Source organism: Hemitrygon akajei, chromosome 31 (genome assembly GCF_048418815.1).
Source record: "Hemitrygon akajei chromosome 31, sHemAka1.3, whole genome shotgun sequence".
In the NCBI taxonomy this organism is placed as follows: Eukaryota; Metazoa; Chordata; class Chondrichthyes; order Myliobatiformes; family Dasyatidae; genus Hemitrygon; species Hemitrygon akajei.
In genome coordinates this window covers 24,824,642-24,942,721 of record NC_133154.1, presented here as the reverse complement: position 1 = coordinate 24,942,721, position 118,080 = coordinate 24,824,642, and the positions used below count along the sequence as shown (strand labels likewise).

The 118,080-nt window shown below is 48.1% G+C and overlaps 1 protein-coding gene across 4 annotated transcripts; it reads right to left on the bottom strand.

Moving 5' to 3' along the window:
* Nucleotides 1-18,800: 18,800 nt before the first annotated feature.
* On the bottom strand, nt 18,801-106,774 carry LOC140719217 (epidermal growth factor receptor kinase substrate 8-like protein 1). 4 transcript variants are annotated; one of them, XM_073033657.1, is made up of 21 exons: nt 106,552-106,774; nt 79,247-79,320; nt 73,549-73,586; nt 62,555-62,619; nt 61,242-61,403; nt 60,307-60,456; nt 54,615-54,694; nt 50,842-50,996; nt 49,393-49,454; nt 47,725-47,860; nt 46,076-46,164; nt 41,928-42,002; nt 38,724-38,869; nt 35,762-35,906; nt 33,081-33,121; nt 31,821-31,917; nt 30,240-30,380; nt 28,954-29,074; nt 26,417-26,597; nt 24,303-24,435; nt 18,801-22,597 (listed from the first exon to the last, which is right to left on the bottom strand). In XM_073033657.1, the coding sequence occupies exons 2-21, from the start codon at nt 79,288-79,290 to the stop codon at nt 22,511-22,513; spliced, it is 2,148 nt and encodes a 715-aa protein (XP_072889758.1). In that variant the 5' UTR covers nt 79,291-79,320; nt 106,552-106,774; the 3' UTR covers nt 18,801-22,510. The 4 variants fall into 4 exon arrangements, with proteins under 4 accessions (XP_072889758.1, XP_072889757.1, XP_072889759.1 ...); XM_073033656.1 differs by having other exon boundaries at nt 49,393-49,460; nt 106,552-106,773; XM_073033658.1 differs by lacking the exons at nt 73,549-73,586; nt 79,247-79,320; nt 106,552-106,774 and adding an exon at nt 66,741-66,856 and having other exon boundaries at nt 49,393-49,460.
* Nucleotides 106,775-118,080: the final 11,306 nt, after the last annotated feature.

The window sequence follows — 118,080 nt, the reverse complement described above, 5'->3', positions numbered from 1 at the left end:
TGAGCAGGAGCACAACAAGAAGCGGCGATTTCATCCAGGTCCATTGGTGAAGTTGAAAACAGGCTGCACTTTGCGGCAGTTTTCAGAGTTTAACTGCACAGGATTCACAAGAAAAGGCAAATAAAAATGAGGCAGGTGCAAGCAGAGCGGCCATTGTGTGAGTGGCCCAGTGTTGGAGTGGCTGCGGTAAGGTCAGGCTGGGCTAGGAAAGTATCTGGTATCTGTCTTCTTCCTCTCTATTTTTTCGTTCCTTGTCTGTTAGGGTACAGCTGGTGCAATGAGAATGGCTCCAGGGGCAGGTTTTTGTTCTCTGTGTGGGATATGGGATTGCTGAAGAGATCCGGCCTCTCGGATAACCACATCTGCACCAGGTGCACGGAGCCCAAGCTCCTCAGAGAACGTGATGAAGCTCTGGAGCTGCAGCTCGGTGACCTTCGGCTCCTACTGAAATCTGAAGAAGTGATAGGAGCTTTGGGGAGGTAGCCACATCGAGATTGCAGGAGGCAGGTAACTGGGTGACAGTCAGGAGAAGGAAGGGAAATGCCGATCCTGTCACTGTTCCCCTCCATAATAATTATGCCACTTTGGACGCTGTTGAGCGGGATAAGCCTACCAGGCGTGGGGGATGCACAGTGACCGGGTCTCTGGCACTGAGTCTGGAGCTGTGGCTCAGAAGAGAGGTGAAGAGGACTGCAGTGGTGAAAAGGGGTTCCATAGACAGGAGCAGAGACGAGAGGACTAAACGCAAGAGCAAATGAAAGAAAGGTTGGGTCAGGCAGAGCGGCCATTGTTGGAGTGTGCCAGTAATAGAGTGGGAAGGCTTTGGCTTGACAGGCTACAACGAGAACAGGCAGAGGCGCAGATAGGGACAGGTAAGCCTTTTTATTTTGGTACAGAGTAGTCAGAATGGAATGTTCCACCTGTCAGATCCGGGGTTTCAGGACGCTTTCCAAGAAGACCACATCTACTGGAAGTACACCCAACTTCAGCTCTTAACTGACGGGGTCAAGGAGTTGGAGCTGGAATTGAATGTCCTCAGGATCATCTGGGAAGCAGGAGACATTAGAGATGTGGTCAAACCCAGAGTACAGGCTTCGGGCGGCAGATTACCAGGAGAGGCAAGGGGATTAAGAAGTCAGTGCAGGGTTCCTCTGTGGCCATTCCCTCAGCAACAAGTTTACCTCTTTGGATACTGCTGTGAGGGATGACCCGTGGCCAGCTCTGATGTTTGACCGAGAAGGGTAACGTCAGGCAGAATGGTAGAGATAGGGGACGATAATTGGGGGGCAGACAGGAGATTCTGTGGCCGCAAAGGGGGCACCAGGATGGGTGTGTTGCCTCCCGGGTGCTAGGGTCCAGGGTGTATTGGAGAGACTGCAGGATATTCTCAAAGGGGAGGGTGAGGAGCCAGAGGTTGTGGTACATATTGGCACCAATGACATAGGCAGAGAAGGGGAGGAGGCTCGATACAGTGAGTATGTAGAATTAGGAAAGAGGCTGAAGAGGAGGTCCTCCATCTCCTAATTACTCCTGGTGCCACAGGTTGGTGTAGGTAGAATTGGGGCAATAGCATGGCTGAGGAGATGGTGCAGGGGACAGGTTTTCAAGTTCTTGGATCATTGGTACCTTTCCTGGGGAAGGGGTGACCTGTATAAGAGGGACAGGCTGCACCTGAACTGGAGGGGGACTAATATCAAGACGTACCAATATCTTGGCCTGGAGGTTTGCCAACGCTACTCGGGAGGGTTTATACTAATTTTGCAGGGGGTTGGGAACCAGAGCACCAGGTCAGTAAGTGAAGGTAGATGTCAGGGAAAGTGTTGAAAAGCAAAATCAAGATACCAGGTATGATGGGTCAGATAGTTTGAAGAGTGTGCATTAGGAGTATTATGGGTAAGGGTGATAAACTTAGAACATGGATCAGTACACGGAACTGTGATGTTGTGGAAATCACAGAAACTGGTTGACAGAGGGATAGGAATGGACGATTAATGTACCAGGTTTCTGAAGTTTTAGTATAGATAGAGAAGGAGGTAAAAGGTTGGCAGGGGGACGGATGCACTACTAATCAGGGACAATTTCAGGGAAGACATAATGGAGGGGTCAGACACTGGGTCCTTTGGGTAGAACTCAGAAACAGGAAAGGTGCAATCACACTGGTGGGACGGGTGACTGACCTTTCAGTGGGTGAGCAGTTAAGAAACAGTGACCACAATTCCTTAACTTTCAGGATCGCTCTAGATAAAGAAAGGTATGGTACTTACGGGAGAGTCTTAAATTGGAGTAGGGCAAATTATGAGGGCATTAGGTTGGAACTGGGGAAGTTAATTGGGAGCATTTTTTTTCTGGCAAGTCTGCATCAAATAGGTGGAGGGTGTTTAAAGATCAGTTGCACGGAGTACAGGAGGGGCACGTTCCTGTTAGAAGGAAGGACGGGGATGGAAAGATTAGAGAACCTTGGGCGTCCAGAGAGGCGATGAATTTCGTGAAGAAGAAAAGTACGTAAAGCTTTGGAATTTAGGATCAAACAGAGCAAATGAGGAGTATTAATGAGCCAGAAAAGAACTAAAGAAGGGAAATAGGAAAGCTAGGATGGGCCATGAAAAGTCCTTGCCATGTAGGATTAAGGTGAATCCCAAGGCATTCTATACATACATCAAGAGAAAAGGATAATGAGAGAGAGGGCAGATCCTCTTAAGGATAAAGAGGGGAATGTTTGCTTGGATGCAGATAATGTGTATGAGGTACTTAATGAGAACCTTGATTCAGTATTTACCAAGGAAAAGGACACGGAGGACCAGGAGATCAGTGCTGAATGTTAGGCTGTTTCGAGATCAAAGAGGAGGAAGTTGGACCTCCTAATGAGCATCAAGGTGGATAAGTCCCCAGGGCCTGATGGGATTTACTTCAGGTTATTGAAAGAGCCAAGAGACAAGATTGCTGGGCCCTTGACCAATATCTTTGTGTCTTTTCTAGCTACAGTTGAGGTCCTGGAGGACTGACAAATGGCTGATGTTGTACCTTTATTTAACAGACAGAAAGGGAACAAGGGAAAATTCCTGGAAATGAGACTGGCGAGTCTCACATCAGTTCTTGGGAAATTACTGGAGAAAATTCTTGGGGATAGGATATGTGAGCATTTGGAAACCCGTGGCCTAATTAGGGAGAACCGGCATGGTTTTGTTTGGGGAAGGTCATGTCTTGCCAACTTGATTGAGTTTTTTTGAAAAGGTGACGAAAGATTGATGAAGGTAGAGCAGTGGATGTTGTCTGCGTGAATTTTAGTAAGGTGTTTTACAAAGTTCCTCATGGGAGGCTAATCCAGAAGATTTAATGCATGGGATCTGCTGCAAATTGGCTGTTTGGATTCAGAACAGGTTTGCACATAGAAGACAAAGGGTAGTGGATGAAGGGGCTTATTTGAGCTGGAGGACTGTAATTAGTGGAGTTCCACAGTGATCTGTGCTGGGACCTCTGCTGTTTGTGACGTATGTAAATGACCTGGATGAAAATGTGAATATGTAGGTTAGTAAATTTGCAGATGATACCAAGATTGGTGGAGTTGTGGATAGTGTAAGAGACTGGCAAAGAATACAGCACGATATAGACCAGTTGCAGGTATGGGCTGAGAAATGGCAAGTGGAGCTTAACCCAGATAAATATGAGGTGTTGTACCTCGGTGGGGCAAAAGCAAGGAGACCGTACATTGTTAAGGACATGTTGTTGAGCAGAGGGTTCTTGGAATCCAAGTTCATAGCTCCTTAAAAAGTGGCTACACAGGTCGATAAGGTGGTTAGGAAGGCTTATGGAATGTTTGCTTTTATTAGTCGAGGCATTGAGTCCAAAAGTCAGGAGGTTATGTTGCAACTTTATAAATCTCTGATTAGGTCACATCTGGAGTATTGTGTACAGTTCTGGTTGCCCCACTATGGGAAGGATTGTTGAGGCTTTGGGGAGGGTGCAGAAGAGGTTTACCAGGATGCTGCCTGGTTTAGAGGGCACGCGCTAAAATGAAAGGCTGGACAAACTTGAGATGTTTTCTCTGGAGTGGTGGAGGCTGAGGGGAGATCTGGTAGAGGCACGTGAATGTGAAGATGGAGGGGTATGGACATTGGGCAAGCAGGAGGGATTAATTTTTGGGTGCCTTTGATTTCCGTTTCTCTATGGTTTGGCACACCATTGTGGGTTAACGGGCCTGTTCCTGTGCTGCACTGCTCTATGCTGATCTTCTGTGAGCACAATACAGCCTCCTAGATCACTCCCAGGGCTGTGATGTATCAGGTTCACAGAACTCGAAAGGGGGAGGACGAGCAGCCAGAGGTCCTGGTACATATTGGCACCAATGACACTGGTAGGAAAGGTGAGGAGGTCCTGAAGAGCGATTTTTGGGAGCTTGGTAGAAAGCCGAAAAGCAGGATGTCCATGGAATTGCTGACCGTGCCATGTGTCTTTGAGAGTACGAACAGGATGATTTAGCAGATGAACGACTGGTGCAGGGAGAAGGGCTTCAGACTTCTGGATCATTGGATCTCTTCTGGGGAAGGTACAATCTGTACAAAAGGGATTGGTTACACCCGACCCCAAAGGGTCCAATATTCTTGCAGGATTTAAATTCATTCGGCAGGGGAATGGGAACAAGAGTGACAGGGCTGAGGATGTGGTTTGCAATGTAGTGAGACAGCCAGCAAGGAGAGGCTGACGATAGGGCATAAGACCAGAAGATATAGGAGCAGAATTAGGCCATTTGGCCCATCAAGTCTGCTGTACCATTCCATCATCCTCTAAGCCCCAATCTCCTACCTTCTCCCTGTATCCCTTCCTGCCCTGACCAATCAAGAGTCTATAAACCTCTACCTTAAATATTCATAAAGGCTTGGCCTCCATAGTTGTCAATGGCAAAGAATCCCACAGATTCACCACTCACTGGCTGAAGAAATTCCTCCTCATCTCTGTCCTAAAAGGCCGGCCCCCTGTTCTGAGGCTACGTCCTCTGATCTTAGACTCTCACCACCTCCACTCTATCACCATTCGACAGGTTTCAATGAGGTCCCTGTGGTGACTTCTACTTTGAAAAAGGGCCACTCGACAACTTCATGTCCAAAAGGACAACTTTATCTGGGACGACAAAACCGATAGCTACATATGGAGGCTCTCACTGAACCGTGGTACAGCAGCAAGCAATTCACATTCACACCGGAGCAGAAAACAGAAGTGGAACCAGCCCCCTGAACCCTGGAACAGGCCTCTCTTTACAAACAGTTTCCCTAGCAGGAGTATTGCTATTTTACCATTGTCCTAATTAGTATTAACTTATTTTCATAATGCTCACATTACAACAGTCCCCTCATTCTTCTGAATTCCAGGGAGTAGAGGCTCGGAGCCATCAAACGCTGTTCATATGACAAGCTGTTCAATCCCGGAATCATTTTCGTGAACTTCCTCTCCAGTTTCAGCACGTCCTTTCTAAGATAAGGGGCCCAAACCTGCTCAAAGAACTCGGAGAGGCCTCACCAGTGCTTCATAAAGACTCAACATTACATCCTTGCTTTTATATTCTAGTCTTCTTGAACTGAATGCTAACATTGCATTTGCCTTCCTCACCGCAGATTCAACCTGCAAACTAACTTCTAGGGAATCCTACACAAGGATTTTCTTTCCATTTAGAAAATAGTCAGTCCTTTATTTCTCCCACCAAAGTGCATGACCATATACTTCCCGGCTCTGTATTCCATCGCCCGTTTCTTTGCCCGTTCTCTTAATCTGCCTCTCTACTTCCTCCAGCCTACCTGCCCGTCCAGCTGTCTTCATATTGTCTGCAAACTTTACCACAAAGCCATCAGTTCAATCATCCAAATTATTGACATATAATGTAAAAAGTATTGGTGCCAACACAGACTCCTGTGGAACACCACTAGTCACTGGCTACCAGCCAGAAATACTCCCTTTACTCCCACTCTTTGCCTCCTGCCAATCAGCCATTGCTTCACCCATACTAGAATTTTTCCATGGGCTCGTAGCTTGTTAAGCATCCTCATGTGTGGCACCTTGTCAAAGGCCTTCTGAAAATCCAAGCACACAACATCTACCTACAGTATTCTTATTTGCCTACCCTGCTTGTTATTGCTTCAAAGAATTCCAATTGCTGTCAATGGGGGTGAATTGCATTGTAAAAGGTGGCCAAAAAAGAAAAGGGTGACAGATACAGGACTGAAGGTGTTATATTTGAATGCACGCAGTATATGGAATAAGGTCTTAGAGTATTGTGTTCAGTTCTGGTCACCTTATTATAGGAAGGGTGTGGAAGCTATGGAGAGGGTGCAGAGGAGATTTACCAGGATGTTGCCTGGATTGGAGAACAAGTCATATGAAGCAAGGTTAGCAGAGCTGGGACTTTTCTCTTTGAAGCGTAGAAGAATGAGAGAGGACTTGATAGAGGTCTGCAAGGTTATGAGGGGCATAGATAGGGTGGATAGTCAGTACCTGTTTCCCAGGGCACCAATAGCAAATGCCAGAGGGCATATGTACAAAATTAAGGGAGAGAAGTTTAGGGGAGACATCAGGGGTAAGTTTTTTACACAGAGGGCTGTGAGTGCCTGGAATGACTTGCCAGGGATGGTGGTGGAGGCTAAAACATTAGGGGCATTTAAGAGCCTCTTGGACAGGCACATGGATGAAAGAAAAATAGAGGATTATGGGGTAGTGTGGGTTTAGTACTTTTTGTTAAGGATTATATGGGTCAGCACGACATGGAGGGTTGAAGGGCCTGTACTGTCCTGTAGTGTTCTGTGGTTCTATGGTTCTAAGGTCGATGAACTTGTAGCACAGGTACCGATTGGCATGTCTGACATTGTGTGTATCAGGGAATTGTGGCTGAAAGGTTATAACTGGGAGCTTAATGTCCAAGGGTGCACATTGTATCGAAAGGACAGGCTGGTAGGCTGAGGTGGGGGGGGGGGGGGGGTGGTTCTGTTGGTAAAAAGTGAAATCAAATCCTTAGAAAGAAATTACATAAAATTATAAGGTGTAGAATCGTTGTGGGTAGATCTGAGAAACTACAAGGGTAAAAAGACCCTGATGGGAGTTGTATACAGACCCCCAAACAGTAGTTAGGATGTAGTCTACAAATTACAATGTGAGATAGAAAATGCATGTCAGAGGTGTAATGCGGGGTATTTCAATATGCAGATAGATTGGGAAAATCAGAGGTGCTGGATCCCAAGAGGGCAATTTCTAGAATGTCTATGAGTTGGCTTTTTAGAGCAGTTCATGGTTGAGCCTACTAGGGGATCAGCAATTATTGACTGGATGTGTGGCTATGAACTGGAATTGATTAGCAAGTGTAAGGTAAAGGAACCCTTAGGGGCCAGTGATCATAATATGACAGAATTCACACTGCAGTTTAAGAAGGAGAAGCTAAGGTCAGATGTATCAATATTACAGTGAAGAAAAAGTAATTACAAAGGTATGAGAGAGAAGTATGCCAAAATTGGTTGGAAGGGAACACTAGCAGGGATGATGGCAGAGCAGCAATGACTAGAATTTCAAGCAGTAAATCGGAAGGCGCACGATAGTCCCAAAGAAGAACTATTCTAGTGGAAGGATGACGCAACCATGGCTGACAAGAGAAGTAATAGCCAACAGGAAAACCAAATCGGGGACATATGATAGACCAAAAATTAGTCAGAAGTGAGAGGATTGGGAAGCTTTTAGAAACCAACAGAAGGCGACTAAAAAAATATAGGCCGGTTAGTCTGATCTCAGTGGTTGGGAAAATGTTGAAGTCAATCGTTAAGGATGTGGTTTTGTAGTATTTGGAGGGAGACAAATGATAAAATAGGTATAGAGGATTGGGAAGCTTTTCAAAAACAACAGAAAGCAAATAAAAATATCATAAAGAAGGAGAAGATGGAATATGAAGGTAAGCTAACCAATAATAATAAAGGGGATATCAAAAGTTTCTTCAGATATATAAAATGTAAAAGAGAAGTAAGATTAGATATTAGACCGCTGGAAAATGATGCTGGAGAGGTAGTAATGGGGGACAAGGAAATGGCAGAGGAATTGAATAAGACTTTTGCATCAGTCTTCACTGCGGAAGACACTAGCAGTATGCCAGAAGTTCGAGAGTGTCAGGGGAAGAAGTGTGTGAAGTTGACATTACTAGGGAAAAGGTTCTTGAGAAACTGAAAAGTGTGAAGGTAAATAAGTCACCTGGACCAGATGGACACCCCAGGGTTCTGGAAGAGGTGGCTGAAGAGATTGTGGCGACGTTAGTAATGATCTTTCAAAATTCAGTGGGTTCAGGCATGGTTCTTGAGCCCTGGAAATTGCAAGTGTCATTTCACTCTTGAAGAAGGAAGGCAGAAGAAAGGATATTATTGGCTAGTTAATCTGACCTCAGTGGTTGGGAAGATGTTGGAGTCGATTGTTCAGAATGGGGTTTTCGGGTATTTGGAGACACACGATAAAACAGGCTATTGTCAGCATGGTTTCCTTAAGGGAAAATCTTGCCTAACAAATCTGTTGAAATTCTTAAATGAAGTAACAAGCAGGATGGACAATGGAAAATACTGTAGGTAGATGTTGTGTACTCGGATTTTCAGAAAGCCTTTGACAAGGTGCCACACATGAGGCTGCCTAACAAGTTACGAGCCCATAGTAGAACAGGAGTGATTCTAGCATGGATAAAGCAGAGGCCGACTGGCAGGAGGCAAAGAGTGGAACAGAGGGGCATTTTCTAGTTGGCTGCTGGTGATGAGTGGTGTTCAACAGGGGTCTGTGTCGGGACTGCTTTTTTTTTACGTTATATGTCCATGACTTTGATAATTGAATTGATAGCTTTGTGCTCAAATTTGCCGACAATACACAGATAGGGTGGAGGGGCAGGTAGTTTTGAGAAAGTAGAAGGACTGAGACGAATTGGGAGAATGCACAAAGAAGTGGCTTGTGAGACTGTCAGGAAGTGTATGATCATGCACTTTGGCAGAAGAAATAAAGGTGTAGACAATTTTCTAGATGGAGAGAAAATTCAAAACTCTGAGGTGCAAAGAGATTTGGGAGTACTCGTGCAGGATTCCCTAGAGGTTAATTTGCAGGTTGGGTCAGTGGTGAGGAAGGCAAATGCAATGTTAGCATTCATTTGGAGAGGACTAGAATATAAAAGCAAGGATGTAATGCTGAGGCTTCATTTGAAGCACGGTGAGCAGTTTTGGGCCCCTTATCTAAGAAGGGACGTTTCAAAGGATGTTCACTGAGTTGATTTCAGATCAAAAGACTTGTCATTTGAGGTTTGATGGCTCTGGGCACCCATTCTCACTAGAATTCAGGAGAATGAGGGGGGACCTCATTGAAACCTGTTGAACGTTGAAAGTCCTCAATAGAGTGAATGTAGAGAGGATGTTTCCTTTGGTGGGGGAGTCCAAGACCAGGGGCTACAACCTCAGAATAGAAGACGTCCATCTAGAATGTAGATGAGGAGGAAGTTCTTTAGCCAGACAGTGGTGAATTAGCGGAATTTGTTGCCACAAACAGCTGTGGAGGCCAAGTCATTGAGTGTATTTTAAGGCAGTAGTTCATAGATTCTTGGCTAGTTAAGGCATGAAGGGGTATAGGGAGAAGGCAGGAGATTGGGGCCGAGAGAGAAACGAGTCAGCCACGATGTAATGGCAGGGCAGAGTCACTAGACCGAATGGCCTAATTCTGTTCCCACATCATCGACTTATGGTCTCATTGTGAGGTTGAAGTCCCACCTCATTGTTCAAAGGGACCGTCCAATAATCTGAAACAGTAGGATAGAGTCTGGAGATATGTGCTCTCAGACTTTTGTATGTTCTACCTGATGGGAGGGAGGGGGGAGAAGAGAGAATGTCCAGGGTGGGTGGGGTCATGCAGGATACCCTTAAGGTTAACCTCCAAGTTGAGTCAGTGGTGAGGAAGATGAATGCAATGTTGGCATTCATTTCTAGAGGAATAGAGTATTGGAGCAGGGATGTGACGTTGAGGCTCTATAAGGCACTGGTAAGACCTCACTTGGAATACTGTGTGCAGTTTTGGGCTCCTTATTTAAGAAAGGATGTGCTGACATTGGAGAGGGTTCAGAGAAGATTCACTAGAATGATTCCAGGAGGGTTAACATATGAGGAACGTTTGACCGCTCTTGGACTGTACTCCTTGGAGTTTGGAAGAATGAGGGGGTCCTCATAGAAATATTTTGAATGTTGAAAGGCATGGACTGAGTGGATGTGGCAAAGTTGTTTCCCATGGTGGGGAGTCTAGTACGAGAGGACGTGACTTGAGGATTTCAGGGCGCCCATTCAGAACAGAGATACAAAAAAGTTTTTTTAGCCAGAGGGTGGTGAATCTATGGAATTTGTTGCCACGGGCGGCAGTGGAGGCCAAGTCATTGGGTGTATTTAAAGCAGAGATTGATAGGTATCTGAGTAGTCAGGGCATCAAAGGTGATGGTGAGAAAGCGGGGGATGGGACTAAAGGGGAGATTGGATCAGCTCATGATGAAATGGCGGTGCAGACTCGATTGGCCGAATGGCCAACTTCTGCTCCTTTGTCTTATGGTCTTATTATGCTGGCTATTTCATCGGATGTGCTGAGCTCTGCAGTTTCTTGTAGTCACAGGCAGAGCGATTGCTATACTAAACCCTGATGCATCTGGAAGGGTTTGTATTGTGGCGACCCACTTTCTGCGCAGGCAAACCGGCTCACAAATAGCCAGCGCGTGGGAAGAGACTTTGGTAATGCACCTCTGACATCATTTCCGCCCGGAGAGGGCGGGCACTAGGGATTAAATGCCAGCACTGCGAAGTTTGAATAAGCTAGTCTCGACATGACTTACCGACTGCGTGTCGTTGTCTCTAGCTCTGTATGTAGTACATTGCTACAGTATTATCTATGGTATTACAAAGGTTCTGAATATATCAAGTGGCTAAATTCTGCATTCCACAGTTTCCGAGATGACGTCCAATTGCATAGCATGAGAGAAACTTTAAAAGAAGAGAGCAAGGGCAGTCAGACACGGGTAAGGTGCCAGAGTATTGGAGGATAGCTAATGTTGTTCTGTTGTTTACGAAAGGCTCTAAGAAGAAGTAAGGAAATTATAGGCTGGTGAGTCTGGCATCAGTTATTGGAAGGTATTCTAAGTCAAAGACCAATTAGAATCAGAATCAGAATCAGACTTTAATCGCCAAGTACCTATGCACATACAAGGAATTTACTTCCGGCAGATGTTGTCTCTCTGCTCATAACAATAATAATGATAAATATAAAAGAAAATATAGATTATACATACAGGTAGTGCAATCCAAGTAATAGTTAGCCGACAGTTAACCGGCAGTTAACTGTTCAGCAAAGTGACCGCAGTAGGGAAAAAACTTCTTCAGTGCCTATTAGTCTTAGTCTGGAGGGATCTGAAGCGCCTACCAGACGGAAGCAGATCAAACAGTCCGTGCGCAGGATGAGAGGAGTCCTTTATGATGTTCCCCGCCCTCTTCTTCAACCTGGAAGAGTACAGGTCCACAATAGAGGGCAGGGATAGGCAACATGGCTTTGTGCCTGGTAGGTCATGTTAAACCAAACTTATAAAGTTTCTCGAGGAATTTACCGGTAAATTTGATGAAGGCAAGGCTGTGGATGTTGTCTACATAGACTTCAGCAAGGCCTTTGCAAGGTCCTGTGGGGAAAGTTGTTCAAGAAGGTTCAGTTGCCTGGCATTCAAGACGAGGTCATAAGTTGGATTACGTAGTGGCTTTGCTAAAGAAAGACAGAGAGTGGTAGTTCTACTGCCCTCACACTGGGTATGTACAAAGCTATGCAGTGAGTTAAATACCCTCTCACAGATCACCCGAGACAGGAGCCTCCTTCAGGGCTTTTATAATGAGACTTTACCAAAGATATAAAGAGCAAACACAAGGAAATCTGCAGATGCTGGAAATTCAAACAACACACACAAAATGCTGGTGGAACACAGCAGGCCAGGCAGCATCTATAGGGAGAAGCACTGTCGACGTTTCGGGCCGAGACCCTTCATCAGGACCTGATGAAGGGTCTCGGCACGCAACGTCGACAGTGTTTCTCCTTATAGATGCTGCCTGGCCTGCTGTGTTCCACCAGCATTTTGTGTGTGTTTTTTGAAAAGATATTGCTGTTTCGAGAATAAATAAAGAGGAGATGGAGATGGACGTCTTTCTGCTTCAAAATGAATCCAAATAACTTACTCTGCAAATGGTATAAAACATGGCTTATGAACAGGAGGAGCTATCCATACAAAAGGAACTGCAGACAAAATGAGGCCAGAGCTCCACCTGACATCCATGGGATATTAAATTAACTACTGAAACTAAAAGTCAAATGATCATTTCATTGAGTCTTTGGTCAAACAAGGATAGTCTCAGTGAATGGCCTTTCTCTATGGTCCTTAATCATTCTCACTTTGAAAATATCAGCCTTAATGACATTCCTGATTGGGATCATCAAGAAATGCTGGGCCAGTTAAGCATGAGGAGAAGGTGAACCGATTAGTTTGGAGACCTCTTGTGGCCAGAATAATTGAATTGACATCAGCAAGAACATAGTTCCACTGGTTTTTCCGGGTCGATTGCCTGATACATTAGATACTATTATGCATTTAAACATGGAATCTTCTTGTTTCATTAAATATGTAACTGAGCACAACCCTGCTGTAGGTAAAGAACTTGGTATCATTTAGTTCTGTGTCCACCTCTCTGGTTATCATCTCTGCCATCTCATCTGCTAGAACAGCAGCACCAAGGTCAAGCTTTGTTCTGGTGAGCTCTGGTTTGCGGGCAAGCTTTGCCTGGCCCAGAATGAATCCAACTCCACTATGTCCAGCATTGTCTGTGATCTTCAGGTGTGCAACAGCAGAGCAGCGATAGCTTAAAGCTGACGCATCACAGAAGATGCAGGCTCTTCCTTGTGTGATGTAGATAATGGAATTGCGCTGGTTCTTGGAATCTTCAAACCTTTCAGATCCTGAAGGGAAGAACTCAACTGTTGCCACTGCTAATGGTTCTCTTTAGGGAGCGGGACATCCCATCCACAAGGTCAACTCTCTTAACATGCAGCATCCCTAGATACTGACTGGAGCAGCAAGTAGTCTATTGATAGTTGATAGCACGCCACAACTCTTTCAGTGACCTTGAAAATAAGGATGTCAGTAATGAGGTCCTCTCCTGGCCCCAGACCACGCTGCATAAGAGGGAGGTCCTATCCAAAATCAAGATTCTGTAGATCTTTGGCCAGATCTTCGGATGGGAAATGCTGCATGATCTCAGCACTGTTGGATGCGATCTTGCGCAATCTGAGATTAGACTGCCAACAGGTCTCGCTGACTTCTTCTTCTGCATTGGAAAATTATTTAAGGAAATTATCTATGTAGAAATGCTTTTCTGTGTATCACTGTGCTTCAGTCCTGAATCCCTTCTCTCCCTCGATAGCTGACCTTTTAAGGCCATAGATTGCTACAGCTGGGGAGGGACAGTTAGTAAGAGCATGAACTCTCGTTGTCTAGTTGGTGGTCACAAAACCACAAGGATCTTTCTTTCTTTATCAATCTTTTTATTAATTAAATAAAAGAGTACATATATATAAAAACAAGAGGAGAATTATGTCAAATATCTATATCAATGACAATTCATATAAAAGGTAAAATAAACATTATCAAGATCATACATAGTATTAATCTCAGTATGTAATAAAGATAAAGATAATTGACTCTCCTCTTATCCATGAAAAGAAGAAAAAAGATAAAGAAACTTTTATAATTTTAATATACATTTAAAAAAACCACAAAACAAAAAAGAGAGAGAAAAAAGGAACTGGGCAGCTCAAACTGAGAGTGAAAGCAAGAAAAAAGGAAAACCTTCTGATCAAATCCAACGTTTCGAGGAGGCAACTGGAAGAGCCATAAGTCAAAGCATATGAAAATATTGAATAAAAGGTTGCCAAGTTTCCTCAAATTTAAAGAATGTATCAAATGTCCGACTTCTTATTTTCTCTAAACTTAAGCAGGATATAATAGAAGTAAGCCAATAAAGAACAGCAGGTAGATTAGAATCCTTCCATTTAAGCAAAATGGCTCTTCTAGCCAATAAAGTTGTAAGAGCGATCATCCATTGAGCAGAAACATGAATATATCCTGCTTCCGATGGAATGATCCCAAAACCACAAGAATCTAGGTCACGTCGATGATCCTCTCTTACTAGAAAGCTGTGGAATACTTTTCAAAGTCTGTCATCACTGAGATTTCTTCACTATTGCTTCACTATTCTAGGTTGCTGCAGCTGTAATGAAACCCAATTTCCCTCAGGATCAGTAAAGTATGTCTGTCTGATGGACTCGGTCCTGAAGACTGAACAGACTGTTATTGAGGTGAAGAACCCAGGAGAGCATATTGTTTGGCAATACTCCTTTAAACTGCGCACTTGAATCAAAGACAAGTCATATTTATGCAGGTTTCTCGGGGTGGTAAACACCAAAGCTGGGCAAATACCAGCTACCTTCGTCGGGATCTGGTCGAGGCACTTAATCAGCATGATTGTCCCTGCAGAGTTTCTCCATGAAGACCACGTGGTGATCTTTCATTTCTGCTTTCCTTCTCGATATGTGACTGAGGGACATGAGTCGAATACTGGACTGCTCTCTGCTGCTTGGTGGGAGTTGTCGTGGCAAGCGAAAAGGGGAGCTACCCAACTGTTTGATAAACTAAAGCAACACACACAAAATGCTGGTGGAACGCAGCAGGCCAGGCAGCATCTGTGGTGAACTACATATACCTGTCTGGACACACCCCCCCCCCCCCCCCGCTGACTGCTCCTGTGGCTCCTCCCACTGACCGTGGCTCCTCCCACAGACCCCGGTATAAAGGCGATTGGAGCCTGAGCCCTGCCCTCGGTCTCCAGGATGTAGTGTGGTGGTCAATTGCTGCTTGTTCTTTCTTCCAGTCAATAAAAGCCGATATCTCGCCTCACGTCTTTGCCAGTCCTGACGAAGGGTCTCGGCCCGAAACGTCGACAGTGCTTCTCCCTATAGATGCCGCCTGGCCTGCTGCGTTCCACCAGCATTTTGTGTGTGTTGCTTCAATTTCCAGCACCTGCAGATTTCCTCGTGTTTGTTTGATAAACCCTTTGTTCATGGCTCACGGGAAGACCTTCGATGGAAGGTGCCAACTTACAGTCATCTGGCAAGTGAGAGAGAATCAGCTGACTGAGCAGAGATAAGTATGTCAGAGTGCTTGGTTTGTTTATCTGCAACCATACAGATTCTGCTCTCACGGGGTCTGAAATGTCATTAGTCTTAAATGTGCTGACAGGGGCTGATGACCCTCATTGAGGCAGACTTCACTCGTTATGACTCAAGGTGCACTGTGCTGACCATCGCACCGTTCACGTGCCTTATACACACGGATGGTGCTGGGAAGTGTAAACAAACCCCACTGACTTCTCGACAAATCCGCTGGACTTCTTCCAGCAACTTCTTATGTTCCAGAACATGTTACTAGAGTGTACAGGGAAACAGAACTTTGAATACCAAATGCATCAAAGGATGTTGATTTTGCCAGTGACACATTGCTCTGATCATCTGATATCGCATATGTCTTTATTTTTTGCTCAGGATGTGCTTTTGGGTAGAGGTTGGCTCGACTTATTTCAGAGCTGGATTTGCATTGGAATCCTTTCCCGTATACCCGGTGCATGAGGAAGTAGCTACATCTGATGCGTGCTCGGCTGTGCTCTGTTGTGGGTGTGCCGGGATCAGTAACAGCCCAAGGTGCCGGCCCTGAATGAAATTGCTGATAAATGCTGGTCACTGTTGCAGTACCTGATAGCTTTACGGTCTTCTGCTTAGCGTGCTGTTGAAGCACAGCATTTGAAACATATATAGTGCTCTTTTAGAAATTGTTTCCAATCTATGAGCATCTTTTCTCTGAAATTTCTGCATTTCCTTAAGGGGTGAGGTTTCTGATGGACAGGGCATTGTCTATCAGCGTTCGTGACAGAGCTTTCTACTTCAGTTTCGTTGATCGTGACAGGGGTTTTGGATTTCCATGCGTTTGTTAGAGACATTTCTTGGAATGAGGTGTTGCTGGAAGTTGTGAGCGTAAAACTAGGATCATTTTGCATTTCTGCGTGGATGCAGTTGAATTCCACAGAGAACGAAAATGGCAGATGGGGAAATGATACTTTGTTTTATTCCTGGATCTGTCCGTTATCCACTGTTCTTGCATATTGTTTGTTAGTTTCTCCCCGATAGGGATTGCATCCAAGTGACTCAGTCCTAGTAGGGAATCCTTGGTTTTTGTGGTTTGCAGTTCTGACAAGAGATCTGCAAGGTCCAGCAGCTTCCGAGATTGTTTATGTGAGAGCTTTGGAAAATCATCAGGTCTACAGAAGAGAGATTCATTCCCCTGGAGAGCCATAGCATTTGTCCAGCCTTTGCCACAACATTTGTAAACACTTAGCTGAGTTATTAATCTGAACTGCCTTAACCCTTCTTGCATGTTGCAGTGACACCGCATCAAGCCGCTTCCAGAGAAGGTCCATCTCTTCATTAGGTTTGAGGCTCATTCACACCACGGTATTGCGAAAGCTTGACTTTCAGAACAGATAACCGGCAGACTGGCTGTCAAACACTTTTAGTCTGGCTGTGACTAGGTCTCGATGAGCCAGATACCAAACCAAATCTAATGCACCTGAAGCTCCTGAATGAGAGAACTGTGGAGACTAGTTTGCCAAATGTGTGTCCCGGGATAGAGGGAAGTTCAGTCTGATCATGTTTGTTCGGATGGGATTGGCATTATTGACTGAAGTCTTTCCTGTGATGAAACGACAGAAGGGGGTGTTGCATATCTTTGCTGCTGTAGACCTTGACTGTCAATGCCTGGACTATGTGAAAGGCAAGTTGGCTGTGTGGTGTGGACAGCTTCTCCTCGTAGAGCTGGAGCACTGTCTTCATTTGGACATGTTCTTTAGCAGGCTGCATTAGCTGTTGTGATGGCAAAGCACGACTGATTCTGGTTACAGACTCATCACTGTCTAGGTCAGGTGCTGATTCATACAGCTTTGCCTCTGCTGAACTAACTTCAGCTTCACGCTCTTCCTTGAGTGTACTTGATGTAGCTTCTACACGTGTTTTCTCCATGTCTATGCGAGCTCTCTCCATTTGCGTCTCTGCTTCGTGCTCAGCATAATCCGCTCTCTTTCTTGCTGCTTGAGCTCTGGCGTGGGCTCGTGCTGCATCTCTGCCAATAATGGATTCGCTCGAGCGCCGCGAAGACGCAATAGATACGCCACATTCTGACTGCACTTTCCAAGTTTTGGCGCTCGACATTGCTCGGTTTGGAAGCCGACGTTATGGCCTGCGGCGTCCGGATGCATCAGCAGGCTGTAGGCGATGCGTTTGATAACGAGTTATCTTTTCACTCCACTGCCCTCGCAGTGCGCATGTCCAAAGCTATGCAGTGAGTTAAACACCTTCTCAAAAATCACGAGATGGAAGCTTGCTTTGGGGTTTTTAATGAAATCTTACTTTTGAAAAGATATTTCTGTCTCAAGGGCAAATGAACAATGGATGGGGATGCACGTCTTTCCAAACCCAAATTACCCACTTGGAAATCACATAAAACCCAGTTTATGTACAGGAAGTGATGTCCATACAAAACGTATTGTACCTCCAGAGGGCTAAATGTAGTAGATGGTTGCTCCTCTGACTGGAGGCCTGTGAGTAGCGGAGTGCCATAGAGATCGGTGTTGGGTCCATTGTTGTTTGTCATCTACATCAATGATCTGGACGATAATGTGGTGAACTGGATCAGCAAATTTGTGGATGACACCAAGACTGGGGGTGTAGTGGGCATCAAGGAAGATTTATCAAAGCTTGCAGCAAGATCTGGACCAGCTGGAAAAATGGCAGATAGAATTTAATGCAGGAACGTGAGATGGTGCATTCTGGGATGTCCAACCAGGCTGGGCTTACACAGTGAATGGTAGGGCACCGAGGAGTGTGGTAGAACAAAGGGACCTGGGAATACAGATCCATAGTTCCTTGAAAGTGGCGTCACAGGTAGGTAGGGTCATAAGGAAAGCTTTTGGTACATTGGCCTTCATAAATCACAGTACTGAGTACAGGAGTTGGGATGTTCTGTTGATCTTGTATAAGATGTTGGTGAGGCCTAATTTGGAGTATTGTGTGCAGTTTTGGTCACCTATCTACAGGAAAGACGTCAATAATATTAAAAAAGTGCAGAGAAAAATTACAAAGATGTTTCCAGGAGTTGAAAACCCAAGTTATAGGGAAAGGGACTTTATTCCTTGGAGTGTAGGGAAATGAGAGGAGATTTGATAGAGGTATACAAAATTATGCTGGGCATAGATAGGGTAGATTCAAGCAGGCTTTTTCCACAGAGGATGGGAGAGACTAGAGCTAGAACGTAGAGGTCATGGGTTAAGGGTGAAAGGTGAAATAAAGAGAGCAAATTTGTAAATCAGGTTGCAGCAAATGATGTTGGGAACAGTGAGGGTGGTGCTGTGGGAGGGATGTGGGACAGGTAACAGTGGAGCCCTGGGAGCAGGGTGGGTGGTGACGCGGGCACAGACACACCCAGCCCTGAGACACCAGGCAATATCATTTGATTCTGAACAACTGGGTCATTGGTCATTACAGAACGTCTCTCTGGTGCTTCCCACTCCCTCCCCCTTTTCCCAACCACGACGCCCCTCTCCCAGCCCCCTTCCCACTCTCAGTCCACAACAGAGACCCACATCAGAATCAGGTTTATCGTCACTCACGTATGTCATGAAATTTGTTTTTTATTGTGGCGGCAATACAGTGCCATATTACTACAGTACAGTGCGATACATAAAATTACTACAGCATTGTGCAAAAGTCTTAGGTGCCCTATCTATATGTTTGCACAGTTCTGCATGTATGTACTGTTGATAGAGGTTCTTTTTAAAAATATTGGAGATGGGCCTGGATCCCACTGAAGAATCCACATTCCTTGGGTACAGACCAGGAACCCTGAGGACTAAGTGGGAATGCAGATGGTGGATTGGGGTAGTCCAAAGAGTATATTGGAGATGGGGCCTGGATCCCACTCAAGAATCCACATTCCTTGGGTACAGACCAGGAACCCTGAGGACTGAGAGGGAATGCAGATGGTGGATTGGGGTAGTCCAAAGAGTATATTGGAGATGGGGCCTGGATCCCATTCAAGAATCCACATTCCTTGGGTACAGACCAGGAACCCTGAGGACTGAGTGGGAATGCAGACGGTGGATTGGGGTAGTCCAAAGAGTATATCGGAGATGGGGCCTGGATCCCACTCAAGAATCCACATTCCTTGGGTACAGACCAGGAACCCTGAGGACTAAGTGGGAATGCAGACGGTGGACTGGGGTAGTCCAAAGAGTATATTTTTGCTCTTGTACCTGTAGTGTCAAAACATATAAAGAGGCAGATACAATGTTTTTTCCTTTAGGGCATTTATTCATTCTTTAAGCTGCTGCGTGAACATGTCTGTAAATGCAGTTCTTACAGAAATTCAGCAAAAGGGAGCTTGCCAGAGATCACGATGTTGTCCAAAGATAAGCCCTGTGATTCCTGCTAGCTGGGAGGACAACTATGTACATCTGATTTTATATAATATATATAACTACATGATTTATATACATTACTACAGTTTCATCGCCCAGAGGAGGAAAGTGAATGAACTGCAGGACACCCATTAAAGTGTATATAAAGGCAGCACACTTCTGTGGTTGGGAGCTTAATGTCGTTACACAGAAGAGTGTATATGACCCAGATTGACTTTACTAACTCTACAGTGAAAACATAATTAGCAGCATTTGGAGAAACTTTTGGCGATCTATTGAATGTCACCAGTGGTCACCCTGGTCTTCAGTTGTGAAGGCCTCGGAGTAGCAAGCAAAGAGACCTCATCTTACGGTGAGTGACTGCCCGCCACTGCGTTCTGACAGTAATTGAGAGTTTATAATAAATACAGTAAACAAAGTATCTCAGTCACCTGGGAGCTGGTGAAGAAGGTGGCCCCCTTCTGACTTGCCCCATTCCGTAGGAAATTTCCATCTTTCTCTCTCCGATTTCCATCCCTAAAATCCCAGATCTCCACCTAACTCTGCCCTTGTGGCTGCGTACGCCCACCTCCGTGTTTCAGAACATGTCCCACGCCTAGATGTCCGGTCTTTGCCCCCTCCCTACAGGCAGAGGTGTCCATTGTAGCGTGGGAGGGTCTGCTGGGCAATTCCCCACTCCCTTGGGGGAGGCAACTGGTCCCTGCTGTGAGATGACCCTCTCCCTCACCTTTTATGGTTCAGTTTTGGTGAGTCTAGGATGAACAACCCACAGTACGGCACATCTGCCCACAGCTGGGCACTGAGGAGTGTGGTGGAACAGAGGGATCTGGAAATACAGATCAATAATTCTTTGAGAGTGGTGTCACAGGTAGACAGGATTGTAAAGAGAGCTTTTTGGCCTTCATAAACCGGCGTTTTGAGTACAGGAACTGGGTTGTTGTGTTGAAGTTGTACAAGATGCTGGTGAGTTCAAATTCAGAGCATTGTATCCAGATCTGGTCACTTACAGCTGTCAATAAGACTAAAAGAGCTCAGGGAAAATTAACAAGGATGTTGCCAGGTCTTGAGGACTTCAGCTTATAAGTAAATGTCGCAGAGACTTTATTGCCTGGAGCGCAGGAAAATGAGGGGTGATTTAATAGAGGAATACAAAATTTGAGGTGTAGATAGGTGTAAGCAGACTTTTTCCACTGAAGTTAGGTGAGACTAGAACTAGAGGTCCTGGATTAAGGGTGAAGTCCTAGATTAAGGGTGAAAGGTGAAATGTTTAAGGGGAACACACACAAAATGCTGGAGGAACTCAGCAGGCCAGGCTGCACCTATGGAAAAGAGTAAACAGTCAACGTTTCGGGCCGCGACCCTTCCGTGTTTTGCGTGTGTTGCTCGGATTTCCAGCATCTGCAGATTTTCTCTTGTTTACGTTCAAGGGGAAACTTCTCTCAGAAGGTGGTGAGAATGTGGAATGGGTTGCTAGCAGAAATGGGGGAAGCAGGTTTGATTGCACAACTGGTGAGAATTTTGGTTAAGTACATGGATGGGGAGGTATGGAGGGTTATGGTCTAGGTGTGGGTTGACGGGCTAAGCAGAATAGCAGTTCAGCATGGACTAGATGGGCCAAAGGGCCTGTTTCTGTGCTTTAGTGCTCTATGACTCTATGCCGCATCTCCCACCAAGCAGTAGGGGACATCATTGTTGCTCGGCCAAGAGACCAACGTTTCCAAACACCAAGCAATGCACTCCTCGGTGATGTAGACCACCGTGTCAATGTGGCATGCAATCACAGAGCCCCGTCAAACCCTGGAGAAAATGGGTGAAGGAGGTGCGTGGGGGGAAGGTGGGGGGGGGGGGGGTGGGGGAGCTCACACCGATTTGCTGGAGAAGTGATGGGCTTTGTGGTCAGGAAGGTGAGATTTCGCTCCTGACAGGTCTGCACACCAATTAGGGCTGGTTCCCTGGTCCTGCTCTGGAAGCTCTCAAATGGTCACATTGGTCAGGAGTTATCTCTTGCGTACCCACATGTAATGGTTATGGGGTAACGGCAGCCCGTGCTCCTGAGAACTGCCTGTACTCACAACACTCTTCACCTTGGTTGTTCAGGACAGGAACAGTCAGGAAATCACCACGGCCTTGTGTGAAAGCTTCAGGCAAGAGTCAGACAACAGTTGTTTGTACAAGCAGCATGCAAGCGTCGAAACAATTAACTGAATAAAATATCCAAATTTTATCGAAAAGCTATTACATAAACCATTCTCCTGGTTTTCTCCTTGCTGTGTTTTGAGAAGCCGCCCTCCCATTGTTCTCTCATTGTCTTCCTCCAGTAGTTCTCCAGTTAGAGATTTACAGGCTCTTGTGTCAGCCAAATGAGGACGAAGTGGTCCAATTGCTCAATCCTTCGGCTAAAGGAATGCTTGTGAAAAAAAATATCAGAAAAGCGAGAGATTCTGTAGATGCAGAAAATCCAGCGTAACATGCACCAAACAGCGGAGGAACGGAGCAGGTGAGGCAGCATCTATGGAGGGGAATAAAGGGCCTACACCTTCATGCCGAGACCCTTCATCAGGACTTGCGTGTGCGGAAAAACATCAGTTCCTTTTGTTCAAACCCGCTCGCTGTTCCACCTTCCTCAGAACCCAAATCTTCAACCTTTCCTTTTAAAACAGAGGCAGCCATCTTCTACTTCCACTGAGGTCAATTTTAAATCCATAGAATTTCATCCCCCAAAATGGCTTTTTCTCATCGAAGACAATAAATACGGAATTGGAAGTCATTGTCCTATGTACAGTATCTCTGGGTAATAAGGGGCCTATAGTACTAACATGGCACAGCTGCATGTCTAATCATGCTGTCCGAAGAGGTGCCTGAAAAATCAAGTCTTTGCGGCCCACTGCTCACAAAGTGGACATTTTTATTTCAGAATCCACTTTTTTCTTCTGTTTCGCCATTATGGCTTCCAGCTCTGTTATATTCCGATTTTCCTGTAAGAAATTTGGCAACAGGGTCATTAATCAATGAATTTGTTAATAGACTTGTTAACAGACTAACCCGACTGGTTGTATCACGGCCTAGTATGGAAACACCAGTGCCCAGGAATGGAAACGTCTACAGGAAGTGGAGGATACAGCCCAGTCCACGGCAGGCAAAGCCCTCCCCACCACTGAGCATATTTACAATGAGCACTGCCTCGTGAAAACAACAAGAATCATAAAGGATTCTCACCATGTTCTCTTCTCACTATTACCATCAGACAGGAGGTACAGGGGTCTCAGGTCCCACACCGCCGGGTTCAGGAACAGTCATTATCCCTCAACCTGAACCAGCGTGGATAACTTCACTCACCTCAATGCTGAACTGTCTTCACAACCTATAGACTCACTTTCAAGGACTCTACAACTCCGATTCTCAGGATTACCTATTTATCTTTTATTATTTGCATGATTTGTCTTCTTTTGCACGTTAGTTGTTTATTATTATTTATAGTTATTAATTTTACATGTTAGTTGTCTGCCAGTCTTTGTTATTTATAGTCTTTCATAAATTCCATTGTAATTTTTAAATGTCTGCAAGAAAATGAATCTCAGTATAATAAATCTACTTTGAACTTTGTCAGAGTTTGAAGGGTTTTCTAGGTTGATAAAGAAAGGTTGAGCAGGTTAGGTGTCTACTTATAGGCATTTAGAGAATGAGGGGGCATCTTTTTGGAACAGTGGAGGTCCAGAAGGCCTCTGAGAGGCAGAGTGCAGAGGGGGCATTTCCTCTTGTAGGGCTGCCTCGAACCAGGGAGCACAATCTTTAGAAACTTTTACTCCAGTTGGATCAGTTATGAAGTTATTGAACTGCAGAGCTCAAGGGACTGAATGGCCCAGAGCACAAATGAACCGTTCAGTGCAACGGACGCCACCCCAGCCAGCTCCAAACTGAGTGGCAAACAGAGTACGCTCTCCCTCCATTCTTTCAGGGCTGGCTGACCAGCGGCGTGTCACCTTTGGGTGAAGGGCTGCAGCGCCTTAAGGGGAAGGCCGGTCACAGTTGGACAATAAACCGGCGGAACCGAGAGGTATTTAACTCCAACGGGCGAGGAAGCAATAGCTCCTCTGGGGTCTGGAAGGCTTGCCTGTTCTTCCCCGTAACTCCTCAAGGGGCAGACAGCAGACGAAGCAGAGCAGAGGCGCAGGTCCAAGCGTTACCCTCCAGGTCTGGAGGCTCTTTGAACATCTGCTGCCCGTCCCCAAACAAAGGGAAGGGTCTAAAAAGGGGCTCCCAACTTGTGGTCCATGGACCCCTTGGTCTGTGGCATAAAAAAGGTTGGGAACCCCTGGTCTAGAATGAGGGGTTGAGGCTGATTGCCCAGCTATGGTTTCCATGCCGAGATGGAATGCTACGGGGGAGAACGGGGGTCAAAATTAGTGCAAATCTTTGCTCCCAACAACTGACCAATAGTTTCTCACAGAGAATGGTCAATGACTTCTTTCTACATTATTTGCAAAGACAGGCATGAATTCTTTTACTCTGACCATCCCTATTATTTCTGGGAGCTCTTGATACTTGGCACAACATTGTTGGTCTAAGGCTGGTACTGTTTTATCTTAAAAGGTAGGCGCAGCATCACGGGCTGAATGATGGGCTAGACAGAGCTGTACTGTTCTTATAGCGCTTGGTTAACTAGAGGAGAGGGGTTTTTACCTCAAGCAGTGATTTTTGGACCATGATCTGGCTGTAGACTCTTGCTCCTTCCTCTGGACTCACTGATCTCAATTCTTCCTTCTCAAGAGAGAAAAGCTGAGCTCCGGTCAGGATCCCGAGAGACTTCACCGTCCTATAAGGGAGAAAGTCGGTCATCATCATCCCAGCCTGCCTGCTGAAGGTCTCTGCTCTCCGTTCTCCCCCCTCACAGTGGACGTGCTAACACTTGGACCCAAATAACAGCGCATCGATCGGACAGTTCCCACACCCTCCACACCCCCTCCCTTGCCCTTCCCAGTAAGAACCACCTTCTTGTACAAAAGCAATGATGAACATTCAAGACTGTTTCTCGTCATTCTTCCCCGCACGAGTGTAATAGAGAACAAAATGATTGTTACTCCGGATCCGATGCAGAATAAAATACACAATAAATATAAAAGCAATTCTATAAAAGACAAGGTGCAAGAAACTGAGCCTCACACAAGATTAATTTATATACGTAGACTGATTGCAAGTGACGCTAGATGCAGCAGTCTCTGTACGCAAGGTGACTCGGTCAGGAAATGATGAAGTGACAAAGTGACTCTCGTCTCGAGGAACTCCAAGTAGCTGCAGGGTATATCAGAACACAGCAGGGCAGTGACTGTGTCAGTGTAGGTAGGAGGTGTGGAGTGTAAGCGTAAAGTGCCCGTGCACAGGGGGATGAAGTGTGCAGAGGGGCTGTGGAGGAAAGTGACTGATGTGGCCTTAGTGGTTGCTGGGTGAGTTAATGGGTGGGGGGCATTGATCAGGTTATCCTTAGAAAGCTAAAATACCGTATTTGATGGAAATCTGATATAAATCCAGAGTGGACTCAGAGACAGCCAGAGTGGAGGACAACGTTTCAAGACAAAGTCCCTCCCCCACGTTTTCCCCCGAGGGACACAGGAACCAAGCCTACTGCCTATTCTGATAGCGGTGGGCCTAGAGTTGAGGATTATTGCAACACAACTGTCCGTTCGGCCCATTGGCTCAGAGCAACCCCATTCCTCCCCTCAGGCATCTCACTCCTTTTTTTTTGGCTCTTTTGACTTCTTGCCCCACACCAGGGGTAATTTACAGCAGCCTACCAACTTGATGCAGGGGAAAATGAGAATAGGAAATCCGGGAAGACCCACATAGTCACTGTGGTGAACGTGCAAACTCCACACGGACAGTGCCGGAGGTCAGGATCAAACCCGGGACTCTGGAACTGTGAGGCAGTGGCTTTACCCGCCGTGCCACCGTGCTGGGTGGAGTTAGTGAGGCTGTGACAGAAAGTTTTATTATCCCCCCATTGTCAACCATGAGCTCCCTTCTCGGCAGAATAAGCTTCATCACATGACCAGCTGCTGCCTATCTGCCCCGTCCCTGACTCTCACCATTGGCTGCCTGACATGTCAATTGTTCATGGCTCCTCACTTACCCAATGGAAAGGTCTTGAAGCAAACCTATTTGTTCTCAGTCACTGACTGAAGCTATTCCTGAAACAATCTACTGGGTAACATAAGAGGAGCATTTGATGTCTCTTGGCCTGTACTCACTGGAGTAGAGGAATGAGGAGGCATCTCATTGAATCTTAACAAATAATGGAAGGCCTAGATCAGGGGTTCCCAACTTCTGATGCCATGGACCAATACCATTAAGCAAGTCCCCAGGTTGGGGACTCCTGGTCTAGACAAAGTGGACATGGAGAGGATGTTTCCTGTAGTGGGTGTGTCTAGGACCAGACAGCACAACATCAGGATACAAGGACATCCCCTTAGAGCAGAAATGAGGAGGAATTTCTTCAGCCAGATGTAGTGAATCTGTGGAATTCATTGCCCCAGATGACTGTGGAGGCCAAGTCATTGGGTATATTTAAAGTGGAGGTTGATAGGTTCTTGATTAGTAATGACACCAAAGGTTAAAGGGAGGAGGCAGGAGAATAGGGATGAGAGGGATAATAAATCAGCCATGATGGAAAGGTTGAGGAGACTCGATGGGCTGAATGGCCTAATTCTGCTCCTGTGTCTTATGGTAAGAGTGTTCAGAAAAGGCTTTCACTCCCAGAGATAACCTCTGGACACCAACCCCTCCCCTCTGGTCCTACTCACATCTGGTTAAAGCCTTTCGCCTCCAGCCAAGTCTTGACTTCACTCGGAGAGGAACTGTAATCCAGGGGTACAGAGGTGTCGAGCGTCTTCTGTACGTGGAAGGTCTTGGGTTGCGACGTGCGCCCGTTCGCTATTCTCAGCAGGAGCTCTTCGTTCATTACGTTAATCTGCGAGTGACGCTCTGAGGAAGTAACACACAGTGCGGTTAGGGAGCGTCTCTGAGGGTGGAGGCCGCCTGGCCCACACAGGGAGTTGGGCTTGGTCCCTGAGCAGACAGATCCATGGAAGACCCATCATGCACCCTTTCACACCTGGTGAATCTCCTCTGGACTGCCTCCAATACTCTTCTATCTGTTTTTTTTTTAAAGCTAAGGACTGTGTCCAGCATTCAAAGTGTGGCCTCACCACTATCCTCTGAAACTGGGACAGAAAAATATCTTTCTTTATTCTTAAAACCCAACTGCCCCTGCAATAAAGGCCACTGGTGTTAGATTAGATTCAACTTTACTGTCATCGTGCCGAGTACAGATACAAAGCCAAATGAAATGCAGTTAGCATCTAACCAGAAACGCAAAGAATAGTGTTATTTACAAAATAACTGCGAATGAAAAGTAGGTGCTACAGCACACAAATATAAAAGTACTGAGACAGTACAATGTGGGAGCAATACTGCTTAGCACTGTGATGTGAGGTTCAGCAGGGTCACAGCCTCAGGGAAGAAGCTCTTCCTGTGCCTGCTGGTGCGGGAGCGGAGGCTCCTGTAGCACCTACCGGATGGGAGGAGAGTAAAAAGTCCATGGTTAGGGTGAGATGCATCCTTGATAATGCTTTTCACCCTGCCCAGGCAGCGTTTATGGTAGATGTTTTCAATGGTGGGCAATTGGGTGCCGATAATCCGCTGGGCAATTTTCACCACCCGCTGGAGTGCTTTGCGTTCCGATACGGGACAATTGCCATACCGCACTGAGATGCAGTTGGTGAGTATGCTCTCAATGGTACAGTGGTAAAACCACTTGTTAAGCCATTTTGCCCAATTCTGCGACGACTCGTGCACTAGAACACCTCGATTCCACTTGAACTTCACTCACTCACAGTCTCCTCATTCAGACAATAATCCCCTGTCTGATTGCCCCTGACCAAAGTGCGCGGCCTCACGCCTCTCCCCGTTTCTCAGGTGTTCACCCATTCTGGCATGGGACTGTACATCTGGTAGGGAGGGGCCACCCCCCAGGATCAGAGGGTTGCAAATCCAGCCAGCTCTATCTTGGGCCAGCCAAAAGTAGCATCCATCCATTAAGAACCCTCACCACCCAGGATATGCCCTCTTCTCACCACTACCATCAGGGAGGGGTACAGGAGCCTGACGTCACACACTTAACACTTTAGGAACAGCCTCTTCCCCTCTGCCAGCAGATTTCTGAATGAACAATAAACCCACGAACACTACCTCGCAGTTTTTTACCGTCTTTTTACACTACTTAATATTTTATATACAAAATTCTAACTGTAATTTAATTCTTGCACTGTACTTCTACCACCAAACATAGAAACATAGAAACCTACAGCACAATACAGGCCCTTCAGCCCACAAAGCTGTGCTGAACATGTACTTTCTTTAGAAATTACCTAGGGTTACCCATAGCCCTCTATCTTTCTAAGCTTCATGTACCTATCCAGGAGTCTCTTAAAAGACCCTATTGTATCCGCCTCCATCACCATCGCCGGCAGCCCATTCCATGCACTCACCACTCTCTGCATAAAAGAATTAACCCTGACATCTCCTCTGTACCTACTTCCAAGCACCTTAAAACTATGCCCTCTCATGCTAGCCATTTCAGCTCTGGGAAAAAACCTCTGACCATCCACTCAATCAATGCATCTCATCATCCTGTACACCTCTATCAGGTCACCTCTCATCCTCCGTCGCTCCAAGGAGAAAAGGCTGAGTTCACTCAACCTATTCTCATAAGGCATGCTCCCCAATCCAGGCAACATCCTTGTAAATCTCCTCTGCACCCTTTCTATGGCTTCCACATCCTTCCTGTAGTGAGGCGACCAGAACTGAGCACAGTACCCCAAGTGGGGTCTGACCAGGGTCCTTGAACAACAAACTTTACCACATGCGTCACTGATAATAAACCTGATTCTGATTCACACAGCCTGGACGGGCCAATCACTCACTCCTCTTTCCTCTTAGAGAATTACAAAGTCCCAATCCTGACTGTCCCACCTACTTCTCCCCCGCCCCCTCCCAAACCCTGCCATCGAGCACAACGTACAAAAGATTGAAAGCACCTCTCACCAGGCTCAGCAGCAACTTCTACTCCACCGTTCCAATTCAAATGGCGGGTCCCCTAGTAGCATAACCTCCTGGCCTTTTTCATGCACAACAGTCTCTGGAGATTACAGAGAAAGGTGCAAGAAACAAAAACGGCAGCAGTTCACCCCTAATCAGTGCGGTGCTACACGCTGTGACCAGGGCAGAAAGACCCCTCCCCTCATTCCCCGGACCCTCAGCCCATGGGGGTCAGGCTCACCTTTCTCCTTCTGCGTCACCCCGATGGTCTCGTGGTCTAAGAACGCCGGAGTGCTGTCGGGCAGCGCCACCTTCTTCTGGAGCGTCGGAGGGGGGGTGACCTTATCTTTATGTCGGCTGCCCTGTAAAATGCGCGGTGAACGTTAGGCTCATCTGACGGAGAAAGAGGAGGCCTTTCGGCCCATTGAGTCCATACTAACCGCCACCCACTTGCTGACCAGCCCCACAATCTGCAGCTAATCAGGTGTGATCGTATCAAACGGTGGGACAGGCTTGAAGGGCTGAATGGCCTCCCACTGCTCCCATTTTGAGCACTTGTGCAGGGCAGGCTTGAGTGGAATGTGGTGGAGAATAAAGATTTAAGGACACAAATTGGTCCTCATGGATCTTGGGAACACAGTGGAGTCCAAAACAAAAATCTCCATCGTCTCCATGGACACCCCTCCCCTCTTTAGAGACCCCTTCCCTCCATGGACAAACGCCCCCTCCATGGACTCCTCATCCCTCTATGGACTGTCTCCACGAACACCCCTCCCCCCATGGACAAATGCCCCCTCCACGGACTCCTCATCCCTCTATGGACTGTCTCCACGAACACCCCTCCCCCCATGGACAAATGCCCCCTCCACGGACTCCTCACCCCTCTATGGACTGTCTCCACGAACACCCCTCCCCCCATGGACAAATGCCCCCTCCACGGACTCCTCATCCCTCTATGGACTGTCTCCACGAACACCCCTCCCCCCATGGACAAATGCCCCCTCCACGAACTCCTCATCCCTCTATGGACTGTCTCCACGAACACCCCTTCCCTCCATGGACAAATGCCCCCTCCACGGACTCCTCACCCCTCTATGGACTGTCTCCACGAACACCCCTCCCCTCCATGGACAAATGCCCCCTCCATGGACTCCTCATCCTTCTATGGACTGTCTCCACGAACACCCCCTCCCCTCCATGGACAAATGCCCCCTCCATGGACTCCTCATCCCTCTATGGACTGTCTCCACGGACCCTTCTTGTTCTGATGTATGAACTGGCGTGTCTGCACTGCACACAAACAGAAGCTTTTCACTGCGCCTCGGTCTGTGATGATAGCCAACCAATTTCAAAACCAGAACTCTAGGAACAGACGCCAAGGAATTATTTGCCGCTGGGTGTTTATCCCGAGCAGGATGTAGGTTGGGGTTGGACAGCATGGGGAGAGTTAACTTGGGGTCTACCTGTGTATACAGGAGGAGTTATCGCCAGAGTTACATCTGGAGTGTGCACACAGGCTAGGTTTACCTTGGGGGCTATCTGTGCATATAGGCCGGAGTTATCTACTGTGTCCTGAGCGGGGACAGGCTCCAAAATGTTGAAGGGGATGTATCCGATTTGGCCGCTCTGGTTCATCACCTTCCACCACCGTTTGGAGTCGTCCAACACCTGGAGAGGGCAAAAAAGCCAAGCACAGTGAGATATAACCATCAGTCCCCATGGTCAATGGCCAAACGGCGGGTTGCCCACAGAGTGTGAATTGGCCACCGTCAGTGAACGCCATCCCAGACACGACCTTCTGTCCTCTGTCTGATTGATGACTCCACCACGTCTGGCTGGAGGTCGCAGGTCTGCGGTACGACACAGTCTGCAGTGCGGCTGTTGTGGCGTTCAAGATGGAAGCTCTGTGCACAGCAAGCTGCCACCAACACGACAACCTGATCGCTTGTTCCAGTTTTGTTTCATTCATTCACTGTTCCCCCCCCCTTCTCTTTCTCCACCCCCCATTCTCACTCCTCCGCTTCTCCTCACATGCCCATCACCTCCCTCTGGTGCCCCTCCTCATTCCCTTTCTCCCACTTTCCTCCTTGATCAGATTCCCTCCTCTGCAGCCCTTTACCTCTTCCACCCATCACCTCCCAGCTTCTTACTTCATCCCTCCTCTCCCACTTACGCACTTTTCCCCTCATTTGCCGGCTAGTACTCTCCTTCCCCGCCTCCCACCTTCTTATTCTGGCTTCTGTCCCGCAAGACCGCCAGGCCCAGGGACAGAATTATACCATTTGGCCCGCAGAGACTGCTCCGCTAATTCTTCACGCCCGATCCCCCTCAACCTCATTCCCCTGCTTTCTGCCCATGCCCTTTCACCCCCTGACTAATCGAGAACCTGTCACCATCTGCCTTAAATACACCCAAAGACCTGGTTTCCACAGCCACCAGTGGCGACAAGTTCCACAGATTCACCACCCTCTGTCTAAAGAAATTCCTCCTCATCTCCGTTCTAAATGGACGTCCCTCTATCTCCCTCTAGGGAGCTGTGACTCCCCCTTCCTTTCCTGTCCTGAGGTAGGGTCTCGGCCCAAAACGTTCACTGCTTATTCCCCTCCATCGCCTGACCTGTTGAGTTCCTCCAGCAATTTGTGTATATCATCTGTTAAATGTAATTGTATGTCTCTACACCTCTTCCGACAGCTTGTTCCATACAACCTTTGTGTAAGAAATGTCCCCCTTGGGTCCCTTTAAATGTCTCCCCTTTTATCTTAGAGCTCTACCCTCTAACTCTAAACTACCCTACCCAGGCAGAAAGACTCTGACCATCTCTACTGTCTACGCCTCCCCACATCCTCCCATGCTCGACCTTGTCAGGGGTAAATAAAGGAGGCTCTCAGCCAGGTCACCAGCAGTGAAATTTGGGAGCTGTCCTTCACGTGAAGGGCTCGGGCAAACAGGACCTCTTTCCCAAAGACCTGCAGACTCTGGGTTGGGTTAGGGGATGGAGCTGGCTTGGGTTGCCGACCAGTACGATCTTGCCAAGTGGCTAGTCGGACCCCAAGGGGCAGAATGGCCTCTTTACCTCTCTGCGGAAGGGCATCGTGTGAGGGGACTCACCTCCACCAGTTCTCCACTCAACACCGAGAGTTCACTGCTGTTCCGAGCCACAAAGTCGTAGCTACACCTCATCTTCTTCGCTGGAGCCTCGTGGGTCCTGAGAGAAGGAGAGAGTCCATTCTTAGCAGGTATATGAGGAACTCACCTGACACCAGGGAGGGGTGGTGGCAGTTTGACCATTCATTCGGGGCTGTGCAGTGAGTTGCCTGTACCAGAGGGGTGGGGGGTATACTGCACACTTCAACTTCCCAAACTGGGGTGTGACATCTTGGTGTGAAAACTGCAGAATGTTGAAGTTAAATGGAGACGAGTCTTCCGCTGCTCCAGTAAGGAGATGAATGAGATGAATAAGGAGCTGACCCACAATGAGGTCAATCTTGTCACTGGGGAGGAAGTCACCTGGATCTGGAGGAGATACTAGGAGATGGGAGAGGCAATGGGTTCTAAAGGCTGTGGGTACACGAGACGATAGGAGTTATTCTACATCTGAGGGGATCAATTGGTCATAAAGGTTGTGGAGATGCAAGGAGATAGACATCACTCAACATCTGGGGAGGGTCAATGGGTCCAAAGAGTGTGGAGATACCAGGGGATAGACATTACTCAACATCTGGGGAGGGTCAGTGGGTCCAAAGAGTGTGGAGATACCAGGGGACAGACATTACTCAACATCTGGGGAGGGTCAGTGGGTCTGAAGAGTGTGGAGATACCAGGGGATAGACATCACTCAACATCTGGGGAGGGTCAGTGGGTCCAAAGAGTGTGGAGATACCAGGGGATAGACATCACTCAACATCTGGGGAGGGTCAGTGGGTCCAAAGAGTGTGGAGATACCAGGGGATAGACATCACTCAACATCTGGGGAGGGTCAGTGGGTCTGAAGAGTGTGGAGATACCAGGAGATAGACATTATTCAACATCTGTAAATTCTTCTCACCATTTACAGAAGTGAGGAAGAATTTTGTTAGCCAAAGGGTGGTGAATCTGTGGCCAGTGGGTTATGAAGACTGTAGAGATACCAGGGATAGAAGTTCCTCTACATCTGGGGGGGAAGGTCAGCGGGTTGCAAAGAGTGTGGGGTCACCAGGGGATAGTAGTTACTCAACATCTGGAGAGTGAGGGAGATAGGTTCTGCAGAACATTGAAGTTATATGGAGACGAGTCTTCCGCTGCTCCAGTAAGGAGGTGAATATTGAGCTACTAAAGACATTCGGGGAGAGGGGCAACTCGCTGATATACCTGGTCTGGAATGGCACTTACCCATTGGTCTGTTTAACGGGGATGGTCTGAGGGCCGGATTGCTGGAAAACAAGAGAGACAAGCCTGTCAGACACAGGTTAAGGTGCGATTCAAGGCGAGTATGGCTGACAACCTCAGGGAACCTCCGACGTTTGGCTGCTCCCTGCCAGGACAGGAGCAGAGTCATTGTAGGTGCAAGGGGATGCTAGCAGCGTCTCTGCTCCACCTGGAAATCTTCGGCCAGCATCTACAACCCAAGTGTTATGTTATAGTGTCTAGTGACCTGGGTTCAACTTTCTGCTGTCTGTGAGGAGTTTGTATGGGTTTCCTCTGGGTGCTCCAGTTCCAAAGACATGTAGGCTAATTGGTCACGTGGGTGGTGTGGGCCCATTGAGCTGGAAGGGCCTGTTCATCTGCTGTGTCTCTAAACAAAAAGGGGCCAGACCCCACTCACTCAGACAGGGCTGTCCAACCCGCGGAGAAGAGCGAACAGGGATCTCACTGAAAGCTGTCGAATGTCGAAAGTCCTAGAGGGAGTGGATTTGGAGAGGCTGTTTCTTTTAGTGGGGGAGTCTAGGCCCAGAGGGCATGGCCTCAGAACTGAGGGATGCCCATTTGCAGAGGTGAGGAAGAACTTTGCTAGTCAGAGGGTGGCGAATCTGCTGAATTCGTTGCCACATGCTGCCGTGCAGGCCAGGTCATTGGGAGTATTTAATGCAGAGGTTGTTAGGTTCTTGATTAGTCAGGGCTTGAAAGGTTATGGGGAGAAGGCAGGAGAACAGGGTTCAGAGAGAAAATAGGTCATCTGTGTTGGAATGGAGCAGCAGGCTTGATGGGCCAAATGGCCTAATTCTGCTCCTATCTCTCAGGGTCTCTTATGGTAAAATATCGGCCCAGTGGCCGCTGTTATTGGTGTGATATCATCTCTTGACGGCAACATCCACCATAAAGACCCTCACCTTCCAGGATGTGCATTCTCATGACCAACATCAGGGAGGAGGTACAGGAGCCTGAAGACCTACGCTCAATGTTTTAGGAACAGTTTCTTTCCCCTCCATCATCAGATTTATGAATCGTCGTAAATGAATGAACAGCACATTATCAGTCCTTTTTATACAATATTCACTCATTTTTATACACTATTTATTTTTGTAAGTTAAAGATTTTCATGTCTTTGCAATGTACTGCTGCCACAAAACAGCACATGTTACATCATATATCAGTAATAATAGATCTGATTCTGATGCAATTTCTCAATTGCTGTCTATTTTTAAAAAAAAGTTATTTACAGCATTTTAGAGACTTTTGAAAGCATCTCTGGGCTTTGACTGGAGTGGCCCCCCCACCCCCTTCATTTTTGCCTCAGGTGAAAGGGCTCCGGCCTTCAACCTTCCCCATTTTCTGTGCTGCCGTGTTTCGGGAATCACGCTCTGCACCCTCTCCATCCTCAACCTGATTCTCTCTGCTTCTCTCTCTGCAGATGCTGCCTGACCAGCGAGTATTTCCAGTGCTTCTGGTTTTCATTTCAGATTTCTCCGGCATCTGGCTCTAAATTCCAACGGACTGCACGCCAGCTCCTCAGCTTGTAGTATGTTACCCTGTGCTGGCTATTGTGGAGAAGGAGATGTCTCACCGATGCCCAGGAACAGAAATATCTGCTGAAGCTGGTGGATACAGCCCAGTCCATCACAAGGAAAGCCCCCTCCGTCATCGAACACATCCACAAGAAAGCAGCGTCCATCATCAAGGACCTGTCACAGTCCAGGCCACGCTCACTTTGTCCTACTGCCATCAGTAAGGGTGCACAGAAGCCTTAGGCCACACATCACCAGGAATACCCTATCTCCTGTGCCTTGGTGCCTGTACCAGTGTGGGTAACTTCACTTACTTCAACTCTGAATTGATTCCACAATCTGCACGTTCACTTTCAAGGACTCTTACAACTCATGTTCTCAATTTTGTTTTGCACAGATTGTCTTCTTTTGCACATTGGTTATTGCTTATGCATGGTTTAGCTTAAATTGTACTGTATTTCTTTATTTTCCTGTAAACTCTCACAAGAAAATGAATCTCAAGGTGGTATATGGTAACATATATATACTTTGACAATAAATCGTACTTTGACTCTGACATCTCTATACATTTTCGCTCCAATCTCCCAAATGCAGTGGAGCTGCATTACCATTTACCCCGCCAGGTGGCGGCGCTGAGCTTAATGTCGGGCATTGGGCACTCAATACTGCCACCTAGAGGGCAGCAATAGAATGGCAGCCCGCAATCACCAACGATATAACCAATCAGAATCAGATTTATTATCACTGTCTGCTATGATGTGAAATTTGTGATATGTTTCGATGTACATGTGACAAATAAAAGCTAATCTTTAGAAATTTACTGAATTTATATATATTATATATATAGGTGATTATATAAAAATTATAAGCAAGCATAGTAAAGTTAACTACAAGAAAAACGACTATTCTGAACCCTAAGACAACACACCTAATGGTGTTACGAAGGAGGGTACAGAGAAAGCAAAGCTCAAGAAAACCATAGGAAGCCCAATCCTGGGATGTAAACCAACACCTCTCCCTCCCAACCCATCTCACTTCTCCAGACACCAAGGGCTGAGAGCCAGTACCCACGACAGACGCTGGGAGCCCTGGGGACCAGGCCATTAGGAACTGCCGCCCCTTCCGTACCTGCATCCGGAGAAACTCGTGCTTATGCTGCAGCTCCACGGGATCCTCCCACGGGAACCCGTTTGGGTCGAGGTCATCGGGGGTCCAGCCCGACTGGAACTGGATGTTGTACGGGCTTCCCCAGTGCTCGGGGGGCCACTCCAGCCTGTGGAAGAGGGGGACAGACGGTGTGATCAGAGATGCACGGTGGGCAGGGGGCTGAGCTACACCAGGTCCAGGAGGTGAAGGCAGAACAGTAGTACAACGTCAGCAATTGGGGTTCAATTCCCACTGCCGTCTGAAAGAAGTTCGTATATTCTGCCTGACTAGGCGGGTTTCCACTGGGTCTCCGGTTTCCTCCCACGTTCCAAAGACATACGGGTTAGTGTTGGAAGTTGTTGGCACCAGAAACATGCCAACACTTGCAGGCTGCCCCAGAACATTCTCAGACTGTGCTGGCCATTGGAACAACGTTTCACTGTATGTTTCGATGCTCTGATGTATATTTGACAAATAAAACCAATCTCTAATCTTCCATCTTAATTTTTTAATCTTTGGCAGTGGGTACCTTGGGCTCAGGTTCCCCCTACCAGCCCTGGTACCTCACCAGATAAGGAAAGCCAACCCGAGCCTCTGTCACCCACTCACCCGGAAGAGTGGGTAACTCAGGGCCAAATGAGACCGTCAGTTGCTCTTGGCCAAGAGGCCAGTGCCTCTGCTGGCAGGTGTGGATGGGTGCGCAAGTCCAGCCTCTCTGCCAAGCTTCCCCAGGGTGCCTGCACATCCATGGGGGGGGGGGGGGGGTGCACAGATCAGAAGGGAAGATTGTACCACGTTTGATGGGCTAACGTGGCCACATTCAGTCCGTTGAGACTCTTTGAATCTGTCCTCCCCTTTCCCTCTGGATGCTCCTGTCAACCCTACAATCACTTCTTTCCCCCTCCCCTCTGGTTCTGTTCCCGCTGAGGTCCCAGCCCTTGGTTACCATCTCTAGCTGGGGATGGAGGTGGTGCACTGGTTCATCTGAGATCCAGACTAAGGGACCAGAGATTTGAGTTCAACTCCCACCACAGCAGCTGTGGAATTTAGATTCAGATGAATCATTTCTGTAAAGATGACCTCGGAACTGACAGATCGACGTAAACACCCATCCAGTTTTTGAATACCCCAATCTTACCCCAGTCTAGATTCTGGGCCCAGTACAGTTCATTCTGAAATGTCCTTGGACGCCCCAGAGAGTCAGAGCCATTGGGAGTGCGTAATAAATGAATCAAAATTAACAAAGCACCCCTGGGAAAGACCCCTCATTTTTCAGGAGCCCTGGACCGTGGAGAAATTTAGGAGGATTTCCTGGGCTGCTGGGATCTTTCCTACTTGGGGATGGCATCAGTGGTGGGGAATATGGGAATCTAGTCGCGAGCTTTATACTTTCTTCTGATTTGGGAAATCCTCGAAGAGAGAGAACTCACGCAAAGCCACAAACGAGGGTCTCCCCACCAGATTCATTCAGGGTGTGAGATTAAGAACTTTCTGCCGGTGGTTCCACACTGGATACACCCCCTCACTCTCTGCTGCTGAGTGACCACACTGGGTATTGTGACGTACTGTCAAATTGTACTAACGTGGTCCTGTAATCACTGAATAAGCCACCTTTGGAAAAGGTTAAGAACGATCTTGGATGTTCATCTGACTGCTGCTGGCCTCTTTAATCCTTCAATTTCAGCCTCAGGTTTTAACCTGCTCTTGAGAACTTCTTGTGCCTTGGTACCTTGGTGTACAGGGACCAGCAGTGTGTCCCTGGGACCATCCCCGGTGTACAGGGACCAGCAGTGTGCCCCTGGAACCATCCCCGGTGTACAGGGAACAGCAGTGTGTCCCTGGGACCATCCCCGGTGTACAGGGACCAGCAGTGTGTCCCTGGGACCATCCCCGGTGTACAGGGAACAGCAGTGTGTCCCTGGGACCATCCCTGGTGTACAGGGACCAGCAGTGTGCCCATGGCACCATCCCTAGTGTACAGGGACCAGCAGTGTGTCCCTGGGACCATCCCCGGTGTACAGGGACCAGCAGTGTGTCCCTGGGACCATCCCCGGTGTACAGGGACCAGCAGTGTGTCCCTGGGACCATCCCTAGTGTACAGGGACCAGCAGTGTGTCCCTGGGACCATCCCTAGTGTACAGGGACCAGCAGTGTGTCCCTGGGACCATCCCCGGTGTACAGGGACCAGCAGTGTGTCCCTGGGACCATCCCCGGTGTACAGGGAACAGCAGTGTGTCCCTGGGACCATCCCCGGTGTACAGGGACCAGCAGTGTGTCCCTGGGACCATCCCCGGTGTACAGGGAACAGCAGTGTGCCCCTGGGACCATCCCCGGTGTACAGGGACCAGCAGTGTGCCCATGGCACCATCCCCGGTGTACAGTGACCAGCAGTGTGCCCCTGGGACCATCCCCTGTGTACAGGGACCAGCAGTGTGTCCCTGGGACCATCCCCGGTGTACAGGGAACAGCAGTGTGTCCCTGGGACCATCCCCGGTGTACAGGGAACAGCAGTGTGTCCCTGGGACCATCCCCGGTGTACAGGGAACAGCAGTGTGTCCCTGGGACCATCCCCTGTGTACAGGGACCAGCAGTGTGTCCCTGGGATCATCCCCGGTGTACAGGGAACAGCAGTGTGTCCCTGGGACCATCCCCTGTGTACAGTGACCAGCAGTGTGTCCCTGGGACCATCCCCGGTGTACAGGGACCAGCAGTGTGCCCCTGGGACCATCCCCGGTGTACAGGGAACAGCAGTGTGTCCCTGGGACCATTCCCGGTGTACAGTGACCAGCAGTGTGTCCCTGGGGCCATCCCTAGTGTACAGGGACCAGCAGTGTGTCCCTGGGACCATCCCCGGTGTACAGTGACCAGCAGTGTGCCCCTGGGACCATCCCCGGTGTACAGGGACCAGCAGTGTGCCCCTGGGACCATCCCTGGTGCCTCCTACCTCGGCTTCGTCCAGTACTCGCCCAGCGACTGCCACTGCACCGTCTCTGCCTCGGTCAGCGTCATGCTCAGAAGATGGACAGCATCGTTGGTCAGGAACGGGATAGCCACTGCCTTGGCGATGTCCAGACCCGTGGCCTGTACCATCTGCAACAGAGTAACTTCACTCAGCCACACTCAGCCCAACACAGAACTGTCCCCACAACCTATGGTCTCAATTTCAAGGACTCTTCATCTCGTGTCCTCAATATTCATTGCTTATTTATTATGCTGTTTCTCTCAGCCGTACCTGAGGTACAGCCATAGCCAAGCACACTGATTTCTCAATTGCCAGCAACCTGTGGACTAGTCTAGTGGTGTTTTGCATTATGGTTTAGATAGATATTGTTGTGTAGCCTCATTATTTAACCTATTGTGTAGAGCCTATGGGATGACACCAGCTGTAGATATTACTATTGGGACAAGGTATATGCTCCTCATGTTCCTTAACATCATTATTATTGTTTGGGAGATTAACTGGTCAATGTAAATTGTTCTGTAATTACGCTTGCCAGAAGCTGAAGATCGCTGGGGGTGTGGGGGATGACTCAAAGGGACGGAAAGGCCTGGTCAACACTGTAGCTCAATACATAAATTAATAAATACTTTATTTTTCCTTTCTTGCTTTTTGTATTTGTACAGTTTGTTGTCTTTCGCACACTGGTTGTCTGCCCTGTAGGGTACGGTCTTTCATTGATTCTGTTATGGTTATAGGTTCCATTGAGTATGCGCACAAGAACATGAATCTCAGGGATGGATATAGTGACCTATGCGCACTTTGATAATAAATTTACTCTCCTTTCGGAGGGGATTCCCACTGCTCTGCTCCTGATGCTGATTAGTGTTGGACTGAGTAACAGCGGCTAGCATGGGCTCGATGGGCTGAAGTGCCTGTGTCCATGCCATATACCCATATCAGCTCTCTGGAGTAAATGAACCCAGCAGCAGAGACTGGAAGCTGCCTCCTGCCTTCACCCCTCATACAGACCCCACAGCTTGGACACAACCATCCAATCATCCAGAGGACCCAACTCCATCATCTGGTAGCCGACCCTTCTCCCGAGGGTCCCAAGAGATGATAAGGAGGGACGGGATGGAAGATCGTAAGGATGCTGGCCTGAGAATCAGACTGCCTGGTGCCCATCCCCCCCAGCTATTGGAGGGGTCCGTAGACCAGGGTCGAACCAATTCCCAAACCTTCCTGATCTCCTAGAAGAATCCCTCCCTCTCATCAGCTCACCAGATTCTCAACCTTAGGAAGCTGTCGTTCCCCAGAAATCCACAGAGACTGTTCCACTGGGACAGACGTTCATACAGATGAAAACAGGAATTATCCAGAAGAGAAGGATGCATAGAGTTGGGGGGTGATGTATTAGCGTGGATTGAGGATTGGTTAACCAATAGAAAGCAGAGAGTTGGGATACATGGGTGTTACTCTGGTTGGCAATCAGTGGTGAACGGTGCGTTGCAGGGGTCGGTGCTGGGTCTGCAACTGTTCACGATATACGTTAATGATCTGGAAGAGGGGACCGAGTACAGTGTATCCAAGTTTGCTGATGGCACTAAATTGAGTGGGAAGCAAATTGTACAGAAGGTACGGAGAGTCTACAGAGAGATATAGTTAGGTTAAGTGAGTGGGCAAGGGTCTGTCAGATGGAGTACAATGTTAGTAAATGCGAGGTCATCCACTTTGGAAGGAAAACCAGGAGAGTAGAGTATTATTTAAATAGTAAAAAATTTGCAGCATGCTGTTGTGCAGAGGGACTTGGGAGTGCTTGTGCATGAATCACAAAAGGTTGGTTTGCAGGTGCAGCAGGCTATCAAGAAGGCAAATGGAATGTTGGCCTTCATTACAAGAGGGATTGAATTTAAGAGCAGGGAGGTTATGCTACAACTATACAGGGTACTGGTGAGGTCGCACCTGGAGTATTCCGGGCAGTTCTGGTCTCCTTACTTGAGGAAGGATATACTGGCTTTGGAGGTGGTGCAGAGGAGGTTCACCAGGTTGATTCAAAAGACGAGGGGGTTAAACTATGAGGAGGGATCGAGTTGCCTGGGACTCTACTCACTGGAATTCAGAAGATTGAGAGGAGATCTTATAGAAACATATAAAATTATGCAAGATAGAGCCAGGAAAGTTGTTTCCACTGGTAGGTGGGACTAGAACTAGGGGACATAGCCTCAAGATTCAGGTGAGTAGATTTAGGACAGAGATGAGGGGGAACTGCTTTTCCCAGAGAGTGGTGAATCTGTGGAATTCTCTGCCCAATGTTTGGATAGATTTCTGCATAGTAGGGGAATTAAGGGTTATGGGGAAAAGGCAGGTAGGTGGAGATGAGTCCACGGCCAGATCGGCCATGATCTTATTAAATGGTGGAGTGGGCTCAACGGGTCAGATATCCTCCTCCTGTTCCTGTTTCTTAAGCAGGATGGAACGGTGAGGAGGGGATGTGGGGAACGGTTTGGCTCTGTCGCCCAGGGGATGTGGGGAATGGTTTGGCTCCGTCGCCCAGGGGATGTGGGGAACGGTTTGGCTCCTTCGCGCAGGGGATGTGGGGAACGGTTTGGCTCCGTCGCACAGGGGATGTGGGGAATGGTTTGGCTCTGTCGCCCAGGGGATGTGGGGAACGATTTGGCTCCGTCGCACAGGGGATGTGGGGAATGGTTTGGCTCTGTCGCCCAGGGGATGTGGGGAACGGTTTGGCTCCATCGCGCAGGGGATGTGGGGAACGGTTTGGCTCCATCGCCCAGGGGATGTGGGGAACGGTTTGGCTCCGTCGTACAAGGGATGTGGGGAACGGTTTGGCTCCGTCGCACAGGGGATGTGGGGAACGGTTTGGCTCCATCGCGCAGGGGATGTGGGGAACGGTTTGGCTCCGTCGTACAAGGGATGTGGGGAACGGTTTGGCTCCGTCGCGCAGGGCGTGTGGGGAGCTGTTCCACCATGTGGAGTGCACAGGGATCCGCTCCATTGCTCGGGGCGTGAGGGGAGCATGAGGATCGGCTCCATCGTGTAGGGTGTGAGGGGAGCGCGGGGATCGGCTCCATCGTGTAGGGTGTGAGGGGAGTGCGGGGATCGGCTCCATCATGTAGGGTGTGAGGGGAGCGCGGGGATCGGCTTCGCCCCGCGGAAGCAGCAACGGCTGGAGGATGACCCGCTACTCACCATGTCCAGTGGTCCAAACAGGAAGTGGATGAGCTCAGTGGCACTGGGGTTGACGATGTGGTTCCTCACTCGTGCCTGGAGAAGAGAAATCCTCGGTCAAATGCATCCACCTGATTATCCCCGGCTAGACCTCTCCCTTCATGTCATCACCCAGGCCCCTTCTCTTCTTCGTTCCTGCTATCTTGTGCACCAAAGACTGCAGCAGGTTGATAGAGACCCACTGTGAAAAGCATTCTAACTGGCTGCATCACCATCTGGTACCGAGACAGCAACACACTGGATGGGAAAAGGCTGTAGAGGCTTGTAAACTCAGCCTGTTCCACCACTGGGACAACCCTCCCCAGCTCAGAGACAACTTCAAGAGGAGGTATCTCAAGGCTGCATCCATTATTAAGGACCCCCCACTATCAGGGATATGGCTTCTTCTCATCACTACTATCGGGGAGGAGGTACCGGAGCCTAAAGATTCACGTTCAGTGTTTTAGGAAACATTGAACTTCCCCTCTGCCATTAGATTTCTGAATGGTTCATGAACACCACCTCATTAGCCCTTTCTCTGTTGTTGTTGTTGTTGAGTCACTGACGACTCATGGCGACCCCATGGATAGTGTAGTTATCCGTAGGGTTTTCGTGACAAGATAACGGAAGGAGATTGCCACTGCTCAGATAGGGACTTGGCTGGATTCGAACTCAGGACCATCTGGCTCCAAGTCCACTACACCACTGGCCAGCCCACACCTTTCTTTATGAATTATTTGTTTTGTAATTTACGGTCAATAACAATATAAATGCACATCATACGTCAGAGAAAATAAAGTTGATTCTGATTGTCTCGTGTTCAGTGTGATCACGATCGGTGCTAGTGAGGGATGGACGGCTTCACTAGGGGTGGCCCGCTGTTAAGGTAAGGCATTATAGTTCTTTGCCTGGGTGCTCCAACAACATCTTCCAAACTCACCACCCTGACCGCCAGGCACAGAGCCACTCCACCACCTACAGATTCCACTCTCCAAGTCGCACACTGCCGTGACTTGGTAATACGATACACCGCCACCCTTTCATTATTGCTGGGTCTAGCCCCTGGAACTCTCCCGCCCAACGTGGCGAGCGTACGCCCCAGAGGCTCAAGGGGGCGGCCCACCAGCAGCCCCTCAGCGCACTCAGGGGTAAATGTTGGCTCTGTCCCGATTTGAAAAAGGAATAAATTTTAAAACGACCTCGCTGTCAACTCTCACGTCGTTATCCCATGACCAACACACAGAGTGTTTGCACACGAGACCGGGTATCATTTCCTTCACTCCCGTTAATCATTCAAAGCTCAGCGAGGTGGATTGAATCTGACTTGTAACGAATTATGGACAGTTTCGATCTGATGATTTACCTGCCCTGCCACTTAGATGAGACTGACTTATGCACAAAGAGAGAGAGCGAGAGTGAGGGAGGGGGGTAGACAAAAAGTCAGAAAAAGACAGTGACAAAGGCAGAAAAAGATTAAAATGCAGAGAGTGATTGCAAACAGAGGTGGGAAAGGGGGGAGAGAGAGGTAGAGAGGTAGAGATAGAGAGCGCAAGGTAGAAAGCGCGAGATAGAGAGAGAGAGAGAGAAAGAGAGATGATTTAAACTCAATTTCCAGGTAAGAATTGCACAAGATATCCCGCAGTCCCATTAGTCCAGCCTGGTTGCTCAGGGTAACAGGTTGAGTGATGCAACCGAGATGAAGGAATACGATTGAATAGAAGGAGATTAAACTAATCTGCTGAGGATCTGTGTGAGGGTTTTAGCCCGGATACTGGAGTTTACCCTAGTTTGGGAAGCTATACTTAGCACCACCTATTCGTTGAGATTCCCCTCCCCAACAAAAAAAAAATCACAGAACTCAGGAGAATTTATCCTGAGTTCTATCAGCAAGAAGGTTTTGCCTGGTTGCTGCAGGATTCCCGGCTGCATGGTTCCTGCTGCAGGATTCCCGGCTGCATGGTTCCTGCTGCAGGATTCCCGGCTGCATGGTTCCTGCTGCAGGATTCCCGGCTGCATGGTTCCTGCTGCAGAATTCCCAGCGCGTACATTCCGGGCCGCACAGCCCTGCAGAGGTTGCATGCTAGCTGCAAATCATCACCGGTGTTCCATGTCCTCTCACCGCCCCGAAGACGAGCAGGCAGTTGTAAAATACTCCGACTGTGGTGCGTTGTAGGAGGGCGAGGGCAAGTTGAAGAACGAAAGACTATGACAGTTCGGGGTGAACAACGACAACCACTTTGGGGTGAATTATGAACAGAGATGCCGACGGGCCTCTGGAAATGGTCACAGAGGGACCGGAACCTGCGTACCTGCCTCTCAAACACCACACGGGGCAGTGGTCAAAGAAAAACATGGACAGTGTTGTCCCATTGTAAGAGAAAGCTTTGCATTGCGCTGGAAGCCGCGACCCGATGGCTGAAGTCATGGGCATGTTTGTCTGCAAGTCAAAGTCCCAATGTCTACGAGACCACAAGCCCACTGGCGGCTGGAGCCCTGTCCTGAGGTTGGAGTCTTGTCTCTGTGTGTGTGGGTTGGTGGGAGGGTGCTAAAGGGGGCTTGCTTTGCTGTTGTTTTGTTTTATTGTTGATTTTGTTTGTGTTGTTCTGCTGAACATTATGAGCACGGTCCTCTGTTGGTGCCAGAATGTGTGGCAATGTTCGTGGGCTGCCTCTAGCACATCCTTGGCTGTGTTGGTTGCTAACACGAACGATGTATTTCACTGTATAGACACTAGAGGTACTGCAGGTGCTGGAATCTAGAGCAATATACACAATGTGCTGGAGGAGCTCAGCAGGTCAGGCAGCATCTATGGTTGGGAATAATCTGCTGACATTTTGGGCCAAGACCCTTCAACAGGATTTCATAAAAAGACTGTATGTTTTGACACATATGATAAATAAATGAACCTGGACCTGAATCTGAATCAGGACCAGGACCAGGATTTGGATCTGAATCTGGATCAAGACCAGGACCAGAATCTGGATCTGAATCTGGATCAAGACCAGGACCAGGATCTGGATCTGAATCTGGATCAAGACCAGGACCAGGATCTGGATCTGAATCTGGATCAAGACCAGGACCAGGATCTGGATCTGAATCTGGATCAAGACCAGGACCAGGATCTGGATCTGAATCTGGATCAAGACCAGGACCAGGATCTGGATCTGAATCTGGATCAAGACCAGGACCAGGATCTGGACCTGGATTTCTTCCTCATTCTTCTCAGCTCCAGTCAGTATAAGTCCAACTCGTGCTCAGAAAACAAGCCCAGGGATCAGTCCAGTGAATCTTCCCTCAAGGCCATTAACACCCGCCCTTAAATAAGGAGATTGATGTGCTTGATAAAAATGGAACATGCTGGTGGGAGGAGAAACGCAACAAACATTTCAGGTTGAAGATCCCACATTAGATGGAGGATCATCGACACTGGTTCTCCCTCCACAGGTGCTGCCTGACCAGCTGAGTGCTCTTGGTATTTAGATTTGGCACTTAACCTTTTTAAATCTCTCATCTCTCCCCTTTAAACCTCATTGCTGATCCCCCCAACTCCGGGAAAAAGATTAACTTTATTTGTCACATGACATTGAAGCATCAAAACATGGGTGAAATGTGTCGTTTGCATCAACAGCCAATACAGGGTTAGCCCACAACCTGCTAACCGTAACCTGTATGTCTTTGGAACGTGGGAGACCCCAGAGGAACCTCCCGTGGTCATGGGGAGAGCGTAAAAACTTCTTACAGATGGCGGTGGGAATTGAACCCTGATTGGTAGAACTGTAAAGCATTACGCTAACCACTAACCTACCAAACCACCCGTTAATATTTTCAGTTGATATTTCAGATTTCCAGTCTCTGCTGTTTTACTTGGGAGTTTTATTTACTTAAAGTCCTCACCTAAACGAGGAGATGAACACTAACGGGAGAAGTCTGCAGGCGCTGGAAATCTGGGCAATACACGCTGTTCATTGACTTCAAGCCTCCGAGACCTACGACGGGTATCAGGAGGTCGTACTTTCCGTGCCGGCACCCTGTGGAGTGTTCAGCACTCCCGGCAGTTACGAGGTTCAAAGACACAGACCGCAGCAAAGGTCGCAGACGCCACCCTGAGCCCTCTCGAGAGCTATGCTTACCAGAAGGCTGAAGGAGTACTTGTACTTTTGAAAGATTTCGATAAACTCCTCTTGGCTTGGCGGTCGAGCTCGCAGTGTCAGGAGTCCCTCTGAAATCAAGAAGGAATTCAGGTTGAAGTGTTTTAGTCAAAGGCAGAGACAGCACGGGCGGAGGGGATTGGGCGGTGAGCCGGCATAGACTCAATGGGCCCAATGGCCTCGTTCTGTGGAATAAGGCTTTTGTGACATCAGGTTTCATCCTCTTGCATTCCCAGACATTGCGCGTATAACAGCACAGGATTAGGCTCTTCATCCCACACTGTCTGATCATGATTCCCGTTGTAACTAATCCCATTAGCCATCACATGCTATATAGATCCCCAGTGAAAGCTGGAGATCTTAAGGAGCACCTTATAAAGGAGAAAGGTGAAGAGTCTACCTGGATCTATTTGCCTGGGTGATTTGGTACTGGTTTATTATTGTCAGAACTGCTAAAATAGAGCAAAAAGCATGTCTTGCATACTGTTCATTCAATTTAAACATTTCTTTCCCCAGGCAGTTAGTCTGATCAACCATTCTAGTTAACCCCCAGCCCCCTCTATCTATTACTCCATCACTGCTCTGTAAAAAAATTTAAACCATTTTTATAAGCAACACACACAAGATGCTGGTGGAACGCAGCGGGCCAGGCAGCATCTATAGGGAGAAGTACTGTCGACGTTTCGGGCCAAGACCCTTCGTCTTGAGTCCTGACAGGGCTCAAACCCTACTCCTTATTCTCAAACCATGCCCTCTGGTACTGGACTCTCCCAGCATCTGGAACATATTTCCTGCCTCTATCTTGTCCAATCCCTTAATAATCTTATATGATTCAATCAGATCCCCTCTCAATCTCCTTAATTCCAGCATGTACAAGCCCAGTCTCTCTAACCTCTCTGCGTAAGACAGTCCAGACATCCCAGGAATTAACCTCGTGAATCTACGCTGCACCTCCTCTACAGCCAGGATGTCCTTCCTTAACCCTGGAGACCAAAACTGTACACAATACTCCAGGTGTGGTCTCACCAGGGCTCTGTACAAATGCAAGAGGATTTCCTTGCTCTTGTACTCAATTCCCTTTGTAATAAAGGCCAACAAAATAGATTGTGAAGCCGAGTCCATCTTATCGTACAAGAGGTCTATTCAAGACCACTCCTGATGAAGGGTTTCGGCCTGAAACGTCGTCACTACCTCCTCCCATAGATGCTGTCTGGCCTGCTGAGTTCTGCCAGCATTTTGTGTTTTTATTAGGTCTATTCAAAAGTCTGGTAACAATGGGATAGATTTTGTTTTTGAGACGTTCTTTTATATCTTCGGCCCAATGGGAGAGGGGAGGAGAGAGAACGTCTGGGGTGGGTGGGGTCTTTGACTATGCTGGCTGCTTTACTGAGGCAGCAAGAAGTATAGAGAGAGCCTTTGGAAGGGAGGCTAGTTCCTGTGAGGAACTCAGCTCTCCGCAGTTTCTTATGGTCATGTGTAGAGCAGTTCCCATACAGATCCACGGCACATCCAGACAGAATGTTTTCTATCTGAGACAATGAGCCACTGTAAAGCCTGCAACAATGGAAACTTCACAAGGAATTTGTTGTGTTTCTACCGGACGGTCTCCTCACCAAGGGAGAGTCACCTACCTCCACTTTCCTTTGGGCTCTTCTTCCGGCCCATTCTGCTCTTCTTCCTTTGGTCCAGAATCTTGAACGCTTCGGCTGTTTTCTGGAGCCTCGCCATGAAGCCCTCGATATCGTCGAAGGTGTGGTTCAAGATCATCTGAAGGGAAGGGAGATGCAGAGCTCGGTTACAGTCTGACGAAGAGGCCCCGACATCTCCCATAGCCTTCCTGCCCCTCCCCTCTCCTAACTGCCCAGACTGTAGCCCAACAGTTGCTTTCCCACCATCTGTCCATATCTGCGTCCATCCACATGGGACCCCTCCTCATAACTCCCACCACTCTTACCCTCCCGGTTGTTGCCATTCAGCCCAAGTTCAGGGTTCTTCATCTGAATTCAGGACTACTACAGTACCTATCAGCTGTGAAAGTACGTTTAGAGCATAGGCTCCATTGTAATCAACTTATGCCAATTCATGCACAGCAAGATCCAAAAAACTGGACAGGCTCTCTTCCCTACCCACCTCTCTGCCAATCAGCTTGCTCCCATCACCCACCAACTTGCCCAACTCAGATCCTTTGGATGTCCCATGAGCCACAAGGTAATGTTACAGCTGTGTAAAATTCTTGTTAGATGATACTTAGATTGTTGTGTCCATTTCTGGTCATCTCATTATAGGAAGGATGTGGAAGCTTTAGAGAGGGTGCAGAGGAGATTTACCAGGATGCTGCCTGGATTAGAGAGGGTGCAGAGGAGATTTACCAGGATGCTGCCTGGATTAGAGAGGGTGCAGAGGAGATTTACCAGGATGCTGCCTGGATTAGAGAGGGTGCAGAGGAGATTTACCAGGATGCTGTCTGGATTAGAGAGGGTGCAGAGGAGATTTACCAGGATGCTGCCTGGATTAGAGAGGGTGCAGAGGAGATTTACCAGGATGCTGCCTGGATTAGAGAGGGTGCAGAGGAGATTTACCAGGATGCTGCCTGGATTGATCAACACATTTTATGAGCGAGCTAGGACTTTTCTCTTTGGAGTGAATGATGATGAGAGGTGACTTGATGGGGGGGTTGCTACAAGATGATGAGAAGCCTTGATTGATTGGAGAGCCAGAGACTTCCCCCACCCCCCACCCAAGGTGAAATTGGCTAATACAGGGAGGCAAAATTTGAAGGCTGATTTTACTTTCATTTAGTGATACAGTCCTTCTGGCCCAACAAGTCTGTACTTGCCCACTTACGCTCATGTGACCTACCGATCTGTATGTCTACGGGATTGGGGGTGGGTGGGGGGGGAAGTGGAGCACCACGTGGAGAATGTACAAACTCTTCACAAGACAGTGGCGGGATTGAACCCAGGTCGCTGGCGCCGTGATACTGTTACACTGACTGGTACACCACCACGGACATCTGGAGCCACTGCATACCAGCTTTCCTTCCACACAAAATTCGCAGCAGCTGGGAGGTGACAGACAATCTTTGCACCTCAGGTCGATTGTTGGGCAATGATTGGAAAGTTTAAGGGGCCAAAGTGGGAGACAAATAGACCATGATCAGATCCTACGTAAAGGTAGATCGGGCTCAAAGAGCCACATTGCCTTTTGGTGCGGAGACAACCCAACTGGGATTGGGGGGCCGGTTCAGGACTCTGAGACCTGGCTCGTCAGCGCCCGGAGCAGCTGAAGAAAGAACTCACCACATCGCGCGCCGTTCTCTGCTCTGTCATGTCCGCAGCACCCTTACCAGGTCCGTCCAATTCTGTAACTGAAACAAGACATTGTTAGTGTGGGCGAAGCAGGACAAGGTGTCTGCTGAAGGTCCTCAGCGTTCCACGGAGTTGGGGGGGCGGGGGGAGAGAAGCGTTAGTGGTGAGGGATCCCATCAGGACTCTCTGCCTTGTGCCAAGCTTCCACTCGGCCACACGATGGTGGCTGGTTGTAGAAGTCCTGGCAGGTGATGGGTTGGGCAAGTAATGGAAGGAGACCAGAAGAGGACAGAGCCCAGGGGTGAAGCAGACTTGCTGAAGCATGGGCAATTGCGTTTTGGTGAGTACGAATGATCAGAAACCTGACCAGGGGATCATCAGATGAAATGACCATAACACCATAAGACATAGAAGCATAATTAGGCCATTCAGCCCATCAAGTCTGCTCCGCCATTCCATCAGCGCTGATTTACTACCCTTCTCAATCCCATTCTCCTGCCTTCTCATGATCTTAGATGTCCTTACCAATCAAGAACCTATCAGCCTCTGCTTTAAATATACCCAATGTCTTGGCCTCCACAGCCGTCTGTGGCAATGAATTCCATAGATTCACCACCTCTGGCTAAAGAAATTCCTCCTCATCTCTGTTCAAAATGGACGTCCTTCTATACTGAGGCTGTGCCCTCTGGCCCTAGACTCCCCCCACTATTGGAAACATCCTCTCCACATCCATTCTATCTAGGCCTTTCAATACTCAATATGTTTCAATGAGATTCTGTCCTCATTCTTCTGAACTCTGGGGAGTCCAGGGCTAGAGCCATCAAACACTCCTCATACCTCATCTCCCCCTGTGATCATTCTCACGAACCTCCTCTGGACCCTCTCCAATGCTAGCACATCCTTTCTTAGATATGAAGCCCAAAACTACTCACTATGGCCTGATCAATGCCTTAAAAATCCTCAGGAATACACCCTTGCTTTTGTATTCTAGCTCTCCCAAAATGAATGCTAACATTGCATTTGCCTTCCTTTCTATCAACTCAGCCTGCAAGTTGGCCCTTAGGGAATCCTGTATGAGGACTCCCGATTCCCTGAATTCACTCCTTGTTTAGTAGATAGTCTGCACGTTTATTCCTTCTACCAAAGTGCGTGATCACACACTTCCCTACATTGTGTTCCATCTGCCACTTCTTTGCGCATTCTCTGCGATTTCTATGCTTCAAGCCCTTCCGCAGACTCTCTTATTCCTCAACACTGCCTGCTCTCCCACCAATCACTTTATCATCATGGAAGACCTGGGTAGGGTGAGAAACGAAAGGAGACCGGAAGAGGTACAGAGTTCAGAGATGAGCGGGACTTGCCAAAGGCTTGGGCAATCGAGGGCGAGGGATCTGCTTCCGGGAGGTCACCGGGTGAAACGAAGACACGCGATTTCCTTACCAGCCATCCCGGAAGTGGCAGTCGGCAATGGCGGAGCAAAAAAGGAGCCTTGGAACTTGCTGGTGGGGTTGTAGGTTATTGGAGCTTTGGGAGCTGTCTTCACTGGAGGCGAGGGAGGCAGTTTTTCTTGTTCATTCATCCTCTCTTTGTTCACTCTAGAAAGGAGAGCAACATGATCGTATCATCGTCTGCCATCAGGGATTGGCCCTCTGGCCCTCTGTTCACTTATCAGTTTTTGTTTATGTGCGTTCCTTTCCATAGACTCTACTGTATTTCTTTATATTTCCTGTAAACGTCTGCAAGAAAATGGATGAGTGAACTCGGCCTTTTCTCCTCGGAGTGACGGAGGATGAGAGGTGACCTGATAGAGGTGTATAAGATAATGAGAGGCATTGATCGTGTGGATGGTCAGAGGCTTTTTCCCAGGGCTGAAGTGGCTAACAGGAAGAGGCATAGTTTTAAGGTGCTTGGGAGTAGGTACGGGGGGATGGTGGAAGTAAGTTTTTCCACACAGAGAGTGGTGGGTGCATGAAATGCACTGTCAGCGACGGTGGTGGAGGCAGATACAATAGGATCTTTTAAGAGGTTGTTAGATAGGTACATGGAGCCTTGAAAAATAGAGGGCTATAGGTAGGGAAATTCTAGACAGTTTCTCAAGGAGGTTACTTGGTCGGCACAACATTGTGGGCTGAAGGGCCTATAAGGTGTTGTAGATTTCTATGTTTCTATCTCAAAGCAGTATATGGCAATTTGGATAATAAATTTACTTCAAAGTTTGAATTTTTACATTTTGGCCCATTGTCACTATGCTGGTTTCTACCCCGTTTCAGCAGAGTCTTGTCATTAGTTACCACGTCAGGGGTAATTCCAAACACTAGAGGTGCTGGAAACAGGAGGAGCAACAAACAGAAAATGCTGGAGGAGCTCAGCCTGTCAGGCAGCATCTGCGGAAGGGAATAAGCAGTCCAACCCTTCCAGCGTTTTGCGTGTTGCTCAGGCGTTACCGCAGCCCCTTTCCGGACACGGCGATGGGATGCAGCGCCACCTCCTGTTCGTGGCGCACATCACAGATCACCGCGTACCGGTGACTTCAGCCCCGTCTCCTCATCACTGGGAGCACACAAAATGCACTGAGTACAAAAGTCGGGAAGTTATATTGCATGTTTATGAAACTCTAGTTAGGCTGCATCGGGGGTATTGCATACAAATCTGGTCGCCCCATCGTAGGAAGGATATTGAGGGTTTCAAGAGGGTGCAGATGAGGTTTAGCAGGATCCTGCCTGGATTAGAGGGCACGTGCTATAGTGAGACAGATTTGGGCTGTTTTCTTTGGAGTGGCAGGGGCTGAGGGGAGATCTGATAGAGTATAAGATTATGAGAGGCTTAGATAGAATATTGAGACAATACCTTTTCTCCCCAGGGTTGAAATGTCTCATACCAGAGGGCGTGCATTTAAGGTGAGAGGGGACTAATTTCAAAGGAGATGTCAGGGGCAGTTATTTTACAAAGAGGGTGGGTGGGTGGGCTGGTGGTAGAGGCAGGTACGTTGAGGAATCTTAAGAGATGTTTAAATAGGCACGTGAATGTGAGAGAAATGGAAGGATATTCAACTTGTGCCTATGTAAACATCTACATTGTGTTGGCTGAAGAGATTAGTTTAGTTGACTATTTGATAACTAATTTAATTGGTTTTGTACAACGTTGTGGGCCGAATGGCCTGCTCCTGTTCCGTACTGTTCTATGTTCTATGGAGGGAAATAAATAGCCGACTGTTTATTCCACTCCATGGACCTGTTGAGTTCCTCCAGCATTTTGTGTGTGTTGCTCTGGACCTCCAGCATCTGCAGAATCTCTTGTGTCCTCACCACTGGCATTGTGTTGGTGTTTCTTTGGTTACCATCCCTTCAGCCAATGAAATAACAACTTCTTTATTGTTCAGAAACTTCTTTACTGTTCAGAAACCTCTTAGAACTTTTGGACATCTCCACTAAATCCTGTAGCACCAGGCTCAGGAACAGTTTCTATCCCACTGTTATCAGCATCTTGAATGAACCTCTTGTATGATAAGACAGACTCCTGGCCTCACAATCTACCTCATTGTGATCTTGCACGTTAGCTGCACTCTGCACTTTTGGTAGCTGTTACACTTTGTTGTTGTTTTACCTGTTCTAGCTCAATGTGATCTGTATGATCAGTATGCAAGACAAGCTTGTCTGTGTCTCTCTGTACCGGTGACAATAATAAACTAATACTAATAGGAATAAAGAGTTAATGCTGAGCACACGGGTGGGCCGAAAGGTAACAACATTGACCGTACTTTTTTTTCCCTTAGGTGCTGCCTGGCCTGCCGAGTTCCTCCAGCATTTTGTGTGCGTTGGCCTGAAGGTAGGGAAGTCCCCTGGTTCTGATAGGATGCATCGCTGATTAACTTTCAGAATGCCTCTCGCTGGGCGATTTTAAGAGAGCAACTCCAAATAAGTTGCATTTGAACCCAGCCTCCCCTCTATGGACTCTGTCTACACTCCTTACCGCTGCCTCAGCGTAATCAAAGACCCGGCCTATCCTGGACCTCCTCGTTTCTTCCTTCTCCCATCGGGCAGAAAATGCAAGGGTCTGGAAACATGTCCCACCAGGTTCAAGGACAGCTTCGATCCCACTGTTACCAGACTCTTGAATGGACCTCTTCTAAAAATTAGTCCCTCAATTTAGCTTGTCAAGGCCCGTGTGCTGTACTGTCTACCCACACTGCATTTTGACTTTATTCACCCTGATGTACTTGTATTTAGAAAAGATCTGTCTGGATGGTTTGCAGACAAAAGCTTTTCACTGTATCCCAGTCCATGGGTCAACAATAAACCAATCACCAATTACCCGTTAACTTATTCGGTGCAAGTTAACTGTTCCATGGAGTTTACAGAGATGCCGTAGGCCCTTCAGCCCACTGAGTCTCTACTAGCAATGCCACTATGCCATCCGAAACTCAGATATGGAGCCACTCCAATGACCTGGCTTCAATCCCGCCCTCCAATGCTGTCCCTATGCTCTCCTTATCACCGTGTGGGTTTCCCTTGTTGTTCTGGTTCCCTCCCACAGCCCAAGATAGACTGGCTGGTGTAAATCATCCCCTGATGTAGGTTAATGGCAAAATGGATCGTAAGGGAGTTGGTAGATGTGCGTGAGGCTGACTGAGTAGTGGGAACATTAGGAGAAGGGGGAAAAGTTTTAAAAACTGCAGGCGCTGGAAACCTGGAACAAAATCAAAAAATGCTGGGAACACTCAGCGGGTCAGGCAGCATCTGTCGGGAGAGGAGCAGTGTTAGTGTTTCAGATCTGGAACCTCACGTCAGTACAAAGGGTGCTTCACCTGAAACATTAATCTGTTTCTCACTCCACAGGCACTGCCTGATCTGAGTGCTTACAGCAGCTTTTTTAGTTTGACTTATTTTTAAGGAGACGTGGGTGTGGAGTGAGGAACTACTGGGAGTCAGACAATCAAATAGTAAAGATTAAAGCATACGTACATCGAAACATACAGTGAAGTGTGTCGTGTGTCAAATCAAATTAGCACAAATTGTGCTGGGGGCAGCCCACAAAAGCCGCCATGCTTTTTTGGAATGTGGGAGGAAACCGGAGCACCCGGAGGAAATCCACACAGTCACAGGGAGAACGCACAAACTCCTTACTGATATTGGAGGGAATCGAGGCCCGATCGGTGATTACTGGTGCTGTAAAGCGATCTATACCACTAACCCCGGCCGGCGGCAGTGACTCACCTGAGGGCATTTGGCCTCTCCGTCCTTCCGCTCCTCATGTCCGTGATCGCACTGTTGATGTCGGACTTAATCAGGTCAGCCTGCCGAGATAGTACAGGTGAGGTTAATGCTGCGTCCGAGAATGGGTGGCGCCAGTCATGAACTCTGCTTAACTTTCCCCTTCGTGCCCATTAAATGCAAACCCTGGCTTTTCATCATCACCCGTAGGTTGAAGAGAAAACAACTTGCTCCTCTGGGGAGGAAAAATCACTTTGCCCTTTGGTACCCGCCAATATCAGCCCATGGGATATTCAAAGGTCAGCTGGTTTGAGAATAATTGCTGTTTTGGATCCTGACGTCAGTGCAGGGTGAAAGGACAATGGTCTACTTCCCCATGCAGATGTTGCCTGACCCTTTGAATTCCTGCAGCAAGTTGTTTTGTTTTTGCCTCTTCCTAAGTACAAGATATTCAGTTAATCCTTGGGATGCCTCCAGCCTGGCCATTTCCTTTTCTCTTCTCTACCTTCTAGGAGAAGATACAAGAGCTTGAAAGCCCCAATGAGCAAAAGGTCAAGAACAACATAGAACATAGAATATTACAGCACAGTACAGGCCCTTCGGCCCACAATATTGTGCAGACCCTTAAACCCTGCTTCCCATATAACCCCCCACCTTAAATTCCTCCATATACCTGTCTAGTAGTCTCTTAAACTTCACTAGTGTACCTGCCTCCACCACTGACTCAGGCAGTGCATTCCACGCACCAACCACTCTCTGAGTGAAAAACCTTCCTCTAATATCCCCCTTGAACTTCCCTCCCCTTACCTTAAAGCCACGTCCTCTTGTATTGAGCAGTGGTGCCCTGGGGAAGAGGCACTGGCTGTCCACTCTATCTATTCCTCTTAATATCTTGTATACCTCTATCATGTCTCCTCTCATTCTCCTTCTCTCCAAAGAGTAAAGCCCTAGCTCCCTCAATCTCTGATCATAATGCATACTCTCTAAACCAGGCAGCATCCTGGTAAATCTCCTCTGTACACTTTCCAATGCTTCCACATCCTTCCTACAGTGAAGCGACCAGAACTGGACACAGTACTCCAAGTGTGGCCTAACCAGAGTTTTATAGAGCTGCATCATTCCCTCGCAATTCTTAAACTCTATCCCTCGGCTTATGAAAGCTTTCTAAACTACCCTATCTAGCTCACTGCTATCAGAGTCCTCAAGGGTAGCGACTCCATAAACCAACAAGCCCACCCTTTACACTTACGTGAACCATTAACCTGCTAACCAGTACATCGTTAGAATATGGGAGGAAACCAGAGCACCTGGAGGAAACCAGAGCAGTCGCGGAGAGAATTTACAAACTCCTTACAGACAGCGGTGGGAAATGAACCTGGTGTTGTAACAGTGTTATGTTAACCACTACGCCACACGCCACCCACCCTCTTCCATTATTGTCACTTTAGCATTAACTTTTTGCACTAGTCGGTTTGTACCGCTGTACTTCAAAATTCAAAGTAAGTTTATAATCACGTCACCATATGCAACCCTGAGATTCACTTACTTACAGGCATACCCAATAAATCTATAGAATAACAACCATGACGGAGTAAATGAAGGACTGCACCAACGTGGGTGTTCGAGCAGTACAGAAGACAACAAACTGTGCAAACACAAAAGTGAAAGCCATCATAATAATAAATAAGCAATAACGATCGAGGACATGAGATGAAGAGTTTTTGAAAGTAGCTCCATAGGTTGTGGGGACATTTCAGTGATGGGCAAGGGAAGTGAGTGGAGTTACCCCCTTAGGTTCAAGAGCCTGATGGTTGAGGGGTTTCTGAACCTGGTGGTGTGAGTCTTTGTATCATGCTCCTCTTTTTTCACCCATTACTGTGTTTATTGTTGTACTTATACACGTACACTAGGAGCCTTACACACACAAGGAATTACTCTGCACACTGGTGGATCTGACAATAACCAGACCTGACTCTGACTCTGCACCCACTCCGAGACAGGAGCTCTGTGCGGAGGTGCCCGCATTCGGATGGATGGGAAAGGGGTGAATGAGAGTTGCAGGAAGCTGTGAATTTGTGGAATTCATTGCCACAGATGTCTGTGTGGAGAAACCTGTCAATTATTGAAAAGCCTAGACAGAGTGGAGGTGGAGAGGATGTTCCCTATAGTGGGGGAGTCTGGGACAAGAGGGCACAGCCTCAGAATAGAAGGAAGTTCCTTCAGAACAGAGATGAGGAGGAATTTCTTTAGACAAAGAGGGGTGAATCTGTGGAATTCATTACCACAGACGGCTGTGGAGGCCGAGTCATTGGGTATATTTAAAGCGGAGGATGATCAGTTCTTGGTTAGTCAGGGCATCACAGGTTACAGGGAGAGGCAGGAGAGGGATAATAAATCAGTCTTGATGGAAGGGAGGAGCACACTTGGTGGGCCAAATGGTTTAATTCTGCTCCCATGACTTATGCAGTGACCAGGAAGGGAAGGAGAGGAGGGTTTCTGCCAGGCAACAGGCTCTGGCCCAGAGTCTGTGGCTTCAGGGCAATGGGAGATGACAGAGCAGGAACATTCAACAGGGAACTGTGTAAACACTTGAAAAAGGAACAAGCTTGGTTTAAGAGCTTCTCCTTTCCAGTCACAGGAGAAACACAAGCAGAACTCATTCGATAGCTCATTTGTAATTGGCTTATCGGCTAATCAGCCCAACTGATCCACAACGACTAAGATTTCCATCCAAGTTCGTGCCAATTGCCCGTGTTTGACCCCATATCCATTTAAACTTTTCTTATCCATATACAGTACTGTGCAAATGTCTTAGGCATATATATAGCTAAGGTGCCTAAGATGTTTGCACAGTGCTGTAGTAATTTTACGTTTTTCACTGTATTACTGTTGCAAAAATAACCCAAATTTCATGACATATACAAATGATGATAAACCTGATTCTGATATCGGTCTCTATTGTGGACTGAGAGTGGGAAGGGGGCAGGGAGAGGGGTATCATGGTTGGGAAAAGGGGAAGGGAGAGGGGAGGGTGTGGGAAGCACCAGAGAGACATTCTGTAATCAATAAACCAATTGCTTGGAATCAAGTGACCATTCTTGGTGTCTCAGGGCTGGTTGTGTCTCCACCCGCACAACCTCCCTCACCCCTGGCACCCCTTCTCAGCCACCCGTCCCACACCCCTCCCACGGCACTCCACCCTCACCATTCCCAACATCCTTTGTTCCTGCCAGATTTACAGACGTGCTCCCGGCTCCACATTGACAAAAACAGTACTGTGCAAAAGTCTTAGACACCTTAGCTCTACATACACCCCTAAGACCTTTTCACAGTACTGTACGTGTCCTGATGAAGAGACTCGGTCAGAAATGTCGACTGTTTATTCCTCTCCATGGACGCTGCCTGACTTGTTGAGTTGCTCCAGAACTTTGAGTGGCCATTTTTGCTTTAAGGAGTGGGTAGCTACCCATAAGGAGAAGTAGGGAAGATGCTGTTCATGACCTACTGACTATTGGGCTTTCAAGCTTCTGTGTCTTCTCCCAGAAGGTAGGAGGGAGTGGCCAGGGTCATAATCCAAGGATTAAATGAATGTCCGATATTTAGTCAGAGGTTAAGGGATCAGGCAGTATCCGTAGAGCCTACAGAAAATGATGGACACAGCCCAATCCATCACAGGAAAAGCCTTCCCCACCATTGAGCACATCTACATGGAGCACTGCCAGAAGGAAGTAGCATGCGTCATCAAAGACCCCACCATCCAAGCCATGCTCTCTTCTTGCAGCTGCCATCGGGCGGGAGGTACAGGAGCCTAAGGTTCCACATCACCAGATTCAGGACCAGTTATTTTCAACCATCAGGCTCCTGAATCAGTGCGGATAACTATTCACCTCAGTATTGCACTGATTCCACAACCAACAGACTGATTTTCAAGAACTATGCCACTCGTGTTCTCAGTGTTGTTGGCTCACTTATTTATCATTATCATTATTATTATTGAAGAGGCGTGCTGGAGCAAGGTAGATCAGCTGGTTGAGTGGTGTCACAGCTGCAGCTTTGCTCTCATCATCAACATCAGTAAGACCAAGGAACTGTGGACTTCACGAGGAAATCTGCAGATGCTGGGAATTCAAGCAACACACAAAATGCCGGTGGAACGCAGCAGGCCGGGCAGCATCTATAGGGAGAAGCGCTGTCGATGTTTCGGGCCGAGACCCTTCGTCAGGACCTGTGGACTTCAGGAAGGTGAAGTCGAGGGAACGCACGCCAGTTCCCATCGAGAGATCAGAAGTGGAAAGGGTGAGCAGTTTCAACATCTGACACCTGGGTGTCAACATCGCTGAGGATCTACCTTGGGCCCAACGCATTGATGCAGTTACAAAGAAGGCACACAGTTACTATATTTCGTGAGGATTTGGAGGAGAATTGGTATGTCAACAAAGACACAGTAGAAATTTGCGTTCTAACTAGAACGGGCACTGCACAGGATCGGAAAAAGCTTTAGAAAGTTGTAAGCTCGTCCAGTTCCATCATGGGCACTAGCCTCCCCTGCCTTCATGGGATACAGGAGTCTCTGAAGATACAGACTTATCATTTCAGGAGCAGCTTCTTGCCCTGTGCCACCAAACTTCTGAATGAGCAATGAAACCATGAACACTTCCTCAGTATCTCTTTACCTCTGGTCTTGCACAACTTAATTTAATTTTCTTTTTTTTAATAAACTTATTACTGTAGTTTATTATTTTTTTATTATGTACTGCTGCCACAAACAACAAATTTCACAACATATGCCAGTAATATTAAATCTGATTCTATTATTATTGTTATTATTAATATATTTGCACAGTTAGTCTTCTTTTCACATTGGATTCTTTGTCAATATTTGTTTGCATGCAGCTTTTCATTGATTCCATTGAATTTCTATCTTCTACTGTGATTGACTGCAGGAGAATGAATTTCAGGGTAGTATATGGTGATATATATGTGATATATGTTAATAAATTTACTTTGAACTTTGTGGGAAGAAGATCTTTCACCTAGTAATGTTATGAAGCAAATGTAACATGGCCTCCTCTACTGTCAAAATGAATCCAGACTCAGGTTGGAGGAACAACACCTTATATACCGGCTAGGTAGCCTCCAACCTGATGGCATGAACATTGACTTCTCTAACTTCCATTAATGCCCCTCCTCCCCTTCTTACCCCATCCCTGACATGTTTGCTTTTTTTTCTCTCTCTCTGCCCATCACTCTACCTGGTCTCCATCTCCCTCTGGTGCATTCCCCCCTCCCCCTTTCTTTCTCCCGAGGCCTCCCGTCCCATGATCCTTTCCCTTCTCCAGCTCTGTATCACTTTCGCCAATCACCTTTCCAGCTCTTAGCTTCATCCCACTCCCTCCGGTCTTCTCCTATCATTTCGCATTTCCCCCTCCCCCGACTACTTTCAAATCTCTTACTATCTCTCCTTTCAGTTAGTCCTGACGAAGGGTCTTGGCCCGAAACGTCGACAGTGCTTCTCCCTATAGATGCTGCCTGGCCTGCTGCGTTTCACCAGCATTTTGTGTGTGTTGTTTAAATTTCCAGCGTCTGCAGATTTCCTCGTGTTTACTCATCTAGAATCGCCCATCCCACCCTCCTCCATCTACCCTCTACGAGAGAGATGTGGGCAGTCCTTCCTTATCAAGGCACTCATACTCACCCCGACCTCAGAGCACTGGAAGAAGTGGATATCGGGCTTGGCTTGGTCAGCCTCCTTGCAGATCAGGATGAGAATGGAATTGTATCGCCAGTTGTTCAGCAGAGAGTCACAATGCTGAATAGCCATCAGCGGGTAGGTCTCCAGCTCATCCTAAACCAAACCCAATCAGAAATAAAGACTTGAAGATGAGCTTTCTTTGTCTCACCTACATCGAAACATGAAGGACCACAAGGGCGGGCGGCCCTTGAATGGAATCCCAGTGGGTACAGTTATTGAGTACAGTGTACAATGTGTCTCGAACCCCAATGATTCTGTTGTTTATCTTCATCAAACAGCTTCAGCAGACCTGGTTTTGTCTTTATAACCTTCTTTGTAACAAGTCTCATTGGAATCAGGTTTATACCTGCTTGGATATGAAGGGAGTTAAAGTCTATGGGGCCGGTGCAGCAAAGTGTTCCTTAAGCTAAGGAAGGAACAGGACTGCTCTATCCCTATATCCTGAGATGAAAGAGTATCCTTCCTTGTCACCTGTACGTCAAGACATACAGGAAAATGGGTTATTTACATCAACGCCTTGCTTACACGCTCACGTGCTTCTGGGACCAATGTAGCATGCTCACGATTTACTAATCCGTCGTATGTCTCCGGAATGTGTGAGGAAACCGGAGAACCCCGAGAAATCCCACACGCTCACAGGGAGAACGTACAGGCTCCTTACAAGAGAAGGGCGAGTGATGAATCTCGCACTGACCGCTACGCCGTGGAAAAATGGTTTGGTGATGGCGGCTATAAACCCCACCTCGTCCCGTACCCAATGGCCATTATGTCCTTCCCAACTGGACCAACTCCATAGCTACCTCACTGGAACTGGTCCAACCAGTAAGGCTACACAGATAAGCAAAGTTCAGGTCTCTTCCCCCACCGAGGCAGCCTACCTTGGACTCAATGTCCACCAGGCTGACGGCCGAGGTGTTGACTTGCAGCAACATTTCCTGTGTCCAGATCCTTCCCTTGCTGTCTAAGCTCTTCAGCTTCTTAATGGACTCTTCCACAGTCTGGGTCTCCTCGCCAGGACCCAGGGGAAAGGTGGTCAGGTGCTGTCAGCAGTAAGACAAGTAAGGTCCAAGTGAGAAACATTGGGATGGTGAGGAGAGGAGACTATCGGGAAGATGTTGAGATAAAGGTTGTACTGTTCGGGGCAGAAACATGAACGGCGCAGACAAACTTTAAGTGGGCATATTGAATTAATGGTAAACAAAACATTGGTTAGCCACAGTTAGTGTAGTTCTCGTCGCCCTATTACAGGAAGGAGGTGGAGACTTTGGAGAGGGTACAGAAGCGGTTCAGAATTAGAATCAGTTTTATTATCTCACTGACATATGTTGTGAAATTTGTTGTTTGCTGGCAGGAGGACAGTGCAAGGCATGAAGCTACAATTGAAATAAATAAGAAAATAGTATAAAAGAGGAATAGTGAGGTGATGTTTCACAGGTTCAAGGACTGTTCAGAAATCTGATAGCACAGGGGAAGAAATTCTTCCGGAATCGCTGAGCGTGTGCCTTCAGGCTCCTGTACCGCCTCCCTGATGGTAGCAGTGAGAAGAGGGCACCGCCTTTTGAAGATGTTTTCAGCTGCAGGGAGGCCGTGATGTTGCCTGGATAAGAGGACATGTTCTACGAGGAGAGGTTAGGCAAACGTGGGTTGTTTTATCTACAGTGCCAGAAGCTGAGAGGAGACATAATAGAGGTTTATAAGATTATGAAGGGTTTAGTTAGGATAGGCAGCCAGTATCTTTTACTAATACTAGAAGGCATACAGTGAAGGTGAGAAGGAGATATGGGGGTGAGAAAGAGAAAGTTCGAAGGAGATATGGCGGTGGTTGGGGGTGGGTTGGCAAGTTTTTATTTTACACAGAGAGTGGCGAGTGTCCGTACAGGCTGCTAGGGGTCTCGCTGAAAGCAGATACAGTCGCGGTGTTTAAAAAACCTTCAGGCAGAATCGGCAGGGAATGGATTTTAGATGGATCGCATGCAGGCAGAAGAGATTGGGCATCGTGTTCGGCGCCTGCACCGTGGGCCTGCTCCTGTGCAGTACTGTGCTGCAAATGTAGAGGGAGACATGCAGCAATTGTATTTTCTGCATACGTCACAGGGAAGTATGGTCAACGATACCCAGATTTTAAAAAGAGCAGCTTTCTGTTTGGCTCAGCTTTGGATTGAAGTTGACAGCGGAGAGGCCGGTGACTTACATTCACGTAGTACTGGGAGTGATCGTCCATTATGAAGTTGGTGTTGGAATATTTCTTCCTCTGCTCTGCAAATCAAAATGAAAGCAGTGAGTAAAAGTCCTGGTGAGAGAAATATCAACAGATTCTTGGAAAGGGAGTGGCTGTTGCAGCTACAGGTGAGGCAGATGAAAGCAGAGCCTCATTACGGCTCACCCTGCCGTTCTCCGTTCACGTCCGCAGACCAGACACTGAGAAACCTGTGGTTGCTGCTTCCTTCAATCTGACCTCCCCCCCCCCACCCCCACCTCTCTAAAGTCTTCACCCTGTGACAGTGCAGAGTAAATCACAGCACGAACTACTTCGCATACGTCAAGGGGAGTTGTGCAAATTCCAGCGTCAAAAGTTGCAAAACTGGACCATCTGAGTCCTCCCTCTCTGGCAAGGGCAGGGCCAGTTATCACAGGGACGTCTCTGAGCCCGACCTCCGCTTTCCCTTTGTCTTTTGTGACACTGCCGAACCTCTCGGGCTAGCAGCTACCGGCGTTTGGAGAATTCACCGTCCGCGGTGCCAGGCCGCAGAACAGCCAGGCAGAAGATCACAAACACAAGAGATTCTGTGGGCGCTGGAAACCCAGAGTACCACACACAAAAAGCTGGCGGAGCTCAGCAGGTCAGGCGGCGTCTAGGGAGAGGAATGAACAATCGCCATTTCAGGCCGAGACCCTTCCGCAGTGGCTAGCACAACCAGGAGTAACCAGGGTCGATTCCTGCCACTGCCTCCGCGGAAGGAGCTTGTGCGTTCTCCCGGTGACCATGAGGGCTTCCTCCAGGTGCTCCGGTTTCCTCCCACAGTCCGAAGACGTACCGGTCGGTTGGTTAATTGGTCAGTGTAAACTGTCCCGTGATTGGGCTAGGGTTAAATTGGGGGATTGCTGGACGTCGTGGCTCGAAGGACCTATTCTGCTCTGTACCTTAATAAATAAATAAATCTATAAATACACAAATCAGAACTGCTGCTCTCATTTCCTGATAACAGATTCAGATTTTTTTTTAAATCACGTGTATATTGAAACATACAGTGAAACGCAGTCATTTGCGTTAACTACCAACACAACCCAAGGGTGTGCAAGTGTCGTCATGTGTTTCAGTGCCAACGTAACATCTACAATCCTCGACAACAGCACAAAATGTAACAAAACAACCAAACCCCTTCCTCCCTCCCAGCCACGCACGCGCGCGGTCCTCTAAGCGCAGGACAGGACCACCCTTCAGAGTGGCACTCGCAGAGGTTTCGGGCTTTGACTTCCCCCACTGGACTCACAGTGGCCTCGGGGCTCAGCTCACCAGGCCTCGAATCCCAGACCTCCAAATGATTTCTAGAGCCGGCTGGTCGACTGGGAGCCTGGAAGCCGGAGGAGAGGTGCAAATGCTCCCTCTCTGTGTCTCGTCTCGCTCCTGATCTGCATGGGCCCCCTCACTCTGTATCTTTCCACCCCCTCCATTCGCCCATCACCCCACAAACTCCTCCCACTGTGTCCCCTCACCTCCTGTTCCCACCTGCCCTCCCCGATTCTATTCTCCACCCTCCTGTCCTACCAGATCCCTGCATCGGCTGCCCTTTGAAAAACCTCCCAGCCACTACGGCAATTGCCCCCGTCCCCTCCTCCATCTGCCTATCACCCCCTTCTGCAAGAGACACATTTAATTGGCCACAAATAGCTTTAGGATGAAAGATTAGCTTCAGATATCAACATATCAAAACATAGAGTGAACTGGGTCAAACCAAATCATTGATAATGTGCTGGAGGCAGCCCCCAAGTTCTGCCTTGCCTCCAGCTCCAGCGTAATGTGCCCATAGTTCACTAACCCTAACCCGTACTGTACGCCTTTAGAATGAGGGAGGAAACCAGAGCACCAGGGAGAAACCCATGCGATCATGGGAAGAATGGGTAGACTCCTTACAGTGATTGCACTGTGAAGTGATCGTGCTAACTACTGCACTACCGTGCAAGTTTTCCTTTCTGCTGGGTTCCTGGCCTCAGCTGGGGCCGTGGAGGTTCCCTAACCAGACCGCAAGAGCCAGCTTTGTGAAGAAACACGATCGCTGCTTCTCCGTCACCTCCCCCTGCCCAAAGCTGGTACAGAGAGCGGGGCTTTGGAGCACAAATCAGATCGAGAGCCAAGATACCGAGGAAGGGGCGGCTCCTAGAAACAACTGCAGACACGGGAATAGCTTTCTGCTCTTCTGAGAGAGAGGATGACACAGCCTGGCCCATCACCATAAGACAAAGGAGCAGAATTAAGCCATTCAGCCCATCGAGTTTGCTCTGCTATTCCATCATGGCTGATACCGTATCCCATTTGACCCCATACACCTGCCTTCTTGCCATATCCTTTGATGCCCTAACCGATCAGGAAACGTTCAACTTCTGCCTTAAATATACACATGGACTTGGCCTCCACCACAGTCCCACCATTGGCAGCGTCTACAGGAGGCATCTATGATCAAGATTCCCCTCTGTCCGGGTCATGCCCTCTTCTCACTACAACCATAACGCAGGAGGCACAGAAGCCAGAAGTCCCACACCACCAGTTCAGGAACAGCTACTTCCCTTCAATCCATCAGATTTGTAAACCATAAACACAGGAGATTCTGCAAAAGCTGGAAAAAGGTACTCGTTAGGTCAAGCAGCATCTATGGAGAGGAATAAACCATCAACAAGACCCATAATCAGCTTCCGATAAAGCAGTCGTGTGCCTTAGTTCCGAATTCAGGAGCCTCCAAAAAAATTATTGTGACATTTTTCTGCTTCCTATGTTAATAACAATTATACGCACAAGAAAATGGGAGCAGGAGTAGGCCATTCAGCCCCTCAAGGCTGAACTATCTTTGAGCATGATTGTGATGGGGAATGTCATAGGTAAGATCTATTTTAACGCAGACAGTAGTCGGTGCATGGGACTCGCTACCAGGGGTGGTGCTGGAGGCAGATACAGTCGGGGACATTTAAGGAACTCTCACATAGGTACAATCCCAGAGTCCTGATGAAGGGTCTTGGCCTGAAGAATTCCTTTCCATAGATGCTGCCTGAACTGATGAGTTTCTCCGAGTTTTGCGTGTGTTACTCTTCTGTGGGCAGGTGGATGATAGAAATGTAGAGGACTATACAGAAGGCAAGGGTTAGATTGATCTTGGAGAAGGTCAAGAGGTCAGAATAACATTGTGGGCTGAAGGGCCTGTACTGTGCTGTCATGTTCTATGCTCCATGCTCCCTGTGCTTTTCCCCAGGTATTTACTGATTTTAAAGTCTGCAGTGTTTACAATGAGTGGCAACAGCTCACGGACATACAGGCCAAAAGCTTCATGAAAGGGTGGGGGGGATCACACTCCCTTATGGGAGATCAGTCGACCAGTTGGATCTTCGCGACAATTTCACAGTCACCATCACCGAAACTAGCGCTGCTTAAACTCCAGTTATATTCAATTACTTGGATCCGAATTTGCCAGCTGCCCTGGTGAGATGTGGGCTTAGATCTCAGGATCAGCAGTCGAGAACCTGTCGGAATGGTGTCTTAACCATTCAGTGTCGCGCAGGCTTCTCCCAGGCACCGGTGTGTCACGTGCATCCAGCACGGATGCATGGGCACGGGCACACTTGTGTATAGTTTTAGAATGGTCTGTGGAGTGGGCCCCACTGCATATCTGTCTAGTCCGGGGGTTCCCAACCTTTATTCTGCTGTGGACCCCGACCATTCACCGAGAGGTCCATGGACCCCAGATTGGGAAACCCTGCGTTGTGTGCGCGTGCGTGCTTGCTTTCTGGCGCACCCTTTCCAATCAGGCAACCTGGACAGCAACAGGATCGAGGCTGATTCGACCTCACCCACCTCTCCCCAAATGACGCACTGTTCACTGAAGGAAAGTGAGAGCACCGGCCTGCCCAGGTCTCACCGCGACCCTCCCTCTCTGCCTGCCACGGGAATCAGCCCAGGGTAAAGGCCTGGAAGTTCCTGACTCATGGCGAGCAGGAATGAAAAGTCATACGACTACCAAGCCGAACCCAACCCCGCCCTACTATACCGAACAGTCCAAAGTTTTGAGCGAGGTGTGACTGTTTTCAGCAGTTTCATAAAACTCTCGTCTCCCCAAACACTGAGCAAACCTAGACTTTAATCGCTTCCTCAGGAGGAATGGAGTGTTACTGACCTGGGTAGCCTCCTCTCACAGCAGCCCTTTAATGTCAGGTGCCTTTTCTTGCGAGCTGGCAGGTTGAGCTCTGCCACGAATAGGAAGCGCCACTGCAGATAACAGGTGAATGATTTCGCCACCTGTTACTTTATAACTTTTTTTAATCATTGGGCAGGGCTTATGTCAGGGATTAACCCTGTGTGTGCCTTCCCTGTCAGGTGTGTAGTCCTCATCCTAGACACTCCCCTCTTAAACACAGGCAACACACAGAAAATGCTGGAGAAAATGCAGGCAGCATAGAACCATAGAACATTACAGTACAGACACAGGCCTTTTGGCCCTTCTTGGCTGTGCCGAACCATTTTTCTGCCTAGTCCCACTGACCTGCACCTGGACCATATCCCTCCAAACCCCTCTCATCCATGTACCTGTCCAAGTTTTTCTTAAAATGTTAAAAGTGAGCCCGCATTTACCACTTCACCTGGCAGTTCATTCCACACTCCCACCACTCTCTGTGTGAAGAAGCCCCCCCAATGTTCCCTTTAAACTTTTCCCCCTTCACCCTTAACCCATGTCCTCTGGAACTTTTCCCCCTTCACCCTTAACCCATGTCCTCTGGTTTTTTTTCTCCCCTAACCTCAGTGGAAAAAACCTGCTTGCATCCACTCTATCTAAACCCATCATAATTTTATATATCTCTATCAATCTCCCCTCAGGGAATAAAGTCCTAACCTATTCAACCTTTCTCTGTAACTCAGTTTCTCAAGTCCTGGCAACATCCTTGTAAACCTTCTCTGCACTCTTTCAACCTTATTAATATCCTTCCTGTAATTAGGTGACCAAAACTACTCACAATACTCCAAATTCAGCCTCACCAATGTCTTGTACAACCTCACCATAACATTCCAACTCTCATACTCAATACTTTGATTTATAAAGGCCAATGTACCAAAAGCTCTCTTTACGACCCTATCTACCTGTGACGCCACTTTTAGGGAATTATGTTTCTGTATTCCCAGATCCCTCTGTTCTACTGCTCTCCTCAGTGTCCTACCATTTACCTTGTATGTTCTACCTTGGTTTGACCTTCCGAAGTGCAATACCTCACACTTGTCTGCATTAAACTCCATCTGCCATTTGTCAGCCCATTTTTCCAGCTGGTCCAAATCCCTCTGCAAGCTTTGAAAACCTTCCTCACTGTCCACTACACCGCCAATCTTTGTATCATCAGCAAATTTGCCGATCCAATTTGCCACATTATCATCCAGATCATTGATATAGATGACAAATAACAGCGGACCCAGCACTGATCCCTGTGGCACAAAAGTGGGAAAAAAAGTACAGTCGACATTTCGGGCCGAGACCCTTCGGCAGGACTGGGGAAAGAAAGGTGAGGAGTAGATTTGAAAGATGTGGGGGGGGGAGAGGGGAGAGAGAAACGCTAGGTGACAGGTGAAACCAGGAAGGGTGGGGGGAATGAAGTAAAGAGCTGGGAAGTTGATTGGTGAAGGAGATACAGGGCTGGAGAAGGGGAGAGTCTGATAGGAGAGGACAGAAGGCCATGGAAGAGAGAAAAGGGGGGATGGAGTATCAGAGGGAGGTGATGGGTAGGCAAGGAGATAAGGTAAGAGAGGGAAAGGGGGATGGGGAATGGTGAAGGGGAAAGGGGCATTACCAGAAATTCGAGAAATCGATGTTCATGCCATCAGATGGGAGGCTACCCAGACGGAATACAAGGTTTTGTTCCTCCAGCCTCATTGCTACAGTAGAGGAGGCCATGGGTAGACATACCAGGATGGGAATGGGAAGTGGAATTAAAATGTGTGGCCACCGGGAGATCCCGCTCCCTCCGGTGGTTGGAGCATCGCCTCCCTCTGGTGCTCCACCCCCGTTTTTCTTTCTTCCACGGCCTTCTGTCCTCTCCTATCAAACTCCCCCTTTTCCAGCCCTGTATCCCTCCCACCAATCAACTTTCCAGCTCTTTATATCATCTCCCCTCCTCCCAGTTTCACCTATCACCTTGAGTGCCTCTCTCTTCCCCCCCACCCTTTAAATCTACTCCTCATCTTTTTTTTCTCCAGTCCTGTCAAAGGGTTTTGGCCTTAAACGTCAGCTGTACTTCTTTCCTATAGATGCTGCTCGGCTTGTCGAGTTCCTCCAGGATTTGTGTGTATGTTGCTGGGATTTCCAGCATCTGCACATTTTCTCTCGTGAAACTTTACACAGAACTATTTCTGACTGCCATCCTTCAAGATCTCTACTTGCCCGTCCTGATGAAGGATCTCAGCTTGAAACATCGACCTTCCTTTCCATAGGTGCTGCCTGACCTACCAAGTTCCTACAGCATTCTGAGCTTGACACAATGCCTCGTCCTCAGAAGGCTAAGGAAACTTTATAAAGCACTGGTGAGGCCTCACTTGGAGCAGTTTTGGGCCCCTTATCTTCGAAAGGATGTGCTGAAACTGGAGAGGGTTCAAAGGCGGTTCACAGAAATGATTCCAGGATTGAATGGCTCTGGGCCTGTGTTCACTAGAATTCAAAAGAATGAGAGGTGACCTCATGGAAATCTATCAAATGGTGAAAGGCCTTGATAGAATTGATATGGAGAGGAAATTTCCTATTGTGGGAGAGTCTAAGACCAGAGGACACGGCCTCAGAATAGAGGGAAATCCTTTTAGAATGGAGATGAGGAGGAATTCCTTCAGCCAGAGAGTGGTGAATCCATGGAATTCTTTACCACAGGCAGCTGTGGAGGCCAAGTCTTTAAGGCAGAGGTTAATGGATTATTGATTGGTCAGGGCATGAAGGGAAATGGGGAGAGGGCAGGAAATTGGGTTTGAGAGGAAGATTGGATCAGCCATGATGAAATGGCTGAGCAGACTCAACGGGCCAAATGGCCTAATTCTGATCCTATATCTTTTGGTCTGATGTTCTTATGACCTTAAATTCGGCATGTCCCTGCTGCCGCTCGCGGATTTTTTACGAATACGCCACCGAAAGCATCCAGTCCAGACACATCACGGCCTGGTGCGGCCACTGCTCTGCACGTGCCTGCAGGAAGCTGCAGAGAGTCGTGGGCACAGTCCAGTCCACCACACAGACCAGCCTCCCCTCCACTCGCTCCCTCTGGACTTCCTCCTGCCTTGGGAAAGCATGCCAAAGGAATCAAGAACCCCCTCCTCCCCACGGACATTTTCCCTTCTCCCCACTTCCGTCAGGCGGAAAGTCAACAGGCTCAAGCACAGCGTCTATCCCACGGTCGTAAAACTCAGGAACGGACTTCTCACGTAGCAAAGAGGAAGTCTTGATATCCCAGTCTACCTCGACGTGACCCTTGTCCTTTACTTGTCTGCCTGCTTTGCATTTTCTCTGTAACTGTGCCACTGCGTTCTGTATTCTGCTTTTTTTAACTCCTTCTGCGCGACCTCAGCGTTCTTACATAACGTATCTCGGTGCGTGCGACGGTAAAGGGCTTTCTTTGTCACACGTACACCGGAACGTACAGTGGAGTGTGTTGTTTGTGTCAGATCAGCGAGGACTGTGCTGGGGGCAGTCTGCGACTGTTGCCACGATTCCAGCCCGCCCACACCTCACTGATCCTAACCCACACGCCTCTGGAATGTGGGAGGAAGCCAACTCGGTCACGGGGAGAATGTACACTACCCCTACCCCTGGTAATCGTGTTTACCTCTATCAAACCCCACTTCATTCTCGTACAGTCCACAGAATAAAGTCCGAACCTTTTCAACCGTTCCCTGTAACCCAGGTCCTCAAATCCTGGCATCATCCTCGTAAACTTTCTCTGCATCCTTTCACTCGTATTGATTCCTTTCCTGTAGGTAGGTACAAAGCAGGCCTCACCAAATTCTCAGGCAACTTCAACATAACTTTCTGTGGTAAACCATGTATACCTGTCTGGACACGCCCCTCTGCTGACTGCTCCTGTGGCTCCTCCCACAGTCATTCAACATGGTCGTGCTCCGTTTAGCTGTTAATAAAAGCCTATCGTTATTTACTCTACTTCCAGTCTCCTAGAGTTATTGATAGTGCATCACTTTCCAGCTCCTGTACTCAATACTTTGATTTATTAAGGCCAACGTGCTGATACGACCCTATCTATGTGCGAGCTTTCTATACGACCCTGTCTGCCCGTGAACTTTCTATACGACCCTGTCTGCCCGTGAGCTTTCTATACGACCCTATCTGCCCGTGAGCTTTCTATACGACCCTACCTGCCCGTGAGCTTTCTATACGACCCTACCTACCCGTGAGCTTTCTATACGACCCTGTCTGCCCGTGAGTTCTCTATACGACCCTGTCTGCCCGTGAGCTTTCTATACGACCCTGTCTGCCCGTGAACTTTCTATACGAACCTATCTACCAGTAAGTTTTGTATATGACCCTCTCTGCCTGTGAACTTTTTTACAACCCTATCTACCTGATACTTGATATTTCTAGCCTGGAGTAAAATATTGTCTATCTGTGACTCTCATAGTTTTACAAGCCACGACCGGATATCCCCTCGTCCTCTGCTGTTGCAGAGAACACAACCCAGGTGGATTAAACAACTTAGTTTAATCCAGGCAGGATTCTGGTGAATGTCTTTGGCAGCCTCTGTAAGTCCTCCACACCCTTCCTGTAATGGGGGTGACCGAAACTGCACAGAATACCCCAAAGTTTCATCGAGCTGCATCACTCCTTCCTGACCCATATCGTCACTGCCCCGAGTGATAAACCCTGGCATGCAGTACACACCTTTGCCACCATATCTACTTGTGTTGCTGATTTCTGGGAGTAATGGACCTGGATCCCCAGCTCTCTCTGCATATCAACGTGGAGAGCATTCACCATTGCTTCATAGCCACCAGCAATGATGTCACGGCAACACTAAGTGACATCACTGCCACCACGGTGACATCATCATCACCACCACAGTGACATAATAGCTGCAATGACATCATCACCACCTCTAATTATGTCTGCTGCTCCAAATGACATCACCACCCCATCAATTACATCACCACCACCTACCATAACACCTTTGACACCGATGACAAGGTGAACATAACTTACACTTTTTCTTTTTACCAAGTGAAAAACAGTCTCCGCCAATAGCTTTGCACGAAATGCACGTGGTTCTTATTTATGTTTCTGCCTTGGAATTATTTGAATATGCTTTTCACTCCTTGCAAAACTTGTGGTTCCCTCAGTTTGAAGTTCAGTATTTTACCCTTACACCCTGATGGTACACAGTTGTGTGTGTGTGTGTACGGACCATCCTAACCTCAGCCCTGCATCAGGGTCCAGCCGAAGCAGAAAATTTACCCCTGCAGCCATGGTTAAGGCTGGCTTTCGCCTGATGCAGTTGAGCAGGAAAGCAACTTACTTTGAAGGCACGTCATCAGTGGTTGTTGAACACAAGAAGTTATTCTGCTGATATACTTGGCCAATACACTTGTCGACCATGCAAATCACATAGGCAAATGTGCAGCTGGGAGAAACGCAAACATAAAACTAGGCACCGTGCAGGATCACAACTGCACAGAACCCAACAGTCACCGTGCAAACGCACGATGTGCACGGTCCGATCAGCCGACGGGCAAACATACGATGTGCACGGTCCGATCAGCCGACGGGCAAACGCACGATGTGCACGGTCCAATCAGCCGACGGGCAAACGCAAGATGTGCACGGTCCAATCAGCCGACGGGCAAACGCACGATGTGCACGGTCCGATCAGCCGACGGGCAAACGTACGATGTGCACGGTCCGATCAGCCGACGGGCAAACGTACGATGTGCACGGTCCGATCAGCCGACGGGCAAACGCACGATGTGCACGGTCCGATCAGCCGACGGGCAAACGTACGATGTGCACGGTCCGATCAGCCGACGGGCAAACGCACGATGTGCACGGTCCGATCAGCGGACGGGCAAACGTACGATGTGCACGGTCCGATCAGCCGACGGGCAAACGTACGATGTGCACGGTCCAATCAGCCGATGGGCAAACGCACAAAGATTAAAGAATGGCGTGGTAGCATAAGAGTTAGTGATTACTGATCAGAGTTCAATTCCCACTGCTGCCTGTATGGAGTTCGGAAGTTCTCTCTGTGACACCGTGCGTTTCCTCCAGGTGCTCCGGTCTCCTCCCACAGTCCAAAGCGGTACGGGTCAGGGTTAGCGAGTTGTGGGCAGGCTATGCTGGTGCTGGAAGTGTGGCGACAACTGCAGTCTGCCCAGTGCAATCCTCATCGATTCGATCTGACGCAAATGGCACATTTGACTGTGTGCTTCAATGCTTCGATGTATGTGACGAATGAAGCTAGCCCTTTACAAACCTTGTCACGTGTATATCGAAGCATACAGTGAAGAAAGCGTGGCTTGCGCCAATGACAGAACGCAGTCCGAGGGTGCGTTGCGTGTAGCTCGCAAGTGCCGCCACGCTCCCGGTGCCACATCGCCTGCCCACAACTCGCTAACCCTACCCCGTACCTCTTTGGAATGTAGGGGGAGACCCGCGCAGTCACAGTGAAAGAGTACTAACTCCTAACAGACAGAGCGGGAACTGAACCTCGAGTGCTGGTGTGAGAAAGCACGACGCCACCACGAAGCAAAGAAAAATGGCTTGCCCCGAGGAGACCAAAAAACAACTGTGCCAAGCCCAGCCAGCTACCCTGCAAAGACACAGCCCACTGCCGCCATCCCCCCCATTCCCATTCACCCCAGCCCACCCCCTGCTCGGGTCCCGAGCCTCCCCTCGAGATTCTCTGCTACAAGCATCCACACTTGACACCCTGGCGATGGAGGAACGAGACAAAACTCACCGTAAATGGACCTGCCGCTGGGTTTAGAAGTCTTCTCGCTGCAGAGTGAAACACAAGACAAGATGATTTAAGGATCTGGCCGGTACCAATCCCAAACTTTCCATTATATCACATGCTTCTGGCTTCGCTTGGCACCTGTTCAATTGTAACCTTCTCTCCAGAACAGTTCCTGTTCACAAAAACTCACCTCCTGCAATCACCCTATTGACCCAATGAGACCACGGTTGCTCGTTGCAAGGTACTGTGCCTTCAGTCCCTGTTATGTGTGGGATGTTGAAGGCATAGGTGATGCCTGTGTTATTTTCCCATTCATCACCATAAAGGACGAGGCAGAGTAATAGCTCAGCCTGGACTAGATGGGCAAGTTTCGAGGCAGTGGTGCTCCGTGAGTCAATGTGTGCTCACGTGCATGCACACCATCACATGCGTGTATAGTTGCAGACACAAAATTCCTCCGATGCTCACAGAAGAACTGCAAAGACAAGCAGCTCTGCTGGAATTCCAAGCCCCACACACGCAAAACGCTGGCGGAACTCAGAAGGCCAACGCAAAACGCTGGCGGAACTCAGCAGGCCAACGCAAAACGCTGGCGGAGCTCAGCAGGCCAACGCAAAACGCTGGCGGAGCTCATAGACGCTGGCTGCCCTACTGAGTTCTTCCAGCATTTTGTGCGTGCCGCACAAAAATTAACTCACTATTCTTCTCTCCTTCCAGTCCCTCCCTCACCCAGCGCTCCGTTGTTGAACGTGACTGTGGGGTTTACGGTGGTCGGTGATTGGTCAAAAACAGAACCATTATCAAATGAGCAACAGCTTCTTACACAACACGGTCTTCAAACAGAACAATTATGGCTGTGACTAAATTGTGTTCATCTGTTTGACAAAGAGGAAGTGAAACCCTCGACCAATGGAGTACCTCTGTTTTAGTTTTACATTTTATTAGTTACACGCGTACACCCGTTCATTCATGCAAATACCTAATCGGCCAATTATTTCTGTAACGCAGGTCCTCGGGCCCCAGTAAAAAGTTTGTAAAGGCAACACACAGGAACCCAGCAGGCCAGGCAGCATCTATGCAAAGGAATGAATGCTTGACATTTTGGCCGAGATCCTTCATCAGGACTTTCTTCTTACCAAGCATCCAGTAGTATTTTCCTGGCTAGTTTGATGCTTACTGACCCTTCACTGAGACTAGCTTTCTGACAGCACATTTATCAGACTAAACTATTTCAACTTCCTCTCTGGCCCTTTATCACTTCCTAGCTCTCCGCACCCCCCACCCCCACCTTTTTATTCTGGCATCTACCCCCTTCCTTCCCATTCCTGAAGAAGGGTCTCAGCCCGAAACGTTGACAGATCATTCACTTCCATAAACGCTGTCTGACCCGCTGACCTCCGGCATTTAGTGTGTTAATTTAAGCTCTGTAGCTGCTGTGGTGGGATTCAAACTGACATTTCTAGATAATCAGATTATACCTGAGGATTATAAACAGCTGATTCCCCATGAAGAACTCCACAAGCAATGAGTGGAGATTCAGTTACAGCAAGCTGTAAATCGACAAAGATTTAAACCAGTTTATTTAGGGTATGTCAGTTGCCTCTGGCCTTGAAACTGGGCCCTGGGCCAATCCTTGCTGATGGCCTAGCTCTGGTATGTGCTCCTCAACTAACAAAGCTGAGCTTTAATTTGGACTGGAAACTGAAGGCTGTTTGTGCAGATCAATAGATCGTCAAGTGCGACAACTCCAGCAGAGATAAATGTGACTACCAGTCTTGAGAAGGTAGCCGTTCCCCTGATAACATCAAAGGGCCTTGGGTGGGGTGGAACTAATTGAACTTTGCCGAATGAGACGCCAACACTCAAACCAGGAACTCCTCAGGACTCTCCGTGCCAGAATTACTCTCAAAGAGCTGTGATTTGGTTTGGCAGTAAAGGCCAAGGACGTCTTGTGAGGAGAGGCAGATTCCACAAACAGGTGGATCGAGGGTTGAGGAAAGGAATGGGAAACTGGTAGATCGATAATGTTGGAATTCAGCTGGGTCTGTGGGCTGGAGGCTGGTGTGACAGCATGGACACAGGGCCCTCAGCCCACAAACCCATGCCAACCATCAAGAGAACATTTAAACATAGTTACACCAGTCTGCACTTTCATTCTGACATTCCCAGTCCCTCTAGGTTCTACAGGCTAGGAGCAGTCAATCAACTAACTAACACCCTCCCACAAGTCTTTGGGATGTGGGAGGAAACCTGGGCATCCAGAGGAAACCCACGTGTTTGCATGGAGAACGGGCAAACTCCACACAGTCAGCGCCCGAGGTCAGGATCGGACCCGGATCTTTGGTGCCAAGGGGCAGCGATTCTACTTGCTGTGCCACTCTACATAGAACACAGACCATTACATTACATTTGAGGCCCTTCAGCCCATTATGTTGTGCTGACTTTTTAACCTACTCTGAAATCAATCTAACCCTTCCCTCCCACATAGCCGTCCATTTTTCTTTCAACTACGTGCCTATATAATTTTTTTTTAACGCCCCTTATGTATCCGCCGCTACCACCACCCCCTTTGGCAACATTGAACCATAGAACATTACAGCACAGAAACAGGCCTTTCGGCCCTTCTTGGCTGTGCCGAACCATTTTTCTGCCCATGGTCCAAGTACCCACCACTCTCTGTGTAAAGGACATCCTCCCAAATTTTCCTCCAATCACCTTAAAATTATACTCTCTTGCATTAGCCACTTCCACCCCAGGAAGAAGGTCCCTCTGAGAACAGTTGCAGTTAACAAGGATTTATTTTGAAATAAGTGGGAGAGGATCTATACCCTCGGGTGGCAGGGTGATAGGGAGGTAAATTATCGGCAAAACCACTAGCTGACAAGGCAGCAAGCTGAAAGCTGGCACGTGCCGCTTAAATGCAGATTGAGGAGGAACTTTCCGGAAGGACCGTTGCAGACACTAAGGAAGGAACAACTTGCCCACCTGCGAACCCAGGGGAGAGGGAGGGGTATGATGGTTCCATCGTTTTTCTGAAAACTAGGATCGGTAAGATGGCATGCCTAATAGAACGGCAGCCTCACTGGGCCAGAGGCCCAGGGTCAACTCTGACCTCAGGTGTTGTCTGTGTGGAGTCTGCAAGTTCTCCCCGTGACCACGTGGGCTCCCCTGGGTTCTCCGGTTTCCTCCGACATCCTGACTCCTGGGGGTCAGTAAGACATTGGTGCTGTAAATTGCCCCCAGTGCGTCGGTGGGAAGGGGGATCTGGAGAGAATTGATGGGAGAGTGGAGGTTTAACAGGCTGCCACCCACTTCAACTCTGCCTCTCATTCCCATTCGGATATGTCCATACATGGCCTCCTCTACTGCCATGATGAGGCCAAACTCAGGTTGGAGGAGCAACACCTCATCTACCGTCTGGGTAGTCTCCAGCCCCTTGGCATGAACATTGAATTCTCCAACTTCCGGTAATTCCCTCCCTCTCCCTTCCCTCATCCCAGTTTCACTCTGCCTCCTCCTCCAGCTGCCTATCACCTCGCTCATGATTCTGCCTTCTTCTACTACCTGTAGTGCTTTCCCCCTTACATTCCTTCTTCACCTCTCCTGCCTATTCCCTCCCTGCTTCCCCTCCCCCACCCCTTGATCTTTCCTCTGATTGGTTTTTCACCTGGCACCTACCAGCCTTCTCCTTCCCACCCTCCCCACACCTTCTTCATAGGGCCCCTGCCCCCTCCCTCTTCAGTCCTGACGAAGGGTCTCGGCCTGAAACGTTGACTGTTCGTTTCCACGGATGCTGCCCGACCTGCTGAGTTCCTCCAGTGTGCTGTACGTGTTGCTTTGCCCACAGCATCTGCAGTGTACTTTGTGTTTACCAGGGTGCTGCCTGGACTAGAGAGCATGTCTTATGAGGATAGGTTGAGGGAGGTAGGACTTTTCTCCTTGGAGTGAAGGAGGATGAGAGGTAAGATGACATCGATGTACAGGATTAGGAGGCTGAGCTCAAGTGGACAGCCAGAGACTTTTTACCAGGGCAGAAATGGCTAATATAGGGGGCATAGTTTTAAGAAGTTTGGAAGAATGTATTAGGGAGGGTGGTGTCAAAGTTAAGTTTTTTTTGTGGGTGAGTGGCACCATTAGTGGCATTTCCAAAATTTTTAGATAGGCACAAGGATGATAGAAAAATGGAGGGGAGGGTGAAATTGCTCTGAGAGTAGGTTAAAAGGTCGGCACAACATCGTGGGCTGAAGGGCCTGTACTGTGCTGCGAGGGGTGATTGATAAGTTCATGGCCTAAGGTAGAAGGAGTCAGTTTTACAAAACCTAGCACATTTATTTTTCCTACATTTACACACTTAGTCCAGCGGTCGTGGAGCATACGGATCCCTTCTTTGCAGAATTCGGCGTCTTGGACCTCCAGAAGTGGTCCACAGCAGGGGTGATTGATAAGTTGGTGGCCTAAGGTAGAAGGAGATGAGTTATTAACTTCAAACTTTCTGCATAATCACTCAAAGAGTTGAACTGCACGTGCATGTAACAAGAGCTGTATAACTCATCTCCTTCTACCTTAGGCCACAAGCTTATCAATCACCCCTGCTGTGGACCACCTGGAGGACCAAGACGCTCTCGTTACATGTTCAACTCTTTGAGTGATTATGCAGAAAGTTTGAAGTTAATAACTCATCTCCTTCTACCTTAGGCCACAAACTTATCAATCACCCATGCTGTGGACTCTTCCTGGAGGTCCAAGATCCGTATGCTCCACGACCGCTGGACTAAGTGTGTAAATGTAGGAGGGGACAATGTTGAAAAATAAATGTGCTAGGTTTTCTAAAATTGACTCCTTCTGCCTTAGGCCATGAACTTATCAATCACCCCTCGTATGTTCTTTTCTCTCTGTTCTCTATTTTGTGTTCTTTGTTCAATGATCAATGTGGTAAAAAAGTTTTTAAGGGTGCCTGGAATAGCCTCTGCCAACCATATCCAGCTGCTGGCTTTCACATGTGGCTCAGCTACTAATCCCAGCAGAACTGTTCTTACTGACAGGAGAAGGGGCAAAGGTGGGTCACTGGCACAGTAAATCCAGTCACTTCAGGCAGTTGGGGCTTATCAGCCGTGGTTGGCACCATCTAGGAGAAGGAAAACTTTGATCCCAAACCTCCGCTGCCTTGCGGCCGTACCCGCTCAGGGGGAAGGCTTCAGGAGTAAACCCGGAGTGAAAATCCGGAGCTGGAGTCCCTAAGGCAGTCCGACGTTGAGTTCAACGCTGACTGGCAACTCCTGCGACGCTGCTGGTGCCGAACTGTATCGGTCTCTGCCGTTCCTTTGGGTTTGTCAGATACGTGGAGATGGGGAGCTGGCTCTCCATATTGTATTGTCCTGGCTAACAAACCTAGACAGCTAGGATGCAATATCCATGGTCGACCCTGCCCTACAGAGTCATCAGAGGTGCGGCTTGCACCAATTTTGGTCCATTTGCTCTCAAGGACTTGGGCCCTGAGAGACACCGACTCGGAAGGTGAACAGAAGCCTCTCCAAAGACTCCTCACTCACATCTGGCAGATTAGCAGGCAGTGGGGCTCTTCCAGGCTTCTGGTCGAGCTCCACCACCGTCACGTCTTCCCTCGCCTGCGCCCCACGGTTGTCACGCCGACACGCGGCAGAGGCTCATGCACGAAGACCTCCAGAACGGGACGGTGACCTACCCAGGCGGGAGGGTGCCTCCTCGCTCTTGTGATCTGTGGCTCATTGCCGACCCGATTCCTGGTGCGCGTCCAAGCTGCAAAGAAACAGGAAACAAACTCGTTAAAACGGGGAAAGCAATGAGACCGTCCAGCTGATGCAGCTTGGGGCGTTCCAGAGTTTGGAGTTCAATTCTGGCACCATCCGTAAGGAGACGGTACATCCTCCCCAAGGAACGCCTGGGTGCTCTGGTAGACTAGGTTAATTGGACATTGTAAATGGTCCCGTGATTAGCTTAGGGTTAATCGGGTTTGTCAGGGGTTGCTCGAGCAGCATGGCTTGAAGGACCAGAAATGGCTTCTGCACACTGTATCAGTAAATAAATACATAGATCAGTAAATTGGATTATTACTCAGGCACAGTGAAAAACTTGTCTTGCATACCATCCGTACAGATCACTTCAGACCAGGACACGCTAAATCAATAAGAGGAAGCAGAATAGAAGAGCATTTCAGTCACTGCCTTTCTCTTCTGAACTCCCTATCAACTTCTTAAAGGTTAAAGAATCTTTAAAGAAAGCTCGATTTTGTCACATACACATCAAAACACAGAAAAGCGTCTCGTTTTCGTGTCGATGACCATCACAGTCCGAGGATGTGCTGGGGGACGCTGTGAACGTCGACACGCTTCCAGGGTCAACGTAGCAGGCCCTCGACTTACTGACCCGTAAGCCTTTGGACCGTGGGAGGAGACCGGAGCTCCCGGAGGAAACCCACGCGCTCACGGGGAGAACGTACAAACCCCTTACAGGCAGTGGCGGGAATTGAACACCGATCGGTGATCACCGGATACACTACCATGCAACTCTAAGCTATACTTTCCGAGTTTGGGTAAATCCAGTTTCTCGAGGGGGGGAAAAAGAACAAATATTCCATTTTCCAATTAAAATAATGGACGCACGAGAAAAGTGCAATAGTGCTAGCAGCAGCATTTGCTTTCCAAACAGTTTATGTTAATGAATTCACAGTTCCAGAGGCAAAATGCTGGAGGAACTCAGCAGGTTAGGCATTATCTTTGGAGGGGAATAAGAGGTCAATGTTTCAGGCTGTGAGACCCTTCCTGACGAAGGGCCTCAGCTCAAAACATCAACTATTTATTCCTCTCCATAGATGCTGCCCGACCTGCTGAGCTCCTCCGGCATTTTGTGTGTGTTAATCTAGATTTCCAGTGTCTGCAGAATCTCTTGTGTGTCGACGGTTCCATAAGTGTAGTTTCCTCATTGACAGTGTTATTCATCTGCTATGTGCTGTACAATGAATGGTGAAATGCTCGGCGGTGATTCGAGCATTTCCCTCAATGTTCCTGAAAGCTTCAACGGTAATTTACAGCCTTTTTGGGTAGAACTAGATTAATCCCGGATGGTATAGCTGGGAAAAATGATACTGCTTTCTTCACAGCCCATAAGAGACTACAAAACCAATTACAGTCAACTCTGGAGTTGAACTTAGCTGTTGTATATCTTAGAGAGAAAATGGCAGCTGGAAGGAATGATTGTTGTGAACAATTCTCGATGCACAGTACTGTGCAGAGGCACATACGTATAGCTAGGGCACAGTACTGCAGTAATTTTATCTATTGTACTGTAGTGCTGTTGCCAAAAAAAGACAAATTTCATGACATATGTGAGTGATGATAAACCTGATTCTGATGTGGGCTGAGAGTGGGAAGGAGGCAGAGAGAGGGAAGGAGGCAGGGAGAGGGGAATCACGGTTGGGAAAAGGGGAAAGGAGAGGGGAATCACGGTTGGGAAAAGGGGAAGGGAGAGGGGAATCACGGTTGGGAAAAGGGGAAGGGAGAGGGGAATCACGGTTGGGAAAAGGGGAAGGGAGAGGGGAATCACGGTTGGGAAAAGGGGAAGGGAGAGGGGAATCACGGTTGGGAAAAGGGGAAGGGAGAGGGGAATCATGGTTGGGAAAAGGGGAAGGGAGAGGGGAAGGGAGCGGGAAGCACCAGAGAGACACTTAGAATGCTTCATAAATCAATGCTTTGGAATCAAATTACCTTGCCTGGTATCTGAGGGCCAGGTGTGTCTGCACCCGCACCACCCACCCCCCCACACTCTCCACCCCTGGCACGCCTGCTCTGCTATCTGTCCCTTACCCCTCCCACACTGCTGCGCCCTCATCATTTCCAACATCCTTTGCTCCTGCCAGATTTACGAACGCACTCTCTGCCTCACATTGGCAAGTACGGTACTGTGCAAAAGCCTTAGGCATCCCTAGCTATATACGTGTACTTGCTTCTTACATTTCACACAGGGCCCTTTACAGGTGAAGACAGGTTGATTTGCCCTTTTTGATTAGAATATGAGCCTTTAAAGACATCAATTTACCCTGGTAATACTGATACCTTCATTTTCTAGACACAGCTCAGCATATCACAGAAACAAGCCTCTACTCCATGGAGTCTGTGTACCCTTCCCACTGCCTCAGTAATGCAGCCAGCATCATCAAAGACACCACCCACCCCTGATATTCCCCCCCTCTCCCCTCTCCTATCGCACAGGAGGCAGCAAAGCCAGATAGCATCTACTAGAAGCCTCAAGGACAGATCCTACTCCGCTGTCATTAGAGTATTGACTCTTGTCCTCACAATCTACCTCACTATGGCCTCTGTCGGAGGCAGCCCAGCCCATCACAAGTAAAGCCCCCCCCCCCACCATCTTTGAGCATATCTACATGGGGCGCTGTCACAAGAAAGCAGCATCCATCGAGGAACCACACCATCCAGGCCATGCTGTCTTCTCTCAACTACCATTGGGCAGGAGGTGGAGAGGCCTAGTGTCCCACAAACCAGGTTCAGGAATAGTTACGGCCTTTCAACCATCAGGCTCCTGAAGCGGCAAGGAGAGCCTCACTCACCACAACTCTGTGCTGACTCTACAGACCCACTTTCACGGACTCGACAACCTGTGTCCTCAGTGTAATTTACTTCTTCATTCTCACAATTTGTCTTCTTTCGCACATTGGCTATTTGCACAACTGGTTACATGTACAGCATACTCTGTATATTTTATCCTGTATTTTTTCCTGTAAATACCAGCAAAAAAAAAGAATCTCAAGGTTGTATATGGTAACATATACAGTATGAACTTTGATAATAAATCTTAACTTTGGTTTTCACTTTATGTTTTCACTTTATGCTGTGTTGCAGTTTCTCTGTAACTGTAACACTTCATTCCGCATTCTGTTATTGCTTTCCCTTGGACTACCTGATTACATCACTGTAATTTAACCATCTTATGTATGGCTTACAAAACTAAATTTTTCACACAATTTTTCAGCAATAATAAAACAATTTACCAATTTACCAAATATTTCAGTTTCCAAGAAAGGCTGCAGAGTGAATTTCACTTCATCCACATTGGAAAAGTTAATGCCTGAAGGAAAATGGTTTTATGGAATTTGAAATCGAGAGTTATTTGATCTCCTGAAAGTATTGGAAATACTGAACAGGTCAGACAGCATCTGTGAAGGGAGAGTACAGGGATTGCAAGTCGAAGGCCCTTTCCCTGAACTGGGAAAGAGAGAAACAACCTTGATCTAAAGTGTTAGCCCTGTTTTTCTCTCTCCACAGACGCTGCCTCACCTGCTGAGTGTTTCAGCATTTTCTCTTTTTATTTCAGATTCCCAGCATAGAAACATCGAAACATTGAAAACCTACAGCACAACATAGGCCCTTCGGCCCACACAACTATGCCAAACATGTCCTTACCTTAGAAATTACCTAGGGTTACCCATAGCCCTCTATTTTCTAAGCTCCATGTACCTATCCAGGAGTCTCTTAAACGACCCTATCATATCCACCTCCACCACCGTTGCTGGCAGCCCATTCCACACATACCACTCTCTGTGTAAAAAACTTACCCCTGACATCTCCTCTGTACTTACTTCCAAGCACCTTAAAACTATGCCCTCTCACGTTAGCCATTTCAGCCCTGGGAAAAATGACTATTTACACGATCAATGCCTCTCATCATCTTATACATCTCTATCAGGTCACCTCTCATTTTCCATCTCTCCAAGGAGAAAAGGCCGAATTCACTCAACCTATTCTCATAAGGCATGCTCCCCAATCCAGGCAATATCCTCGTAAATCTCCTCTGCACCCTTTCTATGGTTTCCACATCCTTCCTGTAGTGAAGTGACCAGAACTGAGCACAGTACTCCAAGTGGGGTCTGACCAGGGTCCTATATAGCTGCAACATTACCTCTCGGCTCTTAAACTCAATTCCACAATTGATGAAGACCAATGTACTGAATGCCTTCTTAACCACATAGTCAACTTACACAGCAGCTTTGAGTGTCCTATGGACTCAGATCCCAAGATCTCCCTGATTCTCACACCGCCAAGTATCTATATTCTGCCATCATATTTGACCTACCAAAAAGAACCATTTCACACTTATCTGGGTTGAACTCCACCTGCCACTTCTCAGCCCAGTTTTGCATCCTACCGCTGTCCTGATGTAACCTCTGACAGCCCTCCACACTATCCACAACAACCCCAACCTTTGTGTCATCAGCAAATTTACTAATCCATCCCTCTACTTCCTCATCCAGGTCATTTATAAAAATCACGAAGAGTAGGGGTCCCGGAACAGATCTCTGTGGCACTCCTCTGGTCACTGACCTCCATGCAGAATATGACCTCTCTACAACCACTCTTTGCCTTCTGTGGGCAAGCCAGTTCTCGATCCACACAGCAATTTCTCCTTGGATCCCATGCCTCCTTACTTTCTCAATAAGCAACTGTAGTCTTTTGATATTTGGTTTGACATATAACCTATCACTTGGGATGCAATGGATGAGCTAGAACGTAGAGCAGAGAACAATACAGTTCGGGTCAGGCCATTTGGCCCACAATGTTTTCCTGTTCTTGATGCCAATTTATTCTAAATTGCATTGGATTGTGTTACATTGGTTTACTATTGTCACATATACCAAGTTACGGTGAAAAGGTTGTCTTGCATGTTGTTCATACGTCAAATCATTGAACTGGAAAAACAATAACACTGCAGAAGCTGCCATATAAGTGCAGTGCAGGAAAATAATAAAGTGCAGTATCACGACAGGGTTGATTGTGAGGTGAAGAGTCCACCCTATCGGTTCAAGAGTCAACAGTGGAGTAAAAGTTGTCCTTGACCCTGGTGGTTCGGGCTTTCATGCTTTTGTATCTTTGCCCAGTTGGCGAGGGGAGAAGAGAGAACGTCTGGGGAGGTCTTTAATTACTCTAGCTGCCTGTGTATCATCCATCATCCTCAGCTTCTTACGTCTATCCATAAGCCTCCTAAACTCCACCAAAATGCCTGCTTCCACCACTAAACCTCGGAACCTGTTCCAGCCATTTACCACTCTCTGCACGGAACAAACTTCCCCACTCTAGCCTTAAAAGCAGAAGCCTCCGATGTTTGACAATACTATCCTAGGGAAAATGTTCTGACTGTCCACCCTACCTGTGCCCTTCATAATTTTTACAACTTCCATCGGAGTTTGAGACATTCAAGCTGGAAGTTCACAACCAGCCTAAAAACTAAGAGATAAAAGAATGAGTAAGACATTACTTCCGGAAGTTTGTTTAGAAATTGGGAAGTGTTTTTATAATTGTACAGTTGTTGTTGAGGCCAGACCTGGAGTACTGGGTGGAGACTGGTCCCTTTATTTAAAAAAGTGAGAAGAAGTAAAAGCCGGGAGGGGCAAAAGATAAAGGGATGAAGAAGAGGGAATCTGATAAGAGAGGAGAGTGGACCATGGGAGAAAGGGAAGGAGGAGGAACACCAGGGGGAGGTGATAGGCAGGTGAGGAGAAGAGGTAAGAGGCCAGAATGGGGGATAGAAAAAGAAGAACAAGACCTCATATTCCGTCAAGGTAGCCTCCGATCTGATGGCATGAGGAGGGAAAGGGGGTGGGGAAAACTACCAGAAGCTGGAGAAGTTGATGTTCACGCCATCAGGATGGAGGCTACCAAGGAGGAACATGAGGTCTTGCTCCTCCAACCTCAGAGCGGCCGAGGAGGAGGCCGTGAACAGCTTTGTCAAAATGGGAATGGGGATATGAATTTAAACGGTTGGCCACCAGGAAGCCCCACTTTTTCTTTTTGCGGATGGAGTAGAAGTACTCGACGAAACAGACCCCAATGTAGCACCTGTATCGGGAGCAGCAGATGACCCGCACCCTTAAGTGTGGTCTAACCTGAGTTCTAACATTACCTCACAGCTCTCGTACTCAACCCCCGACTAATGAAGACCAACACGTTCCACTCCCTTTCCAAATTTTGCTCATTTCTTTCTCAATTACTGCTAAAACATTGTTTACATTTACATCATTTATTATATTGTAATTTGCCCTTTACTGTGCCTATTGTCTTGTTTATTAATTATTGTACTGTCTTGCGCTGTTTCGTACACTTTATGTTGTCCCATGTAGGTCAGAAGTCTAATATAGTTTTGTGTCGTTTCACGTAGCACCATGGTCCTGGAGGAACGTTGTTTCACTTTTACTGTGTACTGTACCAGCAGTTATGGTTGAAACGACAATAAAAAGCGACTTGACTTTACTTGACTCTGCGCCTTCTTAACAAACCTATCAACGTGTGCCATGTGGGAAACCATCCAGGGGTCACAGTGAGAGTGGGAAAACTCCACACGGACAGGGCTCAAAGTCAGTAATGGGAGACAAGGAAAAGGCGGACAAACGGAATGAGTATTTTGCATTGGTCTTCACTGTGGAAGACAGCAGCAGTGTGTCAGAGGTTTGACAGTGTCGGGGGCAGAAGTGCGTGCAGTTACCATTACTAGGGAGAAGCTGGAGTACTTGAGAAACTGAAAGATCTGAAGGTAGATAAGTCAACTGGACCAGATGGTCTACCCCACCCCACCCCCAGGATTCTGAAAGAGGCAGCTGTGGGGGCAGTAGGAATGACCTTTCAAGAATTGGACAGGTACATGGATGAGAGGGGTTTGGAGGGATATGGCCCAGGTGCAGGTCAGTGGGACTAGGCAGAAAAATGGTTCGGCACAGCTAAGAAGGGCCAAAAGGCCTCTTTCTGTGCTGTAATGTTCTATGATTCTAATTGTTAAATTGTTCCATGGTTCCGGAGGACTGCAGAATTGCAAATGTCACTCCACTCTTCAAGAAGGGAGAGAGGTAGAAGAAAGAAATGACAGGCCACTTAGCCTGGCTTCAGTGATTGGGAAGGTTTTAGGGTCGATTGTTAAGGATGAAGTTTTGGGGTACTTGGAGGCATAAAGTCATAAAATTGGCCTAGACAGCATGGTTTCCTCAAGAGAAAATCTTACCTGACAAATCTGTTGGAATTCCTGGAAGAAAGTACAAACAGGATAGGCAAAGGAGAATCCGTGGATGTGGTGTACTTAAATTTTCAGAAGGCCTTTGTCAAGGTGCCACACGTGAGGCTGCTTAACAAGGTAAGAGCCCGTAGTATAACAGGAAATGTACACCATGGAGATAGCATTCACTGAAATAAAGGGAGGCAAACTGTGGGAATAAAGGGAGCCTTTTCTGATTGGCTGCTGGTGGCTAGCAGTGTTCTGCAGGTGACTTCTTTTCATGTTATATGTCAATGATTTGGATGACAGAGTTGATGGCTTTGTGGCCAAGTTTGCGATACAATACGAAGATAGGTGGAGTGGCAAGTAGTGATGAGGAAGGAGGGAGAATGCAAGAAAACAGACAGATTAGGAGAAAGGGCATAAAAAGTATCAGATGGAATACGGTGTCGAGAAGTGTACGGTCGTGCACTTTGGTGGAAGGAATAAAAACAGACTATTTTCTGAACGGGGAGAAAGTTCTAAAATCTGAGGTGCAAAGGGGCTTGTGAGATTCTCTGAAGGTTAATTTGCAGGTTGAGTGAGAAAGGCAAATGCAATGTTAGCATTCATTTTGAGAGGACTAGAATATAAAAGCAAAGATGTAATTTATAAGGCACGGGCGAGGCCTCACTTGGAGTATTGTGAGCAGCTTTGGACCCCTTATTTAAGAAAGGATGTGCTGACATTGGAGAGGGTTCTGGGAATGAAAGGCTTATCGTATAAGGAGCGATTGATGGTTCCGGTCCTTTACTCGATGGAAGTTAGAAAATTTGAAACGTATCGAATGTTGAAAGGCCTAGACAGACTGCACGTGGAAAGATGGGGGAGTCTAGGACAGAATAGAGGGATGTTCATTTAGAAGGCTAATGAGATGAGTAGGAATTTATTTAGCCAGAGGATGATGAATCTGTGTAATTTGTTGCCACAGGTGGCTATGGAGGCCAGGTCATTGGGTGTATTTAAGCAGCAAGTTCATAGGCTCTTCATTAGTCAGCACATGAAAGGTTATGGGGAGAAGGCAGGAGATTGGGGCTGAGGCAGGATGAAATGGCAGAGCAGAATCGATGGGCTGAATGGCCTAATTCTGTTCCTATGCCTTATGGTCTTACGGTGATGTAAGACCATATGGTCTTATGGTCTTTCTGATGAAGTAAACAGCATCATAAAATGTGTTTTAAAGAGATTAAAGTGCAGTGATGGGGTTAATAGATCAAGGGGTGGGGGCAATTAGAATGGCTTATCAGTTTAATTCCTCAAGGGAAGAAACTTTTAAGATAGCATGATATTGCTGTTTTAAAAACCCTACAGCTCTATAAAAGGGGGCTTTTGGAAAAGGCATTTTTCTGGGTGAGTCGTGCCTACAATTATTTTTCCTGCCTGCTTCCTTGTCCTAGACACGTACAAGTCCTGAGGAGATGGTAGACCGAAGCGAATGACCCTTTCTGTTGACCTGACAGTTCACTGTAGCTTTCAGCTGTTTGTGAGGGGAAGCTGTACCAAACCAGACGATGACGATAATGGCACAGACCGAGGACATTCATCCCACCAAGTCCATGCTATCTCCCAGGGAAGCAATCACCTTGCCTTGTCCTTATTTCCCTGCCCTGCTACAGTGTGTACCCTCACTTGACCGTCACTCCACTCGTTTAACTCTAACTACCTACATCAATGGTTACTTTACAGACCTACAAATTCTCAGGAGTTGCAAGGAAACTCAAGCCATGCGAGGGGAGGCCCAGACTCCAGCCGTGGTCAGGATTGAACTGACCTACCAATTTTCTGGGATCTGAGAGGAAATCGGGGCATCTGGGAGAAACCCACACAGGAGAGGGTACAGAATTCAGTCATGGTCAGGACTGACCGCAGGCTGCTAGAGTGGGGAGGGACCGTCAGTGACATCACTGCCCCGCCTGTACCAGACTGGCACAATAGCAATGAATAAGGAATATAGAACCTAGAAAAATAGATGGTTGTTGGTCACCATTGAGCTCAGTTACAAGGAGTGCTTCCACAAGGAAGCAGCACGTACTGTCAAGGACTCGCACCATATAGGTCATGCCTTCTTTTCTCTCTTACCATTGGGAAGGTGGTACAGGAGCCGTGGGACCCACACCACCAGGTTCAGGGACAGTTATTGCTCTTCAACCATCAAGCTCTTCAACTGGGGAAGATAACTCACTCAGCACATCTTACAACCTACATCAAGGACTCTACAACCCATGTTCTCAGTGTTATTTTTCTTTACTTGCACAATTTGTCTTCTTTTACACATTGGTTATTTGTCAATCTTTGTTTATGTATAGTTCTCATAAATTCTGTTGAACTTCCTTATTTTCCTGTAAACACCTGCAAAAAAATGAACCTTGAGGTAATATATAGTGACATAAATGTACTTCCATAATAAATTTATTTTGGCTTTGAGACTGTCCATGCTTAACACGACACCAAATGAAATTAAATCTCTTCTGCCTCCATACAATCCATATTGCTTCATTTCCTACACATTCAGAGTGTCTATCATCCTCTTGAACATCTTGCCCTCTATTTTCATTAACTTCTGAAAAGATCCACAATGTCCCACCAAGGTCTGATAGTACTGGACTGAAGGTTGATTCTGCAAGTTCAGGCCAAGGACTGGAAGTTAGAGGCCAAGTGTCTGTGAGTCTGAGAGAATGAGGCCAAGGCCGGAAGGCCTGGAGGTAGCCTATCCTGGTGCTGGAGGCATTTCCGAGTGCACGAGTGGGAGGGTGGGCAGGACAGGATCTTGTTTTACTGTTGAAGTCTTGTTTTATTTTGCTTTGTTGTTGTTGTTCTTGCTGCTTGCGTTGTTTTGTTGAACATTGGGACACGCTACGTTAGCACCAGGATGAGTGGCGTTGCTTGGCGGGCTGCCTCCGGCACACCCTTAGGTTGTGCTGTTTGTTAACAGAAATGATACGTGTACACGTGATAAATAAATCTAAATCCATGTGTGACCCATCGAAATGTAAATGCTTTCAGAGCAGGGAACTCTCAATCTCTGCTACACGTAGCAGGGTAATCGAGGAAGCCAGTCTCATCTCCGTATCAGAGAGGGGTGCACTTTGATTGTGATCCCTCCCATCTGTCCAACCATCTCTCTGACAGCCTACCATCAGGCACGAGGTACCAGAGCATTACAAGGTCTGTTAGGATGGGAAACAGCTTCTACTCCCAGGTGGTGAGACTACTGAACTCCCTGCTAACGCGCAGGGTCAATATACTGTCCACCATTTAACTTGTGTCATAAATGCAACTTATTATTTGTTGATTTATTTGTAACAGTAGTACTTTATGCGCTGTGTATGTGAGTTATATATACTGTGTTGTGCACTTTGGTCCGAATGAACATTGCTTCATTGGGTGGTATACATAGATGTAGAATATTACAGCACAGAAACGGGCTCTTCGGCCCATCTAGTCCATGCTGAACTATTAACCTGCCTGGTCCCATTGACTTGCACCTGGACCATAGCCCTCCATACCCTTCCCATCCATACACCTATCCAAATTTCTCTTAAATATTGAAATCAAACTGGCACCCACCTCTTCCACTGACAGCTTATTCCACACTCTCACCACTCTCTGAGTGAGGAAATTCCCCCTCATGTTCTCCTTAAACATCTCACCTTTCACTCTTAACCTATGACCTCTAGTTCTAGTCTCATATAACCTCAGTGGAAAAAGCTTTACTGTATTTACCTTATCTATCAACAACATCATTATGTGCCGTGTCATATGACATAGGCGATCATGGTCTCATGACCATAATTGTTCTTGGCAAGTTTCTCTACAGAAATGGTTTCCCATTGCCTTCTTCTGGGCAGTGTCTTTACAAGATGGATGGCCCCAGCCATTATCAATACTCTTCAGAGATTGCCTGCCTGGCTTCAGTAACCAGGAGTTGTGATATGCACCAGCTGTGCTCGTATAACCATTCACAACCTTCTCCCATGGCTTCACATAACCTTGATTGGGGGGGTGGCCAAGCAGGTGCTACACCTTGCCCAAGGGTGACCTGCAGGCTAGCGGAGAGAAGGAGCAACTTACACTCCCTTTGGTAGGGACATACCGCTACACCACCACTCAACCCTATTTATATCCTTTATAATTTTGTGTGTATCTATCAAATCTCCATTCATTCTACTAAGCTCTACCTATTCAACCTTTCCCTATAAAACAGATCCTCAAATCTTGGGAACGCCCTTGTAAATTTTCTCTTCACTCTTTCAATCTTATTGACATCTTTCCCATGGTAGATGACCAAGACAGCACACAATACTCCAAATTATTCTTTACTTAAGTCTTACAGAACTTCAACATAACATTTCAAATCCTATACTCAGTACTTGGATTTATGAAGGTCAGTGTGTCAAAAACTTTCTTTATGATCCTATCTACCTGTGACACCACTTTCAAGGAATTATGGATTTGTATTCCCAGATCCCTCTGTACTATCACACTCTTCCATGCCCTTCAACTCACCATGTAAGTTCTACCCTGCTTTGTCCTCCCTCAGTACAACACCTCACACGTCTGCATTAAATTCCATCTTCCACTTCTCAGCTCATTTTTCCAGCTGGTGTAGATCCTGCTGCAAGCTTTGATAGACTTCCTTGTTGTTCACTACACCCCTAAATTTGGTGTCATCTGCCAATTTGCTGGTCCAGTCTACCACATGTCCCTCCCATGCATTAATATAGATGACAAACAATGGGCCTAGCACCACTTCCTGCAGCACACCACTAATTACAGGCCTCCAGTCAGAAAGGCAACCATCTACTATCACTCTCTGACTTCTCCTGCAAAGCCAATGTCTAATCCAAATTGTCACCTCACCTTGAATGCAGAGCGAATGAACCTTCTCGAACAACCTCCCATGCAGGGCCTTGTCAAAGGCCTTGCTAAAGTCCAGGTGGGTAACATCCACTAACTTGCCTTCATCAACTATCCTGGTATATTTCCTTGAAAAACTCTATAAGATTGATTAGACATGACTTTCCACGCACAAGGCCATGTTGACTAATCCTATTCAGTCCCTGTTTTTCCAAATACTTATATACCTGGTCCCTGAGAATACCTTTCAATAATTTACCCACTACTAATGTCAGACTCACCGGCCTGTAATTTCCTGGCTTATTTTAGAGCCTTTCTCAAACAATGGAACAACATTACTGCCCTCTAGTCCTCAGGAACCCCACCTGTGGCCAAGGGCATTTTAAATCATTGTTAGGGTCCCTGCACTTTCTGCATTTGCCTCCCATAGGATCCGAGGGAACACCGTGTCTGGCCCTCAGGATTTATCCACCCTAATTTTCTTCAAGACTTCCTCCTCTGTAATCTGCATAGGGTCCATGACCTCACTGCTGATACTCTATGTTAAGTATTCTCTTCCATTTCAGATACTCAAGAACCTCAGTTGCTCCTGCCTGCCTATACCTTGTATACACCTCCCTCTTTTTCTTAACCAGGCCTCAATATCTCTGATGCACCATCAATAACTCTCCGAGACGTGAGGCGAGATATCGGCTTTTATTGACTGGAAGAAGGAACAAGCAGCAATTGACCACCATGCTATATCCTGGAGACTGAGAGGCCGGGCTCAGGCCCCAATCGCCTTTATACCGGGGTCTGTGGGAGGGGCCACAGGAGCAGTCAGCGGGGGGGCGTGTCCAGACAGGAAAATGTAGTTCACCACAATCTCAAACCAAGGTTCCCTAAACCTGTTATCCTTGCCTTTTATTCGGACAAGAACATACAAACTCTGTACTCTCAAAATTTCACTTTTTTAAGTTTTCCCATTTACCAAGTACAGCTTTGGCAAAAAATAACCTGTGCCAATCCACACTTGCCAGATTATTTCTGATACCAGCAATATTGGCCTTTCTCCAATTTACTTGAGGACCAGACCTATCTTTTGCCATAGCTATCTTGAAACTATGGCATTATGATACCAATCATACAGTTATCTAATCAAACTTCTGTCACCTGCCTTATCCCATTCCCTAGTAGGAGATCTATTATCACACTCTCTCTAGTTGGGACCTCTTTGCACTGGATTAACAAAATTTTCCTGAATACATTAGACATACTCTATGACATCTAGTCCTTTTACAGTATGGGAGTCCTAGTCTATATGTGAAGCATTAAAATCACCCTCTATCACAACCAACACACACAAAATGCTGGTGGAACGCAGCAGGCCAGGCAGCATCTATAGGGAGAAGCACAGTCGACGTTTCGGGCCGAGACACTTCGTCAGGACTAACTGAAAGAAAAGATAGTAAGAGATAGGAAAGTAGGAGGGGGAGGGGAAAATCCAAAATGATAGGAGAAGACATGAGGGGAGGGATAAAGCTAAGAGCTGGAAAGTTGATTGGCAAAAGGGATCCAGAGCTGGAGAAGGGAAAGGATCCATGTCCCATTCCCATTCTGATATGTCTATCCATGGCCTCCCCTACTGTCAGGATGAAGCCACACTCAGGTTGGAGGAACAACATCTTATATACCGTCTGGGTAGCCTCCAACCTGATGGCATGAACGTTGATTTCTCTACCTTCCGTTAATGACTCTCCTCCCCTTCTTACCCCAGTCCTTATTTATTGATTGATTGATTTATTTATCCCTCTGTTTATTTATTTATTTGTTTGTTTGTTTGTTTATTTATTATTTCTCCTTCCTCCCCTCCCTTTTCTTTCTCTCTCTGCCCCTCTCACAATCACTCCTTGCCTGCTCTCCATCTCCCTCTGGTGCTCCCCTCCCCCTTTCTCCCTAGGCCTCCCGTCCCATGATCCTCTCCTCACAACCTCAGCAAATGAGCTCACCAGTCTGTCATGTCTGAGCTCTGTCGTGACATCATCCCTAATTAGTAATGCCACCCCTCCACCCCTCCACCCCTCCAACACCTCCACACCCTCCACACCCCTCCACACCCTCCACCCCTCCACACCCTCCACACCCCTCCACACCCTCCACCCCTCCACACCCTCCACACCCCTCCACCCCTCCACACCCTCCACACCCTCCACACCCCTCCACACCCTCCCAACACCCTCCACACCCTCCACACCCTCCAATCCCCCCCCCCCCATCATGTTTAAAGCGACAGAGCCCTAGAAAATCAAGCTGCTAGTCATTCCCCTTCTGCAAGCTGCAATGTTATAATTCCACAAACTGGTCCATGCCTTCATCTACTGTACCATTCCTACAATGCTCCATGCATTGAAATAAGCACAACTCAGAGCATTCGTCCCATCATGCTCAGTCTTTCAATTCCTGACTTTGCATGGAAGCTTAACTAATGCTTTTCCCACAACCGCTCCACCATCTGCCTTGGCTTTCTGGTTCCCACCCACCTGCAACATTAGTTTAAACATTCCCCCAAGCTCCCCAAATGTGCAGCATTAGCAAAACTTCCCACACAGATATTAGTCCCTCACCAGTTCAGGAACAAACCGTCCATTCTGCACATGTCTAACCTTCTCTGGGAGACAGCCCAATGATCCAAAAATCTGACGACCGCTCTCTCGCATCATCTCCTTTACCATATGTTAAACTGCATGATCATAAGACCAGAAAATATAGGAGCAGAATTAGGCCGTTCAGCCCATTGTGTCTGCTCCGCCATTCCATCATGGATAATTTGTTACCCCTCTCAACTCCATTCTGTCTTCCGCCCATAACCATTTACACCTAAACTAATCAGGAACCTACCAAACTCTGCTTTAAACTTACCCAATGACTTGGCCTCCACCCCATCTGTGACAGTAAATTCCACAGGTTCACTACCATCTGGCAAAGAACTTCCTCCTCATCTCTGTTCTAAAAGGATGTCCCTCTATTTTAAGGCAGTGACCTCTGGGCCTAGAGCACCCTCCCCCTCCCCCACCATAGGAAACATCCTCTCCAAATCCACTTTCAATATTCAATAGGTTGAAATGCGACTTCCCCGCCCTCACTCTTCGAAACTCCTGAGTATCGGCCCAGAGCCATAAAACACTCCTAAAACAATAACTCTTTCATCGTCCAGAATCACATTCTTGTTAACCGCCTCTGAAAACTTTCCAACGGCAGCACATTTTTTTCCTGAGATACAGAGCCCAAAACTGCTCACAAAAATCCAAATGTGGTATGACTAATGCCTCATAATACCTCGACATTACATTCTTGCTTCCATATTCTCATCCTAGAGCTGTACTCTATCATTGCATTTGCCTTCTTTAAGATCAACTCAACCTGCAAGTTAACCTTTAGGGAATCCTTTGATTTTTGAGTTTTGCTCCCCGTTTAGAAAATAGTCTATACATTTATTCCTTCTACCAAAGTGCATGAGCATACGCTCCCCTTCATTATATCCATCTGCTACTTCTTTGCCCATTCTCCCATAAGACCTTCTGCAGACTCCCTGCTTCCTCAACACCATCTGCCCTTCTAATCTATCTTCGTATCATCTGCAAACTTATCCACAAAGACATCTATTCCATGATCCAAATCATTGACATATAACATGAAAAGAATCGGTCCCAAAACTGAGCCCTGAGGAACACCACTAGTCATCGGCAGCCAACCAGAATAGGCCCACTGTATTCCCAATCTTTGCCTTGTGCCAGTTGGCCAATCTTCTATCCATACTAGTATTTTTCCTGTAATACCATTAGTTCTTATCTTGCTGCACCTTGTCAAAGGCCTTCTGACCTCACTGACTCTCCTTTGTCTATCCTGCTTGTTATTTCCTCAAAGAATTCCAACAGATTTGTCAGGCAAGAATGTCCTTTAAGGAAGCCATGCTGGCTTTGCCCTATGTTATCTTGCGCCTCCCGAAACCGCATCCTGAATAATGGACTCCAAAATCTTCCTAATCAGTAAAGTCGGGTTATTGGCCAATCATTTCCTTTCTTCTGCCTCTCTCTCTTCTTGAGGAGTGGAGTGACATTTGCAATTTTCCAGTCCTCCGAAGTATTCCAGAATCTAATGATTCTTGAAAGGTCATTGCTAATGCTCCACAATCTCTTCGACTACCTCTTTTGGAGGGTCTATATGGTCCAAGTGACCTATCTACATTCACACTTCACAGCTTCCTAAGCACTTTCTCCTAAGTTATAGCAATTACAATCACTTCTGCCCCCTGATACTCTTGAATTTCAGGAATACTTCTAGTGTCTTCCACAGTGAAGACCATTGCAAATTACTCATTAAGTTCATCCTCCATTTCTTTGTCCCCCTTTACTGCACACCAGCATCATTTTCCAGTGGCCCGATAACCACTCTCTCGTCTCTTCTACTCTTTAAATATCTGAAAAAACTTTTAGTATCCTCTTTTATATTATTGGCTACCTTATCTTCATATTTGATCTTTTCTCTCCTTGTGGCTTTTATAGTTGCCTCCTGTTGGTTTTTGAAAAGCTTCCCAAACCTCGAACTTCCCACTAATTTTGGCTCTATTATATGCCCTCTCTTTGGCTTTTATGCTGTCTCTAACTTCCCTTGTCAGCCACAATTCCCTCAACTTCCCTTTAGAATACCTCTGCTTTGGGATGTGTCTATCCTGCACCTTCCAAATTGCTCCCAGAAAGTCCAATTATTGCTTGCCTGCTGTCATTCCTGCTGGTGTCCCCTTCCAATCAACTTTGACCAACCCCTCTCTCATGCCTCTGTAATTCCCTTTATGGTGTCCCCTTCCAATCAACTTTGACCAACCCCTCTCTCGTGCCTCTGTAATTCCCTTTAATTTACTGTAATACTGATGCACCTGACTTCAGCTTCTCACTCTCAAACTGCAGGGTGAATTCTATCATATAATGATCATTTCCTCCAAGGGAAATTGTTTTAAGCCTCATTAGCACATGACACTGATAATATTCCTGAGATCACTACCCTCGAGCTCCTGTCTCTTAACATGGCACCTAACTTCCTGAACTCACTTTGCAGGACCTCGTCACCCTTCCTACGCACGTCATTGGTACTAACATAGACAACGACCTCAGAAATCTCATTCTCATCCATAGACCCTCCTGTACGTCCCCTAATCAATTAATCCCCTATCACTACAGCTCACCTCTACTCCTTTGTAAGCCACACAGCCAGACCTAGTGCCAGAGTCCTGACCACTGAGACTTTGCTCTGCTAGGTCGACCCTCCCAACGGTATCCAAAGAGGTATACCTGTCGTTGAGGGCAATGGCCACAGGGAAATTCTGCACTGCCTGCCTATCCCCTTTCCCCCTCCTGTCGGTCACCCAATTATCTGAGTCCAGCACCTCGGATGTAACTCCCTCCCGGTATCTCCTGTCGATTGACCCAAAAGCCTGCGGAATGATCCTCAGTTCATCCAGCTCCAGTTCCAGTTCCTTAACACAGTTGGAAAGAAGCTACAGCTGGATGCATGTCCTGCAGGTGTAGTCGTAAGGGAGACTGGAGTTCTCCCCACCTTCCCACATCTGCAAGAAGAGCATTCCTCTATCTTGCATGGCATCCTCACTCGTTGCTTAGTAATAACTGTAGCTTTCATTGGGGCAGCGCCTTTCACATGCTCCATTAAAATTGTTCCAATCATTGACCGACTGTAGCCTAACGCTTTTCCAATGACCGATGGTGTTTCACCTCTTTCTGATCGCTTTATTACTTCCACCTGATTTTCAATCGTGTTCGTGATTATTTCCGTGAACAGAAACACTGCAGATGCAGAGCTGCGCCGGGTCCTAAAGACCACCGCACCGAGACAGGTTAAATAAGGGACCTGAGCATCCGCGTTTTATGGTATCCGCTGGGGGTCTTGAAACCAGTCCCCCGCGGATAAAGAGAGCTGACTGTACTAACCCTTCGTCAAAAGAAGACAGCAGTATAATATCAGCAACTAGTCTACAAGACTCATTTTCAGGAACCTGAGTAGAGTGGTGCACCACATTGGAAGAAATGCAAACACCCCCGTGAACTATCTTCAGCTTAATGAGAGACAAAGCAGTCTCACCTGATGAACCCTGGTGCCAGAAACAGTGATTCAGAATTGTATCAAGAAAGTGGCAAGATCTGTTTGTGAGGAAGAAGATTTTAAAGATGGAGTAGTATGCACTTATAATATGGACGTTGATGCGTTGTCTTCATGTGTTTGTGCGAGTAACATTCCCTTGAGGATTGGGGAATGTGTGCAGCTGAGATTGAGGAAGTGAGCACTCCGAAGGGAAATTCCCACAGAAGTTCCTACATTGGGAAGTACCCAGCAATAATGAGTTAATGCGCATCGGATCGAAGGAGCTTTTCTAGCACTGGAACGGCTGGTGGAGTGTCAAGCCTAGTTTTTTGCCAAGCCTAGTTTTCTAAACACAATGGCTGACAATTGTTAAGATCAAACAGTTGTACGTTAAAACTTTCAACTAACATCCATTTCTTCAGGTCGTAAACAGGGGAAAGTCTTCAATTCTTAATGTAAATGGAAAGCAGTAATCAGATAGAAGTTGAAAAAAAACAGACAGCTTTGCAAAAAGATGCACTGTCTATAGAGGGGACAGGCAGGGATACAATACGGAACAACAGGTTATTTAATTTGGCTTGTTTCGAAACAGACGACACTGATTAAGTTGCTAAGTTCAAGAAAGCTTGCAGACCAGATGGAGACAATCACTTAGCACATTTTTTGCTTGGAGCAAGATCAAGGCACCATCGTGTCCACCCTGCCTTGCAGAAGGACCCTGGAACACATCCTTAGCAGCTGCCCAAAAGCCCTGGGAGCAGGCCGCTACTGCTGGAGCCAGTGGCTCTGGCAGAAAATATCTCCAACAAGAGAAAAATCAGCAGATGCTGAAAATCCGAGCAACACACACAAAATGCTGGAGGAACTCAGCATCTATGGAAAAAAAGTACAAACGACGTTTCGGTCCGAGACCCTGTGGCAGGACCGGAGGGAAAAAGGAGTAGATTTAAACAGTGGGGGAGGGGAGAGAGAAGCACAAGGTGATAGGTGAAACAGGGAGGGGAAGGCTGGGAAGTTGACCGGTGAAAGAGAAACAGAGCTAGAGAAGGGAGAGCCCGAAAGAAGAGGACAGAGGGCCATGGAAGAAAGAAAAGGTGGGGGGGGGAGAGCACAAGAAGGAGGTGATAGGCAAGTAAGGACATAAGGTGAGAGAGGGAAAAGGGGATAGGGAACGTTGAGGGAGGGAGGGAGGTTTGAGAAATCGATGCTCATGCCATCAGGTTGGAGGCTACCGAGACAGAGTATAAGGTGTTGTTCCTCCAGCCTGAGTGTGGCCTCATCGCGACAGCAGAGGAGGCCATGGATAGACATATTGGAATAGGAATGGGCGGCCACTCTGAGATCCCGCTTTTTCTGCCGAACGGAGGGTAAGTGCTTGGTGAAACAGCCTCCCAATTTACATCGGGTCCCACCGATATGCAGGAGGCCACACCGGGAGCACCGGACAAGGTAAATGGCCCCACAGCCTCACGGGTGAAGTGTCGCCTCACCTGGAAGGACTGTGTGGGGCCCTGAATGGTAGTGAGGGAGGAGGTGTAGGGGCAAGTGTGGCACTTGTTTCGCTTGCAGGGATAAGTGTCAGGAGGGAGATCAGTAGGGAGGGACGAATGGACAAAGGAGTCGCGTAGGGAACGATCCCTCTGGAAAGCAGAAAGTGTTGGGGGGGGGGGGGGGTCGTGTTAGAAATGGCGGAAGTTCCGGAGAATTATGTGCTGGACCCGGAGGCTGGTGAGGACAAGAGGAACCCTATCCCGGGCAGGGTGGCTGGAGGATGGGGTAAGAGAAAATATCTCCCCGGTCATTAATAAAAGAAAGCATTTCCGCCAACCCTGAAAGCTGATAAGACTTTGTCAAAGCTGGAGACGAACCACAGGCTCAAACCAGATCACCAGCAGGCTAGCTCGTCGCAGAATCTGACTAGTAACTGAACATCAAGCTCCCTGAGTTCACCGCATCGTCATTCTGTCAGAAACCTCAAAACAGGTGGTCACAGTAGAACTGACAGTGCCTGGGAAGACCGGATTGAGAAGATGTTTGAGCGTATGAAGGCCAAATACCAGGAACTGGTAGAGCAAAGCCAGAGATGGATGGAGGACAGGATCCGAGCCTGCAGAGGTGGGGCGTAGAGGCTTTGCTGGCTGCTCTCTCCTTGGCCTTCCAGGGGCTACAAGAAGAAGAGCCATCAGGACCATCACACAGGCTGCTGAGCAAACCTCCGGATGGCTATGGACCAAGAGGCGTGATGGACCAGTGCTTCTGCTCCTGGTCAACCCTGGCTGGGTCACCTGGCGTTGGAAGACCTGAAACACCTGATGACCCCAGGTTATATCACCGAAGATGTGTCCCAATGCATCCTAAAATGTTTCTCAGAATCTTGGATAGGCCTTAATGTCTTTGTTTGAGTTTAGGACCTTGTGGTCAGCAAACTCATGACCATCACGGTGATTCAGCAAACTCATGACCATCACGGTGATACAATGTGACAGTGACTCTGTGCTGGAAAAGACCACTGTCAGTTCTATAACGTGCCTTTACCGCAACACCAGAAGAATGAAGATAGCAATTAACACCAGCTAGATGACCACCAGCTGATTACCACCTCAGAAAATTAGAGCAGAAGTAGGCCCCTCGGCCCCTCAATCCTACCCCACCATTCATTACAACTTCCCTCAACTTCATCTCCTCTATCATAGCTGATCCCAATCGTCCTCATTTTCTGATCTCTCAAGAATTTATCTCCTTCATTGGTAACCCTCTCAATGATCATCACTCTACCACCTTCTGGGATGCAGAATTCCAGATTCCTCACCCTCTGTGCCAACTTGCTCTTAATGAACAGCTCTACTAAACGACAAGGAACACAGATCTAGTTTCTTTAGCTCTGTGTGAGAGGTAATCACCTCTCCTGGAGTTAAGGCGGGAAGGAGGCCAGCTTAGGGAGGTATTTGATAAAGTTCCCCTTTGGTCAACAGGACCCAGCGCAACCAGCTGAGAGCAATGAACAATGGGAGGCTCAGGTCTCAGATCTGACACAGGAGAGCAGCTGGAAGTGATAAAGCAGGCAGAGTGGGAAGTAATTCTGAATTAGGGAAGAATTGGGCAATTTCTTTTGTTAAAGCTCACATACTGCAATGGAACTATGCAAACTCCTCTACAAAGAGCGCTCCTGCTTGAAATAATTCCAGCTGAGAGTTAGCACCTCCCAGCACTCTAAGGTGTGTGGTAAATCATCCGATTGTCTTTATGATGGCACTGAGTGCAAAGCTAAGCCCGCCCAATAAAGTTTATGGGCGTAGGATAGTGAGTCACTAGCTGCCAACATTCCCTCAACTCCACTGTTTTCAGTTTCCCATCTCGTTGCCATGGCCACCCACTGTTTGATCTTCTGACAGAAATTGCAGTCATAAAAACATAGTGCAACCACGAGGAAAGGTTGAGCAAGCGAGGGCTTTTCAGCTTGGCGCGAGGCAGGATGAGAAGTGACATGATAGAGATGAGTAGGTTGTTAGGGTTCAGAGATAAAGTGGACAGCCAGAGATATTTTTCAGGATGGGGAAGACTAATAGCAGAGAGCAAAATTTTAAGGTGATTGGAGAAAAGTGTAGGAGAGGTGTGTGTGTTTTTTTTTACACAGAGAGTGATGGGTACATGGAACGCCCTGCCAAGGGTGGTGGTAGAGACAGATACATTAGGGACTTTTAAGGAATTCGTAGGTAGGTGCATGGATGATAGTAAAATGGAGGGCTATGTGGGAGGGAAGGGTTGAATTGATGGTAGAGTAGGTTAAAAGATTGGCACAACAGTGTAGGTCGAAGGCCTGTACTGTGCTGTTCTATGTTCTACGTTCTAACCGAGTGAAAAGTCAACAAGTGACGTGGGGAAGGCAGTAGCCAACTGATACACAGCACAATCCCGCAGAGACGAACGTGGGAATGACTAGATCATCTGCCTTCAGGAGTTGGCTGGTCGATAAACAGGGTGGACTCACAGGGGTGGCCTGTTCTCCTCATTGGGAGCTCTGAGGGACCAGAATGGGGCATGATTTGGCATCTCATCAGCACCGAGGCACCGGTAACAGAGGAGGACTCCAGAAGTTCTGCTCTGGAAGAACAACCTTGACCAGCTCCTCACCTCAGTGGTTCCCTCCCCTCCATTGTATGAGTGGTCACACATCAGTGATTTCCATAAATTGTTATTAGGGTCAGAGGGCACTAAAGCCCAGAAACATGCTCGTTAGCCCATTTAATTTAATCTGAACGATTATTCTGCCTAGACCCATCATCCTGCCACCCCCAAATGCATGTCCATGTACTTATCCAAACTTCTCATAAATGTTGCAATCAAAACCGCATCCACCACTTCTTCTGGCAGCTCGTTCCAGACTCCAACCAATGAGTGAAGAAGATCCTCTTAACATTTCGCCTTTCACCCTTAACCTATGACCTCCAGTTCCAGTCTCACCCAATCACAGTGCTTGCATTTACCCTATCTATACCTCTCGTAATTTGGTGTAGCTCAAATCTCCCCTCGTTCTCCTGCACTCTAGGGAATGAAGTGTTAATGTATTCAACCTTTCCCTCTAAATCAAGTCTGCAAATCCCAGCAACATCTTTGTAAATGAATCATTAATTTAAATCTAACCTGATTCGGTGAAGTTCCTTGTGTTATCGTCATGCTCTGAGATCGTGGCTTGGGCCCAGATCTCAGAGAAATTATGTTCCCCCCACCTGCTTCCCTGTTAGCATTTCTCTTTCAAACACCTACCATCTGCCCCCTGATTCTCCCAGAGATAATTAACAGAGGCCAACTAATCTTCCAAACTGCATGTCTTTGGGATGTGGGAGAAAACTGAAGCATCTAGGGGAAACTCACAAGGTCACAGGGAGAAAGTGCAGACTCCACTCAGTCAGTACTGGGAGCTGGGATTAAACCAGATCTTTTGAGATGTGGCCGACTAACCTCCCAAGCTACACGCTTTTAGGATTTATGATCCTGGGAATGAAATGGTTAACGTATGAGGTCCTCTTAATGGCTCTGGGCCCATACGTGCTGGAGCTTAGAAGAATGAGGGGGGAATCTTATTGAAATCTATCAAATATTGAAAGGCCTGAATGGAGTGGATGTGGAGAGCATGTTTCCTATAGTGGGGGAGTCTAGGGCCAGAGGGCATAACCTCAAAATAGAGGGACGTCCCTTTAGAACAGAGACAAGGAGTTTCTTAAACCAGAGGGTGGTGAATCTGTGGAATTCATCACCACAGACAGCTGTGGAGGCCAAGTCATTGGGTGTATTTAAAGTGGAGGTTGATAGGTTCTTGAGTAAAGCATCAAAAATTATGGGGAGAAGGCAGGAAATGGGGTTGAGAGGGATAATAAATCAGCCATAATGAAATGGCAGAGCAAGGTCAATGGGTCGATCCTCTACTGCCAAGATGAGGCCACACTCAGGTCGGAGGAACAACACCTTGTATTCTGTCTGGGTAGCCTCCAATATGATGGTATGAACATCAATTTCTCCAGCTTCCAGTAATCTTTCACTCCTTCCCCTTCTCTCCCCACTCTGCTACCACTCCATATTCACAGAACATAGAATGGTACAACCCATTACAAGCCTTTCGGCCCACAATGTTGTACCGACCCTCAAACCCTGCCTCCCATATAACCCCCCCCCACCCTAAATTCCTCCATCTACCTGTTGTATTCCTTTTCTCTTCACCTGCCCATCACTTCCCTCTGCTGCCCAACTTCCTTCCCTTTCTCCCATGGTCCACTCTCCTCTCCTATCAGATTCCTTCTTCTTCAGCCCTTTACCTCTTCCACCTATCACCTCCCAGCTCTTTGCTCTTTATAGATGCGGCCTGACCTGCTGAGTTCCTCCTGCGAATCTTTTCTTCCTGAACCAATACTATTGGAAAAAGAGGACAGGTATTGTTGCTCGTGCAGTTCCTAAACTCCTCTTTGTCACACTCTGCAGTGACTTCATCAACACTCAGAGACCATTTATTAGGTACACCTGCTCGTTAATGCAAATATTTAATCTGCCAATCATGTGGCAGCAACTGAATGCATAGAAGCATGCAGACCTGGTCAAGAGGTTCAGTTGTTGTTCAGACCAAACGCGAGACTGGGGAAGAAACGTGATCTAAATGACTTTGACTGGGAGTTATTGTTGGTGCCAGTGAAGGTGGTTTGAGTATCTCAGAAACCGCTGATCTCCTGGAATTTTCATGTGGAATTTTCACGTCTCTAAAATTTACGGAGAATGATGCAAAATACAAAAAGAATCCAATGAGCAGCTGTTCTGTGGGTGAAAATGCCTCATTAATGAGAGAGGTCAGGGGAGAATGGTCAGACTGGTTCAAACTGACAGAAGGCGACAGTAACTCAAATAAACACGCTTTACAATAGCCTCTGAATGCACAACACAACAAACCTTGAAGTGATTTGGCTACAGCAGCAGAAGACCATGAACGTACACTCAGTGGCCACTTTATTAGGTATAGGAGGTACCTAATAAAATGGCTACTGAGAGTAGCTGGTAATTCATCAGAGCAAGGCTCAGCAACACAACAGGAATGGTTATCATATAAGTGAAAACTCTCTGTAATCCTTATTCACCCACATACCATAAGGCCATAAGATTTAGGAGCAGAATTAGGCTTTTTGGCCCATCGTGTCTCCTCTGCTATTCAATAATGGCTGATCCTTTTTACCCCTCCTCACCCCCACTCCCCAGCCTTCTCCCCGTAACCTTTGATGCTGTGTCCAGTCAAGAACCTATCAATCTCGGCCTTAAATACACCCAACAACCTGGCCTCCACAGCGGCCTCTGGTAACAAATTCCACAAATTCACCACCCTCTGGCTAAATGGCTCAAACCTCGCAGACTACGCCTTACCCAAACTGCACGGTGCTAAATCGGTGGCACAAACTGGAATTTAGCACTGACGTAGACAAACTACAAGAGTTCACAGAAATTAATAGGCTCATTCCAAACTGGTGGGATTAAGAGATTAAATTACTTAAATGCCCTTTATATTTAAATCTTGCCATTAAATCCTGTGTGTTAAGTGCTCTTAACGAAGTAACTGTTCACATGTCCCTTTGGGGAGTGCATCTCACTGTTTCAGTCCGGGGACGGGATCTATTCAGGCTATGGAATCTGCAATGGGCTGGCAAATGGGGATACTGGGTGACCCCAGGAGGGTCACTGAGGGAGGTTGGAGACCCCAGGGGAGGGTCAGTATGGGAGGATGGACACACTAGGGGAAGGTTATCATGGGAGATTGAGATCCCAAGGGGGGGTGGTCTATGAGGGAGGTTGGTGACCCAGGGCGGGAGGGTGGAACTCCCAGGGGGAGGGTCAGTGTGGGACATTGGTGACCTCGGGGGGGGGGGTCTGTGTGGGTTACTGGTGACCCTGAGAGAGGCCAAAGGAAGATATAGAAGGGAAGAGAGGCCAGAGACCTGAGGTGTGGGGGGCAAGGCTAGAGATGGAGTGGGTTGGACCATTTCGTCCATTGACATCAAGGCCTGGTGACTCCAGATTCCTAGTAATGGGACTAAGTCTTAAGATCCCTCCGCAGGGGTTCACAGGGGCAATTGACGATCAGCAAACGATGGTACGAGCCAAAAAAAACCAGAAGAAATTCAAATCCCTTTCCAAGATCAAATGAACAAAGACTAGAAATGAAGAGAGTCCAAGCCTGTGAAGGGTAGTGTGTACTGGTACTCTGAACCTTCCCAGGGGTTGGCAACGAGGTAGGACCATTGAGACTTAATAAGAAAGGCCACTTGGCCCGTCATATTCATACTGGGCTTTTGAAGTAGCAGTCGCGTTTTGAACCTCCACTCTGCTCTTTGACCTGTGATCTTTTCTGATGTTTAAAGTTGTTGTTGAACAGGTCTTTCGACACACCTTCAACCCTGGGACCTCAACCCTTTGTCTTAGGAGGAAAGAACCCAACCCTGTCCGATGAACATTCAACCTCAAGCACCAGGGAGGTGATCCTGAGGGGGATTTTCCGGCGAGGACCCTTCTGTCAATGTGGAGAGCCTGGAATTGGGAGTCACCGTCCCGGGATAAGTAGCTGACAGCTTAGAACAGGGATGGGAAGGGACGTCCTGGCGGAGAATTGTGAATCTTTGGAATTCACCCGTTGGACGCTGAGCACGTTCAAGGCTGGGATCAATAGCTGTGGGGACAGGACTGGAAGCTGGCAAGGCAAGGTCCTGTGGTAAAGCAGACCAGGCCAGCTACAAGTCCCGTCACTCGGGTAATGTTCCAGTGTGACATATGGGAACGCGTATCACTTCGCCATCCTAACTGGGATGTATATCACCGGTCTTTCATTGTCACCGGGTTTAAATCCCGGAACTCCCACCGCAACAGCTCCACAAATTACTGCACCGACTCCTCCGCTGTCAGCATGGGAAAGAAACCCGCCAACTCATAGCCTCAGAAGTCGATGTGTCGGGAGTCATGTTACCACCAGATTGGCCAAGGACAAAGACAGTGCCTTTCCTTCTCTGGAGAACCTAATAAGCTTTTAACCACAATGGTACTGAGACAAACCCTATTCAAATCACCACTTTAGTTTCTATTCCCGTGATGTGATTTGAACCCCCCTCCGTCGCTGGTCCAAATCTCTGATTGAAGAGACAACCACAACACTGCTCCCCGCAGCGATGCTCTGCTTACGCCGGTAAAGGGGACATGCAAAGCAGATTAATTTGCATCAGTTATTAACCAGTTTGCGAAGTTTAAACTCTCTCAGTTGCTCCACAGATCCAGCCTGCCTCATGTGTGCGCCCTCAGAACCATCATTTTCATGAAATTAACCCAAACAAAAAGAAAATCCCTGGTTCTGTTCCATGTTAGAGAAATAGCTTGTTAGTGGGACCCCTGTTGCACTTGAGAGCGGCGGAAAGTTACTTAAAGCAATGTGAAACTCACCAAGTGATTGTCCGGATCCCTTGATCAGCTCAGTAAAACTTGCAAAAAGAAAGGAATGGTCCCAGGGCCTTCACAGATAGCTTCCCTCTGTCCTCCTCAGCATGCTATGTGCCCGCTCACGTTTCTCTACACTCAGTTAAAGCCGCACAGGGAGGGTGTGGATGTAAAACTCAGCTCATGACTCAAGACAATAAGGGGAAACCGAACGCCAGGGCCCCGCCCCAGCTGGCTCATTGTACTTGTCATTCCACTCTCCTTCACATCCAACACGGCCACATTCCAGCGCCGACGTCTCCTACCCGCTCATCCATAAGGTTCTGGTATAAATTGTAAAGTCACACAGGCTTAACCGCAGGTTTATTATTAACCAACAAGTGCTTGCTAAGGACATCTTGGTCATCAACAATGGGTTTGAAGCTTCTCGCGGAACAGGAAAAGTCTTGTGACGCACCACTGTTTACATACACAGCTTTACCTTGCTGGCATATATTTATACATGTTTTTTTTCAGCAGCGCTGGAGAATAATGTTTGCTGATCCACCATACTGTAGCTCACGAGTTCCCCAATTATGGGTTTACGAACTCAAAGGACTGGGTAGCGTTCCCTAAACTTCAACGCAACCTGTTGGTTAGGATATCCCAGTGGATACCCCCTATTTCATTTTGTTCTGTGATTATGGGATGATGTTGTTACAATACTTCACAATAAACTCTGCAGTTTCAAATTGTTGTTCTCCTCAATGTACTCGAACCCCTGTGGCGCCCGCTTTCCTGGAAATTTCCCGTTGCACCCACATATCACTTCCCCTGGCAAACGCGGACACGGATGCAGACCCAAAGGAGGGGCGGGCAGTTGGCTTGTGCACAGCCCCTCGATGTGGATTCTTATCCGTGAGTTGTAAAATTAGCCGGCTCCATCATGGGCCTCCGTAGTACCCAAGACATCTTCACAGAGCAGTGCCTCAGGGAGACAGCGTCCATCATTAAGGACCCCCACCACCCAGGACCCGCCCTCTTCTCACTGTTACCATCGGGAAGGAGGAACAGAAGTTTAAAGGCACAGACTCAACAATTCAGGAACAGCTACTTCCCCTCTGCCATCTGATTTCTAACAGGACACTGAACCCATGAACAAACACTACCTCACTACCTTTTATTTCTGTTTTTGCTTCTCAAGGAATGTGCACTTGAGAGTCATGTGCCGTGAAAGGAGGCAGGTCAAGGGTTCTGTCCAAGCCCTTTGCCTGCCCCTCTTCCTGGGTAGGCAACTACTTATTTCATATACATATATACTTAATGTAATTCAGTTTTTTTTCTACATTTATCATGTATTGCATTGTACTACTGCAGCAAAGCTAACAGATTTCACAATACATGCTGTTGAAATTGCACCGTCTCGGATCGCAAGACCCTGCAGCGGATAGTGAGGTCAGCTGAGAAGATCATCGGGGTCTCTCTTCCCACCATCACGGACATTTACACTACACGCTGCATCCGCAAAGCAAACAGCATTGTGAAGGACCCCACACACCCCTCATACAAACTCTTCTCCCTCCTACAATCTGGGAAAAGGCACCGAAGCATTCGGGCTCTCACAACCAGACTAGGTAACAGTTCCTTCCCTCATGCCACCAGACTGCTCAATACCCAGAGCCTGGACTGACACCTTACTGCCCTATTGTCTTGTTTATTATTTATTGTAATGCCTGCACTGTTTTGTGCACTTTATGCAGTCCTGGGTAGGTCTGTAGTCTAGTCTAGTTTCTTTTTCTGTGTTTTTTTTACGTAGTTCAGTCTAGTTTTTTGTACTGTGCCATGTAACACCATGGTCCTGAAAAGACGTCTCATTTTTACTATGCACTGTACCAGCAGTTATGGTCGAAATAACGATAAAAGTGACATGACTTGGTGATGATAAACCTGATTCTGATTCTGCTATTTTTTGCTTTCCAGAAGCATCTCATTCAGTGAATACAACTTCAGAGAAATTCAGTACTTCATGATAACGCTCCATTCTGTTTCCAATTCTAACAGGGTCATTGTTATCCAGAGCACACTCGATTCCCTGTGGAACCTACTTTATTGGAAATCTCCCATTGTACCCACGGACACTGAGCGCACCATCTCCGTCCGGGAAGACGCGGACACGGATGTAACCTGGGAAGAGGAGCAGACAAGTGGTTTGGACAGAACCCTTGACCTTTGTGACACCTGAACCTCAAGTGCACATTCCCCAACCACCAGCTTCTGGGGGCTCACCAGGTGAATGAGGCAGCTACAAGGGTGGGTCACAGGCTGGTGCTCTGCATGTGAACCATAGAACATTACAGCACAGAAACAGGCCCTACAGCCCTTCTTGGCTGTGCCGAACCATTTTTCTGCATAGTCCCACCGGCCTGCACCTGGACCATGTCCCTCCGTACACCTCTCATCCATGTACCTGTCCAAGTTTTGCTTAAATGTTAAAAGTGATGTGTGGTGACAATCAAATTCTCCTCTCGCTACTGCCACCAGGAAGAAGGTGCAGGGGCCTCAGGACTCACACTACTGGGTTCAGGGACAGTTCTTCAACCATCAGGCTCTTGAACCAGCAGCGATAACTTCATTCAAATTCACTTGCCCCATCTTTGAAAAGCTCCCGCCATCTTTGGACTCACTCGCAAAGACTCTTCATCTCATGTTCTTTATATTTATTGGTCGTTGTTTATTATTATTATTATTATGATCATTATCATCTTTTGTATTTGCACAGTTTATTGTCTTTTGCACTTTGGTGGTTTGTTTGCTCTGCCATGTGTGGTCTTTCATTGATTTTATTATGGTTTACGGACTTACTGGGTATGCCCACAAGAAAATGAATTCCAGGGTTGTGTATGGTGACATATATGTACTTGGATAATAAGTTAACTTTGAACTTTGGAACTTGAAGACCTTCAAGCCACAGGTTAGGAACGTCATAGAATATTCCCCATTTGTCCAGATTAGCCCCAACAATTATGTTGGAAGATTTAACCTACTCCAAGATCAATCCAAACCTTCCCTCCTACATAGCCCTCCATTTTCCTTACATCCATGTGCCTATCTAGGAGTATATACATGTGAAATTTCTAGTACTTATAGTGTAGCTGTATTTGTATTTTCTAGAAGTTTCTCAGGTTTTTCTGTAGCAGGTGTCACGCCAGTTGAATCTGGCTCTTTCGCAGGTAATTGCAATCACTGGAATGTTTTTATCTCTTGTCTGAGTATGAGACGATCACAAATTATTTTTCTTTGTCTTCTATTCTTTGTTCATTCCTTGTTCTTGTAACAATGAACAGAACAGCCATAACCAGCAGGTTTTATACCTCATTCTTGACTTCCGAAGGACCTTTGGATCAGTATCAGTTCTGGTCACCGAATTATAGGAAAGATGTCAACAAAATAGAGAGAATACAGAGGAGATTTACTGGAATGTTACCTGGGTTTCAGCACCTAAGTTACGGAGAAAGGTTGAACAAGTTAGGTCTTCAACAAGTTGGAGCGTGGAAGGTTGAGGGAGGGCTTGATAGAGGTATTTAAAATTATGAGGGGGATAGATAGAGTTCAGACAGACAGATAGACATACTTTATTGATCCCGAGGGAAATTGACGTGGATAGGCTTTTTCCATTGAGAGTAGGGAATATTCAAACAAGGGAACATGAATTGAGAGTTAGGGGGCAAAAGTTTAGGGGTAACACGAGGGGGAATTTCTTTACTCAGAGAGTGGTAGCTGTGTGGAATGAGCTTCCAGTAGAAGTGGTAGAAGCAAGTTCAATATTGTCATTAAAAAAAAAATTGGATAGGTATATGGACAGGAAAGGAATGGAGGGTTATGGGCTGAGTGCAGGTCGGTGGGACTAGGTGAGAGTAAGCGTTCGGCACAGACTAGAAGGGCCGAGATGGCCTGTTTCCGTGCTGTAATTGTTATATAGTTATATCACCAGAGGTGACCAGAACTGAACGCAACACACCAAGAAGCTCAACTCCTTCCAGCCCTCCAGAGGTACAAAGATGGAAGGAAGTCTTTCCTTTCCCTCAGAATCTTCCACCAACATTACCAAAATAGATTTGCAGACTGGTAGCACATTTCTGTTTACACAGCTTTCTGTACACGATTTAACTGCCCATGTTATTACATCTACAAAGTCCTTTGCAAGCTCAAGAAGTCATAGAACGATATAACACAGAGGCAGGCTCCTTGGCCTACGGAGTCCGTGCCAACTGGCAACAACACATCTACACTAATCCTACACCAGTCCCACCTTTTTATCCCCCCACATGCTCATCAACTCCCCCCTCCAATTCAACCCACACACCAAGGACAATTTGCTACGGCCAGATAACCCACTGACCTGCGTGTCTTCGGGATGTGGTTCAAGAGCACCCAGGAGGAATGCGTACACAGTTACAAGGAGAATGTGAAAACTGCGCCACTGTGTCATTTTGGGACTTGCTGAGTCTGTGCACGGTGCATACAAATACAAGACCTGCTGCCTCTTTGTCTGCTTGTAGACCGTGACGTATTCACCTCAATCCCCACCCCCCCACCCCCCCGGAGCCTCTCAATGGCAACAGGGTTGAGTTCGAACAGGGGTTCCTGACCTGATGTCCACAGACCCCTCGGTTAACGGTTCGGGTCCATGGTACAAAAAAGGCTGGAGACCCCTGCCTTTGAATAACAATGCTGGAGGAACTCAACGGGTCAGGCAGCATCTATGGAGGGGAATAAACGGTCGATGTTTCAGGCCGACTGTTTATCAGATCCCATCATGAATCCCGATGAAGGATCTCAGCCTGAAGTGCCGACTGTTTATTCCCGTCAGTTGATGCTGCCTGGCCAGCTGAGTTCCTCCAGCTTTGTATGTGTTAACATAGAACATAGTCCAGCCCCATGTGCGTTGCTCTGGTTTCGCAGCATTAGCAGAATCGCTGGTGTTTGTAACTGGCTGACTTATCCCTGGGTGTTCCTGATTCCCCTTGGCTCAATATCCCACCTGGGGACACCCTGACTGCCGCGTGTAGTTTGACTCTGATCCAGCCCAGCACCAGAGGGGTTAAGAGCAGCACGAAAGCAGAACCCTTCACTTGTGTGGCTGGTGTTGACAGTAAACAGGATGGCTGGGTAAGTGTGGGTGTGCCCTGCGTCTGCATTGCACACCTGCAGAATGGAGTGTTTAAGCACAACTAAGGGCAGGCTGGAGAGCTGTGCCAAGGCAGCTCAGTGGCCCGGTGCATGGAGCCACTGCCCCACAGCTCCAGCAACGTGGATTCAATCCCAACCACGGGCGTTGTCTGTGTGGACTTTGACTATCCCTGTGACTGTATCAGCTTCCCCTGGGTGTCTCGGTTTCCTCCCAAATCTGAAAATGTGCAAATCGGTAAGGCCATAAGACTAGGGGCAGATTTAGACCATTCAGCCCACTGAGTCTGTTCTAACATTCGATTACAGCTGATTTATTTTCCCTCTCAACCCCATTCCCCTGCCTTCTCCCCATAACATCTAACCCATAATGGAATGACTTAATTCTGCTCCCATGTCTTATGGCCCTTCCCTTTGACAACATCGGAGGCGTGGAGAGGGGAGACTTGCAGCTTGGGCAACTGCCGGTCTTCCATAAAAAAAAAAACACCTTGCCCAGGCTCGCGTCCTGGAAACTCTCCAAGGCGCAAATCCATGGTCTATCGAGACTAACGGAGGCCTTCCACACTAATCAAGAACCTATCAACCTCTGCTTTAAATATACCCAACAACTTGGCTTCCACAGTTTTAGAACCGAGATGAGGAGGAATTTCTTTAGCCAGAGGATCCTGAATCTGCAATGAATTCCATAGATTCACCATCTTCTGGCTAAAGAAATTCTTCCTCAGCTCTGTTCTAAAGGGACGTCCTATACTGAGGCTCTAGACTCTCCCACTGACGGAGACGTCCTCTCTACGCCCATTCTATCCAGGCCTTTCAATATTTGTGAGGTTTCATGCACGGGCCATAAAGACTCCTTTAAATATAGACTTAATCCATAAAATAAAATTAACGTCAGTCTCGGCTCCAAGCACCCTTACACTGTTTACATAATGTTAACACTGCATTAACTTCTCATTCCAAAACGTTCTGTCAGTGGTACATTTGAGATGTTGCTACTCAGTCGTTCAGTGCCCATTCACTGTCCCGTGGTCCCTTCTCCACTGAGCCCTCTCTGTGGCTGCATCTCTCAACGCGTTCTCCTGCAGTCGGCAGCGATCCCTCGCGCAGGATGACGCACCATCAATAACTCTCTCTGAGACGTAAAGGCGAGATATCGGCTTTTATTGACTGGAAGAAGGAACAAGCAGTGAGTGACCACCATACTACATCCTGGAGACAGAGAGGCCGGGCTCAGACCTCCATCACCTTTATACAGGGGTCTGTGGGAGGAGCCACAGGAGCGGTCATCAGGGGGCGTGTCCAGACAGGTATATGTAGTTCACCACATTCACCCCCCCACTTTGTTTTAAAAGAGAGTCCCCATGTGGCGAAGTTCCTGACAAGTATATTTACAGGTTAAGTCTATCAGGTGGTCGAATCTGTCGCTGCGATCTACGTAGCACCGGCAGTGATTGCACAGGTGCCGGTGGTGGTGATTGCACAGGTGCCGGTGGTGGTGATTGCACAGATGCCGGTGGTGGTGATTGCACAGATGCCGGTGGTGATTGCACAGGTGCCGGTGGTGGTGATTGCACAGGTGCCGGTGGTGGTGATTGCACAGATGCCGGTGGTGATTGCACAGGTGCCGGTGGTGGTGATTGCACAGGAGTCGGTGGTGGTGATTGCACAGGTGCCGGTGGTGGTGATTGCACAGATGCCGGTGGTGGTGATTGCACAGGAGTCGGTGGTGGTGATTGCACAGGTGCCGGTGGTGATTGCACAAGTGCCGGTGGTGGTGATTGCACAGGTGCTGGTAGTGATTGCACAGGTGCCGGTGCTGGTGATTGCACAGGTGCCGGTGGTGGTGATTGCACAGGTGCCGGTGGTGGTGATTGCACAGGTGCCGGTGGTGATTGCACAGGTGCCGGTGGTGATGATTGCACAGGTGCCGGTGGTAGTGATTGCACAAGTGCCGGTGGTAGTGATTGCACAGGTGCCGGTGGTGCTGATTGCACAGGTGCTGGTGGTAGTGATTGCACAGGTGCCGGTGGTGGTGATTGCACAGGTGCCGGTGTTGATTGCACAGGTGCTGGTAGTGATTGCACAGGTGCTGGTGGTGGTGATTGCACAGGTGCCGGTGGTGGTGATTGCACAGATGCCGGTGGTGGTGATTGCACAGGTGCCGGTGGTAGTGATTGCTCAGGTGCCGGTGGTGGTGATTGCACAGGTTCCGTTGGTGATTGCACAGGTGCCGGTGGTGGTGATTGCACAGGTTCCGTTGGTGGTGATTGCACAGGTGCCGGTGGTGGTGATTGCACAGGTGCCGGTGGTAGTGATTGCACAGGTGCCGGTGGTGGTGATTGCACAGGTGCCGGTGGTGGTGATTGCACAGGTGCCGGTGGTAGTGATTGCACAGGTGCCGGTGGTGGTGATTGCACAGGTGCCGGTGGTGGTGATTGCACAGGAGTCAGTGGTGGTGATTGCACAGGTGCCGGTGGTGATTGCACAAGTGCCGGTGGTGGTGATTGCACAGGAGTCGGTGGTGGTGATTGCACAGGTGCCGGTGGTGATTGCACAAGTGCCGGTGGTAGTGATTGCACAGGTGCCGGTGCTGGTGATTGCACAGGTGCCGGTGGTGGTGATTGCACAAGTGCCGGTGGTGGTGATTGCACAGGTGCCGGTGGTGGTGATTGCACAAGTGCCGGTGGTAGTGATTGCACAGGTGCCGGTGCTGGTGATTGCACAGGTGCCGGTGGTGGTGATTGCACAGGTGCCGGTGGTGGTGATTGCACAAGTGCCGGTGGTAGTGATTGCACAGGTGCCAGTGGTGGTGATTGCACAGGTGCTGGTGGTAGTGATTGCACAGGTGCCGGTGGTGATTGCACAGGTGCCGGTGGTGGTGATTGCACAGGTGCCGGTGGTGGTGATTGCACAGGTGCCGGTGGTGGTGATTGCACAGGTGCCGGTGGTGCTGATTGCACAGGTGCTGGTGGTGATTGCACAGGTGCCGGTGGTGGTGATTGCACAGGTGCCGGTGGTGGTGATTGCACAGGTGCCGGTGGTGCTGATTGCACAGGTGCTGGTGGTAGTGATTGCACAGGTGCCGGTGGTGATTGCACAGGTGCCGGTGGTGCTGATTGCACAGGTGCTGGTGGTAGTGATTGCACAGGTGCCGGTGGTGGTGATTGCACAGGTGCCGGTGGTGATTGCACAGGTGCTGGTAGTGATTGCACAGGTGCTGGTGGTGGTGATTGCACAGGTGCCGGTGGTGGTGATTGCACAGATGCCGGTGGTGGTGATTGCACAGGTGCCGGTGGTGGTGATTGCACAGGTGCCGGTGGTGGTGATTGCACAGGTGCCGGTGCTGGTGATTGCACAGGTGCCGGTGGTAGTGATTGCTCAGGTGCCGGTGGTAGTGATTGCACAGGTGCCGGTGGTGGTGATTGCACAGGTGCCGGTGGTGGTGATTGCACAGGTGCCGGTGGTAGTGATTGCACAGGTGCCGGTGCTGGTGATTGCACAGGACCGGTGGTGGTGATTGCACAGGTGCCGGTGGTGGTGATTGCACAAGTGCCGGTGGTAGTGATTGCACAGGTGCCAGTGGTGGTGATTGCACAGGTGCTGGTGGTAGTGATTGCAAAGGTGCCGGTGGTGATTGCACAGGTGCCGGTGGTGGTGATTGCACAGGTGCCGGTGGTGGTGATTGCACAGGTGCCGGTGGTGGTGATTGCACAGGTGCCGGTGGTGCTGATTGCACAGGTGCTGGTGGTGATTGCACAGGTGCCGGTGGTGGTGATTGCACAGGTGCCGGTGGTGGTGATTGCACAGGTGCCGGTGGTGCTGATTGCACAGGTGCTGGTGGTGATTGCACAGGTGCCGGTGGTAGTGATTGCACAGGTGCCGGTGGTGATTGCACAGGTGCCGGTGGTGCTGATTGCACAGGTGCTGGTGGTAGTGATTGCACAGGTGCCGGTGGTGGTGATTGCACAGGTGCCGGTGGTGATTGCACAGGTGCTGGTAGTGATTGCACAGGTGCTGGTGGTGGTGATTGCACAGGTGCCGGTGGTGGTGATTGCACAGATGCCGGTGGTGGTGATTGCACAGGTGCCGGTGGTAGTGATTGCACAGGTGCCGGTGGTGGTGATTGCACAGGTGCCGGTGGTAGTGATTGCTCAGGTGCCGGTGGTGGTGATTGCACAGGTTCCGTTGGTGATTGCACAGGTGCCGGTGGTGGTGATTGCACAGGTTCCGTTGGTGGTGATTGCACAGGTGCCGGTGGTGGTGATTGCACAGGAGTCAGTGGTGGTGATTGCACAGGTGCCGGTGGTGATTGCACAAGTGCCGGTGGTGGTGATTGCACAGGAGTCGGTGGTGGTGATTGCACAGGTGCCGGTGGTGATTGCACAAGTGCCGGTGGTAGTGATTGCACAGGTGCCGGTGCTGGTGATTGCACAGGTGCCGGTGGTGGTGATTGCACAAGTGCCGGTGGTAGTGATTGCACAGGTGCCAGTGGTGATTGCACAAGTGCCGGTGGTAGTGATTGCACAGGTGCCGGTGCTGGTGATTGCACAGGTGCCGGTGGTGATTGCACAGGTGCCGGTGGTGGTGATTGCACAAGTGCCGGAGGTGGTGATTGCACAGGTGCCGGTGGTGGTGATTGCACAGGTGCCGGAGGTGGTGATTGCACAGGTGCTGGTGGTGGTGATTGCACAGGTGCCGGTGGTGGTGATTGCACAAGTGCCGGTGGTAGTGATTGCACAGGTGCCGGTGGTAGTGATTGCACAGGTGCCGGTGGTGATTGCACAGGTGCCGGTGGTAGTGATTGCACAGGTGCCGGTGGTGGTGATGGCACAGGTGCCGGTGGTGGTGATTGCACAGGTGCTGGTGGTGGTGATTGCACAGGTGCCGGTGGTGGTGATTGCACAGGTGCCGGTGGTGGTGATTGCACAGCTGCCGGTGGTGGTGATTGCACAGGTGCCGGAGGTAGTGATTGCACAAGTGCCGGTGGTGGTGATTGCACAGATGCCGGTGGTGGTGATTGCACAGGTGCCGGTGGTGATTGCACAGGTGCCGGTGGTGGTGATTGCACAGGTGCCGGTGGTGGTGATTGCACAGATGCCGGTGGTGGTGATTGCACAGGTGCCGGTGGTGATTGCACAGATGCCAGTGGTGGTGATTGCACAGGTGCCGGTGGTGATGATTGCACAGGTGCCGGTGGTGGTGATTGCACAGGTGCCGGTGGTGGTGATTGCACAGGTGCCGGTGGTAGTGATTGCACAGGTGCCGGTGGTAGTGATTGCACAAGTGCCGGTGGTGGTGATTGCACAGGTGCCGGTGGTAGTGATTGCACAAGTGCCGGTGGTGGTGATTGCACAGGTGCTGGTGGTAGTGATTGCACAGGTGCCGGTGGTGGTGATTGCACAGGTTCCGTTGGTGATTGCACAGGTGCCGGTGGTAGTGATTGCACAAGTGCCGGTGGTGATTGCACAGGTGCCGGTGGTGGTGATTACACAGGTGCCGGTGGTGATTGCACAGGTGCCGGTGGTAGTGATTGCACAGGTGCCGGTGGTGGTGATTGCACAGGTTCCGTTGGTGATTGCACAGGTGCCGGTGGTAGTGATTGCACAAGTGCCGGTGGTGATTGCACAGGTGCCGGTGGTGGTGATTACACAGGTGCCGGTGGTGATGATTGCACAGGTGCCGGTGGTGATTGCACAGATGCCGGTGGTGGTGATTGCACAGGTGCCGGTGGTAGTGATTGCACAAGTGCCGGTGGTGATTGCACAGGTGCCGGTGGTGGTGATTGCACAGGTTCCGTTGGTGATTGCACAGGTGCCGGTGGTAGTGATTGCACAAGTGCCGGTGGTGATTGCACAGGTGCCGGTGGTGATGATTGCACAGGTGCCGGTGGTGGTGATTGCACAGGTGCCAGTGGTGGTGATTGCACAGATGCCGGTGGTGGTGATTGCACAGGTGCCGGTGGTGGTGATTGCACAGGTGCCGGTGGTGATTGCACCGGAGACGGAGGTTGTGCTGGTTCCGGCCTAACTGGAGGTCTCAGCCCACTAGGCGTCAGTGATCCCTCATGCGTGTGCGAGGCGCCTGGAATATACGCGTACGAGACACCCGGTATATGAATGTCGTGAGGAGTCTCTGTAGGGCTTGGTATGCGCGGTGTCACCTCGGGTACAGGGTTCATAGTTACCGTGGAGTGTTCGGGGTAGTGGTCTGCTGCTCCGGCGGGCGCCAGGTCGCGGACAGAGACCGTGTCCTCCCGCCCATCAGGTAAGACCACGTAGGCATACTGGGGGTTAGCATGCAGGAGGTGAACCCTCTCGACCAGCGGGGAGTATTTATTACTCCTCACATGTTTACGTAGCAGCACTG

Bases quoted from the DNA above. Each gene is read 5' to 3' on its own strand.
- LOC140719217 (XM_073033656.1), bottom strand. From the start codon at position 79,290: ATGAGCCACAGATCACAAGAGCGAGGAGGCACCCTCCCGCCTGG. The intron at 46,165-47,724 runs GTAGGTGACTCT...TCTTGATTTCAG, and splicing joins GAGCCCAAAGGAAAGTGGAG to AGGGACTCCTGACACTGCGA. The intron at 35,907-38,723 runs GTAGGAGGCACC...CCTCTTCCACAG, and splicing joins GAGTACTGGACGAAGCCGAG to GCTGGAGTGGCCCCCCGAGC.